Raw genomic sequence first — 144,179 nt, 5'->3', positions numbered from 1 at the left:
GCAGTGTAAGTGGATGGGGTGCAGCAGCCTGGGTGCGCAGCGACAGAACAGTGATTTAGGCATGCGCAGTTGTATGAACTCTGCCATTACTGATTCCATACTACGTTTCAGATGAGTGCGCTTCCAGGCTCCACTATGTCCCGGCACATGGTTGGAGACACACCGGTGGCGGAAAGGTGAGCTGTGATGGTTTTGTCCACAGTGTGGGCACTCACTGTCCGTCTCCATCCCTTCCTTTCTCTCCCTCACACTCTTTCTCTCTCTCTCTCTCCCTCTCTCTCTCACTCACTCTCTCTTCCTCTCTCCCACACTGTTTCTCTCTTCCTCTCACTCTTTCTCTCTCTCTCACTCTTTCTCTGTTTCTCTCTTCCTCTTTCTCACACAGTTTCTCTCTTTCTCTCTCTCTTCCTCTCTCTCACTGTTTGTCTCTCTCTTCTTCTCTCTCTCACTCTTTCTCTCTGTCTTCCTCTCACTCTTTCTTTCACTCTCTCTTCCTCTCTCTCACTCTTTCTCTCCTTTGATGGACGCATGATGCACAATCTTATCTTGCTTCTTGTGTAGCAGGCTGTGATTCACAGATTGACGCCCCCCCGACACGGACCTCCCACCATGAGGCAATGACTTCAGTTCTACTGAGTTACTGCCACCAGAGCTGAGTGCGTGTGCAGCCTGCGATGATGCGTGGCTTCACCACGTGTACTCAATGAGTGAGGAGGTTGCTTTGGCATGTGGTGGACCCTCTTTGACACACGCCGGTGGCGAAAGGTGAGCAGAGAGGCTTGTTTGCGCAGCAGCGGGCAGTCACCTCCGGGCAGTGGGAGTGGATGGGGTGCAGCAGCCTGGGTGCGCAGCGGCGGGCAGTCACCTCCGGGAAGTGGGAGTGGTTGTGGTGCAGCAGCCTGGGTGCGCAGCGGCGGGCAGACACCTCTGGGCAGTGGGAGTAGATGGGGTGCAGCAGCCTGGGTGCGCAGTGGCGGGCAGATACCTATGGGCAGTGGGAGTGAATGGGGTGCAGCAGCCTGGGTGCACAGCAGCGGGCAGACATCTCTGGACATTGGAAGTGGATGGGATGCAGCAGACTGGGTGTGCAGCGGCAGGCAGACACCTCTGGGCAGTGGAAGTGGATGGGGTACAGTAGCCTGGATACACAGAGATGGGACAGTGATTTAGGTGTGCACAGCTGTTTGTACTCTGCCATTACTGATTCCATATTATGTTTCAGATCACTAAGCTTGAGGGCTGCACTATATCCCGGCACATGGTTGGAGACACACCAGTGGCAGAAAGGTGAGCTGTGAGGATTTTCTCCACAGAGTCAATACTCACTCTCCATCTCCATCTCTTCCTTTCTGTCACTCACACTCTTTCTCTCTCTCTCACTATCTCTTCCTTTCTCTCTCTCACACCCTTTCTCTGTCTTTTCCTCTCTAAGTCATTCTTTCTCTTTCTCTCTCTCTTTCTCTCTGTCTCACTTTTTCTCTCTCTCTGCCTCTCTCTCACACTGTTTCTCTCTTTCTCTTCCTTGTGTCTCTCTCTTCCTCTCTCTTTCTTCCTCTCTCTCTCACTCTTTCTCTCTTTCTCTGTCTTCCTCACTCTCTCACTCTTTCTTTCTTTGTCTCGCTCTTCCTCTCAGCCTGGGTGCAGAGGAGCAGGCAGACACCTCGAGGCGCCTGTGCCAAGTCCCAAACCTACCAAACCAGCTGTGACCTCGGGACACAGAGCATGGCCTACATGCCCTGTTGCCTTGTGTCATGCCCATCCATTCCGGCCAAGATAAGCATGGAATTTTGTCAGGTGCAACATGCTTTGGTTACAGGGCAAGGCCTTACACCCAGTCTCCAACCTACTGAAATAATTTGGCACTGCCTTCTTCTATGTACAGCAATGTCTGGGTGCAGACAACATTAACCCTCATTAAAGCCTACCCAGTTCTACATGACTTTGGAGACTGTATAAATTACAATAAGGGCAGTGCTTGGCTTACAGACAGGCAAAAGCACCATCCATTTCCCACCCAAATCAGCTATGCACAGCATTAGGCAAGATCTGTGCAAATGGCCTGGCCATAGGTGAAGCTCTGTGTCTATCTTCATAAGAATGAGACCAGGTGTGCTTTGTCCCATACCTATATGTACACAGCGCACATTGACCACAGCTTTTATCTATGCAAAAATGCACTGTAGAATTTCCTTTTTTTAAACGAAAGATCCCTGTGTTAGACCAGTCATCCTTAGAATTATCTTCTCCCAAATGTGTTGCCTACTTACTTCCAATTTTTGCTGAAATTAGTTTTTGTTGGCCTTTTATCACTGCTAACCACTGCATAAGTACTTGTGCTCACTCATCTAAACATGCTTGAAGCCAGGGAAGTCAGGAAATTCTATGCACTTCAAAGAACCCTTCTAGAAACTTCTCTCATCTGCCAGGAGAAAGGCACCATAGGACTTTTAGACCCACTCTTCAGTTCACTACTGGACCAGCGGAAGGACTCCTAGAGGACTGCCTGCTGCTGTGACCTGGTGTGCAAGCTGCCATACTGCTGATGTACCTAGAAGGACTGATGATTTGCTGCCTGTAGCCTGCCTTGAATCCTCAGGAGCCAGTCCTGCAGTTGAGCCCAACATCTGAACAGGGATACCGGGAACAACCTGCTCACCTATCCTCCCAAGGTGCATCGCTGATCGATTGTCTTTGCTACTTCTCTCTCTACATTCTCCTCCTCCACAGTAAAACTTTTTCAGTGGTCCTTCGCCAATGGGTATCTGACTCTGTGGAACTGTCTTTGGTTACAGCCCTCTGTCTTGTCCCGCTGTTGATTTTCATTTCCTTTTTGGTGACTACATTTGAACGTAGAAATCTTCACCGCAGCATTGACCCAAGGCCATCCGATGACGAAACTTCCTTCTTGAACAGTTCATGCAGCCTTGCCCTACTGAATTTTACCTTCTCAGACACATTTTCTCAGAATTTTATCAAAGAGCCTTATTATGAGTTTTGCGGTCCATGGACTGCCATACCCGTCATCATGGTCCAACCACATAAGCTCAGCAGTCCGACCAGCATATTAAGAGATGGGCGGATTGGCTTAGGGAAGACCGCAGCTGGGCCACTGACATCCGCCAGCCAACTTCGACCATGTGGCCAAGGACTGAGCCTAAGAGGCTGTGGGAGACTTGGACCACCAGTGAAACAGCTGACCAAATTACGAGTTGCTTTAGAGCCGACTGGACTGTGATGGTCCAACCACTCCATCGGAGATGCAGAAAGGGAGGGATATAAACCCAAAAATCACCTCTACTCTTCTACTACCGTGATAGAGCCCATCAGACACATTCTGCCCCTGCTGTACCTGATCGACCACGTTCAAATACTGCTCTGTCATGGACAAAATCAGCAGTTGGTCATACAACTACCAGCTTCCATGGACTCCTCTGCAAAACGATGCCCTGCCATGGACCAGGCAAGGGAGTTGGGTCCCTAAGTAATTTGCACGTATAAAGGGACCCTGTCTGGGATTGTTTCATAACAATTATCAAAAATACATCTGTGGGATGCACTCCTGTGCCAAAACACTGGTACTGCACAGGCATACTGTACACAAATGGACATAAAGTTTAAACGTTTATTCCTATTAGCGTTGTTACTTAAAAGCATTGCTACAAAATGTGTTGATAAAAAGTTTCTTTATATAAATTATGTTGTATGAAAGGATTAATAAAAGAGTTTGGTTAAAATAGATATTCGTACGACTCCATTATAGATTGTAGTAGGCGGTTCATTTGCTGAATGAATGTTAGCTGCCATACATTTGGGTGAAGATGTTACTCTGCAGGGGGTGATGTTGGTACGGGCGCTTTCTGCCACAGCTCTGGCATTTTCTTCACCACCTGCATCAAGAACTTCACCAAGCGACAGTTCAGATGCGGGTCCTCAGGTGCAAAGCAGGCCAGCACAGCTTGCCTCTGCGTGCGAATGCCTCTGTGGTTAAAAAATGGTTTTAAAAGTTGTTTTCATTCAACAATCAGTTCTTTACAAGTACAAAGTAGGTGCAGCATGTCCTCCTGTGATGTACGTGTAATCAGGAGGGGGGGACAGGAGAGCTGGTTATTTAAAGAGGTCCTGTTCTAATCCTCCCTGGGGTCTACGTAGGAAAAACAGGTGAGAACAGTTCCTCTTGATGGCCAAGTTAGTAGGGATCGTTATTGGCCAGCTGTTAAATCTGATCTGGGAGGGAAATTTAAATTTCAGATCTTGTTGCCCTCACACACCTGTTAGGGTGTCATGCTTCATCATTGGGCGCTCCTCGTCGGACCGGCGCTGCAATGTCCAACGAGCCTGGTGGCATCTTTAGCGGAGATCTTCTGATCTGAGAACGCCGTTATGTGAAGACCTTGTGTGAAATTGTGGAGGGCAGTGACTCCTAAATTATGTGGGGGCTCAAAAGAGCTAAAATAGACCCTGGCCCCTAAATGATTTTAATTAGGTTATGTAGGGCTGGGACTAGATAAAACCAGGGAGGCTACTCATGTGATTCTAGGTATCAGGGTATCCCATAGTTGACAGAGGTCAACAAGTTTCGTGTCGTAAGTGCTCAAAATCGAGCGACACTTCTTCAGGACCATGGGACCACCTAGAAGTATATATACCGCAATTCTTATCAAAGGGTATCCTGGGTCAACCACAAGTAATGCTGAACCTTAATTATGGTCCAGATTTGAAGTCTCCGCCTCAAAAAGAACGGGTCAGAGCTTCATAGATGATGGAGAAGCAACCGCACCACTGGAACGGTCCCACCGAATGTGGCAGCGGGCAGGCCAAAACAGGACGCGTCTTCTCCTCACCTGGAGCGCCCAATGATGAAGCATGACACCCTAACAGGTGTGTGAGGGCAACACGATCTGAAATTTAAATTTCCCTCCCAGATCAGATTTAACAGCTGGCCAATAACAATCCCTACTAACTTGTCCATCAAGAGGAACTGTTCTCACCTGTTTTTTCCTCCTGTGATGTACCACATAAGCGGCAGGTGGAGTCAGTTTGGACCTTCAACCAGTGCGGAAAATGCTTTATGCAGGGTAGTAGGCCTAGTCGGTACTTTAAGAATTGGATTTTGGTAGATCTAGCACACCCCACGGCTAGATATTTTTGAGCGGCAGGGTGGAGTAGGTGCTCAGGGTCATCCAGCCGTGAGTCCTTTTTGATAGGGATGCTTTGTCCTTGATAGAAGTTTTAATGCTTTCCATACTCATTTTTTTTAAAGGAAGTGATTGGTGGGTGTTTCCCAAAGCTGGGTTAGCACCAGAGTAATCTGACTTGATTGTAGATATCTTGTGGCTGGTGATGATGTTTGCTGTTGTAACTCTAACCCCAAATACCAGTCAAGAGTTCCTGTTCCAGATTTTCGTACCCTGCCTCAAAAGATTATATATGTTCCTTGTCTTGCCAGGGTCTGCTTTTGCACACAAATGGACATGTGTTTTCAAAGCATATTCAGTTATAGTGATGTGTGCATTATTTTGTGTTCCACAACAGCATCTACTCATCAATATCACACCTATTAATGTCTGTCACACACTTCTTTTGCCCTTTACCACTAGTCTGCCATGTTACTTCTGATCTTCACTGTTCATGCAGCTTACTATTTCTCAAGTGTTAGTAAAGTGAGATTGAAGTGACTACAACTACCATGAGGCTCTCACACTCCAACTCTAACCAACATACTAGACTCCTTTTGAACATTTTCACATTTGTTTGTCATGTTACTACTGATCTTCACTGTTCATGCAGCTTATAATTTCTCAAGTGTCGTTAAAGTGAGATTGAAGTGACTCCAACTACCATGAGGCCCGGTGACTCCAACCCTAAAGAAGATTGTTGGACTTGGCCGTTTTTGCAGGGTCATCCCTAAACTTTTTGCCTTCCTCCTGTTTTTTTTCTGACATGTTGTTGGCTGTTTTATGACTCTGGGCACCTTACCACTGCTGATCAGTGCTAAGGTGCATATGCTCTCCCTATGGTAAAATGTTGATGTTCATTGGATTCCATGATTGGCTTATTTGATTTACTATCAGCCCCTAGTAAAGTGCACCAGGAGAGCCAAGGCTTGTATATACAAATGCTGCTGGTGGGCTTGCAGCTTGCAGCCACAGAAGCGGCCTAGTAAAATGTGTCTAGGGTCTGCCATTGCAAACCTGCGTGCAGTCTGGTACTGTCATGCTGACTGCGCAAGTGCACCTACTTGCCAGTCCCTAAACCTTCCCTTCACTACATATTAGTCACCCCTCTGGTAGGCCCAAGGGCAGGGTGCATTGTAGGCATAAGGTAGGACATGCCCTGATGTGTGTGGCATGTCCTAATAGTGAATTACAGCCATTTTCGTTTTTTAAATATTGTAAGGCTACCTGCTCTCCAAAGGCCAGAATGGGCTGCTGGAATTATTACACACTATAATCCCAGCAGACTCAGAGAGCATGGTAGAAAGTCAAGTTTAGTATGCCTGAAATCAGAATATTAAAATACTTCTTTTATAAAAGTTTATTTTAATATCCTGTGTTTGTAAATACTACTTTTAGAAAGTTAGTATTTACTTGCTTAGCCATTTCAGTACGCCTCTGTTTTGTGTGTGTGTGTGTGCTGCCTAGTTTCAGTGAGGGACAGGCTGGCTGCCAGGTGGTGGGTAGAGAGATTACACTAGGATGGGTGGGAGGAGTATACCTTGAATCTGAATAGACCTGTGCTCTGCCACCACAATGCTGGCTCCGCCCTCTGTGGAGCAGCTGATGTCTCTGCCCTGTGCACTGAAAGGAAAGAGCAGAGTCACCACAACAAAGTGCTCCAAAACCGGACTGAGCCAGGCACAGGCCCCCTGGCGACAAAGAACAAAAGAAACTGTGTATAAAAGAAGGAGCCCTGCTCCTAAGAAATCAGATCCTGTTTACGCCAAGAAGAATCTCTGCCTGAGGAGAAGGACCTGGGAAAGCTGCATGGAGGACTACTGTCTCTAGCCTGAGAGAGTGGCCTTGCTGCAAGAAGGAGAGGAAAATACTGAGAAAGACTTTGAATTCAACTTGTGCTTAAGAACAATCTCCAAGGGCTTGCTTGTGAACTTGTCCCCTGAACTGCGCCCCAGAAACAGTGGGCGCTACCCTTCCCTGGAAGAAAGGAAGCTGCTGTGGGTGGATTGCAAACGCTGACCCCAGAGAACCTGTGTGCCCCCATCTCACCGAGCAACGTGACCTCTGATCGACCGTGCTGCTGTGAGCACCGTGAAGGCCTGCCTCGGCTGAATAAAGTAAACTGCTGCCCCCTCGAGCCGGAGCTCACAACTTAAGGAAAGACTGTCCGGCTCCAAGCGCCGAGCCTCTGTGACCCCAGGCTGTAGCGACCACTGCAAGGACCGACGACACACTGGTTCGCCGATTCTGGCCGATGCTGACAGCGCTGCGTGCTGAAAATCACCCCCGAGCTGCCCCTCCTGCTTCCCACCTCGAGGTATGCCGTGACGTCCTGAGGCGCCCCACGAAGCATCGCCGTCCACTGACCAAGCGGGACTGCAACGCGACGCGGGACTCCCTTCTAAAGACTGCTGAGGCCGCCACGATCTTTTCCCCCAATAATAAGGTACTGTGAGCCCCAAGCACCCCTGTACGATGCGTACTTTCCTTTGTACGGTCCGTACTGCGCTGTCGTCCCGCTACGCTACTCACGCGGGAAGCGTGAGGCGTTGCGCGGTTCGCACCAAGCCCGTACGGCGCGTCCTTGCACCTGTACGGCCTGTACAGTGTGAATATATAGCCGCTTGCCCACGCGGGAAGCGTGAGACGAGGAAAGAACCGTACTGGTGGTGTACGAAGCGTACGACGACAAAAGAACCGTACTGGTGGTGTACGAAGCATACCGAAGTAGGTACGACACATACTGACGCTGGTACGAAGCATACCTTCAGTGCTATGGTGCGCACAGATCCCAAGAAGTCTGCATCACTGTTAAAATTGCCGTTTAAGAACTGTGGCCTCATGGAACATTGATCTAAGTAACTGGAACCCCCTTTTGAAGTGTGTTGTATTTGCATTGCTAAGGCTTGTTTAGTTTATTCCATGTTGAGCATGTGCACCAGAGCATCTTATGAATAACATTCTGGTTCCATCTGGAACATTGAAGATGAGTCTGGGGGTTGAAGGGCAGTTGTATCTGGATTGCTGTACTGACCACTGGATTACTGGTTGCTGTGCTGCTAATATTAAACTACAAGGAAACTACTACAAGTTTGGAGTTATTATTTCAACATTTGGCGACGATCTGGATGGGATATAGAACACCTTACCAACCAAGGACCCTGCAGCACAGGTGTTGTGTGTTCTACCGATTTAAAACTAAAACGGACTCATTTGGTGTTCCCGTGATCTGCCCATTACAAGAACTGTCATCGTTATTAAGAATCGTGTCTTCGTAATGAATTAGCACCTTATCCGGTTTTGGAAAGAAAATAGTAAGTTTCAGCGTATTCTTAATGTCGTGCGACTGGCATGCAAATCGGAGGCAGCAGCTGTTGTATAATTAGCGCTGCGGATGGATCTCGGTATCCTGAAAGGCTGAAGTTTCGGGGACAGAGACAGCAAGAAAAGGGAAATTTTGTACATTTTAAGTTTTTTTTTTCTAACAGTGACAGATTGAGTTGTCTTTTGAATACCTGGATGACGTGGTATGCGCGTGTGGCCATTGTCGTCGTAGAAGGATTCGTGTGTCTGGAGCTTCTTGGCTGGATTCCCGAGTAGAGTCTGTGACGTCGATCAGCTACGTGAGCCCGTAACGCACTGTGTGCGTAACGCTCGAGTTCATTTCCTGTTTCTCAGTTCCCATGGCAACATCAGACGGGCATCAGTCGGGAGCACGGGAACAAGTTTAAGTTTCAGCGAAGCAGTTTCTTCGTAAAAAGAAATTACTTACAAGTAAGAGGTCTTGGTCAGTTTAAAAAAAATTTTTTTTTTCTTCAAGAGACAAGCTTAAAATTGGACTTATGTACACCACAATTCAAAGGTTAAGCTTCTACCACTGATACCCATATTTAAAAAAGTTTTTGATGGATATATATATATATGAGGTAGTGTTTCATGAGATACAAGTTTTTTTTGTGTGCAAATGTTAAATAGCTGTGTACAAAAATTTTGATCAGCTTACTTTGGGTCATTTTTGTTGTGTTCAGTATATCTACGAGTATAACATTAAGCAATCTGTGTGCGTTATTAATACAAAAAACAATGCAGTTCGATCCACCTGATAAATTTCTTCAAAACAAAGGTGATCCACCTATACCATGGACACGATGGAAGGAAGAATTCCTTAACTATATGAAAGCGATAGATGGTGAACGCATGGGTGCAGAGAGGAAAAAAAGTATTTTCTTGCATTGTCTAGGTTCAGAAGGTCAGATGGTATTTAGAGCATTACCACAACTTCCACCATTAGATGGAGAAGGCGAAGGAGTTAATGTCTACAAAGAAGCGATGCTACGTATGGAACTAAGGTTTAAGCCAGTCACTAATATTGCACTAAACAGGTACAAATTTTACACCAGGAAACAGCAAGAAAGTGAATCATTTGATGATTTTTTAACTGCGTTGAGAGCCTTAAGTATTCATTGTAATTTCGGTGCAATATGTGACGAGATGATCAGGGATCAGATCATTGTGCATGTCAAAAACAAAAAACTCAAGAACGACTATGGGAGATCGGTGATCCTAAGCTAGCAGAAGCTATTGCCACAGCAAAAGCCTTAGAACAATCAGAGAAGTGGATGCTCACAATAAAGAATACGACCATCAATACGACAGAGGTAAATGATGAAGTTTGTGTTGTCAGGCGCTCAGAGCTTCAACAAAGTGGGTATCCGAATGCTAGGACTAAGACAAGTGAACAAAATTCTCAAGGATCAAATACTCAGCGAAATTTCACCTATAGTAACCAAAGGAGATTTCAGAAATATGAGAGAACAGGAGCCTGTTATAGGTGTGGTAGCAAACTACACGTAGCATCTTATGGAGGTTGTCCAGCAATTAATAAAGAATGTAAAAGTTGTGGTAGAATAGGACATTTTGCGTCAGCATGTAGAGATTTAAGGAAAAATAGTGGTCCTGGACAAGGTAAAGTATCTGCGGTGTTAGAAGTAAATGACACTCTACATAAATGTAATTCTTGCGGATGCATGGAACCTAACAAAGGTTTTATTGTGTCAATATATGAAGATATTTCGAGCATATGTGAGGATGAGGCCAACAACTGTAAAATATCTCCTATGTGTATAGTTGAAATATCTGGGGTTTGTTTGGACTTAATGGCTGATTCTGGTTCCCCATGGACCATTATTTCGAATGAATATTTTCAAGAAAAGTTTAACAATGTGTTACCGACATATGAAATGCTACCATCTGATATAATTGCACGAAGTTATGATGGATCAAAGATAGATATGTTGGGGTATTTCAATGTGAATCTCTCTTTTAAGACTAGGAAAGCAGACATAAAATTATACATTGCTGTAAAAGGTATTAATGTTTTAGGATGGAGAGACCAATGGAAACTAGGCATCATGTTAAATCCTCGTTCAGTTGAACCGGTGTTACTTTGTGAGGATATTAATATGAATAAGGTGTCTACAATTGTTGAGCAAGAAAAGGAAATTCTTTTAAAAAAGAAATTTTGTGATGTTTTTTCAGATACGTTAGGTAGGTTGAAGGATTTTTCTCACAACATTAAAATGAAAAAGAATGTTACTCCTGTGAGACAAAGATTAAGAGGAGTGCCTATTAACATTAGAGAGGAGTTGAAAGGTATGCTAAATGATTTAGTTCTAGAAGGTATTATTGAACCTATAGATTCAGCAGAATGGGTTTCTCCCATTGTTTTGGTAAGGAAACCTGATAAAAAATTGAGAATGTGTGTTGACCTTAGAGCATTAAATGCTGGAATTATCATAGACTGTCATCCTCTTCCTAACATAAATGAAGTAGTTTCTATGTTGGAGGGAGCAAAAGTCTTTTCAACATTGGATCTAAGGTCTGCTTACCATCAGATTCCTCTCACAGAAGACTCCAAATCACTCACGGCCTTTATTACTCCTCAAGGCTTGTATCAGTTCACCAGAATGCCGTTTGGTTTGGCTTCTGCGGCATCTGTTTTTCAGAAAGTAATGTTTAATATTTTCAGGGACTTGGATAAATATGTTAAATGTTTTCAAGATGACATTTTAGTATTTTCTAAAAATGAGGATGAACATTTCAGACACTTAAGTGAGGTTTGTGAGAGATTAAAGAGCAGTGGTTTAACGCTCAAGGCAAATAAATGCAAAATGTTCAAATCATCGGTAGAGTATTTGGGTCACACGTTATCTAGTGAGGGGGTGGTACCCAAGAAGTCCAATGTGGATGGTATTGTTAATGCTCCTCCACCTACCACAAAAGAGCAGTTACTATCCTTCACTGGTATGTGTGAATATTATAGTAAATTTGTGGACAATTTTGCTTCTAAGATGGAACCGCTAAGGAAATTATTGAGACTTAAAACAGTGTTCGACTGGGGTTTGGAACAGCAACAAACGTTTGAACTTATCAAATCAGAAATACTTAAGGCTCCCACTCTCAAACCTTTTTGCATGAACAAAGAATGTATCATAACTGTGGATGCAAGTTTGTATGGCATTGGAGGAGTGTTATCACAAAGATGTGGGAAGGAAGAATGGAATGTATGTTTTGCCTCCCGCACTTTAAATGACACTGAACGCAAGTATGCGGTAATTGAGAAAGAATTGTTAGCGTGTGTGTGGGCTATTGAGCATTACCGGAACTACATTTGGGGAAGTAAGTTTGTGTTAAGAACTGATCATAAGCCCCTTGTGAACATACTTTCGCCTGGTGGTGGCTGGAATTCTACAGCTCGCATTGCTAGACTTACGTCTAGGTTGCAAGAATATTGTTTCAGTCCAGAATTTGTTCCTGGAAAAAAAAATGTTGTGGCAGACTTCATGTCCAGGTTGCCTTGTCAGGTTAAGGACAATGGCAAGGGTGATGATTCTGAGATTATCACAACTATTCAAGATGTTGTGGCAGGTTCTTTTGAGGATATTTCTGAAGAGGCTTGGGTTTTGTGTGAAAAGCAAGATCTCATGTGGCAGATGGTCAAAGGATATATTTTGGAAGGATGGCCGGAGAGGAAAAATTTGCAAGAAGAAATTGTTCCTATGTTTAATGTGTCTGATGTGTTAGAGCTTGAAGGTGGCATCATGTTTAAAGATGGGAAATGTGTGCCCCCGTGTGGTATGCAAAAAATTATTTTGGATTTAGCACACAAAAATCATCCTGGCATGTCAGCAATGAAGCGATTGATTAGGAATTATTTTTGGTGGCCTGGTTTGGATCGCATGGTCGATCGCATGATTAGGGAATGTGGAGTATGTATGGGAAGTGAAAGAATGTTGAAGGTCAATGTACCTCCATTAAAAAGTTCAGATTGGCCTACTGAACCGTGGAAGAAAGTGGCTTTTGACATATCTGGTCCTTTCATGTGCTTACCGCAGGACTCTCGTTATGCGTTTGTCTTGGTAGATTATCATTCCAAGTGGCCGGAGGTAAAGTTTTCATCAGGTACTTCCACCACTTTGGTCATGGAGTTTTTTAAAGAGGTTTTTTCTAGAGAAGGGTGTCCTGCCACACTGGTAACTGATAATGGTGTGCAACTTACCTCAAATGAAACAAAGTGAAAGGCTGTATTTTAAGCCTGCCTATAGAGTCTTATATAAAGAGCTTTATTTTCTTACAAAATACAGTCTGGTGTCTCTGTGTGGTAGGTTGGTGGTTATTGTGGGACAACCTAAATGCTTAACCTCATGCCCTCTGGAATCTAGCCTGACTGCTCGCGCCACGTTACCTAGAGGGTGAGCAGGGGTTATTTTTCACGAGTAATCCTTTGCCCTGACTTAGAGGAAAGGGTCCCTGCTTGTCGCAAGTGCATACCTGCGCCAACCAGAGACCCCGGATTCTAACATTGGTGGCAGCGGTGAGGATCTACGGATTTGCATTTTCGGTGTCTGCGCAGTGATTACTAGCCATTGCACAGTGAGGACAGTCCAGTAGCTTAAGCCACAGATCTTTTAATTTAATTTTGCTTGCCAAGAAAGAAGATCCCTTGTGTTTGGAGTCATGCCTGGCCCAAACAGCATTGAGAAATCGACCTCTGAAACCTCTGAAATAGTAGGAATTGAATGGGATGAGTCAAAACTGGATAGCTACAAGAAAACTGAACTCAAGCACTTCTGCAGGAAGCTAAAGGTTCCACATGCAGGATGCAAGAACAAATCAGATCTCTACAAGGCGCTGAAAGCCTGGATTGAATCAAGGGGTGCATCTGAGGAAATTACACCATTGAAACCAGTAGAGAGCGTTCATAGTTTTGGCAGAGGCCAGTCACCAGAGGAGCTGGCAGACAGACAGGCCACCAGGGATCATGAAATGAAGTTGGCAGAGCTGAAATTAAAAAGCCAATTGGAGCTAGAAAGCAAAAAGCTGGCTCTGGAAGAAAAGAAAATGCAAATGGAGCATGACTTGATAATGAAGAAATATGATATGGAGCTCGAGAGGCTTGAGGCCATGAGTGTCTCAGCCCAGCAACAGGAAATGTGCGTAGCTCAGAGATTGAGCTTTGCTGAGTGGGAGGAGGAATCCAGCTCAGATGGTGGCAGCAATATTGAATTTTATAGTGTTGAGAGAGTAGTACGCACACCCATAGATGTGGCGCCTGACTTGAAGGAGGGGGTTAACATACACCAGGAGGTTCAAGGGCATGAGGTAGCTCCAGTAGTGCGCAGTATCCCTGAAGGGAATAGGGTAACTGGCGCAGGGGTTCATGGTCCTAGTGGTGGGAGGGACACTCTACTGACTCTAGCTGAGAGGTGCAGGGAGAGGGGTTCCCCCAACATTGAAGTCCTGGTGGGTGAGTGTGAAGTCCGCCCAGAAGAGTGTGGGTTGTGTGACAGAGACAGTCAGATACTTTCTTGCCAGTCTCAGGAGAGTACGTGTGTGAGGCACTGGATGGTGAGGTGAAGGATAGGTTGGTTAACCCTGCTAGGGGGCTGTGTGATCCAATTGTGGGAAAGCATATTGTAAGTCCCTGTTTTCCAGAGCTAAGCCAACACCGGTGGGAGGGTGAGTTCTCTGACCGCAGGGAGCTTACATTGGAGGCAGACCTTTTGGTGGAGTCCAGAGGGTCTGGAAAGGCATTGGGGAGTGATCCCAAGAGGAGTGGTTCAGGTATCTTCAAACCCAGTGTGGTGGGAGTGGCTCAGAGTTGCCCAACTAGGTCCTCTAGTAGTGAGAGGGGTGTAGGGCCTCACGTCCTGTATTTAAGGGGAAGGATTGAGAAGGGGTTATGTCCTGGTAGTGCCCAACCTCAGTCTCAGAGCTTGGATGGTTCTTTAAGGGAACACCAGGGGGGGAGCCTAGTCTGTCCTGAGGGGCTGCCCGTTGTGCGGGATCCCCTAGTGTCTGGTGAACAAGGAGTGCCTGTAGGCAAGCCTCCCTCAGTTCTAGTGTCTGGCAGTGCTGCTCCAGTTGGGAGGGTGCAGAGGTCCAGATTGAGGGGTGAGAGGGGGAAAGAGTCCCCAGTGGAAAAACTAGTGGGTCAGGGGCCAGCCAGAAGGGCTGCGTCACCAGTGAATGACCATGGTGACACCACTTCTGTCCTGGGGCATCTTCATGCACTGTCAGATGGACAGGGGCCGGGAGATCAGCGCCAGGCAGACTGTCACACGACACAGGAGTTATGTGTCACCCTCAGGGGGGGCATACGTGCTCCCAGGGAAGTCCTGGTGCGCCAGGCAAGCGGTCAACCGCATGGGTTGGGAAGCCAGGGTCAGGTGTTGTCTGACCTGGAGGGTGGGACAACTGTAATCAGTGTCCTGACCCAGGTTGCTTCTAGGGGTATCACTCCAGTTGGGAGGGTAAAGCCATCTGGAAGGGGGTGCAGAGGGAGGGAGTCCTCGCCTCTGACCCCGGCTCAACTAATGGGTTTAGACTCTAGGTTGGAGGGCCAGGTGCAGGGTGTTCCCCCTGACCTGGACACCCAGTTGCAGGATAAAACCCCTGACCTGGTGGGCGAGTTGCGCAGGACACCTGCCCCAGGTGCCCTGGCAATTCTGGAAGGGGGTACCACTCCAAGTGGGAGGGTACAGAGCCCCAAGGAAGAGGACCGGGTGTGGGAGAGGCCACCCCAGTCTTTGGTCCAGCCGCCCGGTACAGGCCTGGGGCTGGTGGGTCAGTGCCAGGATGTCATACCTGAACTGACAGGAGGGAGAATGGAAAAAGGGTGCCAAGCACCTGGGGCTACTGCCCCCCGCTCCCTGGGGCCACAGAGGTTTGAGAGCCCTGAGAGGCATACAGCCTGTGTCTCATCCCTGACTACTGTCAGTGGCCACTGTAGCCTTTTGCTGTCTGTCTGCTGGGACACACCTGTGGGCCAGTTAAGGTTAGGTGCTGCACAGGTGGTGTCCACAGGTGAGGAGAAGGGTTCCCCATGGATTGGCTTGGTGGGCCCTGAGAGTATGGACAGAGGGATTCCAATAAGTTCAGATTGGCGTAGGACTGGAGTCTGCCCCGGCAGTTGCGGGCCAGGTCCTTGTTCTATCGCCCCAAGCAGGGAAGACCATCACGGTGGTGATTGGTCTGCCCTGCGTTTTGGCTGGAAGGGGGTTGTGTTGGACTTGGCCCTTTTTGCAGGGTCATCCTTAAACTTTTTGCCTTCCTCCTGTATTTTTTCTGACCTGTTGTTGGCTGTTTTATGACTCTGGGCACCTTACCACTGCTGATCAGTGCTAAGGTGCATATGTTCTCCCTATGGTAAAATGTTGATGTTCATTGGATTCCATGATTGGCTTATTTGGTTTACTATCAGCCCCTAGTAAAGTGCACCAGGAGTGCCAGGGCTTGTAAATACAAATGCTGCTGGTGGGCTTGCAGCACTGGTTGTACCACCCACAGAAGCGGCCTAGTAAAATGTGTCTAGGGTCTGCCATTGCAGAACCTGCGTGCAGTCTGGTACTGTCATGCTGACTGCGCAAGTGCACCTACTTGCCAGTCCCTAAACCTTCCCTTCACTACATATTAGTCACCCCGTTGGTAGGCCCAAGAGCAGGGTGCATTGTAGGGATAAGGTAGGACATGCCCTGATGTGTGGCATGTCCTAATAGTGAATTACAGCCATTTTCGTTTTTCACTATTGTAAGGCTACCTGCTCTCCATAAGCCAGAATGGTCTGCTGGAATTATTACACGGTATAATCCCAGCGGACTCAGAGAGCATGGTAGAAAGTCAAGTTTAGTATGCCTGAACTCAGAATAATAAAATACTTCTTTTAGTAAAGTTTATTTTAATATCCTGTGTTTGTAAATACTACTTTTAGAAAGTTAGTATTTACTTGCTTAGTCATTTCAGTCCGCCTCTACTTTGTGTGTGTGTGTGCTACCTAGTTTCAGTGAGGGGCAGGGCTGGGGAATTCCAGGAGACAGGCTGGCTGCCAGGTGGTGGGTAGAGAGATTACACTAGGATGGGTGGGAGGAGTACACCTTGACTCTGAATAGACCTGTGCTCTGCCATCACAATGCTGGCTCCGCCCCCTGTGGAGCGGCTGATGTCTCTGCCCTGTGCACTGAAAGGAAAGAGCAGAGTCACCACAACAAAGTGCTCCAAAACCGGACTGAGCCAGGCACAGGCCCCCTGGCGACAAAGAACAAAAGAAACTGTGTATAAAAGAAGGAGCCCTGCTCCTAAGAAATCAGACCCTGTTTATGCCAAGAAGAAACTCTGCCTGAAGAGAAGGACCTGGGAAAGCTGCATGGAGGACTACTGTCTCTAGCCTGAGAGACTGGCCTGTGGTGGGTGCCTTGCTGCAAGAAGGAGAGGAAAAGACTGAGAAAGACTTTGAATTCAACTTGTGCTTTAAGAACAATCTCCAAGGGCTTGCTTGTGAACTTGCCCCCTGAACTGCGCCCCAGGAACAGTGGGCGCTACCCTTCCCTGGAAGAAAGGAAGCTGCTGTGGGTGGATTGCAAACGCTGACCCCAGAGAACCTGTGTGCCCCCATCTCGCCGAGCAACGTGACCTCTGATCGACCGTGCTGCTGCGAGCACCGTGAAGGCCTGCCCTGCCTGGCCTGAGCAAAGTAAACTGCTGCCCCCTCGAGCCGGAGCTCGCAACGTAAGGAAAGACTGTCCGGCTCCAAGCGCCGAGCCTCTGCGACCCCAGGCCGTAGCGACCACTGCAAGGACCGACGACACACTGGTTCGCCGATTCTGGCCGATGTTGACAGCGCTGCACGCTGAAAATCATCCCCGAGCCGCCCCTCCTGCTTCCCACCTCGAGGTGTGCCATGACATCCTGAGGCGCCCCACGAAGCATCGCCGTCCACTGACCAAGCGGGACTGCAACGTGACACGGGACGCCCTTCTAAAGACTGCTGAGGCCGCCACAAACTTTGCCCCCAAGAATAAGGTACTGTGAACCCCAAGCGCCCCTGTACGACGCGTACTTTCCTTTGTACAGTCCGTACTGCGCTGTCGTCCCGCTACGTTACTCACGCGGGAAGCGTAAGGCGTTGCGCGGTTCACACCAAGCCCGTACGGCGCGTCCCTGCACCTGTACGGCCCATACAGTGTGAATATATAGCCGCTTGCTCACACAGGAAGTGTGAGACGAGTAAAGAACCGTACTGGTGGTGTACGAAGCGTACGATGACGAAAGAACCATACTGGTGGTGTACGAAGCGTACCGAAGTAGGTACGACGAGTACTGACGCCGGTAGGAAGCGTACCTTCAGCGCTACGGTGCGCACAGACCCCAAGAAGTCTGCATCACTGTTAAAATTGCCATTTAAGAACTGTGGCCTCATGGAACATTGATCTAAGTAACTGGAACCCTCTTTTGAAGTGAAAGGCTGTATTTGAAGCCTGCCTAAAGAGTCTTATATAAAGTGCTTTATTTTCTTACAAAATACAGTCTGGTGTCTCTGTGTGGTGGGTTGGTGGTTATTGTGGGACAACCTAAATGCTTAACCTCCTGCCTTCCGGAATCTAGCCTGACTGCTGGCGCCACGTTACCTAGAGGGTGAGCAGGGGTTATTTTTCATGAGTAATCCTTTGCCCTGACTTAGAGGAATGTGTCCCTGCTTGTCGCAAGTGCATACCTGCGCCAACCAGAGACCCCGGATTCTAACAAAGATGATAGACTAATTTTGCCCCTTCTCACTTGCCTGTCATGTTACTACTGGTTTTCACTGTTCATGCATCTTACCATTTCTAAAGTGTTGATAAAGAGAGACTGAAGTGACTACGACTACTATGAAGTTCCGTCACTCCAACTCTAAAAAAGATGCTATAGTGAATGTGACACACTCACATTGCACACATAACAGGTCCTGTTTTGATGTAATGAAACCTCTGTATGGCTGTGTAATTAAAGTGAAACACACCTTATCTGCTACAACTCTGGATGGTATTCTCACACATCACCCAAATGAAAAGACAATGTCAGCTAATGGTATTGTATAGAATCAACGTGGGAAGCATTCTAAAGGCACATTGGAAACACTCTCTGCAGGAAAACTATGCCTCTATCGGGGGAACCATGAAAGACTGGGGCCCTGGGGCACAGTACATTTTGCACATGTCTGACAAAATCTATGTGTACTGAAGTATATCAGTGACAACTCATAGCATAACCAAGTGCCATGCATGTGTAAGCAATGGGTAAGTAAAATGTATGAAAGCAAACACAGCACAAACAACATGAGTCACACATCTAGATGAAGAAGCTGTAAGGTACACACTGCAAAATGGACACATGTTAATGCAGAGCTCCACAAAGCTGTGACAATTTGACACCCTCAATGTGTGGATACACAAATATCTAACTTTAATACACCAAACACATGTACAACCTACATCATAGGGAGAAATGCAACCTAAATGAGATTGACAGTGGCCCTGCTAAACTGCAATACTTACCATAACATGTCAACCAAGGGAATATCTGCCCCATTTGGATGCCATCCCACATAGAAATCCATCCAACATTTCTCCTTGTCCTGTGTAACTCCTGCACTGGCTCTAAGGTCACATCATACACACCACTTCAACTGGATCAGCGATCAGGAATGAAACAAATACAACTGTACTCACACATCACTAACTATACAATGACATCAAATAGTCAGAAAAGTAATGGCAGAACCAATGTCATCCAAACTGTGAACGTTTTTAATTGATAGATGAACAAAATCATCAAACTAAACAAAGGCCAATGGCCAGTCTATATTTAACAACTTGTGCCACAGCACAATGCTGTGCCACATGTTACACTTGCCCTTTCTGACACTGCAGGGAACCTCCTCACAAAAGGTCATCCAAATAGCATAGCATGTATCTCAAAGATGGTATTTGGGATGTGGGGCTACGTTTACAGTGGTGGGGAGGCTGTTTGTTAGGTGTGGAGTGGATGGTGGAAGGGATATGTTTACTTTTAAGAGGTTTTTGTTTCTTTTTTGGGCTGGGTTCAGTGGGGTGGGGAGGCTGTTTATCAGTGGTTGAGTGGGATGCGGAAGGGATGGGATTGGGAAAGGTTTTTGGGAGTTTTGGAGGGGAGATCAGGTTTCAGAGTGGTAATGGCAAGGGCAAACATGACATTCTCATTGGGAAAACTGGCATGGTGTGCAGGTTGGGAGGATGGGGGATTGGAAGTGTGAGATGGGCCTGAACTGTGCGTTTTGTTGGTGTCTGTTGTGTTTGTTACACTGAGCATTTGTGTTTTTTTGGTAGAAATGATGTGGATGTGCTGGGTGTTGTGGAAGGGTCAGTGAGTGTTGCTGTGGTGTCTGCGGGTAGGTTTGTGTCTGTGGAGGAGTCGGTGTGTGTTGGTGTAGTATCTGCAGGTATGGTTGTGTCTGACAAGGAGTCAGTGTTTGTTGGTGTGGTGTCTGGGGATATGGTTGTGTCTTTGGAGGGGCCAGCGTGTGTTGGTGTGGTGTCTGCATGTATGTATGTGTCTGTTAAGGGGTCAGTGTGTATTGTATTGGTGTGTAGTCTGTAGGTATGTTTATGTGTTTCAAGGGTTCAGTGTGTGTTGGTGTGGTGTCTGTGGGTATGGTTGTGTCTGAATGGGCCATTGTGTGTTGCTGTGGTGTCTGTGGGTATGGGTGTGTCTACAGAGGGCTCTGTATGTGTTGATGTTGTGCCTGGGCATATTCTGGAGGTGTTTGGGGTAGTGAGGGGGTATCTGCTGTGTATGTGCAGGCTTGAGTTTTTTAGATGTCTTGTGTTTGTGTTTGTGTGTGTGGTGCTTGTGTCGAATGAAGTGTGTGCATGCTTAGGTGTGTGTGTGCTTGGGATAGGAATCAAAATAGAAACATTGTATGGTGAAGGGGCAGGAGGGGAGTAAAAAATTGGGATGGGGGAAGGCATCCATATGGGAAGAGGGCAGAGCCTGAAAACATCTCTACAGGACAGACATGGCAGTGTGAATGCTTTCCAGGTAGGCAATCATCTGGTTCAGCTGGGTGCTCTTTGGCCCTGGATGGCATTCAGGACTGCAGTCTGACCCACAGAGATGGTACTCAGGAGGTGAATAGCCTCCTCACTCAGGGCAGCAAGGCTGACAGTGGCAGGGGCGGAGGTGCCAGGAGCAAAGGTGACTGCTTCCCTCGGCCAAATTGTTGAGGAACAACAGAGAGGGTGGTGGGTGGCGATGGACCTGGTGGTGGCGGACAAGGATGAAGATGGAACTAATCCTATTGGGACCCCAACCATTTGGGAGTGTCCACTGGAGGATGACTCAGATGATGATGAGCTTGAGCTGCTGTCCTCCCGGGCTTTCCCCATACCCTACTGGTCACTGGGTCCCTCCTTGTCTGACATTTCATGTACAAAACCGCTGTGACAAGCTGTGTCCTTATCAACATTGCCCCTTCTTCTCTGCTTGATATCTCAAAATACATGTCACATGGGTTTATTGCAATAGTGTTTCCACACCTGACCTTCACAAATCACCAGAAACCATTGAAGAAGTCCACATATCACACCACCTTCATGGTTCACTCCATAGGCTTTAAATTTAGCATGAGAACATGCATTCATGCTAAATAACCTGCAAACAGTTTGGTCCCCTAATTTCATAACCCCAGACATGCCCGAATGCATTGATGGAATTGTCTACACTCCATCATTATGTCCATACTAGGATAGTTGTTCACCTTGCATACTTTGACACTTGTATAATAGGATGGATATATTTGTGAGATTTACACATTGCCCACACAAGGCCCAGAGTGAAACATAGCAAATTATTACTCATAACACATTATGATGTCATGAAGGTCAAGTTCAACACCAATGTAGCATGAATTACTGTTGTAGCTGACATCGTGACAGTGTGCTCATTGCACACTGATGGCACTTTGGACTCCAGATCCCATTATATGTCTACTGACTTAAAAGTCAAATGAAAGCTGGACACATGTAGGTTAGCTATGTATCACATTTAGCAGATAAAGTTCCCTGAAAACATTGAGGTTCCAACATTTGGGAGACACTCCGAATTCACATAGCACAATACTCCATACAGTCATATGAACATCCCTGATTCTGCTTGATATAGGTGATGACGCCAGTCATGGATTGTATATCCACAAGCCAATACACCTTTGAAGGATTTGGGTGTCACTGAGCATCTGTAACATTAAGATGTAGGATCTCTAGAGTCCTAATTGAGAAGGGACATCAAACAGCCGTTTGATATTGCTTACTCAAATTGCCTTTAAGGATCAGTGCAGACACTTACATATGATCCCTATAGTTCCACATTTCGCTCCCCTATGCATGTCGCCAGTCGGTAAATGAGTGTTTTGAAACACTATTGTAGATGAACCATCAACTGGCAAGTGTACACTGCCAACAAGTAGGCACTAATGCTGATGTCACCAGTTATGTTGCACTCTTATGTCATTGTATAACCAGTGCTTACCAATGGGAACTGTTGAACAGTCACTGCATGTACTGTGAACTCTATGTCATGTCACATGCACTAGGGCCAACATCAAATGAGAGACAGTAGTGAGGGAACTTCACTCCTCACACAAGCAAGACCAGGTGCCTGTGTGGTACAATTGTCACCCAGATTTACTGAGAACATGAGATGATTGCTCACTTAACTCAGCCAGGTGTCTACTCAAAACAAGAGAATTGGATTTGAACAGATCTCTATTGTGCTCCAGGTAAGAAAGACAATGGCCACAGCAAAGCTCAGCAGCATGCCCCTACCATCACACTTACAGTAACATTGACTTATCTTGTGTGGGGCACGTGGGCCACCACCAATACGGTTGGGAAAATGCCTGTCTGTAACACTCAAACTTTGCAATCTGACATGTATTGCTCCAGCCAGAAGTTGCCCCTTGTCCCTGCTGTTGGGTTTTCAACTGCCTATCAAGGTCCAGATAGGCCTCCACCAGTATGCAGGCCATCAAGTGGGTCAGGGTCCGGCATGCGCCCCTTCCACTTTGGGAGGACTTTCTCTGCTGGACCTCCATGATCTTCCGGGTCCAGTGCTGCAGGTCCTCCAACCTCTTTCTGCAGTAGGCTCTATGCTGGTTATAGACCCTCAGGATCCGCGCCTTCCAGGTGATGGCTCTCTATATGGCCTTCTTCTGATGGGCACTGGCCTGTATGGATACAATAGATGTAGAAACAGTTTGTAACTGGAAGTTTGAGGATAACTGTCAGCTTGATACACATTACGTTGACATCTAGCACGAGCCTTCATCAAGAGTCAACATTTTACTTGTGCCCATGTCACATGGTAAGCACAACTAAAGAAAGGATAAACACGTTTGTGGTCATCTCATGACTAATCTCAAACCTGGTCATGACCTACACTGACTGAGGCAGCCCACTGACATCATGTAGGCCAGTGCCATCCTACATGGAATATGATGTGAGGTACCATGACACACAACACACCATTTGTACATTCTGAAGGGCAAACTACCTGTGTAAGACTGTCCAAAGTGACACCATTACAGCCAGGCCCATTGCAGTGATGCATATGGTCCATAGAGGCGAAAACCATAGTGTACACAACCTCCTAAGACTAAGGTCTCAATATAGGGGCTAGTATGAGTGACACTCAGAGCTAGTGAGATACCTCTCTGGGAGCTGTGTGGGCATGTGGACTACTATTGGAATAGCTTAGTAAGTAATAGTAAGTTTGTGTTGTTTGTACTGCCATCACAAGACACAGAAGATGATTCACATTTCTAAATCTACAACACACCTTTGTAAGTAAGGGGACAGTCATTAGTGACAGACACACATTGACACTGGGGGTCAATGGAAAGAAGTATCAAGTCAGGGAATGACCTCAGTCACCATACCTCATATTATCCATGTAACAGCTATCAGGGCTACTAGTGGTACAGACAACTCTTTCAGGGAACATCCATGGATCAACAGATCTACAGGGACATTACTCTGTGCATCAGTTCTCCTGCCACAGCCAGGCCTTGCTCTCTGCTGACTGAAGCTACTTATCTAACTCGAACCTCACATTTCCACCAATTCAATACAGAAAAGTGAAACTTCTGCCTATTTCACATGTGAACCCTACGATTGTGTGGCAGTCTGAAGGGGTCTGTGAGGTATAGGTACCTCCCAGTCAGCTGTTTTACAAAGTCTGATGTGGGCTGAGTGATCAGTGGGATGGTACATATTCCATGATGTGATTTGAGAACTAATTGTAGCTACTTTGAACTTGACCCCTGCATAGAGATATGTGTGTAACACAAGTGGAAATCACTCTTATAACTCATTTCAATGGTGGTTCTTCTCTCCACTAAGTCCAGGGTCCCATAATCCATTACATGTGTGCCCTATGTAGGGGCCACAAAATGTATGCAAGCAACATAATGCTTACACTTTGACACTCAGTGGCACATTATAGCCAATGGCAATAGAAAGTAAGCATTGAAATGGATCTCAATATGTATTTGAGAAACATACCTGTTCCTCTGCTGAGCCATGGAGCTTAGAATACAGGGGATGGAACTTGTCCACCAGGGCATCCAGCTCCTCTGGAGTGAAAGGAGGGGGACTCTTCCCTGTAGAGCATGCAACTAGTGCTCCTAGAGGTGGCAAACACAAGCAAAAATGGAGGAGGTGTTGATAGCAGCAGTGTCAGGAGGCAAGTGAGATTTATTTTCATCCACCATGTACATGTACACCACATACACGGTCATCAGCGTCGGCGCACACAGCCATTGGGCCATGACCACCACTATTCCCAATGTTGCCTATGGTTGTGACCGCTGTCCATGAGACTGCTCACCGCTCGGTGGACCACCACTGGCGGCGTATGTTTGACATGTCCTATAGCGAGGTCTGGCATCCGTCATGCTAGCAGTTGGGAAAAATGCATTGGTGACAGTTAAGTGCATCATCACCGCTACAAATGAGAACATGTTTACATCTGAAATGCTCCATTACCATGTCATGTCCAGCACAAAACTTCATCTGTGTAATGCATTACTGTGCACATGGGTAAAATGTTCACAGCACATTGTACATTGCGGGTAGCAGAATTTGACATGAAAAGTTATGCTACCTTTCTCAAATGATGATGTGCACAGTTCTGTTACACACCTGTGAAGGCCACCTTAGGGATAACTGGTGGATATTTAAGATTTGATAATGATGTGGTAAAAAGTGTAATGCTTCATGAAGCATTAATTTTCAGAGATCTGATGTATGCCTTGCTCCTCACATATGTTTCTCTGCACACTGTGACCAATATACATTTTTGTGTTACTTCGCAAATAGGTACCCAGGGACAGGGAGGAGAAGTCAGGCTCCACTGTATTGCCCATTTCCAGACCTACACACAATGGAAGAGTGACTTGTTATCCAGAAGTTCCATCTGAATTGTCAAACAACCTTGGATTTATGTCATCAGTTGGAGCCTGACCTCCTACCTCAAATCAATATTCCAACATCAATACTACCACTTGTTGAACTCATGTCTGTTTTGCATTTTTTGGCCACAGGCTCATTTTAATTTACTGTTGCTATTTCAGGTGAAATGTCAGAACCTATGTTCAGTCGGGTACCAATAGAGGTGTTAGAAGAACTTTAGAGACTCAAGATCAGCAACATCCAGTTCCCCAGACGTGAGGATTTGGCTCTGTGAAGGCAGATTTCTATTGATTTGGTCACATTACACATGTAATTAGATCGATTGCTGGCACCCATGTTGCCTTAGTACCACCACAAGCCAGCGAGCAAGTGTACCGGAACAGGAAGCACTTCCATTCTAACAACTTTCAAGTTGTCTGCTTACCAGATGTGTACATCTTAAACGTCTGTGCCCATTTCCCAGGATCTACACAGGATTCCTTCATACTACAAAACAGCACCATACCCCAGTTGATGTCACAAATACTACCGGAGTGGGCCTGGCTTGTAGGTAAGTGTGATCTATCCTAACGTTGTGTGGATAATGTCAGGTACTATGATCTGAAAGTGTGTAACTAAATGATGCACTTCTGTCTATCTTCCATCCAGGAGACTCAGCATATCCCAACTGGCCATGGTTGTTGACACAGCTGAGGAATCCTACAACGCTAAGGGAAGTCCGCTTCGAAGAGGCCCATGGAAGAACACGGCAGCCAGTGGAGCGTGCTTTTGGTTCACTGAAAGCCAGATTCAGAGCTCTGGACAAGATTGGGGGAGCCCTCCTCACCCAGGCAGGCGTGTAAGATCACCGTGGCCTGCTGCATACTCCACAACATGGCCCTGCAATGGAACATACCTTACATCGCAGAGGAAGCAGTTCATGAAGTCTCACCAGGTGGGGACCCTGAAATGCCAAATAAAGATGATGATAGTGGTGAAGAGGAAGGAGCAGATTTGTATCAAGATCTCATCCGAAACTACTTCTCCTGAATATAAGTATGGTGTGAGATGTGATGACTGAATATTCTTGCAACTCTTGTTGTGAGGAGGATGTTAATGCTACGTTCTAGGAATAGACGGGTCTGGAAATATCTGGGAAAGGTATACGTTTTGTAAGTGTAGCTTTGTTCAACTGTAAATGTTGTCTTGGACTGTGTTCTCTAGAAGTTGACAATGTGATGTATGTCATTTGTATGTTTTCTTAGGTAATCTTTCTGTGCTAGTCTGTTTTAGGTACCTTCACCATTACCTTGGATATTTCAGAGTTGTGTAATTAGCAGGTATATGATGCTGTTTTAGAGGTATGACGTGGACATTGATTGATCCTGGGAGCGTCTGTAACAGCCTTTGGGTGTATGAAGTCGGTACCAAGACAGCTTGCACAGTGATAGGATAGAAGTTACCTGCCTTCCATTGGACTTGTTTGTTGTGATATGTTGTTCCTAATGAAATATGCGTGCCATCATGTGCTCCAACACAATGTTATGTTGTACCCAATTCATGCTATGCTGCCTTCACATTAGCTAATTCCTCATAGTGTATGAACTGGATGTAGCTGTTGATGTGTCTCCTCATTGTAGTTCAAAGTGCTTGTGGCACATCACTGACATTTGCTTGTGGCTTTCCACCAGATGCTAGCAACACTGGATTGGAATGACCCTTTGGTGAGAAAATGTTGTACTGACATGCATCTGTTCATTTGATGTCAAATTTCTTTTGTGAGGTAGGCAATATGACTCCAGCAGATGATGTAGACCTGATTGTTATCTATTGGTTTGGAGCTTGTCAGATGTATCCCCTCCTTCCATATTGTGAAATGAAAGTTTGCAGATACATTTGTGATCACTGATACATTATAACTGAATCGTGTCTTATTTGCTATGTTTCTGAAATGTCAGGCTATGATTTGAGCAATGAAATAAAGATGTTCTCAGACCAGACACTTGTATGTATGTGTTTTTGTGATATGGTAGTGATCCTGAGTTGAACATTACTTACATACAACATATCCATGTTTATAGAAGTCCCTAGTTTTGACATTGTAAAGTTCACATGGTAATATATTCACATTGTAATATGTGAGAATTACAACAGGAGACAATGATTTGGTGATGTGTATTTTTAATGAAGTGAACAAGGATAAGATCAAGAAAATAACTTACAATTACACAGTGCAAACAAAAAGTGAAGTCTTCAGTCATGGTGGATGAAACCATTGCAGTAGAGTGCAAATGGTCAGGAGTGCAAAGTTCAACATCCCCCTCCCATCAGATATCGAAAACTGGACAGATATAGTCCAAAAAGTTAATGTGTAGCACACACAGGAGGAGATTAGGGGCAAGGTTTCTTCCTGGCAGTGTTGGGTGTCTTGCCACCTTGAGCTTTTGGATTTTTGGGAAGAAGTCCCTTCTTTTGCCAGAGGGGGGGCCCAGAGAGGCTGGGACAGAGGTGCATGCAGGCATGTCGTCCTCTGACAGGGCCTCTCTTTATGTGGCTGCAGGAGATGTTGATGACCTTGGTGTCCTTTCACCACAGGAAGAGGCAGATGCAAGTGGAAAAGCACTGCAGAGGTTGGGTCCTGTTCCTCCGTGATGGGAGTGGTGATAGCTGGCTCAGAATCCAGGACAGGGGGGCTCAGGATGAAACTGACTGTGCTATGTGCACAGTTTGGGGGACAGTGTTTGGCTGTGTTGTTGCAGTTGTGGTGGAAGGTGTTGTTGTGGGCACAGTGAGACGCACTGTTGGCGTCTACCCAGGATGACCAGATGGGCCTGGACCGTCATCCATGTCCACCTCTTCATGAGCATTGTCATCACTGAGGGCTCCGTCCTGGGGTGTAGTGGTACTTTGTTCGGTTTCTACCCTCTGTGCAGGTGCAGTGGCAGATTGACCTGTTGACAAATAGAGAACCTTGTTAATGGTGAAGGTGAGGTATCTACATCCACTTTGTTTGTGTCAAAGTGTATAGGGACCTAGAATGGAACAAAATAGATAGAGATTGGTATTGGCATCTGTTTGCGGGAATTTGAAGTTGGTTACTAGACAGTTGTAGACATTCCATAGATGAAGTAGATTTTATCAGCTCATTAGATGTGCAGCTATGCGGCATGTTGGCTTTGGGGATCGATATGACATCTTCAAAACTCTGCTACAAACACAGTGTAGTCATAACCTGTATTTGTTGATTCCATGGCGTAGTTGTGTCTAATACAGGCAAACACCCAGTTTGGTTGTATATTTTGCATTGTTCTTCATGTGAGAAGTGCAGAGCCAAGGGGTCACCTGCTGCTGCTCATTAGCTGAGTTTTCTTAATGGCTCACATATATTAGGGGTAGACCATTGGTATGGTGTCACCCATTCCATCAATAGTTTTAGTTGATGAATCCAGGGCACCATCAAGCAAAGTATTCAGACGTATATCTGAGTGGAGCATTGTCTGTACATTGTACAGTCCATGGCTAGTGAAGATCAGTAGTGAAATGGCAGATATATGAAAAGGGGCAAAAGGAGTCTAGCTTTTTGGTTAGAGATGAAGTCACAGGGCCTCATGGTAGTTGTAGTCACTCCAATCTCACTTTAGTAACACTTGACGTATGGTAAGCTGCATGATGTGTGAAGATCAGTAGTAACATGGCAGGCAAGTGAGAAGGGGCAAAAGGAGTTTAGCATCTTGGTTAGAGTTCCAGTCACAGGGCCTCATTGTAGTTGTAGTCACTTCAATTTCACTTTAGCACCACTTGGAATATGGTAAGCTGCATGATATATGAAAATCCGTAGTAACATGGCAGAAATGTGAGAAGGGACAAAAGGCATCTAGCATCTTAGTTAGAGTTGCAGTGAGACTGACTCATGGTAGTTGTAGTCACTTCAGTCTCACTTTAGCAACACTGGTGAAATGATATGCTACATGACTAGTGAAGATCACCAGTGCTATTGCAGACAAGTGAGAACGTCCACAATGAGTCTAGCAACTTGGTTAGAGTTCTACTCACAAGGCCTCATGCTAGTTGCAGTCACTTCAATCTCAACTTACCAACACTTGACAAATGGTTGTTTTACCATACTTGCTGGTAACATGTATTTAGGATGGGCCATACTTTAAAATATTGTCACATATCTTGGGGCCCAAATGACATTTTTCTGGATATCCACTTACAGACAGCATTGCAACAAGTGCCATATCCTGGAGTTTGATATATATGGTCTTATGTGCAACAATACACATTGACACAGACAAACCAATTTATCTGATACTTTGAGTGTTGCATGTTAGGAAAGTATATAGAGATAACAATAGCAAAAGCAGAGTTGAGAGCAAACAGCCCATTGTTATGTTGTGCCAGTTATTGAAGTGTAACTTATTAGAGTCTACTCCCATTTCTATTGATGTCAAGCCCTCAGAATGCAGGAGGGCCAAGACCTTCTCCCCCCAGGTAAAGAATTGTCATGGTGCACTGGGAGGGCCACTGTCATTCCCTGAGCCTTCAGGTGGTGGTTGTTGTACCTGATATGCACCCTCAACCTGAGGTCAATCCATCTCCTCCTGATGTCGGCGTGTGTGCACAGGGCGGTACCAACAGCATTCACTCTGTTGACTCTCCTGCCCCACATTGTCGTTTTTCTACTGAGAGGAGTATGCTGAACTTTGGAACCAAAAAGTTGGGGCTCTACTCTAATCATTTCATCCACCATGACTGTCAAATCTTGTTCAGGGAAGCATATTTCTTTTGACAGACATGGTAAAAAAATAAAATGTATGAGTATATGAATGAAAAGCAAACAAGTGATAGAGATAAAAAGGTGCACAACAAAAATTACAGGTGGTGAACAGTGCTAAATGGGAAGTTGAAAATGGGTAGCTGAGGAAAGGGCTGTCTGTCTTGCTGTGCTGCAGTTTGGAGGCAAAAGATGTTGGCCAGGGATGGGGTGTGTTTTATAACGTGATTTGCAGGTGTGACCACTTGCCAAAGCACATCAACTGTGTAGTTTTTAAATCCATCCAATTGTCACTGTTTTTTTTCGTGGGTACCACGGCGGTCAACCACCATTGGGTAATCGTTGTTTGTTAACCACCACTGGGAGATAATATGCTCAGCGTGTAGACCGCAAACTGGACAGCGTTGGTGGATGCACCGCCAACACTGCAGACTGCCACGGTCCCAGCATGAAGACCGCTGTGGTCGCGGTCGGCATTTCAAACAGCACAACTCATAATACGGAGGGTGGTAGATCACTGGCACAGCGGTGTCATAGAAGATGCATCGGTTAGGCAGTTGGACTCGTAATCAGGCCCTTAGTCCGAAGGAAAGAACTGACCAGGCCCAATCTGCTTCTTGCATACAAACTGCACTCCATCACGGTCAGCCATATTTTTTGCCTTTGAACCGGTCTTGTGCGACTAGATGTCTATGGTTGGTGCTTTGATCTTTTAGTCATTAGTTTTCACTAAAAACTTACGAAGTTCATAGCACTGGTCCTACTGATTGGATTTTTGTTGTTTTGGTGTCGATTAATTTATTAAAATGGACTCTATTTTCTAGTTTGTTATTTTGCTTGTGCTTTACCTTTATTACTATGTGTGTGCTGCTGCATAAATATTTTACACAGTGCCTCTAAGTTAAGCCTGACTGCTCTTTGTGCCAAGCTAGCCAGGGTTTAGCACAAGTTAATTTGGTGGCTTTTTGTGGTTCACCCTGCGCGGGATTGTGGCTGTTGCTTGACCAGGAGACCCACCCAAGTCAACCAACAACCCAATTTGTCACACCCAGAATTTGCTGCCCTGGAGCCAAATGTGCAGATCCTCTAAATTCACAAACACAATACATAAGCAGACTCATGAGATTTGTGACAATAATGTTTTGTTTATTTTGATGTGCAGTAGTATCTACTTTCTGGAATCTCCGCGCTTTGCCCTCAAGGTCTCCCTGAAACCAGAGGATTCTTACCTTCTTTATTATTTGTGCTCTGACGCTTCTGACCAGGATGCAGGTCTGTAATGGCAGCCATTATAAAGGTTTTCAGCTTTAGCCAGGCTACTAGCTTTCTCAGTCTGCGGTAGACCAAGGGAAGCAGTGTTCCCATGTCCAAGCATTTTTTTTGGGAGAGACAGACTTGGCAAATTCGAAGTGGTAGCCCAAATGTCATTATTACTACAAACAATTTGACTTTAATAATTAAGCCTTAGTGTTTTAGTCTTTTCCAAAAAATCACTGACTGGATTTTGACAAAACGAAAGAAAGAATAATGAATTAGAACTGTTCTGTTGACATTACCAAATCATGCTGCACATTCATCCAATGGTTTTTGCTGTGGTTGCAGTAGTTTTTCCACTTTGAAATTGCTATGGGTGATAGAATTTTTAAGACCCCAACAAAAATTGTGTCCCCTTGACAGAACTTAATGGAACTAATCATGACTAAGGCAATGTGTATGAATAAACACTTAAGGAAAGTTTTATTAAGTTTTCTCATCACAAAATCTATTCATTTGTAAAAGTAAACACGGGACTCTGCACTGACTGAGTAATGTATTGGTGTGTCCATAGAAAGAACCTAACTGGGAAGAGGTGATGTGTTCTATATTGAATCAGGGGACATGTGTTGAGAGAGAGAGAAATTTTAAATTGTGTACAATACCAAGGGAGAATGAAGAAATTGCTGGATCAGTGGTTTAATGAGTGGGAGGAGTCCTTTTAAACTAAAGATATGTTGCTCTTTGAAGACCGGAATTGTTTGCCCCTTCAGTATTAGGTGGATACTTACACTTGTATTCTAACTCAAGTCATAAAGTATCCCAAACGGCATCCTCATGGAAGGCAAAATCTATTTTTGAATGCTTGCTATGGGAGTCACACTAGTCCCCAGGAACAGGTCACTGGCAAAGAGGATGCATTCACTTGGGAGTTTTATATAGACCCTGGGCCATTTTATCAAGGAACGGCGATAACATTATTGCCGCTTTAGCGGCAGGAAACTGCCGCTAAAGCGGCGATAATGGTCTTGATAATATGCCCTTGTGAATTCCCATAGAAGCCCAGGTTCTGGTGTGAACCTGGGCTTCTATGGGAATTCACAAGGGCATATTATCAAGCCAATTATTGCCGCTTTAGCGGCAGTTTCCTGCCGCTAAAGCGGCTATAATGTTATCGCCGTTCCTTGATAATATGGCCCCATGTTCCAACCACGCCATAATTTACAGTGACCCTCTAAATCTTATGAAAGTCTCAGAAGTGTTTGTATGGGTACTTCAAATCTATTGGAAATTGTCAGGATACCCATAATGTCCTTGCAGGTTCCTGCGTAAATTCTGCATACATGTTTATTTACTTACTCTAAATAAGACAAGAGACAAGACCAGTCAGTACTTAACCAGGCAGGTCCTTCCCAGTCACCCTGCTGCAGAGTTATTCTGCATTGTGCTCTTGGTGTGCACTATCATATGCCATCCTTTCTCGGTTCCAGATTAAAATGCGTTGTTGAAAGTGTGCAGACAATAAGATACAGTCCTTCAATCCCAAATATGAGCTGCTATGGGAAAAGAAAAAAGGAGAGTGTCATATGAAGCACACAACAATAACACCCTGCAAACACTTATGAGATGATTTTTTAGGGAGAACCTTGTATCTATTTATTATATATTCCCTATGTAATATGTATAGTCAACATTCAATTTTCTTTTGAGAAACACAGCTCCTTAGCTAGCTCAAGTGCATTCATAGATCTGCTTGCACATTATCTAAAGTAGTCATTTCCTCGCCACAAGTGCAGGGGTGTTGTCGGGCATTCCACACCAATAGCCTTTTCTCAAATGAGGTAGCCAGTGATTGTGCTATTTCTCTTGCTAACTTAAGTGTGCCTTTATTGGAACTATTAGAACTTGTCCTTTTAACCTCAAGATGTCTGCCACTGTTGTGTGAGTTTTCCCTTAGCATTGACATCTTCCAATATATGCATCATTTCCACGGCACTCTTGTGTGAGCGAGTAGTAATGAATGAGAAAATGGGTTATCACCTCCGAACACAATTTAACGAGTATGGGAGACTGAAATTGTGATCTCATAGTTGTAACTATAGGAGACGGCTAAATTATGACAGAAAATATCTGAGGCTACATAATGAAAGAATTGACTGTTTGCGGGTACAGGATCCCAGAACACTGGCCTGCCTCAGCTTGTTCATGCTGGCTTTCTTATTTGCACCAGGCGACAACAACCTAAACCCCTACTGAGCTAGATATTATCTCCCCATAGGAGGGCTACATGGACAAAGTGGCCAAGTGGCAGTGCCGCTCTGTCACTGTGCTGTTATATTGTGGCCTACTTCCTCTCCTCAGTGTAGGATTCTGCAAATTGTCAACATCCATGCTGCAGGATCCAGGTCCGCTTCATTATGTTTTACACTCAACTGAAGAACGGAAGTTTGCATGAGAGAGAAGAACTCTGTCTTACTTTCAAACTTCTTCAGCTTTGGGAAGTTTGATCAGTAAACTGAAACCACATTAAGATGAGCACACATTCTCTTAACACACCCAGAGCTAGGATGTCACCAAACTACCTACTAAGGGGCATATTTAAAAGGTCCCTGCGCCACTAGAGTGTCACTTTTTTTGATGCTCCGGTGGCGCACAATGCTGATCCATATTTACAAGGCCACGCAAAGCCACCCTGCATGGTTTTTCATGTCCTTATAAATATGCCCCCCTTTCACACTTTGCATTTTGCGATGCAGCGTGCGCTACGAAATTCGTTTCATTTATTTAATTGTTTACTTACCTGTAATTATCCATATTCCGGTTTCTAGAACCCTCCACCCTGCCCCTCCCCCGCCCCGCCTTACTGCCCCACGGAACTCCCTCCACGGGCCGCGGCTGGTGCTAGGCAGCCACAAGTGCACCAGCACAATGCAAGAACAGTGATTTGCTGTATCTTGATTGATTTGGCACAATTCTCCCTCTACATTTGATGGAGTACAACAAGTTGTTCTGCTGCGTTGCTCTGCGTCAAATTTTGATAAATCCTGGCCTGAGTTTGTACCTGAGCGAAGTCAGGAGCTTTTTTGCTGCAAAGGATTTGACCAGGCAAAGAACTTTCTTTTACACCTGGTTTCAGGCCTCTAATCCCACAACGAGCAATATGAGGTAAAGAGTTAAAAAAATACATTAAGCAATTCACGCAATAATGAAACGTTTGATATTATGTTTCTCAAGGTACCTCAAATAATATTTTCTGAAACTTCACAACAGCATCTTCGAATACCGGAATTAAAGTCCATCAGACTTTAATATAGCTGAAATCAGCTACTCTCCCTGTAGCCATGATCACTTTTTGCATTTTTCACAACGTGAGGTGCCTGATTAAAAGTGTTTCCTAATCCTGTTTCAGCCAAAACAGTTTTCTTCCACCCAATAAGTACCCATATGCTTACGGGCACATATTTATCTGTAAAAAGCATTTGGAAATATGTCAGGTACACTGGCTGGAATTTAGGCAGGAAAGCACATGGAAAGTGGTGCTATAGTATCATGTTTGCCATGTGATTCCCCATTCCAGATGTAAAAACTCAGAGTAGCCCGATAAAAGTACGGTAATACCATCTGTACATTATTGGTAATAACCTGCGCAATATTACCATGCCTCATTACCCGACCACTTGTAATCGGGCACCTAGTAGTCTGAATTACGAAAATAAGCCTGCCTGAAAGCCACCAGCCATCAGGATTTTCTGCAGAATTTTCACACCTTTACTCTGTAGCATTCTCATGTTATGCTGTTATGTCCCTTTCACCTTATCTCTAGCTGCTCAGCCAGTGTGAGTGTTCCATGTAGAATGTTGGCGTGAGTGACATGAGTGGAATGCTTTGGTGCCTGGTGTGTGAGTGTTGTCAGTTGCAAGATGGGCTGAGCAGCTATGAGGCTGCTCCTGGTGGGGCTTGCTGTAACATCTACTTATGGACTCAATAAACTACATAATACCATCTTGGCTACGTCTACTTCATCACCTGAACACGTGGGGCCAAACCACCACGTACTCCCATTGCATGTCGGGCCAGTGGGGTTTCTGTATTCCTGTGTCATGGATACTCTCTCCTCTGTCCTGTTGAGAAGGCCTTTTTTCTATGTTCAATAAGGTATACATCCAGACACATCTGCATTTCGAAGATGAATTTACACTTTATAAATGTGACCATGTGCGCACCTAAGCTCAATTTAGGTGCCCTGGCGGAGTTGAGAATCAGACTCAGTGTCCGTGGTGCCTTTGGAGTATAAGAAAAAAAAGACAAGGAACTTTTGCACAGATCTTTAAAATACTCAGTGGTGTAACAGTGGAAGATGTGTGTAGGTATGATGAACGATGACAAGGTCACATTTTCATAATGGTCTTTCTCTTAGCGCCAGGACGCCTTCTGTACTACTTGTGGCACTCTACAAAAATTGTAAGATAACAACATTTAACATAAATTCCTCACTCAGTGTGTTGCAAGCTATGTCTAATCGGGATCCTCTAAATTGTGTCTGACTGTCTATGGACTGTTGCATGCGGCGTTGTGGAGTATTTGCGCAATACTTTGCTGGCGTTATGAGTGAATGTACCTGTGAGAGGCGCTGGAGCGCGACGCTCCAGGAATGAACACATAGCTGGCTCTCCTCCAGACAGGTAATGTCTCACCAGTCCGTTTTGAATTGCTGGCTTATCATGCCTCTGTCATATTTATATCCCAAAGAGCAATGTAAGGAAATAAAAAAATCTTGCTGTGATACATTACAGTTCTAGACATATATTTCATATGCCCTTAATAAACTCTGCTTTCTCATATTTCTTGGGAATGGGGGATTTTTTGCGATGTTATGCTCTTGAAATTACAGCATGTTTTATAATAAAGGCAACACAAATGAATATATTATGAAAAAGGCGCAGTAAAACTCAGTTAAAAATATTTCATAAATATAAATAGTGTGGTTTTCTCTCCGCTCTGCCGTGATTTATAGATGGCTCGTCGGATATTGTAAACTAATGAATTTAAATCGAAAACGCATTATTAGTACTCATCTAATGATAGTAGTTGGAGAGCTGGGCCTTGACTCATGAACTCTCCTTAATGTAATAGTAAAGGAGCCTGAACACTGTGTAAAGATATTTTGGGAACATTAGTCTCATATTCGTAGGGAGTAGATCTCCCTGGATAATCCAAGGAGATGAAGGAACATCCGCCGTTGACAAACACTGCAATAATAAAGCAATGCGATTAATTATAGGGCACACAGAGATGCAAATCCGAAGCAGCAGTGATTGCCAGATTTGTCCAACCTAATTGTGCTATTAAAATTGCATCTCGCTAATTGCGTGTGCTTCCTTCTTCTAATAGTATTATTATTATTTGTATTAGTCAGTAGTGTTAGCAATAGTATTGTGCTCATGAGAGGTGTCATCTTCCTAAAAACTAAAGTGCTTTCTTCTTATTGGTTCACAAGCACATCCTGACGCATTCCCGCGCCTTCAGTCAGGAAATCTCATCACCCTGATGCTGTACAAGGCAATTCTAAAACATCCCAGCCACACTGTGAATAATGTGTGGAGTTATTTGAATGTAAAGTTACAAGAATGTCTCAAACATATTTGTGGCCCCTTTCCTGCAGTTACATGCAGTGGCGGCTGGTGACATTTGAAAGTGATATGGCCTAAAACAATTGTCATACTTTACTGCGGCGAGTGAGCACAGCAAGCTAGCCTGAACCACCTACGGGGGATGGGGGGTTTTCCCACCGAGAAGATTTTGAAAAAAATAGTGGGCAAATGGTGCATTTCCAAGCAAATTTGAGAGTGCAATCCCACTATTCGGACTCCTGCCTCATATTTGTCATTACCACTGACGTCCTGCACCAAAACACGGACAGACCACACCCACCCTACATTAAGATAAGGCCTTCCGCTACTACCACACGCTACAGAGAGACAGATCCCACGCACTACATCACAACAATGGCGGACACTACTACTAGCCCAGAACTCTGCAGTTAAAACTTCTCCCTCGTTCTCGCCCTGTTTCTCTCTCGCGTTCTCCCTCGCTTGCTCGTTTTCTACCGTTCCCCCTCTTACACTGTCTCGCCTTTTTCCTTCCATTTTCTCGCGCCTGCCTCTCGTTTTCTGCACCCACTCTCTATCTTTATCGTTCTCGTACTCTGTCAGCCTCTTCTCTCTCCCTCTCTCGCAATAGCTCGAACATCTTTCTCTCAGCCTCACCTCGCAGTCTTGCTCACACCTCTCCTTCTCTCTCCCCCTTCTCCCCCATTTTATCCTCCCTCTCTCTTAGCCCCTCTATCTATCTCCCTCCTCTATTTTCCACCCTCTCTCTCTTTAACCCTCTCCCACCCTCTCTCTCGTTGCTGCAGTTTGGAGACACCGTTAACTGTCACTGGCAATATATGTCTGCCTTCTGCGTGTACCTTGTGAGCGAACACACGAGGCGTGTGCCTTGAAGTACGAGGACACTCCAAGTCATGCCGGTAGAGTCCACTTTCAATGGCTTCCAGCGTGCATAGACAAGCATGGCACAAATTCAAAGACAGAGCCATATCGAACAGAGGAAAATATTTAAGTATATGATTTTAAAAAAAACGAGGCCTGCTAGTTCCCATTCACTCAGCTTTTAGATGAGCCTCGGTGTGAGAAAACAAAATACTAGCCAATAAATGAAAAGTTTTCCTGATGAATTGGTGTCATTCCCGACGTCATTGCGGGGCAGTTACAAAGACACGTTTTATATTTCACAGATCAAAGTTGAATACATCTACAACTCGAAAGAAGCTAATAATTAATAATTCTAAGAACTGCTTAAACAATTATAGACAATTTGATACAAAGGCCGTTTCTGGTTCGGTAACACTTGGCAGAATGCAGCCCTTATTTCAAAAAAATGAACTCTTCACAGTTTGTACAACACAACAGCAGATGAAAAATGGTGTCTAATAACACAAACAATTAGATTCTTATGTACGCAGCCTGCGGTGTGATTCTTAAGCACGCAACCAGCTCCGATACATGTCTGTCTAAAGAAGGGTGAATGCCAAGAGTAATGAGGTAGCTAGATTAAACACAAATAACTAAGTCTTGAACTGACCCACCACTGGCTCTTTGCACGAGATGGGGAGTGAAAAACATTCGCATTCTTGACTAACCTTCACGATTTCCACTGCTTTCGTACATTCCCTGTTACTACACCAGGAAACAGCCAAGGAAGACTCCCGTGCTCGAGGACACCTCCGTTTCTTCTCGTAGTTCCGGTGTTATTCCACGCGCCTGCGTAGTGTTTTCTTTTATGCGTCATGAGGCCTGCAGTAAAACAGTGTACAAGTCTCAAGTGTGAAGTAAGGCACTGTAAGAGCTCAAGAAAAGCCAGCCCAGTGAAACAAGGGTAACAAAGGGACAATAAAACCACTGAGCATAAACATGCGCTCATCTACATACTTAAAGATGTCAGATAGGACTGTGCGTTCCTAATTTGAATTTTGAAAATGAAGGGTAAACAATTATCTTTCTGTTGAGGCCTGTCTGTGCACAGTCAAAGTAGTGAAAAGTGCCCTACCAGTTCTTTCATCATAGTTGCCCTAATTGTCATCACCGTAGTGACACACATGTGGGGACTTTTTTCCTTTGAAATAGTCTGACAAGAAAGTTATCTGCTATCACATGCAGATGGATGCGTTTGAGGAGGAGGTATTCGCATTCATTATAGTCTTAATTAGCTATAAGTAGGAGGTTCTCTGTAACACTGAACAAAAATAATTTTCAGTTCTCCACAAGGCAGATTAACAGTGGTGCAATCCCGGCCGGCAAAACGGGTGGGTGGGTTAACGGGCGGGTGGGGTCACGCGTGGGGGGGACCTAGGAAGTGGGACGATCACCAATGGTAATCTATCTTAAAAACTTACCTGCTTCTTCTGAGACCGCATCACGTGTCGCCGCCTCCACTCCTGCTTGCTCTGGAGTCCTGACGCCCTTTTAGGCAACCTCCCACCTCCTGCTCCCCTAAGCCAATCACAACGCTGCAATCACGATGGGGCCGACCAAACAGTCAGTACCCACAACAGTGGGTAAGCCACTCCCCCCTGCCCTCAAGCAGGACCACCCACCCGCCCGCCCCCAACCAGGCATAGAGGCACTTCTGCTTTCTCGCAGTGCGAGAAACAGAAACATTAATGGTAGTTTCTACCGTTACTGTTTCTGCCCTCTCGCACTGCGAAAAAGAAGTGGGGCAATGCCCGCACACCCCAGTGGGAGAGCCGCCACTGGTTACATGCATGAGCATTGCCTCCCTTCTTGCTGGAACCCTGCCTAGCCTTCTGAAATATGCCATAATCACCCAAATCCTAAAAAAAACCTACAGATCACCCAAAAGTGACATCCATCTATTGGCCTGTCTCTAACCTCCCTTTCCTCAGGCTAATCATGGAAATGGAAGGGACGAGACAACTGGAAGAGAACATAGAGCTAAACTACCTCCTACATAATCATCAATTTGAATTCTAAACAGCGAGCTGCACTGAAACCACCTTTTCATGCAAGAGATACACGCTTCCCTTATCGCTGGATAAACACACAAAAAATGCACCTATACTAAATATAAACTGAACTGACCCCTCACCTAACTGCAATCAGCCACCTTCACTTTTCGTCTGCCAATCAGGTACACCAAGGAACTTACAAGAGGATAAAACACAGAGACTGATTTCTGGTGGTTCAATGGCCAAGGCACTGGAACACCCTTAACTCTCAGCTGAGTGCCAAACCTAACTTGAAGATTAGTAAACGCCTACACCGAAATCTTTCAAACTTGCTTTCAACTGAACTCAGCTCTTCACAGGAATCGTCTCTGAAGATGATTAGACTCAGTGTCAATCTTTTGCAAAGACTCACCTTCTCCTGCTCGAGGTTCACTAAGGACTGCACTCATTCATTCCCATATTAAAAGTGACGCACCGGTGGCACAAGGTGCTTATAAATAAACCCCAAAATACCTGCCATCTTTAACATATGGCCTCAAAGCATTCCCTAGTAAATTCAAAAGATGGCTCAACCAAGCGAAGTCTAACTTGTATAAGTCCCTCTTCAAGCTCCCCAAGTCTGACTCAAGTTTGGCCTCTCAGAGTAATCGCTGGTTCACAAAATCGATGCCTAGCTTCTCCCACTGGCCATTAGGGAACTCTACCAGGTACAGTGGAGTTTTACACACTCGCAAGGATTTGTTAGCCTGATTTCACCCCTAGCAATTACCCACAATCACCTCCATCTCATTGTCCATCCCAGACCACCAGTAGTAACTATGTACACTCTTTTGGTCCCGGTCATGCCTACATGGCCTTAGTGAGCCAACGACAACACCAACTCACCTTCCCATGACAATTCATCCCTGATCCTGAAGTAAGACTTGGACTCGTCACTTAAATTCCTTTCTTGAGGCCACCCAACAGTAATACACTTCCTCCAAGCTGTTTGGCATACATCACTCAAAGAGCAATCTTTCCATTCCAGAAATTATATAATTACACCAACAACCACAATTCCATCCACCTTGCCAATGAAACATTCAACTTCTTCCTCTTTCAACCCATTCTCATCACCATTCACTGGATATCTAGATAGAACATCTTCTCTACTTTTCCTTGCTTTGAGAATGTGCCTGATGACAAAATTAAATTAATTCATCCTCACCAGTAGTCTTACAAATCTAGGACTAGCCCGATTCAGATTCTTCTCAGACAACAAAAATATCAATGGTTTATAGTCAGTAAGAAGTGAAAATGCATTTATCCACAGATAAGTCACAAAATACTTTGTTACCAACACACAGGAGAGCACTTCCCTCTCGATGGTATAGTAGTTTTGTCCTGCTGAGAACAAACACCATAAAGCGAATGTCACTGTATTGTCCTTGCAATCAATCTGAGAAAGGGCTGCACCCAACCCTACACCACTAGCATACACAGTCACCATTGAAGTCACATCATCCCTAAAGGCTTTAAGTGCTGGAGCTTCGACAATCAATTTCCTTAACTCCTCGAACACTTCATGCTCTTCAGCATCCCATAAAAACATTCTCCCCTTTCGTAACAATTTTTTGAGTTTTTCAGTCTGTAGTGCAAAACTTTCAATAAACCTGGAATAATACTCACACATGCCTAAGAACAATCTTATCTGTTCTTTGTCTACAGGCTCGGGACTTTCCCTGATGGCATTTACCAAATACATCTTAGGTCTGATACATGCCTCTGATAGCACATGCCCCAGATACTCTACTTCTGGTACCATAAAGCGGCATTTTCCCATCTTCACTAAGAACCCTTGAACCCACTGTGTGCATAGCACATTGCTTAAAAATGTCAAGTGAGCCTCCTCACAGTCAGTGAACACCAGAATATTGCCCTGGGATGGCAACACCTGTTTGTTGTCTCCAAACAGCCAAGACATCAATTTCCTGAAAAATGATGTGGCTAAAGCCAGGCCAAACGGCATACACAGAAACCTAAATGCACCAAAGGGGGTATTGAATGCAGTAAATTATTTGGACCTCTTACATAGCTCAACTAGTGATAGGCTGCCCTCAGATCTGTTGTGGAGAACACGCTGGCACCCCCTAGCTAGGCCAACATTTCCTGGATCTTGGGGAGAGGGAAACAGTCCACCAGGAGGCTTCTCTTTCAAGATCTGAGGTCAACCTTTAATCTCATTTCTCCATCCTTTTTCTTTGCCACAACAATAGGTGAGACACATTGAGAGGTGTCAACTGGTTCTATGACCCTTTCCGAGCACAGGTGATTCAAGCACTTCTTCAACTGACCTCTCAGGCTCAATGAGATGTTTCCGACCTTGTGCACCATAGACATTGTATTCTCCTTTAAAACAATCTCGTATTTGAATCCCTTGACCACCCCTAATTAGTCTATAAAAAGTGCCTTATGTGCGTCTGGTAAATCATTCACTGAGACAATGAGGGGACAGAAGCGACTAAGGAAATGGGACATTCAGACCCAGTCTCAAAACCATGCCAAAAGTTCCCTGATTCCTCCAACCATGATATTGTATCCCTTTCTAGCTACATACACTTTTGTGAAAATAGCTCTGTCTTGGAAACTGATAGTTTCCAGAAGGTACCTCATCAAATCAATGGTGTGCCCCCAAAACTCGACCATATGTATGTCTGGAGGGGACAACTGGATTGCATTCCAATCTATCCAGAACAATTTATCCATGATAATGGTAATGGTGAGCCAGAATCCACTGTAATCGCCACCCTTACTTTACTTATACCAACATCATGTACTGGGTCACCACACTTGATGGCATCTTATCACATATGGATCATTTTGATGGACAAGGCCACTTTACTGGTTTAATGAGGACCTTAGAATGAGCAAAAAAACAGTGTAAACATCTCGAATAGAAATGGAGGCATAACTTCAATTGAGAGGCTAAATCGACCTATAAGTTAGCATTAAATAACTATCACGCAGAAGTGCATAGTGCCAAAAAGGTCTTCTTTGGAAGGAAGATCGATGACGCTGGTAACAACTCTGAGGAGGTCATTAAGATTGTGAAATCTTTTCTTAGACCTGATGAATTTCTAGAAACTGGCAACCGTTGGCCGAATGGGGCGAGGAGTTGGAATTATTCTTTCATGAAAAGATCACTATCATTCAGGCAGATCTTCTTAAAAACATGCAATCTGAGTCTATCCTTCCTGATTTAACTGAAGCCCCTATCCTTATTACAGGAAGCTCCACTTTGGCCAGTTTCTGCCCTATATTCCCGGAGGTGTCCTTGTCACCTTTTAAGAGCCTGAAGTCGGGCTGTCCTTTTGACCCATGCTCTCCAGCTATGCTGACCAAGCTAGCTCAGGTCATCAATCCCATCATGAATAAAATATTGAACACCCCTCCATCGTCTTGCAAGGTTCCAGCACAACGGAAAAGGGTAAAAGTGCTATCTCTGCTAAAAAAATCCACAGCTGATCTGAAACATCCAGCAAGCTCCTTTCTGCGTTTTACAAAATATTGAAAACATTGGTTAATGGGCAACTGTCTCAATTCCTTGAGCAGAACAATCTTTTACATTCTAGTCAATCAATGTTCAGCCTCACTTCAGCACAGAAATAGTGCTCTTGGAAGTAGCTGAATATATTAGAGGCACTCTGGATATGGAAGGCAAGAAAATCTTGATTATGCTAGATCTATATGCAGCCTTTGATAACCTTCCTCATCAAAGGCTGCTTGAACGTCTTCCAGCAATAGGGATAAGGAACACTGCCCTGAAGTGGCTTTCCTCTTTCTTGGACAACAGGAGCCAAGAAGTCTGGCTGCCTCCTTTTTCATCCAAAACTCACAAACTGAAGGTTAGAGTTAATCAGAGCTCAGCGTTGAGCCCTACCTTGTTTAATGTCTATCTTACACAACTGGCGGCACTGGCATAGTGTCTGGGTGCAAAATTAATCTCCTATGCAGATGACATCCAGCTTCTCTTCTCCTGTGGAAAAGGAAAGGAGCTAGAGGGGGAGGCTATCACAAACTGCCTCTCTATGGTGTTTCAATGGTTGGCTAAGAACCAACAAAAATGCAACCCGGATAAGACCAAGATCATGATCTTCAGTGCATCTTCCCCTAACCTTTAGCGATCCTGTTGGCCGAAGGAGGACTAGCTTCCGGGCCCCGAACAGAGTTCTGTAAGGAACCTTGGCATTAGATTTGACAGTGCCCTCTCCTTTCAACCACAGATTCAAGCTCTGACAAGCTCCTGCTTTGAAATGTTTCGGATGCTGAAAATATTTCTTCCCCTTTTGTCAGAATCTGCTAGGAAAACAGTCATCTGATCGCTAATAATGTTGAGACTGGACTATGGTAATGCCCTTATTCTTGGCCTCCCAGCGTACCTTCTCTGAAGACTTCAGGTAGTTCAGAATTCGGCTGCTCGGCTGGTACTCAATCTTCCCCTTAGATCACACACAACTGCTCACTTGGAGGCTCTTCACTGGCTCCCAATGAGAAAGAGGATACCATTTAAGGCCATGGTTTTAATGCATAAAGCCCTGCATGGCTCAGATGCTGGCTAACTGAGAGAGAGGATCCATGATTACATCCCTTCCCATACCTTGCACACCTCTTCTCAACATCTGGCCAAATTCCCACATATTTGCCGGCTTAGAACTGGCAGCAGATCATTCTCATATTTAGGTCCGCTTAACTGGAACAAGCTCCCTAGGGAACTGATCTAACACGGGACCTTTCCATATTTAAAAGAAAACTTGGCTTTTCACACAATCTGTATAATTTTCATATGTAGGTGCTGTCTTGTCTTTACTCTTGTGAGTAGCTGTGCACTGTATACATCTTCATAACATAACATACTATCACAACTTTCTCCACCCTCATTTTGACTTTTTTGAATCTCTTAACTTTTGATAAACCCCACTTTCTTGACATTCCTACACACCCTTGTGAAATGTACCACGTTCTTGCACCTTAAACATGCTTTTCCAATAGCAGAGCATCCCTTGGAGTTTGCCACATGTTTCATTGATCCACACCTGAAACATGAGTTTATGTTTGTTAATGCTCTTTGGCCTTTCCTGTTGTCTTTTGTCGTGTTTGTGTTCAGATTGGATTTTGCAAATAGTGCATTCACTTGTTTGACATTCACAAGGTCTTTACCGCTGTTCAATTCTTTTGAGGTCATCACCGACCTTTCAATTCCCCTTTTGATCTCTAAGGCTTTATGAAGATTTGGATTTCAACAAAAAAATGGGGATACATATTGGAGCTCTGCCAGGACGTAGGAACTGAGCTAGTGAAATGGCAGGTTTTGAAGACCCTGGTTAATGAGTTGAGCCAGTAGTTGGGATTTGTTTTAAAAAGTGCTGGCATCCCAATGGATCTAGTGTGCGGTCACTTCATTTTCTCTCAATTGCCTTTTTAAGGTTCTCCTTCCATGCCCATCTCATACATTTTGTGTAATGATTGGCTGGTGTGCTAGTTGAAGACTGGTTGCTGATGGCACCCCGCTTGGGTAATATTGGGTTTGGTGGTGTGATTTCCTTTGTGATATTATTTGTTATGTACATGGAAGCTACATATTTCTATCACAGTGATGTGTTTTTAGTGGTTAGCTGGTGGGGGTTTGATTGGCATCATCAACTTGTTAATCCATCACCAGAAAGCACTTTTGCTGCCAGAGGAGCATGCTTTATGCAAGAGGATTCACAAGCGATTACGTTCAGTTTTGTTTGGACTCCATACAAGTTTTTTGTAGAGTTTTCGCGCCTTGCTCATATTAATTCTTTTTTTTTGTGCCCTGTAGTTTGATTTGTTCACTAGCTGGACAAGCTGCAGAGTTCTCTTTTCTTTTTACTGAGAACAATTGCAAATCAGGAATTGCTGCTTTGTGATGAATTGGTTACAATAATGTTGTGCTTAGGATTGTCCTTATTCAGTTGACTACATAGTGTTCTCATTGCTTCAGATAATGTGGTATGGCCATATGTCCTGTTATCAATGCTAAAAGTGATTAAAATATAATTGCAGTCATTTGTGAACATAATCATTTGTTGTGAGTGTCATTCTCTCACTTTTGATGACCATTTGAGCTGAATTGCTCTCAGTTTCACAGTTCTTTCTCCTATGGATCTGGAACTCAGTGGATTATAGCTGAAGATTATTTAGACTATCTTCTATAGAAAGTGGTCACTTTCCAGGTGATGATCAGTTTTAAATTCCTTTAGATAGGTTAAAAGATGTCGAGAGAACATTTGTTAGTCTAGCACAGCATTGCATTTGGGGGCCTGTATCAAAGCTGCTGGTTGACCTGATTTGCTATGACCATTTATTGCACTTAGGCCCATTGAATAGAATACTTCAGTGACTACTTTGCTGAAAGAGTCTGATCTCTGAAAGTGGAAAAATAATAGCAGGATTTGCCACACTATATCTTGTTCACTAGAGGATTCCATATATGTGTTAAAATAGAGAAAGTTGAGATTAAATGTGCCTGTGATAATAAATACTGTATCAAAACTTCTTGTAAATACTTTTCTAATTTATCAACCTTGAGTGAAGGGATTTGAGGCCCAGTTTTAAGTATATGTTTCTTATTATCCATTTTTGGCATTTTGCCCTGAAAATTGTCAGATTGACTTCTAATAGCAATGGTTTTTTAGTGTTGAGGTGTTTCGTTTGAACGTTCAAAGTTATTTTGACAAAGGTTGCCAAGCCACCAGTGGGTCTTCCCTTTTTTGATGTTTTATAGCAGGATTGTAGAAGACCATGTGGTCTCAAATACGTGGTGCTTCAGTTTTCCATGTTTCTTCAAGACACACAATATTAACAATGGTCACACATTTTATCCCAATTTCTTGGGCTTTGAATTGGTTCCATCCTGATATATTCCTCATTGGATCTCTCTGATTTTATGTTTGAGAGAGTCTATTTTCATTTTTGTTGGTTTTTCATTAGATATATTGATTTGAAAACCTCTTGCATATTTGGGACAAACTATTTTTTATAGCATTGCTGGTAGCCTTGACCAGTCCTTAAGTGGTTGCTCATCCTTTTTTTAGCATGTAGACCCTTTTCACATGGTTAGCAATGTTGATCATTATTACATTGGCCTCTTGGAGGTGGGAGGATTGTCTTGATATTTCTGGAGTGGTGGATATGGTGACTTGGTCCTGTGAAGCATTTCTACCTTAGGAGATAGATTTTGGTAAACTTGAGGTAATGGGTTTTGGGGGCTTGAAAAAAAAATTACATTTTAGTTTGGTCGTGGATAGAGTATAGCTTTATTAGATGGAGTTTTCAAGGTTGCTGAATAGCATTCTTGTTCTGGTAAGGCAATTTCAGATTAAGATAAAGAGGTTGTGCTTCTAGGCTATTGTAGATTCAAGGTAATATTGTGTCCTTAATATCAGTCTCATTGTTTCAGTTTGCTCTCCTAGCTGAAGAGGAAGAAATGTAACATTAATTATTGATCGGTCCGAGATTGGTAGGTTGTTGGGGAGTGACTTTAATAAATTGAGTACGTTTTTGCAATTATTAAAGTCTTGCAGTCTGTTTGAGATGTATAGTGAGTGACCTTAGTAATTTGTAGGGCTCTTGGTTGGGAAGTTTGGTAACCAGTGGATATTGTAGGTGCACTGGGAGTGATTGAAGTTGGACCTGCATTTGAATGCTTGATATTCCACCGCCCTTTTCCTCTTTCCAAATCAGTGTCAATGGTTTTCTACAACTTTTGTTACTGAAGACCATATTTTCAAAGATCTTGTTAGACCTGGCACCATTGGCGTGGGTCACCCTTCCATTTTTGTCTGTGCCTCAATGTGTTTTTGTGTTGGTGTTAGCTGCTCAGGGCACTGTGCCACTGCCATCCAGTGCCACAGTGCAAGTGCTCCCTATGGTAAAATGTATCATATGAATTGACTTCCACGTTTGGCATATTTGGTTTACTATCAGTCCCTAGTAGAGTGCACCAGGGGTGCCAAGGGCTTGTATATCCAAATGCTGCTAGTGGGCTTGCAGCACTGATTGTGCCACCCACCAAAGCAGCGGGGTAAAATGTGTCTAGGATCTGCCACTGCAGAACCTGCGCGCGGTCTGGTACCGTCGCGCTGACTGAGCAAGTGTCCCCACTTGCCAGTCCCTAAACCTTCCCTTAACTACATGTTAGTCACCCCTCTGGTAGGCCCAAGCGCAGGGTGCATTGTAGGCATAAGGTAGGACATGCCCTGATGTGTGTGGCATGTCTTAAAAGTGAATTACAGCCATTTTCGTTTTTCACTATTGAAGGCTACCTGCTCTCCGTAGGCCAGAATGGGCTGCTGGGATCGCTACACGCTGTGACCCCAGTGGACTCAGAGAGCATGGTAGAAAGTCATGTTTAGTATGCCTGAACTCGGGATAATAAAATACATCTTTTAGTAAAGGTTATTTTAATACCCTGGGTTTGCAAATGCTACTTTTAGAAAGTTAGCCTTTGCGTGCCTGACCATCTCAGTCCGCCTCTGCTGTGGGTTCTGCCTAGCAACAGTACAGGAGCAGGGCTGGGGGATTCCAGGAGACAGGTTGGCTGCCAGGTGGTGGGTAGAGAGATCGCACCAGGATGGGTGGGAGGAGTACACCCTGACTCTTGAATAGACCTGTGCTCTGCCACCACAAAGCCGGCTCCGCCCCCTGTGGAGCGGCTGATGTCTCTGCCCTGCTGCTGAAAGGAAAGAGCAGAGTCACCAAAACAAAGTACTCCAGAACTGGACTGAGCCAGGCCCAGGCCCCCTGGCGCTAAAGAACAAAAGAATTGTGCTATAAAAGCAGGAGCCCTGCTCCTAAGAAATCAGATCCAGATTGAACCACGAAGGAACTCTGCCCGACTAGAAGGACCTGGAAAAAGCTGAAGGAGGAGTAACTTTCCCTGACCTGAGGGACTGGCCTGCAGTAGGTGCCTTGCTGAGGAAGGAGAGGAAAAAGACTAAAAGAGACTTTTGCACTTTGTTCTTCAACTATCTCCAAGGGCTTGGAAGAAGAGCTTGCCCCCTGAACTGAACCCCAGGACCAGTGGGTTCACCGTGTCTCCGCTCATCTGAGAACTCGAGCCGTGTGCTTTCTCCTGCCGGAGTGCTCTGCGCACCTTGCCACCCCTCCTAGGGCCGTGACACCCAGAAGCCTGGCCGCCTCCCCTCGCCGAGAGCCCCGCTCTACCTGAGTCGCTCTGGACCCATCGAGGCTGGCCGCCCCGCTTCCCTGTCACCTGCGTGCCACTGGAGTGTGCCTGGTGCCCTCTCGCCCTCCCACCGGATTTCTAATTGGGAAGTGAAATCAAGCCTCGGACGGCCGCCCGTACGTCGTAACGTATCCGGCCGCCCCGCTTCACCTCCCAGCCTGAGTCTGACCGTGCCGCCCTCCGCCGTGACCTCCCGCACAGTCCGTGTCGGAGGCCCTGGGCCGCACCTGTCTACCGAGAGCCGCCCGCTGAATTCTTACCCGGAGACCCGCGAGGTGCAGAACCTGCATCTCCCCCGAAGACTCGTCCAAACACATCGCACGTTCCCAGGTACAGTGAACTCTCTATCGGACTCGGGGTCCGCAACGTTCTGATTTCCCCGTATCACTGTACCCCGGGTGCACTGCGCATCATTGTGACTGGACCGACTCAACCGAGCCCTGTGAAGCGCTCGTGATCGAATAAGTTACCAAAGAAAGGAACAGTGCCTAATTATCATCTTGTGGCTTCCATTTCGCAACCGTTATTGATGGTCTTGTACATGCCTGCGTAACAAAGAATCTTTTATATAAAGCATCCGTATTTTTGATACAACTTACGCCTGGTGTCCATTTGTGGGGGATCGTTGTGATTTACTGTGTGTGATCATAAATGCTTAACTGATTAGCGCCCTGAAGTTTAGCCCTGACTGCTCGCGCCACACTACCTATAGGGTGAGCAGGGGTTGTTCTGAAGGGGTAATTCTCTCGCCCTGAATAGAAGAAGGGACCACTGCTTGTCACAAGTACCTACCTATGCCAACCAGAGGTTCCCCATTTTAACATTGGTGGCAGCGGTGGGATCTCGGATTTGCATTTATGATTTGCATACAGTGAATTGTTGATCACCACGTAGAGCAGACCTATAACGCAGCCACAGATTGATTGACAGTTTTTGCCAAGGAAGAATCTCCACTTTAAGAAAGCATGCCTAGCTCAGTCAGTGGGAGCAGAGCGTCCTCTGTATTCTCTGGAGTTGATGACATCGATTGGGAAGACGGCGCACTGCGGAAGTGCAACAATGATATCTTGAAAGGATATCTCTCCAAGTACCGAATTAAGCAAAGCGGACTCACCACTAAGGATCAGTACGTAAAGGCGCTGAGAGCCTGGCACGAATCGAAGTTTCCAGAGAATGCACGAGAGGTGATACCCCCAGAAGGTGTTTCGGAGCCTAGCAGAGGCCTGTCGCCAGAGGAGATGGCCGACAGGAGTGCGGCACGAGCCCATGAAGTGGAGATGGCGAAACTGCAAATGGAAATGGAAAGGCAAAGACTGGCCATGGAGCATGAGGTAAAAATGAGGGAGTTGGATCTCAAGGTCAGGAGTTTAGACAACTCGCCCTCTGGTGGCAGCAATTTAACAGAGTCGAGTGTGCACATTCCTAAGGATGTAGTGAAAGAGTATTATAAGCAGGATGATATTGGGTAGTGGTTCAGGGCCTATGAGGTAGCCATGTCCTCCCACCGGGTCCCTGAGAAAGATTGGGGAGCGGGGTTGTGGGGAAGGTTCCTGAGTGAGGGGCGGGACACACTGCTAGATCTCCCCTCTGCTATCAACACATCCTATCCACACATGAAGGAAGCTCTTATGACAAGGTATGGGTTAACTCCTGAGTTGTACAGACAGAGATTTAGGAATTGCACCAAGAAACCTGGTACCACTTATGTAGAGTATATGACCTTTTTCTGCAGAGCGCTGGATGGTTGGGTGAAGGGTAGCAAAGTGAATGATTACCAAGGGCTGTTTGACTTAATTGCATGGGAGCACTTGTCGGATAATTGTTTTCCTGAGCTACGCCAACACCTGATCGATAGCAAGCTGACTAACCCTAGGAAGCTTGCTGAGGAGGCGGACCGCTGGATCAGCACCAGGGTCCACAAGGGTCCCGTGGGAGGCCCCGCCAAATGTGTCCAGGGTCCCCAGCAGAAGAATGGGGGGGGACAAGGGTAAACAGACGGAGTTCTACAAAGGGCCCTAAAGTAATTCCCAAGGGAACCAAGGGAAAGGTTCTCAGCCACCCCCACCCCCGAAGCAGACCGGAGCCCCGACAGGTAACCCTGTTCAAAGAGGGCCCCTCAGATGTTACAAGTGTAACAACCTGGGGCACATTTCCGTGGATCCCAAGTGCCCCATGTATGGTAAACCAGCACCCTCTGGTGCTCCACCCCCCAAGCAGGTGACTAGTGTAGCCTTGGGGAGGGAGATAGATGTCCAAGGGGCGGGGGATCCCGTACAGATGACCCTAGTCTCGTTAGGAGACAGTGAGATGGTCGCTGAGGCCCAGCTGCCCCCCAATACTCAAAAGTACGGGCAGTGGGTGACCATAAATGGCCGAAGGGTGGGGGCTCTTAGAGATACAGGAGCCAGTGTGACTGCTGTCAAGCAACACCTGGTGTCTCAAGAGCAGGTTGTCCCACACGCATTCTGCCGTGTTGTCAACGCCGACAACACCGAGAGTCAGTGTCCAATGGCTCAGGTTCCCTTTGAGTGGGGGGGGTCTCTGGTACTCTGCAAGTGGCTGTGAGAGAGGCCATGCCTGTTGATTGTCTCCTAGGTAACGATTTGGAGAGCTCCCCTTGGGAAAAGGCGGAGAAGAAAGCCCACCTACGGATGGTGGGTTTACCTGATTGGGCGTGCGTGACCACCCGGTCGATGGCAGCCAGTAGGGGTGTTGAAGGAACCCTGGAGCCTGAGGAAGAGGCCCAGGAACCGGCCTTAGAGAGAGGGCACAGGAGGCACGGGAATCCGGCTCCTGAAGTTCCTACGGCCCAGGAGGAAGCAGACCCTGAGGGGGATGCCCTGGAGCCTACCGGGGAACAGATAGCCGAACTGGGGGACCTGCCTGAGCTGACCCATTGGCAGCAAGAAGGAGGCCCCACCAGGGAGGAGTTCTGCAGGGAGCAGAAAGAGTGCCCCTCTCTAGAGGGTATGCGGCAGCAGGCTGCAGCTCAGGCCAATGGTGATCAGTCCGGAACTCCCTTGATCTACTGGGAGAACGACCTCCTATACTCAGAGCCTAAGGTTGCTGAACCTGGGTCAGCCCGTGCGCTGGTGGTACCCCAGAAGTTCAGAGCCTTCCTACTGGGGCTGGCTCACGACGTACCGTTAGCATGACATTTGGGGCAGGACAAGACCTTTGAAAGGCTTGTCACCCACTTTTATTGGCCCCAAATGCACAGGAGTTCTGACACTCACTGCAGGACATGCCAGACTTGCCAGGCAAGTGGCAAGAGTGGAAGGAAGCTGAGAGCTCCACTCCAACCTTTCCCGGTGGTCAGTACCCCATTCCAGCGGGTGGGGATTGACATTGTGGGGCCACTGGACCCCAAGACAGCCATGGGCAACAGGTTTATCCTGGTCTTGGTGGACCATGCCACCCGGTACCCTGAAGCCATCCCTCTGAGGACAGTGACGGCCCCCGTGGTGGGACGGGCACTGATGGGAATTTTCTCACGAGTAGGATTCCCTCTAGAGGTGGTGTCTGACAGGGGGACCAACTTCATATCGAAATATATGAAGTCCCTTTGTCAAGAGTGTGGTGTGACCTACAAGTTCACCACCCCTTACCATCCCCAAGGAAACGGGTTGGTTGAGCGCTTCAACCGAACCCTGAAGGGCATGATTATGGGTCTCGAGGAACCCATGAGGCGTAAGTGGGACGTCCTCTTACCATCCCTTCTCTTTGCGTACCGCGAGGTGCCACAAAAGTCTCTAGGGTTCAGTCCCTTTGAGCTTTTGTACGGCCACCCAGTACGAGGACCTCTTAGTCTGGTCAAGGAAGGCTGGGAGCAATCTCCCAGGAAACCTCCCCAGAATGTATACAGTTACATGCTGGCTTTCCGGAACCAGACTAGGCGTTTCAGGCAACTTGCTGAGGCAAACCTGGAAGCCAGCCAGGAGGAAATGAAGCGGTGGTACGACCAGAATGCCACTCTGGTTGAGCTTCAACCTGCTCAAAAAGTGTGGGTCCTGGCCCCTGTGGAGCCTTGTGCACTCCAGGACAAGTGGACAGGACCCTTTGAGATTGTGGAGCGCAAGAGTTCTGTCACCTACTTGGTGAGTTTGCGGTCTCCTAGGAACCCCTTAAGGGTCCTACATGTCAATCGACTGAAGCCCCACTTGGAGAGGTCCGAAGTGGGCATGCTCTTGGCCACCGATGATGGCACGGAAGAGGAGTCCGAGCCTCTTCCTGACCTCTTGGTAGCTTCAGAGTGAGACGGGTCAGTGGATGGAGTTAACCTCTCACCCACCCTGAACCCTGAGCAACAGGGTGACTGCCGCCAGCTGCTGGGGCAGTTTCCTGACCTGTTCTCCCTGGTTCCTGGTATCACAAATTGGTGCGTCCATGATGTGGATACAGGAGACAGCTTACCTGTGAAGCACAAAGCCTACCGGGTAACTGACAGGGTCAGAGCCTGCATCAAAGAGGAGGTCTCGAAGATGCTTGCTCTAGGGGTGGTTGAGTCCTCCAGCAGTCCTTGGGCCAGCCCAGTGGTCTTGGTCCCAAAGGCTGCAGCGCCGGGTGCCACGCCCGAACTCCGGTCCTGTGTGGACTACCGAGGACTCAACTCAGTCACGAAGACTGACGCGCACCCCATCCCCCGAGCTGATGAGCTCATCGATCGGTTAGGGGCTGCCCGGTACCTCAGCACGTTTGATTTAACGTCTGGGTACTGGCAGATCGCCTTAACTGATGGGGCCAAAGAGAGGTCCGCATTCTCTACACCAGATGGGCATTACCAGTTCCGGGTGATGCCCTTTGGGATGAAGAATGCCCCTGCCACCTTCCAGAGGTTGGTCAACCAGGTGTTGGCGGGGTTGACCCAGTTCAGCGCCGCCTACCTGGATGACATCGCAGTGTTCAGCGGCACATGGAAAGAACACCTGCAACACCTCTGGGAAGTGTTGATGGCGCTGCGCAAGGCAGGCCTCACGATCAAGGCAAGCAAGTGTCAGATCGGGCAGGGTTCAGTGGTGTACTTGGGACACCAAGTGGGGAGCGGCCAGGTGGTGCCCCTCCAACCCAAAGTTGAAACCATCCTGGCTTGGGAGCCCCCAAAGTCCTAGACGGAGGTGAGGGCCTTTTTAGGACTCACCGGGTACTACAGGAGGTTTGTCAAGGGGTATGGCAGCATCGTTGCCCCCTTGACAGAGCTGACTTCGAAGAAGCAGCCCAGAAAAGTGATATGGACTGACACCTGTCAGAAAGCCTTCGACACCCTGAAAACTGCCATGTGCACGGCGCCCGTGCTCTTGGCTCCTGACTTCTCCAAAGAGTTCCTGGTGCAGACGGATGCATCAGAGCATGGTGTAGGGGCTGTTCTCTCACAAATCACTGAGGAGGGCTTTGACCAACCAGTAGCCTTTATTAGCAGGAGGCTACTTCCCCGGGAACAAAGGTGGAGTGCGATAGAACGAGAAGCATTTGCTGTGTTCTGGGCGCTGAAGAAGCTAAGACCCTACTTGTTTGGGTCTCACTTCCGGGTTCAGACCGACCACAGGCCCCTCAGATGGTTGATGCAAATGAGGGGTGAGAACCCAAAACTGTTGAGGTGGTCCATCTCCCTACAGGGTATGGACTTTACGGTGGAGCATCGCCCTGGCACAGATCACGCCAATGCTGACGGTCTGTCCAGATTTTTCCGCCTTAGTGATGAAGAACTCCCTGGGGTAGGGTAGTTCTCCCCACTTTTCAGCTGGAGGGGACACGTGTTAGACCTGGCACCATTGGCGTGGGTCACCCTTCCATTTTTGTCTGTGCCTCAATGTGTTTTTGTGTTGGTGTTAGCTGCTCAGGGCACTGTGCCACTGCCATCCAGTGCCACAGTGCAAGTGCTCCCTATGGTAAAATGTATCATATGAATTGACTTCCACGTTTGGCATATTTGGTTTACTATCAGTCCCTAGTAGAGTGCACCAGGGGTGCCAAGGGCTTGTATATCCAAATGCTGCTAGTGGGCTTGCAGCACTGATTGTGCCACCCACCGAAGCAGCGGGGTAAAATGTGTCTAGGATCTGCCACTGCAGAACCTGCGCGCGGTCTGGTACCGTCGCGCTGACTGAGCAAGTGTCCCCACTTGCCAGTCCCTAAACCTTCCCTTAACTACATGTTAGTCACCCCTCTGGTAGGCCCAAGTGCAGGGTGCATTGTAGGCATAAGGTAGGACATGCCCTGATGTGTGTGGCATGTCTTAATAGTGAATTACAGCCATTTTCGTTTTTCACTATTGAAGGCTACCTGCTCTCCGTAGGCCAGAATGGGCTGCTGGGATCGCTACACACTGTGACCCCAGTGGACTCAGAGAGCATGGTAGAAAGTCATGTTTAGTATGCCTGAACTCGGGATAATAAAATACATCTTTTAGTAAAGGTTATTTTAATACCCTGGGTTTGCAAATGCTACTTTTAGAAAGTTAGCCTTTGCGTGCCTGACCATCTCAGTCCGCCTCTGCTGTGGGTGTGGGTTCTGCCTAGCAACAGTACAGGAGCAGGGCTGGGGGATTCCAGGAGACAGGTTGGCTGCCAGGTGGTGGGTAGAGAGATCGCACCAGGATGGGTGGGAGGAGTACACCCTGACTCTTGAATAGACCTGTGCTCTGCCACCACAAAGCCGGCTCCGCCCCCTGTGGAGCGGCTGATGTCTCTGCCCTGCTGCTAAAAGGAAAGAGCAGAGTCACCAAAACAAAGTACTCCAGAACTGGACTGAGCCAGGCCCAGGCCCCCTGGCGCTAAAGAACAAAAGAATTGTGCTATAAAAGCAGGAGCCCTGCTCCTAAGAAATCAGATCCAGATTGAACCACGAAGGAACTCTGCCCGACTAGAAGGACCTGGAAAAAGCTGAAGGAGGAGTAACTTTCCCTGACCTGAGGGACTGGCCTGCAGTAGGTGCCTTGCTGAGGAAGGAGAGGAAAAAGACTAAAAGAGACTTTTGCACTTTGTTCTTCAACTATCTCCAAGGGCTTGGAAGAAGAGCTTGCCCCCTGAACTGAACCCCAGGACCAGTGGGTTCACCGTGTCTCTGCTCATCTGAGAACTCGAGCCGTGTGCTTTCTCCCGCCGGAGTGCTCTGCGCACCTTGCCACCCCTCCTAGGGCCGTGACACCCAGAAGCCTGGCCGCCTCCCCTCGCCGAGAGCCCCGCTCTACCTGAGTCGCTCTGGACCCATCGAGGCTGGCCGCCCCGCTTCCCTGTCACCTGCCTGCCACTGGAGCGTGCCTGGTGCCCTCTCGCCCTCCCGCCGGATTTCTAATTGGAAAGGGAAATCAAGCCTCGGACGGCCGCCCGTACGTCGTAACGTATCCGGCCGCCCCGCTTCACCTCCCAGCCTGAGTCTGACCGTGCCGCCCTCCGCCGTGACCTCCCGCACAGTCCGTGTCGGAGGCCCTGGGCCGCACCTGTCTACCGAGAGCCGCCCGCTGAATTCTTGATCCGGAGACCCGCGAGGTGCAAAACCTGCATCTCCCCCGAAGACTCGTCCAAACACATCGCACGTTCCCAGGTACAGTGAACTCTCTATCGGACTCGGGGTCCGCAACGTTCTGATTTCCCCGTATCACTGTACCCCGGGTGCACTGCGCATCATTGTGACTGGACCGACTCAACCGAGCCCTGTGAAGCGCTCGTGATCGAATAAGTTACCAAAGAAAGGAACAGTGCCCAATTATCATCTTGTGGCTTCCATTTCGCAACCGTTATTGATGGTCTTGTACATGCCTGCGTAACAAAGAATCTTTTATATAAAGCATCCGTATTTTTGATACAACTTACGCCTGGTGTCCATTTGTGGGGGATCGTTGTGATTTACTGTGTGTGATCATAAATGCTTAACTGATTAGCGCCCTGAAGTTTAGCCCTGACTGCTCGCGCCACACTACCTATAGGGTGAGCAGGGGTTGTTCTGAAGGGGTAATTCTCTCGCCCTGAATAGAAGAAGGGACCACTGCTTGTCACAAGTACCTACCTGTGCCAACCAGAGGTTCCCCATTCTAACAGATCTCAATTGAACCAATTAGATTATACTTGATGTTAGCAGTGGTATTTTCCAAAGCATGGTGAATTAGGGATTGAGGAAGCCTTTCTTCATAGGATTTCATTTTGTCCTCATGGTCCATTTCCAAACTGTCTACTAGTGTGCTTGGTTTATTCTCTACTCTCATTCTCTCTACTCTCATTATTACCATGGCATAACTGGGACTCTGGTTAAATATTCTCATCTTTGGATGAAGTTTTTTTATTGATAATCAAGGACATTAAATCCTCAATGATGAATCCTCAATGATGGGTTCTTTACTTGGGGACTTTTTTGGTTCTACTTGCAATGAGCCTTGCCACATGGAGTTTAGGATGTGTGTGTTGAGGGGTGAGGGATGAAGGAGTTTGTTAAGCCTTGATGTGATTGGTTCTTCTTGCTCTCCTGCTGAGTTTAAGGTTCTATTTTTAGATGCCACTTTGGATGTTGGAAGGTTGGTGTAGTTAAAGCTAAGTTGTGATTCTAATTCAGTCTATTTAAGGCCAGTTCTTATGCTGATTGAGAATGGATCTCTGCTGTGAACACAATTTTCTTCTGAATCGATTTGGTTACCATTTTTTGGGGAGGGGTAAAATGAATGATTTTGATTAATCAAATTATTGGCCTAAAAGCCATCCACCGTGGACTACAATATCGTAGGAACATTGGCAAGATTTGACATTATTGGTAAACTTGTACAAGGAACCGGCGATTGGCCAGTTTCTTTTTGTGTACGAGTCATAAGAGTTCAGTTTCTGAAGATTGATTTCAACAGCACCTGCGGCATATTCCATTTCTAGAGCTGTAGTTAGCTGTTTTTCTACTACTGTGTTTTGTTTTGCCTTGTAAGGGCAGGTCTCATCCCTTTTAAAGTGGCCGAGAACTAATACCAGTCAGTAGAGTCTTTCGTTTTGCACTACTTTTGTTGGGGGAGGGGTGATCTTTGTCATTTAGCTGTTAAATACTTCTGTTTATATTCTTTTGTGACGCTCTCTGAGTCAATCCCTTTGGGCTTCTACTTTGTTCCAGTGATTTCATTTGAGATAAGCATCTTCTTATCTTCAGAGGGTGTTTGTACTGCACAATAAGGGGCCTATTACGATGTCGGGTGGACACCCGACTCCGCCTAAGAACTGGGAACGACCAACCTGTCGTCGGTCCCGACCTCCTGATTTGGATGCGACCGAACACTGTTCTGTCGAATTCCGACATTTCTCTATGGGAGCATGTATTATAACCATAAACCAACTGTAGTACATGCTGCTATAGGGAATTGGGAGGTGGTGTTAATCCCTGCACCCCGTGGCAGGTACCTCAGGGTGCCTGCCACGGGGTGCAGGGATTAACAGGGAGGCACCATAGGAGCCCCCTCATTCTCCACCCAGAGGCCATTGATGCAAGGGGGGCCTGCCAGGGGCCCCCATACTCACTCTCTAACAGGCTTTCCATGTCAGAAAGACCGACATGGAAACCCTGCCTGAGACAGAGTATCATAGCCCCAAGGGTGGAAAGGCTGCCCTTTGGGATTACGGGCCGGTCTCTGACTTGCCAATGAGTTCCATGTGCCCATCGGAAGCCGGCTGTATTGACCGACTGGTTTAATTTATGACCACCAGTATTGTAATGCGGCGGTCAATAAATTAAACCGAGATGCGGCCAAGAAAGGCTCTGAACAATGGCCAGAGCCTTTCCGGGCCACCCACTAATTGTCAGTATAGCAGTTAGCGTACTCTGCTGATTTAAATGGCTGTTACTAGGTTCATTGGAATTTTAAGTACTCAAATTTGACTTCCTGGGTTCTGCATTGATGCTTTTGGGATTTTTAAATATGTTTTTGCAATTTAGTCCAAAGCATTATTGTAGTATAAAAAGTGTAGAACTTAAGCACAACCATTCAGTTGTGGATGAAATTTTTAGTATGTCCTATGTACACCACCTTGCTTGGTTTTCTTCCCGATATATTGTTAATAGAATGGTTATACAGAAATTGGTTTAGTTCGGTCATCCCTTGGTTACCATGATTGCTCTGGGGGATGGGTGGAACTCCTTGTGAATGGTAGGAGGGGATATCTTTGTGCCAGTGCTAAAAGTTTCCTTCCTTCCAAAAATTGGTTTGAACTATGGCTTCTTGTTTAGGTTATTCTTGTTGTTCTCTGATAGTTTATTTAGTTAGGTCATGTTTGTCATCTGGAACGTTGACTGACTCACTTTACTTTCCTGGTTGATTATTATAGTCCTTTAATCCTACTAGTTCAAGTGTGTTTTTTGAGACAAATTGAAGTTCAATTTGCCTCCAGGTTATGGCCTCTCGTCGCTGTTGGGTAATGATTAGTGATCAAATGTCTAAGTTAGCTTTGTGAATCAGGGTTAGGCCAGCGAGCTGATCTTTTTTTTCGATGTTTTGACTTACATTTGACCTGAACAAACGGATTAAAAATGGTCGCTATTTTATCATTGCATTAATTAATTTGTCCAGTGGGGACACTAGAGGGCGGTCTATCCATTGTTAGTAGCAGAAGATAGAGTCTAATTGATGACTTTTACATCTCTCATTGTTATTAGTATCTTCTCATTCATAGCTCATCAGGTCAGAGATTATTAAAAAATGTTGAATAAGTAGAGGAAGTGGTCTGGAAATGTGGGTTAATTACACTGATGAATCCAGGTTTATAAATGACAGTCTAGGTTAGCATCTTTTTTTAGTGTGTAGTAAAGTTGTAGTGCTGTATTAGGTCATTTCTTTGAGGAAAGAATCGAGCTGCTTAGGCTGAGTCACTTTGTTCAAAAAAATGTTAAAATCTCAGAGAAACTTGTGTTTACAGGTTAATAGTAGATGAGTTGGTTAGTAGTAGCTACGTTGTCATGAAGTCTGTAATATCTCATAGAAATTAGCTATTCCTTTGTGAGGAGTAATACATGATGTGTATTCTACTATTAGAGAGTGTGGCAGCACTTATGACAAAAGTATTAGATTAGAAAACCAAACCTGAGAGTTAATTCATCAGTGTGAAGGAAGGAGAGTCAATGATAAGGATGCGAGCCATGTTTATGTGAGTACAAGCAAATCAAGATGATTGTGCCAAATCAATGTGACAGTGGCTGCTGAGTTGGATATTGCAGCCCTACACTTTATTGTGTAATCTCTCATAAGTAGTGAGTCTTGAGTTCTGTTAGATACTAGAGAGTGGATACCAATTAAGATATTTTTGTGTATTATTCTATGATTTTACCTGCGAATTCAAGTTCTGATGATGGCAGGAAGTGGAGAGTGTAATGACTTCCTCTGGTGTGTGATCAGGAAGTGGATTGATGTGTTGAGTGAGGAAGTGAGGGGAGATAAGTGATAGACTGGGTTGTGTGTGCAGTCCTTTATTTATTGCACGAAGAGATTTCAAGGTAACGCTCATTACCGGGTGATGTATTCACAATTGAAAGTGGAGTTGAACAGTGTGATATCACATGATTGGGACTTAGAGAGGTCCTCCAAGCAAGAGAATCTGTTCCTCAAGTTGGATATAGCATCATATATTGCATTTAGCTTTTGATGCAATACTGCAAACTCGTTTTTACAAATACCTGGGCGTGGGAATTGATGCAGAGAGCCTTCACATCACCGGAGAAGTGAAGAGAGGAGGAAAGAGGAGGCAGTAGTGATTGATGTTAGATGTTGCAATAGCTACATGATTATCATTACTGTGAATAAACTACACACATGCCACCTTAGACCTCTTAGAATGTGAGGCATGCATCACAATAACATATAGAAATGATCTTTTCAAGCTCTTCTTTACCCATTTGGCGATAAGGGTTCCATGGTAACAAATTCCTGTTAAAAGTAGCCTTGGTATTCAGCCAGTAATATTACGGTGGGAGGACCAGCAGTCTAAGTGGATGTATACCTTAAATGCATGGCGACCATTTTTTAAGCACACATTTAATGATAGGTAGGTTTGTATCATTCATAACCACTGGGCGTTCCTCTGGGTGCCAGCATTGCACTTGCACTTAGCTTATCTATAGCACAAAGGAGAACAAAGTTATGTAATGGCATTCTCTCTACGGTAATTTCCACTGGCTAAGTCTGAATCAAATAATTCCTCTAACACTTTCTGTGTGCATCAGTGAGACACCTAGTGGCATAGGTATGCATTGAAAGGGTGCCCATAGCTCTCTGTGCCTAGGAATGAGGCTCAAAGAAGCCAAAACCCATCTGGGGTTGCTTGCTTTCCCATGCAGGGAGGACATGGTCTAGCAGTGCAGTCTGGACTGTTGCATTTGGGGAAGAGCCAAGCATATGATTGAGTAAATAATTCTCATCTTTGTAAAGCACATGGCTGCAAATTAAAGTGTCCTGGCGCTAGATTCCCTAGATCTGTGAGGGAAGCAGTAGATCAAGAAGGCACTGTAGTTTGGTCAGTGCCTGCTATGACAAAGACAAAAAAAATGAGAGATGAATGCTATCCTGATTCATTCATCAGTTCTATCATCATGATTTGCTTTCACCAGCAAACATTTATACGGAGTCATTTTAATTTGCATTAGGCCTACACAAATTTACCTCCAAATACTCAACTTCGGCCTCAATTTCGAATGCCTCGGATTACTCTCCGTCATTAACCTGCCACATAATTACCATTACTGGGGGTCCCTAGCAAATCTGGTGGTTGGGAAACAGCAGGATTTACAAAGTTTTGTTAAATAACATTAGGGAATTAGAGGCACATTTATCAATTTTTCATGCAGGGCAATCTGCAAGCCACCTTCCTGCGCTGCGTGAAAGGGAAAGGAAAAGGGCAGACATGCACCATATTTAACATCATACGGCACATTTCTGTCCTTTACCTGCACTGGCTCACTCATTGCTGCCTAGCGCCAATGCAGGCACCCTTGCACCATGGTGCAAGAGTGCCTGCGTTGTAAGCAGCATATGTTTTGTACAGGAAGGTACACCTTCCTGCACAGAAACAATCCTCTGCGGTATTTTCCTCTTTCTATGTGTGCTGCAGAATGCAGGTAGAGCTGGAAATGCGCTAAATCCATGGATGGATGTGCGCTGCTTTGCATTACTCTAGAGTTATCAAGCCATGCAGGGCCACACAAGGTGACCTTGCATGGCTTGATAAAGCTGACTTTGCTGTTACGTCGCCCTTGCGCCCTCTTGAGTGGCTTAAGGGCGGTGCAACAACAATGATAAATATACTACTGAGTGTTTGGCTCCTTCCTTTTTGGAAAAAGAAAAAAAACTTCTAATTAAACTTGTAATTGTGCTGGGACAGGTAAAAGAGGCAATTTATAATGAGGCCATTGTGTCACTTTTTAACTTTTCCCTTTTTCTCATAAGTGCTCCACATCACCCAGCGCCATGCACAGGAATACTTGAGAAGTGAGTGGTTATTCTCTGAACAGTGTGACAACAACCGTGTCTGATAAAAACCAGCAGGGCAAGGTTTATCCTGGTATCGACTCTTCAAATACCATCCCTGGGGTTAATATTGCAAATGGCATACGCCTGGCCTGAAAATTAGAGCATATTTTAAGAAGCATTCCCCAAGACACAGAGCATTCTTCTTTTTATAGCTCCTTAAGCCTACAGTAGCCCAAGCAGACGAAGTTTACAATAAAAATAGATTGATTCAAGGTGTTTGGGATTAGATGGTTGCTTTATATATTGAAGTTACAACGTGATAAAAGTCCCATGTAAAGGGTTGATTTTATTTTAGGCTTATGAACAAGTTATTGCCCGCAATAGGATAATATGTCTAAGCCCTTATTGATAAAGACTAAAGCACATTTTTCCGTTCAAATGCTATGCAAAGTGGCCACATTACAACATTTGAAATGTGTGATGTGGTACTAGGTTTAGGTGATTGCGTTCTCAATAAAAACTTCTTTTCATAAAGTGTCATAATACTTTTTTTGTCTTTTAGTGTCCCTGCACTCTTACGTCCATTGGCACTGAAACTGACGTCAAAAGCTGGATTATGTCCAGGGGCCTGTTTTCAGTCACAAATCACATCTCATCCTCCCAGTCCCCCTGAGAAGGGGACCACTTCTCACCTCCAAGTTTTTTTCAACTTTGGACATATCAGATTCCAGGCTTATAGGAGAAAAGGCCATGGTACTCAGTTGGAACTAGAAATGCACAATGTGCCACCCAGGCGTTTCTTACCTCCGAAGAACACGTAATCATCATTGGGCGTTAGAAACCTAATGTCCCGAGAGTCTCGGGGAGTTCAGCGCCTCGATGTTTAGAAGAGCCCGAGCCAAAGCCGGGGGACAAAATATAAATATGCTCCAGAAAACAACAAAATGTGAAATTTCACGAGGCACAGGGTGTTAGTGATTGAGAAATACCCAGCAGGGGCTCTCATCTCTTGTCCAAAGGTGATGGGCAGCACTCCAAAAACAACAGTTGATGGACGGAATGCAGAACATTGCCATACATTCACCCCAGTACAGAGATCTGGGCTTAAATCCATCATTTTTTTGCTCACCATGCCGTTCCAGTTTGAACCTAGCCATCTGCAAATCAGTCTTGACCCTGTGCTTCAAGGGAACGGCCCAGCCCGAACTGCTGTAACAAGGTCCTCCCTGGACTGGAAACAAGCATCCAAGGACCGGTTTTGGGGTTTCACCCCTCTTCAGCCAGGATAGCTTGATCCCATTGGCATGTAGAGCACGGGACCCACGTCTGGGCATAACCTTCTCACTCGGGGTGACAAATGCAAAAACAACAGTTGATGGATAGAATACAGAACAATGTCATACATTCACCCCAGTACAGAGATCTGGGCCTAAATCTATCTTTTTTTGCTCACCATGCCGTTCCAGTTTGAACCCAGCCATATGCAAATCAGTCTTGACTCTGTGCCTCATGGGAACAGTTCAGCCTGAACTGCCAAGCCAGGTCCTCCCTGGACTGGAAACAAGCATCCTAGGACCGGTTTCGGGGTTTCACCCCTCTTCAGCCAGGATAGCTTGATTCCAGTGGCATGGAGAGCACGGGACCCACGTCTGGGCATACCCTTCCCACTCGGGGTGCATATAGCTGTGTCTGAACTGGGGTGGCAAAGTGAGCTAAAGAATGATGATGGATTCAACCCAGATCTGTGACTGGGGGTGAGTGTTTGAAAAGTTTCAGCACTCCGTCTATCATCTCCTTGTGTTTGCTTTGTTCGTCCTAAGTTGGCAGGGTATGCCCAGACGTGGGTCCCTTGCTCACTTTGTCACTGGATTCAAGCTAGCCTGGCTGAAGAGGGCTATTAGCCCGAAACCGGTCCCAGGATACTTGTTTCCGGTCCAGGGAAGACATGGCTTGGCAGTTCGGGCTGGACTGTTCCCATGAGGCACAGGGTCAAGACTGATTTGCATATAGCTGTGTCTGAACTGGGGTGGCAAAGTGAGCTAAAGAATGGTGATGGATTCAACCCAGATCTGTGACTGGGGGTGAGTGTTTCAAAAGTTTCAGAACTCCGTCCATCATCTCCTTGTGTTTGATGGGCAGTACTCCATACATTTTCGAAATAAATAAATAATGACTTTGATTTTAATTCCATGAATCGACTTTCATTTCCATCAATCAACTTTTATTTTGCCAAACTATTTATTGGTGAGGATTGCTCACACTGGTGGCTATTTCGCTCTGTTGTCTTGACATTTGGGTACTTCAGTATGGTCCTCAAATAAATCTGAGGCTTAAAAAATAATTATAGTTACTATTTTGTTTCTTAGGGGAGAGGAAGGTTATAGAAAGGAGGAATTATAGCCATGTATTCTGATTCAAGCAAAGATTGTTTGCACCTTTCCCTATAAACGAGCAACACCTTTTAGGCAGGAGAGCATTTGCTCCACGTTTCTGCCTGTGCAAAATCAGAGACGTTTTGCCCTGGTTAACCATCCATAACAATACCATCTGCGCTCACAGCAAGTATGTAGGGAAAACCACCATTCCAATCTGAAACCCCACAATATGGACGCAGGTGCTCAAGTAGTTAATGCCACACCGAATGGAGACCTCACTCTCAAGTACAGCTACTGTGTATCCAATGATTCTGTGACCCCAAGAAACACTGGGCCTCTTCAGCCTATCATTCCTACATTGTATCTTTTTCTACCCTAAAATATCACATGCATTTCATTTTGCAACAATGATGGTGTCAACTGATAACCTCTAGTCACTGTGAACATGAGATGATTCCAATAGTTACCAACTGTGCAATAGTAGTTCAGTTCAAAGTCTGAACATTCTCACCCACAGAGAGACTGCCTTTTTCCTTGCATTTGTTTATTTTGTTGTCAATTGTCTGTCTTATTCTCTTTCTTGAGGAGTGGATCTTTGAAGAATGCCAGACCCTCACATAGGATAACGCTGTAGCCTGGAGCAGCCCCGATTGCTTAAAGCTGGGCTTGATGTAGCATAAAAGCTGATCATTCTTTACAAGACATAAAAAAACGATTTTGACAAAACTTTAATGTGTACTTTGCACATTTTCAGAAAAAATAGCACTGAAACTGAGAAAAGATGGCGTACCAGTAGCATAAATGTGTGCTTGGATTTATAGAAAAGACGAATTTTGAGAATAATAACTTTAACATGTTTATTAACAGATTACCTTATTATCGTTGTGAATGATTTATGATGGAAAACTTTCCATAATGCAAAATAACGCAAATTATTAATATGACGCAGTATATCTATGTAACAAATGAGTCTTAAACACAATTGCACAAATATGAATGATTTAGTATCTCTATTGCCACCATTGTAATGCACAATAGCAAATGAAAACTGGTGCAAATCAAAATTGTATGTGTTTGAAAATTCAGCAGAAATGGTTGATATTATTAGAATCTTAGATTTCGTAATACGATTCTATTATAATGATTTTTCAGAATAGTTTGCATGTATGTACTTTTAAAATTGTGGAAGCATAACATATTTAGAGTTGAACATTTCTATTCAATAATCACTGATAAACATTTAAATTATTTCTTCATATGAAATGCTTGATTTATTAAATTTCTCTTGAACTTAATTATGAGTTTATTTAATGAAATAAGAAATGCCTGCTTTAAACTGCATTATATTGCCTCTTTCCTGAGGCTGCATTATTTCATAGACTGGTAATGGACTTTTGTTACTGTTGTAATCTCATTATGTAACTGACTTGTTTCCCATTTCCATTACTCCCCCTCCTTCCCTCTCCATAATGGTTTCCTCTTCCACCCCTCTCACTGTTCCCTCTTGGAATGTCCGAGTAGAGTTTACCTTAGAATGTTCACAGGCATTCTGGAGAGTGGATGACTAGAATAAAGAAGCTTCCACCTTACCGGCTGTGTGACTTGTGCATTTTGGAACTTCTACACTGGCGACGATCTGCTCAGGGGGCAGCTAGTCATCTCCCCTTTCAGTATCTCTCCAAATTGAATCCTGTGATCCTGGTGACCTTTGATGCTCTCAGTGTACCTCCTGCGGTGTTCCTTGCCTCTTGGACTCCTCCCGTGTGACTTATTGTCTGCGGCTCATCATCCACCGCCTTTGGGAGGACAAACGCGGCTCATCATCTTTGTGCCTGCAAGTGTGCCCAAGACTCTTCGGGTGTAGTGTTCATGGGGCCCTCCGCTCACCATCCTTGTGCCTGCAAGTGTGCCCAGGACTCTTTGTGTGCAGTGTTCACAGAGCCCTCCGTCTCTGTCAAGCAGCGTCCTGGTATTGTAGCTGATTATCTCCTCAGAACTGTCTGTGACACCTCGTCAGCCTTCTTACCTGGGGGTTCCCTTTTCTTGTAGAGGGTCAGCAGGTCCTGTCTGTACTGTCGCGGCCTCTGAACTCCAGTCTGCTGTCCCCCTGGAGCTCCTCTCAGTCGTTGTTGGTGTCAGCCTCTGGAGGCCCTCACAACGGGTGCCTGTTTCCTGTCAGCGCGTCAGATTACCAGCGCTCCAGCTTCTGTGTACCGTCGCGGCCTCAGGACACCAGTCCGCTCCCTCCCTGGGATTCCTCACAGTGGTTGCCGGTGTTTTTCTGAGCGCTGTGCATCAGCCTCTGGAGCTCTTCACAGTGGGTGCTGGTTTCCCCTCAGAGCGCCGCACGTCATTTTCCCAGCACACCAGCCGCTCCAGAACCGTCAAGGACAAAATTCTGGAGTGGGTGCTGGTTTCCTCTCAGAGCGCCGCACATCAGTTTCCCAGCGCACCAGTTGCTCCAGAACCGCCAAGGACAGAATTCTGTCTCATCATCCCCTTCAGAGCCGGCCACAGCTACGCAATCGTTCCTATCCAAGGTACAGCTGCACCGGTATTGGTCTTCTACGCCGCGTGAAGTCTCCTGCCTCCCAAGTAAGGTTATTTTCTCCTTAAATTCTCGACGATTCAGCATTTCTGTGCGGTGACACACTCACCATTTCCTCCTCAGTACTGTGGCTCCATCCTTGTGTGTCTACCTTCTCGGTGATACACACGCCAGCTTTGCTCCTGCTTACCAAGTTTTTCCTCAATCCACGGCAATTTTGTCAGGGGTTAGTTGTGACTCCTCAACATTTCTACTAGTCTGTGGATCCGTCCTGTATGTGTGTCACCATCAGCGGTGATACACACACCGGCCTTTCTCACACCTATTGTGGATCCATCCTTGTGTGTTTACTTCCCGGTGATACACACACCAGCCTTCCCTCTGCTTACCTGCCCTCCCTCTCACCTACCGCATTTTCTCATCCACAGCAATAATATCCAGCTGTAACACACCCTTCTCTGGAAGCCTACTATTAGTATATATTCCAATAACCCTCCTACTTTTACCAACTACACATCATGGGTACACCTGGTATATGCCAACCACCATCCTTCCTAAATGAGTGTGTTGATCCCGAAATTCATTGGAAAGACTGGACCAAATTGTTTGAGTCCTATCTCATAGCGATGGGAGGAGAAAAATTCTCTGCATTACGCAAACAGCACATTCTGTTACACAATTTAGGTGTTCATGGTCGTAAAGTATATGAAACACTACCCAAGCTAGAGTTGGAGGATGATGATGATTCAGATGCGTATGATATTACTCTCATGAAATTAGAGACACACTTTGGGGATAAAGTCAACGTGGTCCTCGAACGTCACAGATGTTTCAGCAGAGTACAAGGTAAAAATGAGTCAGTCAATAATTACATTGCAGCCCTTAGAGGTCTCACCCAGTTATGTGATTTTGGTGAACTAAATGATTCTTTGATAAGGGACCAACTCGTCAGGTGCACTAATAGTAGCAGAGTGCAAGAGAAACTACTCTCAAAAAACCCCGCCTTGAGAGAAGCGCAATCCATAGAGCATACAGCTAAATGCATAAAAGAAATGAAAGTCAAAGAGGAAGTTGTTGCTTCAGTCCAAGCTGAAGCCCCTAACAATGAAGTACTCAAACTCACCAACAAAGAACTGACTAAACAAGTTCCAACCACTAAACCCACGAAGGAAGGGCAGGAGTTTAAATGTTTTAGATGTGGCAGCAGCAATCATTTGGCCAACAGCACTTTCTGCACAGCTAAGAGAGCCTTGTGAAAAAAAGGCAATAGAAGAGGGCAGATTGCCAGAGTTTGCAGGGATGGAGCTGCCAATTCAGTAAAAATAGTCAATGTAGTGGATGAACCATGTGCTAAATTCATCTTTCAAATAAAAGACGGTGAAGAGCCCTCCAAAACCAACTATCCTAAATGTACTGTACACATTGACAACAAGCCTTTTGAAATGTATGCAGACTCTTGTTCCCCTTTCACCTTGATCAATTTTATGGACTTTGAGAAATTCCTCAGTGGAAACAAAATTGATTTGAGTCCTCCGGATATATCACCAGAAGGGTACACCAGGGATCCCATTCCCCTTGTTGGTGTAGTAAAAACCCACATAAACTTGAGATCCACGGTGGGGAAAGTATACATAGTTGAGAGTGGGGCTAATCTCATGGGTTGGCAACACCAGAAAGAGCTGGGAATCAAACTTGAGCCCAATAATGAGAACCAAGTCATGTTAGTTGAAATTCCCAACAGAAACAGCCTCTTGCAAGAATCCTTTCCTGATCTATTTACTGATAAGTTAGGGAAGTTGAAGGACTTTCAACATAAAATCAAAATCAGACAAGGAGCCAAACCCGTTGTACATAAGACACGCCAGGTACCCCTTCGGTTGAGAGAAACTCTCAAGGCGGAGTTAGACAAGCTATGTGAAATGGGGGTCATACAACCCATAGACTCATCTGAATGGTTGGCACCTTTAGTTTTAGCATCCAAAGCTAATGGCCAAGGTATCCGCCTCTGTGTGGACCTACGCAGTCTTCATGAAAACATCTGGGTGGAGCGTTTCCCCCTCCCTAACATAAATGAGATGTTAAGCACCATGGGGAAGGCGAGTTTTTTTACCAGTCATTGATCTTTCGATGGCTTACCATCAAGTGGAGTTACACCCGGAGTCCAGACCGTTGACTGTATTCACCTCGTCATTCGGCGCCTACATGTTTATCAGAATGCCGTTCGGTCTGGCTTCAGCAGCCTCTATTTTTCAAAAGATCATGCAACATATCCTTAGAGGCATTTCAAACACTCTATGCTTCCAAGATGATATACTTATGTATGGTTCAACGGAGGAAGAACATGACAGCGTCCTTAAATTAGTGTGCCAAAGACTCATGGAAGCAGGGTTAACCGTTAGGTTAGACAAGTGCAAGATCAAAGTGAATTCTGTAGAATACCTGGGGCACACTATTTCCCTTAAGGGTTTAGACCCAAGTACAGTTTAATACAAGCAGTCAAGGATGCTCCATACCCAACCAACAAAGACAAATAAAAATAATTTTTAGGGTTGGTTGAATATATGGCCAAATATGTAAAGAATTTTTCAGATCTGTGTGATGGCTTGCGTGATCTCCTGAAAAAAAGCAAAGAGTTTACTTGGGAGGACAAACACAACAAATTGGTGGAGATGGTGAAGAAACGCATCTTAGAGTCTTCTGCTCTAGGTTCCTTCGAACCCTCTAAAAAAACAATGCTAACCACTGAGGCATCCAACAAGGGGTTAGGAGCGACACTGTCTCAAAAAAATGAGGATGGTGAAACCATAATAACGTTTCCCTCCCGGTCCCTCAGCCCCTCTGAACGCAACTACTCCGTCATTGAAAGGGAAGCGTTAGCATGCTTCTGGGCCGTGAGTCATTTAAAGTTTTTTCTGTGGGGAATACAATTCAATATACGCACAGATCACAAGCCTTTAACATTCATTTTCTCTTCGAAAAACATCCAAAACAAATCCCCACGCATAGCCAAATGGGTGTTGGGTTTGGAAAACTACTGTTTCAGAGTGGAATATTTACCTGGTCCTGAGAATGTGGTTGCGGACTACCTGTTGAGGTCAACCCACGACGTTAACCATTCTGAGGAACAGCTTGACCTTCCTATTTTAGCCATGCACCTCTAAACTGGAATGGGAAGAAAGTGTATCGAGAGACTCGGATATGAATATCCTAAAAAATCTTATCACCAACGGCTGGCTCGAAAATCGGTCGGAAGTTCCTGAGACTATTAAAGACTTCTGGAAAGTACGTTATGAGCTGACCCTTTTGGATGATAAAATACATTGCAATGGGAAGATAGTTCCACCCAGGGACCTCAGGAACAGGATAATTGACCTAGCCCATCAAGGACACTTAGGCACAAGTCTTACAAAAAACAAAGTCAGGAGCTGTTTCTGGTTCCCCAAGATGGGCTCGATGGTGGAACATAAAGTCAAAGAATGAAGCAGTTGTGCCAAAAGTGACAAAAGTAAAATCTTAATAAAAGTTCCACTATCTCCAGTTGAAGTCCCAGAAGTACCTTAGACTAAACTTGCCATGGATATAGTCGGTCCCATGGATGTGTTGGGACCCCAAAAAAGATTCATGTTTGTCCTCATAGACTACACATCTCATTAGATAAACATCAAATGTAAGTCCTCCACCACAACTAATAATCTCATCTCCTTCTTGAAAGGCGTTTTCGTATATGAAGGTATACCAGCGACATTAGTTACAGATAATGGAGTGCAGTTCACTTCTGAAACGATGAGGGAATTCCTAGAGGAACTAAATATGAAGCATGAGAAAACTGCACTCTATTGTCCAAAAGCCAATGGTCTAGTAGAAAGGGCTAATCGCATGGTGAATGGCCACATTCAACTAGCCATCACCAATGGTCTCAAAGTAGAGGATTCCCTAAAGGAATGTGTCTGGCCCTACCACACCACACCCAACCTTGTCACGGGAGTATCCCCTTTTGTGACCCTGAGAGGGAGAGAACCCAGCACCAAGATGAATCCCCTCTGGCTAGATGGGGGCAGAAAGGTTGTACCTGACCAAGAGCAGAATAGACTGAAGGTTCTTCAACATCAACAAAAATACAAGAGCTGGTATGAGCAGAAACATGGGGTCAAAGACCATGACTACAAGCTTGATACCCCTGTAATAGTAAGGAAACCTACCCATGCACAACCGGGTTCAAGTAAATATCAACCTCCCTTACGTGTAGAAAAGGCCAGGAAAAATGTGGTCCGCTTAGAAAATGGACAGACATGGAGTGGTGATAGACTGGTTGACATATCTTAAATGTTTCTGTCTCTCTCTCTTGTGAGGAGATGTGTTGTAATCTCATTATGTAACTGACATGTTTCCCATTTCCATCCCTCCCCCTCCTTTCCTCTCCATAATGGTATCCTCTTCCACCCCTCTCACTGTTCCCTCTTGGAATGTTCGAGTAGAGTTTACCTTAGAATGTTCACAGGCATTCTGGAGAGTGGATGACTAGAATAAAGAAGCTTCCACCTTACCGGCTGTGTGACTTGTGTATTTTGGAACTTCTAAAGTTACATTTTTTCAAATGTTGCCTTATCCGTCCTTTTTACACAACATTTTTAAGTCAATAGACACGTTTTTGATACTTTGCTTTGAGTAAATACATGGGAACTTGACCCTTAGACTTAATACATAAAGAGTAACAAAGAAAATAGGTCACTTGTCAACTTACCTGTGAGGAAGGAATGGACAGTCGTTTTCTAATGAGCAACATGGGAAAAAATGTTAGATTATCTGGTGAGCGGAAGAATGGTCACATGATGATCAGACCATCGTATGGTGACAATTGATGTCTCAAATGATCTATTTCGGGGTATAAAAAGTGATTTTGTAAGGAGGAGGGATGAAATCTCTTCTAGATTTCCTACCCACCCACCATATTTCTCTCTTTACCGATGGACCTGCCTGTTGGATGATTTGAAGCTGTCTGGCGAGAGACCAGGCTTGAACTTTCATGATTATAGCTCCATTCCTCTTGCCCATGTCTATGGACTTTTCCTTAGTGGGCTCTAATTTGATCCTTTTCCCATGCTAAGAGAGCTCTTTCGACTTGTCCTCTCACCTTTGCTCTTGGTGAAAAATTCTAGTCTCAACAATCCTCTTTATGGATTATTTTATTCAGAAATAGATTTACTTGAACTAAATGTGTGATTTTATACTGCGGGCTGTAAGACTCATGACTAAACTGCTTAAAATGTTACTTATATGCATTGATTTGAGATCTTTACTACAAAAAAATATCTAAAATGTGTCTGAGTCTTCTATTATAAGTGACTTAATGTTCTTTCCAATGAAACTTTGCTTTCAATTATCTGATTTCTAATGCATGATAAAGAGAGTCATAGATCATTTTCAGCACATCAAATTGTTCTGCTCTTGTTCTGTGTCGCCAGATCAGAGCTTCTGGTATGCATGATTCTTGATAGATATCACTTCTTTAGGAGATTTGTTACTCCAATTGCAATACTCTATGTCTATAGCATAGTTCTGAGAGTAGTGTATTTAAATGTGATCACTAATTTGTGAGTTGACTACTAATTATTTGTCCTCATTAGGTTGGCTCAGTTGATAAAACCTTTTTTAAGTCATTTTTCTTTATACTTGTATGTTGGATTTTTGTTGTTTTGGTCTTGTTAAGTTTAGATAAAGATACTTTATTTTTCTAAACCGGTGTGGTGTCTATTTGTGGTGTTAACACTTTGTTACTGTGAGTGTTGGTACAATACTTTACAGATTGCCTTTGGGATAAACCTGTCTGCTTGTGCCAAGCTACCAAGGGGGTGAGCAGGGGTTATCTAAAGTGTGTATCCCCTTACCCTGACTAGAAGCAAGGGTCCCTATTCGCACAAAGGCACCTACCTCTACCAACTAGAGACTCCAATTTCTAACAATTAGTTCATCTAGATGTCATATTTACAACAATCGGCCGACGAAAAGGAAGTCTAGCAGTCTAAGAAGAATTGTGTACCTTCTTGAGTTCTTTTGGTCAAATATTGACCCACTATATGGACACCAGAATACTTGTCTGATCATAATATCATGATCAAAATATTGTGAGTACAAAAACATTGGGAACACAAAAGTCAATGTTAAGTACAATGTTTTCTTACTTTGTTATGATAATATTGAAGTTTAATATATCAATTCATATAATATTGTTTATATTATAATGTATTGGTTTACTATACTATGCTTGTATTACTTTCTTTTATTGTGATGGTTAGTTTAATTATTTCATAGTAAAATTATAGTAATGTTCAATTTATTTAGTTGGGTTGTTCAGTTTATTGGATGTTTGGAAGGATAGTTTTGTCAGCATAGGACTGTTGTTCTGGACCGCAGAGACTACCTTTTAGTCAAAGACCATGACAATTACATGACTAGTAACAAGACATTTTGCCTTAAGAAAACCCTTGGCCTGTCAGTCATACAGGCGAAACAAGTGTCAGCTGTTCTTTTTCTACCTGCACTTTTAAGATTAAGTAAATACAGCATATCATGCTTTTAAAATCACATCAGATTTTTGGGAATTATTGCCCAGCTATCAATAGTTGGATATATTAGGCACAAACCTTTCTCAAAGCCCAAAGTAGTTTTTTAAAGAGTGTATAGTGATCATTGTAGATTGATCAATATGTTAATTATAAGAAAAACATTTTGTAGCTGTTGGCATATTGTTTACTTTTAATTTATTTGATTATCTAAGTTAAATTTGAATTAAAATAAATATTTTACTAATATTGTGTAATACCTTTGTTGGTTTTCTAAATATTTAATTATTTTTAGATAAGCTTTAGTGTTTTTATTAGTTTTCTTTGTGACTTGTGTTTTAACTTGTAGGTTTGATGTGTGGGTGTATATTTAAAATGTGCATAATTAATTTAATGAGTATTTAAAAGTGTGATAAGTTTAATTGCAATCTATTTTTTTTTAGTATTTAGTATTTTAATTGGATATGGTCATAAAATGAATTTCATTTCAACTTCCAAACACATTTCAATTTGTATAATCAAAAAAGAACTTCGAAATTATCCAAAACAGTATGCAGGGTTACAGAGTGCCATCAAATAAATACTGTGGCCCAAATATAAAAGAGGCGTTTATACTCCTTGTTACCTTTTAGCCTCAAGGTAGCTGCCTCAAGCTCATATACCTGTAAGAAGAGTGCCCACCGATCATGCACCCTAGGGTATATACAGCTTATACACTCCCTTGCAATACACTAGCATGCAGCTATAGTTGTGATAGACATGTTAATAGTGAATCTGGAGCTTACATCAGATTTATCTGCCAATGTAATATCCTTTGTTGATGTCCCACTTATCAATTATCTCTTGCGTACACTACAACTTGCAGAGGGTTTTATATTGCTGAAGCTTAAGGCTTACTGAAACAACAGATCAATAAATTATATAGAAAGCATCAGTGGTATCTTCTGCCTGAACAGTCTGACCGATCCTGCTACTCAACTTACTTGCAAGATGGACCAAGTCATCCTCTCTAAAGTTACCTAAATTCTATAAGAAAGTGTGATCGTTAGGCCATCCTCTGTAGTATATACACTTGCCAGAATATCTGGGTCACAAAGGACATTTTTCATATGAAAGATTATGTTCCAAGTAGTGACAAATTTGGAGATGCTTAAAGAATAACTGTTGTGGGAGATCAAGGTTATGATACGTTAACAGATTACTGATTTTGGTACCAAAGGCCGCCAAAAATAGGCCTTGAAGACTGCCAATGAAAACCCAACTTAGTTGAAAGTGAGCTTAGTAAATCGAATGGCTCTCATAGCACACATATAGCCCCAAAAGAAACTGCTAATAGCTCCATCAAATCACTTAAAAAAGGAGTAAGGAACACATAGTGGAATCGCTCGAAAGAGGGAGAGGAATTTGGAGAGTTTATTCCTTTTTATCAATGATGCAACACCCGATTATACTAATTGGGATCCAACTGCAAATCCTCATTTTAGATATGCATGAGCAGTTCATAATTCAGTTGCAGAATCTGCTCTACCTTACTGGAAATCTTGAAACCCTCAATGCGTAGCAGCAGGGACTACATCAAATACTGTTTGGTCTGTCTCAAAATTAAGCATAGTCTGTGTTGTTGATAAATTCAGCTTATATCCAGTAATTACACCAAATCGCTTAGCCTCAAGTGCGATTTGATTAAAGGCTAGGGTAAGATCTGATGAATATATCCCAACATTACATGCATAGGCACTGATATTTATTACTACCTCATAAAGTATGACTGGTTGAATCAAATGGCTCCTATTAAGAATTCTAAAATAAGATTCTAGATACAGGACAAACAAGAAGGGGGACAACTGACACCTCTTTTGCGTACCCAGATGTATACTAAATTGAGAGAACTTATGCCTAGCAAGTGGATTTCAATAAAGACTATCCATATAAATATCACCAATGCCCATGGCATGCATAGTTGACCAAAGATATACCCATGAAAAATTGTGAAATATTTTTTGGGCATCCAAGAGACCCTGCTTGAAACAACCTTAGCCACGTCAAAAACTGTACTAGTGGTATTTTTTCAAGTATCAAGTATGTGGTGTCTACCTTGTAGCCCACACTGTTTGCTTTACAGGGACGATATGGGCCCAACTCTACGTATACTACATTTCTGCTTGAGAATGTTATTGCCCACAAGGGAGATCGGTAAGAGCCATGGAATAGGGTTTGTTTTGGACTTTGTCTTCTGCGTCCTTGTGAGCTTAGCTGTGAAACCTTTAAAATAAATGGAGGAGTCTGTGAGCGTAATGATAGAATAAGTGTTTACCCTTCCTCTGTGGTGATCAAAAATCCGAGCACTTCGAATTCCCCCTCAATACCTGCAATCAACTAAGTTGTGATGCCTGTGACATAGGGGATGTAGTCTGCTGATACTGAAGTGAACTTCCAGATACTGCTCTGGATTTTGAATTCAAAAAGTGTCAACAACAACATGTACATCTACCAATGATGTGCAGATAGCAGGGTTACATGACTCAGCCTTATAGTAGTGGTCTGTAATTCTTGACTTTGTACGAACACTTGGGTGGTGGTATGAAATAACTACCCTGCATGATATGTTACCCCTGGATATTCCTGTTGCCATTGTTTGCATGTCTTTGTTTGTATGTAAGGTTGTAATTCGCCTAGAAAGGTTTTGGTACACATGCTTGCTTGAAAGTGTTATGGTGTAAGAATGGGTTTTGGATCCTCTTGTTTTGTACATGTTTCACATTCTCCTTTACCAGAGAGTGCATCTGCTTTGGAATTGTGTTTACCTGGTTAATGCAAGCTATTTGGCGGCACTGCACTGAGCCACTTTCAAAGCACAGGGATATGACATATTTACAACAATATATCGCATCCCTGTGCTTTCCCCTGCAATGGCACACAATCGTCTGTCATGCCCCGGTGCAGGCACCCTTGCACCATGGTGTAAGAATGCCTACATTGTGGGGAGATTGTTTTTGTGCAGAAAGAGACACCTTCCTGCTCTAAAACAATCAATTGAGGTGATTTCCTCTTTCGATGTGTGCTGTAAAATGCAGCACACATTGAAAAAGGAAAAAAATGAGGAGAATCGTAAACATTTCTCCTTGTTGCACCTCGCTACTCCACCTGGGGTGGCGTAGCATTGTAACGCATTTCCAGTTTTGCAATTTCCCATAAATCTGGAACTGCATCAGAATACATGTGTGTTGTGTGGAAACACCTATAGCAACACCTATGTCACGCCCTTAAATGCAAAGTATTGCGTGAGAAGGGATGATATTTACAAGCACACGTAAAGCCACAAACGGTGGCCTTATGTGTCCTTGTGAATATCAGGCAACAGGTTGCGCCTGCGGTGCGTCATGCAATATGATGTACCGGTGGCGCCGGGGGCTTATAAATAAGCCATATGGTCCACTCCAACTGATGTGCAAACAGTGCTAAGACAAAACGTGGACATTGCAAAGTTTTGTGGACTGTAGATATGGTGACAGGATGTCTGACCCCTAACGAGAAGGGGCACCATTCTTCAAAAAATGCTTTTATGGCTAGAAATTCTCTGTCAGCAATAGCATAATTTCACTCTGCAGGTAATTTTTTCTGAGAATAGTACGGGATGGGGTACATTTACCTAGTGTCTATCTCTTTGAGAGAGGATTCCCCCTATGATGAATTGAAAAACATCCGCTTCTACAAGGAACGGGTTGACTGGATCAGGATGCATTAGCACGGGTGCACTAGTGAACTCGTTTTAAGTTCTTGGGAGGATTTTTCTGCTGCTCAATTCCACTTACATTTCAGTCCTTTATGTAGAAGACAGGTAATAGGGGTGATAATGTTAGAAAATGTATATATAAATCTCCAGTATAAATTGAAAAGCAAAGGAAACTCTGGATTTGTTTAATAGAGGAGGGGCTAGGCCAATTAACTCCCACTTTGACCTTTTTAGGGTTCATACCTACTCCATCTGGGCTGAGAATTTATCCCAAGAATTCAGCATGTGTTTTATGGAAGGTACTTTTTCTAATTTGACATATAGAGAGTTATTTGGCAGGTGTTTAAAAATGGCCCTGATATAGTTTTAGAATAAATAAGAATGCTGTAGGTATAAACTAGCAGCAAATATCAATAAAATCCCTTAACATTTCATAATTTGCAGAACTGGACAGACGCTGGGGCATTTTAGAGTCCGAAAGGCATGACTTGGTTTTCATACAGACCAAATTTTGTTCGAAATGCTGTCTTCCATTTGTCACCCTTTTCAGACTTACATCAAATGGTATGCCCCACGCAGATCCAGTTTTATGTAGATTTAGCATCTTTCACTTGATCCAGAAGAGATGGGATCGGTGATAAAGGGTATTGGTTATTTACAGTAATATCATTGACTGCTTGGTAGTCTGTACATGCTAGAAATTCTACCCCCTGCACTGGGATGAAAAACATGGGTGATGACACCTGGCACTTCGAATGTTGTATTAACCCATTCATCTAGGTGAGACTGTAGGTGTTCATTCACTTTCTCATTAAGTCCCTACATCTAACTACAGGGTAGTTTTGCTCTCAGTATTAGGTCTGTTCTACAGTCATTGTCTCAATGGGGTGGTAATGTGTTGGCCTTCTGTTTGTCAAACAAATTTGCTAAATCTGAATAGACCTCAAGTATTCCTTTGAGGGCTAATACACTGTTACATGTCTAGGAAAATCATGACCCTGGATTGTACGATTCTTTATGGAGTTCGGAAAACATGTGTTAGTACAAATGTGAGAGTTAAATAGAAGGGTTCTTATTCCCAGTCTATCTGAGGGTTGCACGTTGTTAGCCAAGGGATTCGTAGCATCAATCTAAATTGTCGTGCATCAATAACATTAAAGTGAATTTGTTCTGTGTGGGAATTAATGCAAATCATACTCAGATGTTCAATGTGGTTTTGAATCCATCCTGAGGTTAGTTTCTTTCTGCTCATGGTCCTAACTAGTTCAGGTTTTCTTTTGGTATGGTCTGAATACCTAGTGTATGCAGGAAGTGTTTGACGATAATGTCTCCGGTGGCCCCAGAGTCTATGAGAGCCTCTACCATCTAGGATTGTTGTGTCTCAGGGATTAGTGTCACAGAAATACTAAGGGAATGGTGAGCTGAAAAAGTAGCTAAGTTGGAGGTCGAACTTAAAGATAAACCCTGTAGGTTGACCTCGTTGTCTACCTAGTGGAATTTTTGTCTACCTGATCAGTGACTGCTGCAGACCCTGAGGGGGTGTTTGGTTTATTCACCTTTGATTTGAGCGGCTGTGTAGGACACTCTTATACAAAATGTCTGGTTTTCCGCAGTATAGACATTGATTATGTTTTCTTCATTTCTCTTTCTCCTCTTTGGTAAGTGGACCTCTCATTGTCCCTATTTGTATGCGTTCCGGGTTTTACGATTTGCTGTACAAATTGTTTCTACCGCCTGCCACGTAGAACAAGGATAAAAAGGGGGCACCATAGCTGTCCCCTTAGCCCCAATCAGAGGCCACACAGTGAAGGGGGCCCTGCAAGGGGCCCTCATACTTGCTTTTTGAAAGACTCTCCATGTCAGAAAGCATGACATGGAAAGCCTGTGGGAAACCGATCATCAATATCCTAAACGGTGGAAATGCTGTCCATTGTTATGGGCAGGTATTCAACTGGCCGACGAGCTCCTCAACTCCGACTGCTTAAATTTTAATTAGACGGTCGGAATTGAAACCGTTGATCTCCATCGAAGAGCCTCCGATGCGTTCCGACCGAGATCCTAATTGGCCCCTAAATCTATAAATTCTAAACAATTCTCTGGTGGGTCCAGGAAGTGAGATAAAAGATCGTCTAGCTCATCTTTGAGCCCTCTATAGAATAGTGACACTCTCTTGTCTTCTGGCTAGACAACTTCTATTACTAACCTGTTGAAGGTAGATATATAGTAGAATAGGTCAGAAAACCCTTGTTTGTTCTGCTGCCTGAACAAAGGCTTGCTTTGTCAACAACTTTTTCATAGCTTCTTTAAAGTTCACAAAGTTATATAACAAGGGATCGTCACGGTCCACAAGTGGAATAGACCAGAGTGCTGCATCTCTCCCTAAATAAAAGAGGATAAAATCAAGATGCAGTGCTGTCATGTCGCATAGTCCTTCAGGGAAGTGTTGTTCAAGCACAGGGATGTTTCCTCCGGAAAGATCTTGAGGCAAAGCAGTTGCTAATTCCAGGTTGCAGTTAAAGAACCTGACCACACCCAAGATGGTCGCTAAGATTTGCCGCGATCTTGCCAGATCTCAGCACATCCTGTGGTATGACGAATGCTTCATTTTTCTTGCAAGCACACAATTTGATGGAGGCTACGATATTGTTACAAAAGGCAGCAATATTTTTATAAAAGGACACACAGTGCAAGAGGGCTTTGTTTGAACATACACATAGTACTGGGATTACAGTGTTACACTACAGGCATGTAGTGCCGGGGGCGGGGGCTGGGATTTGCAATGCTACTAAACAGACACACAGTGCCGGGGATCTGAAATTCATGGCACTCTCAATGATACAATTATGTTTAGGCACACATTAGAATATGAGCAATGTGCTCATGTGCCAGCATGAGAGTTGTGAGTTATATTGCATCACTAGTATTGCTCATGAAATTGCCGGGAGGCTGAGACAATTAAATAGTATTGCCATAAGTACTCTGGTGTCAGGTGCAGGGGTAGGTGGGATGGCTTGGAATGATGAGTGTGTTGGTAATCTGGGATTTATCACATATATTTATATGGCTGGAAGCATCTCTGTACAGAACGAATCTGTGTTGCTGTGGAGAGACTAAATGTTGAATATCAGGGGAGAGCTGAGAACTCAAAATCTTAGAAAGATTATAACATCAAAATTATTTTGAGAAATGGGTCGGCATGAATCACTTTACTCAGGTGTCATCTCCTTTTAAAAAAAGTAACTGCATTACAAAAACAATTACACTGTTGCGTTGCAGTAGATCTAAATATATAGGTTGCTCTTCTGGGTTTTTATTTAAAATCACCCTGCTCTAGCACCTATATTTCTAGTTGCAATGTATGCACCTTTTCTTTCTGGGTTGTATTTATTTCCAGAATACACTGCATGGTGTCCCCACATATATAGGCCTTTAACATATCCCAAACCACATGGGGAGGTGCTGATCCAATATTCACTGTTATAAATTCTCTCAATAAGCTAGTCATTCAAGTTCCATAATCTGTGTTTAATAAAACCTCTGGGAAACATAAAACAACGCTCATCCCTATTAATTTCCAGTAGCTGAAGTCTGAATAGTATGGGAGTATAATCTGAGGTAATCTCAGGACAGACTAGTGTCTATGTGGTGCTGAACAAAAAGTATATCATTGTCTATGTGGACTAATTGTCCTACAAACATCAGCTAAACCATGGACCTGTGCTCTGTCTCTAAGAGATTTTTTAGTTTTCTCCATGCGGGGAGCACGGTTAGATGTTTTAATTCTGCAATTCTTAATGCAATTAATATCTTCAAATATTTTCAGTTCCTTAGACCAATGTGCCATTTGAAAGTTCAGAACATCAAACAGACTGGGGTCATCCGTATGTGAGCTATATAAGCATAGCTGGGATATATATCTTGCACATGACTTTAATCGACACAATCACCCACCTCCTCTCAGAATCATATAATGTTTTAAGAGTTGTATAATTAAACTGCCAACTGCCAAGTATAGTGACCCTCTGAAAGGAAACTTGCTGACTAGTACTTTTGATAATATTATACCCAACAGCTTTAGCAGTCCCCTGTCCTTAAATGCCCGATAGGTCTCTTTAAGACAGAGTATTTTCAGTTTTTAGATAGTGTTATACTTGGCATACTGGGCGTAGTTTCCCCTGTATTTTTGCCTCTACCTCCTGTATTTTTGATGTTATGCTAGACTTTGTTTTTGCTGGTTTAGGTACTCTGGGCACTTTACCACTGCTGATCAGTGCTAAAGTGCAAGTGCCTCCTGTGTAACTTGTGATTCTGATTGGTTTTCCATGATTCACATATTTTCTTTACAGGTAAGTCCCTGGTAAAGTGTACCTGGTGTGCCCAAGGCCTGTAAATCAAATGATGCCTGCAGCACTGGTTGTGCCTCCCATAGGAGTCACCCTGTCAACTTGCCTCAGTCCTGCCATTGCAGTGTATGTGAGTGCAGTTTTAAACTGTCCTGTCGACTAGGCAAGTGCACTCACTTGCCAGGCCCTAACCTTTCCCTTTTCTACATGTAAGGTACTCATAGAGTAGGCCCAAGTTAGCCCCATGGGCAGGGCAAGCTGTATGTTTAAAGTAGAACCTGTACTGGTGTGTTTTACATGTCCTGAAAGAGAAAAGCTGCCAATTTCGCTTTTCACTATTGCAAGGACTAGCTCTCCCATAGGCTATCATTGGAGCTGCCATGTGACATTTTACAAGTGTAACTTTCAATTTGGAACAGCTAAAGATTTGGAGTGTGGGCTCCCTGAGCTCAAAATTTGAAAACACATCATTTAGTAAACATGGTTTTTGAATTGTGTGTTTGAAAATGCCACTTTTAGAAAGAGGGGATTTTCTTGTTTAACCATCCTGTGCCTCTGTCTGCCTGTGGAATCAACGTCTGGTTTAGAATGAAGGGAGCCAGTTCATTCATTCACTTTAGACAGTCACACAAAGGGAGTTGAGATGTGCCCTGCATTTCCTGCTCGCCCATCATCAGGCTAATGGGCCTTCCTGAGCTAGAGTGGTGGGAGACGTTGGCACATGCATCTGAATAGGGCTGTGCCTGGCCTCTCACAATGTTGTCTTCACCCCCCTGGAGTGAGTCTGGAGCCATGACCAAGCAGAACAAGAATGTGTGCACTACAAAGACATTCCTTTGAAGAAATTCTATTTCAAAGGTCAAAAGGGGTGTAAGTATTGGACCTAAAACCCCAGAGTTTTAGAAACACTTCTGGATCAAGAGGAGCCTCTGCCAAGGAGAAGAGCTGAAGAGCTGTAAGTAGGAGTACTACCCCTTTGCTGTGTGTTGCTTTGCTGGGTTGACCTGCAGTTGCTGCTTACGCTTTGGAGAGGAAAAGGACTGAATGTTGTTGTTCATCCTGCTTGTGAAGCTTCTCCAAGGGCTTGTGTGTGCTTGCCTCCTGTTAAGAAGTCTCAGGGCCAACACATACGGTCTGACCTTCCAAGTGGTGCCAATTCCAGTTCTGGGCCCTTGGAGGTTGCTCCTGCTGCAAAAGCTACAAAAATCTTTAGAATCAACGCTCTAGCCTTTCAGTGCCTGTTTTTCTGGCGCAGCACTACCGTGAAGCAAACGTTTCCACGCACCAGCACTGATGCGGCCGAAGAAGTTGATGCAGTGCCTGCTTACGATCACAGAAGTCACTGGAGCCCGAGTTCAGCACACCGTGTCTCTGAATTCTGTCAAAGTAATTTATTTGGCTACGCATTTCACCCACACAGGGGCTTTGTCATGCCCAGTACAAACATAGCATGCCCAATCACTTTATAATAATACATAATAGCCCACAACCAAAATCCTAACAGATATGCTCCGCAAAGTCCCTGACCAAATCACAGGCCATCTACTACCTTTACATACTTTAAAAAGTTTAATTGGACCAATTAAAAAAGCAACCAGTGATACTACTCCTGCCCCTAAACAATATCAAGATATACTAACACTTAGGGCCTGATTACGACTTCACCGGTCAGACCACCACCAGCCTGTCGATGGTGGTTCGACGGCCCATCGGTACTTCAAATACAGAAGTCAGACCATCACCAGTACGACCACACATCGCCACATCCGTCAGGCTCTGGGATTCCAACGGCTTGGCGGTCTGACTGTCAGTCATGAATAGTGGCGATGCTGAGGCAGGCACCGCCGCCCAGATTACGACCTGCCTTTCCTCCAAACATTTCATGGTGGGGACCCCGACATGAAACGCTTGGGGGGAGGGCATGCATATGGGCCCCAACAGGGCCCCTGGCCAAATCTCCCCACTGGGGTGCATGCGGTGGCCAGAAGATGTGCACCCATACAAGTGCACAGTATTGTGTGCACTGTGTGGCATGCATGTTATGGTGCATTCCACACCGTACACAGATTAGCTAGAGGCACAGTCACGGCAGCTGTATGTGTTTAAGGGTCTCCTATGGGCCAAACATACTGCCACTGTGACACCATCGCTTCTTCATCACCACCCATGGATTAGACCCGTAATCTGACGGGCGAGAGAAAGATTACTTTTCTGTCTTCTTGAGGCCGCTGCATCGGTGGTCCTACAGAAAGACCAACAAACTCCTAATTGGGCCCTTAATAATTGCACATAATGAAGAGCCCCTCCTGTTATAGGACAACCTAAATAATGGTAGATGAATCCTAATATTTTGTACAGCATATAACTTACTAAAACTAAGCCATTGTCAAATCTGGATGATGGAAGGGGTTTTCAGAATGTTTCCCAAACCATTCACTCAGAGATACACATGGTGAATATAAAAACAGAAATGTCCCTTGTATATGCACTACTACCAAATAACCAAAGCAGAATTTACTACAAGCTCTTAAACTATATAAAACAAATAACTACTATCTCCACAAAATATTCATAGACTTTGTGCAAGCCATGATTTAAACCTTCTAAAACTATCCCCCCACACAGCCATACAAGGTTCTTACTATTATTTCAATCAAACTACATAGAGACATCTCCAAAAATCTACTCTAAATTTAGAATAATCCACAAATAGCCAATGTGCCTTAAAAAAAGAAACATTATTACACTAGCCTATGTCCCTTTCATAGAGGTAGTCGTCCACTAAAATTTACTAATAGAAAGCCTTTTCTAGCACCAAAATGAAGACAAACGCAGTCCCATAATGGACTATTTCAAAGACGCTTGGGTTTGCAGACTGCATCGCTCTGGACAGAGATGCCAACCCAAATTCTAAATCCCATGGTGCAATGTCTAAGACAGCACCTTGGCACAGGAAGACAAAACAAACAACGCAGAGAAAGGATGGCACAATTCCTTTCATTCCACAGTAGGCAGAACCCAACCTACACTCTATAAATTGATAGATGCACTACAAAAAGATCAATGCTACCAACAAACTACGAATGGAGCAATCTGTAACTCAATTTATATCTAAATGTAGCAAAGAAACCAAGAGAATGTACAACATGCTACAGTTTGAAGTCAAACTCTTCATAAACTACAAAGGAACAGATTACTTAGCAATAATAGTCAAAATCATATTATAAAATAGTATATAGTTACACAATTCATAAAATATAACATTTCCCACCCAAAACAAATAAACGAAAGATGACTCACTGTTATGTAGCTGCAAATCATCCTCTGTATCCACGCCGTCAAAGAGTATAATCCAACAAAAACAGGAAAAATATTTTCCAAAAGGCCCAAAAAATATCTAAGCACTCCAAAGTATTCAGGAAACATATAAAACCTGAAGAAGTGTTTGAAAGAGAAACTTCCCTGGAAACCTGAAAAACAGGATATCAAAGATAAACTTATTGGTTTATTATAAACCAAAAGAGATTTTCATTAAAAAAAGGTAACTCGAAATACCCGAAGGGCACGTCCGTAGAGACAAACCTGCAAAGTAAAACAGAAAACCCATCTAAAAAAAACATGACATTCCCAAAAGTAAATATATATTACAATTAAGGCCTAGTTATGAGTTTGGAGGTACATAGGACCGCCAAACACGTGGTGGTGTGTTGGCTATTGCGGCACCGGCATCAAACTGCCATATTACAACTTTGATGGTCAGCTATTGGACCACTGCAACCACTGAGGGTCAAGCGATCCCTTTGCATTGGTGCAGTGGTCTTCCACAGCAATATGCTGGTGGTGCCGCTGCGGCACCACCAAGCATATTATGACTTTCCTGACCTCCACATTTTTCATGGTGGTGATCCTGCCATGAAAAGTGTGGCATGGGGAATGCATGCAGGGGGGCACATGGTGTGCCCCCCTGTGGACATGCTCCCCAATTCCTCCATGGCATGAACTGCAAAGTCCATGGGGTGCAGGAACTTGCTTTGGCACTCCCACTGCACTGCAGTTCAAAGGGTCACATTGAATCTTTGAACTTACCACGGCAGGACCGCCGTGCCACTGCCCGCCATACCATGAAATGATTCAGAATTTGGTGGGCTGGCGTCGTTCAAGTTTGGCAGTCTTGAAGTAGGGCATTGGCGTGGCAGCCTGTTGTCAAAATCATCAACAGGCCCTTAATCATCATAAAACAAGTAACATAGCACAATATATGATAACCTATTGATACATTACTAAAACAGAATACAAAAACGCCAAACGTACACATTAGTGGAAAACACTGCAATTAATACAACAAAGGCCCTCTTTACGATATTGGGCGGAAATCCTCTGGTCACTGTTCGAAGTCTTTCCACCCAGCATGGTAGGTTTAAAGTTCGACCACCGCATTAGGATGATGGCGGTTGGAGTTAAGACTGTCAGGGGATTCCGATGCGGTTCTGGCGGGCTCAATGGACCGTCGGTCAATTGAAAAGGCACCATGGGGCTGATTAGGATGGCGGGCAGTGTGCAAGCAGGCAGAAAGCCCAACCACCACGCATCCAATCGGCTCCTTGAGCCCGCCGGTGCGCCAGAGGCCCTTCCAATCCCTAAAATGGTGACGGTGTCTACCAGGCACCACCGTAGGGAGTAGGATGTTCCCTCCCCACCAGCCTTTCCATGCTGGTTCACCCGCCATAGAAAGGCTGGCGTGGATGGACATAGGGGGCCAATAGCAGGCCGCTCTTCAACCCTGGCCCTTTTCTTTAGGTGTCCCTGAACATTGCATGGTGCCTATCTTGTAGTACAGGGATATATAAAACATCCCTTTTTAACATTGCGGCGGGTTCTACAGCCAGCAGCACCCACTGCTGCTTTGTTGGAGGGCGATCCCAAATAGGAGACAATGGCAGACGGGCTGAAGTCTGTCCGCCATCATAATCAGGCCCCATAGACCCTTAAGGATGGCGTTTCTGCCTTCGGGATTATGATGTTGGTTTCCAACTGCCAATGCATGTCGGCCTTTTCAACATGGATTGGCTATCGTAAAGTGACTTTGGGGGCCTCTAGCAAGGCCCCCTCCCTCCCTGGCCACCGCATTGGGCCTGGGGACACCAACATCCCTGCACCACGGTGCCTGCCACATGGTGCAGGGATGTTTACAAACTTCCATTTTCAATGGGACATTGTACTGCGGGCATTTTCAGTCCACCGCACAAGCTCTCATTGAAAAATTGAAGTTTCTGACCGCACTTAGGGCATCATTCTGATGTTGGTCGGAAAGCCTTCGACCGACAATTGGATTCCCCTAGACTGTGTCAGAACCCATCTGCCCAACTCGGTCGGAAACAATTCTGACCAACAGATTAGGATACTCATGGTCGGAAGGGAAAGGGTTCTGCCAGAGCTGATTTGTACAGCTCAATGGACAGCATTTCCGACCGACTGATTACGATGTCAGATTCTGACATCCCTACCCAGTCCGAATGTCCAACACAAAAAGGCTGTCGGAAACTGATGTTGGGGGCCCCTAGCAGGCCCCCCCTTCATCCTGAGGTCTCTGGTTGGGGTCCGTGGGGGTACCCAAGGGACCCCCCTGTAAAACTATGGACAGTGTGGCAGGCACCATACAGGGCCTGCGATAGGGTACAAGGTTTTCCACAGACACCTATTTTCCCCATAGGAGGCTGTGTTATCGGTCGGAACACAGGCTTCTGAATGATGTTCGGGAGCATCCTAATTGGTCAGGCGGAACCGTCATCCGTGAGTCGGTTGGTCCAGATTCTGAGTTGGTGTTGGGAGGAGGATACTGCGACCGACATCATAATGAGGCTCTATGTGCAGTCGCATCCTAACTGGGAATGCAAAACCGCCGACCAGTGGTCGGGTGGTTCCTTTCCCACAACGTTGTTGGACAGATGCAAGTCCGCCCGACATCGTAATGAGGGACAAATTGTGCAAAACAAATTACAACACTATACATAACCTCTAGACCTCCTCCCTACATCCCCCTGATGAACATCAGCACCATATCGCTGTTTGAATCCTGGAAAAAAACTAAAAATGACTCAAAATAGAAGGTAGAAGTAAAAAACATGGCTGCTCAATAAACTATAAAAAGATTATCTCCCTATAGGAATATAAGTGAAAATGTGTAAAAAAAATTCAATATATGTATTATAACTAGGGCTCCCGGTTTTATAGTATTTATTTTCTTGCCATTTCTGTCTGTATTTATCCATATTTATATTTTGGGCCTTTTTTTTTGATAATCAAATTTTTATTGTTTTTAAAACACATAAAACAATTCAGCAGATACACGGAAATCATTAGTTTGAATCCATTCTTAAAAGCAATGTAACTCACAATCATGACCCCCATAAAACATACACAGATGGGATAAGGGACCGGGTTAATCAGGACCCTCCACATTCCCTAGCCACTTCCCCCACACTCTACGGTATTACTTGACGTACCCCTTGGCCATGTAAAGGGCTTTATCCTGGGTCGCGCACCTGTCCACCCCTCTACGCCACCTCCCCAGGTCAGGTGGGTTGGGGCTTTTCCAAGCCACCGCTATGTCCCACTTGGCCACTATCATAGCTGTATTAAAGAATAGCTTTTCGTTTCTGGACCCGTCCAGCCCATCTGTGATCCCCCGCAATGAGTGACGTGGATCATGAGGAACCTCACAGCCCAATACCTCTGTTAGCTCCACCTCAATAGATCCCCAGAATTGCTCCAAGTGTGGGCACAACCAAACCATGTGGAGAAAGTCAGCCGGGGCATGAGTACATCTCGCACATAATGCATCTGGGCGCAAGCCCGCTCAATAAAGGCGCAGGGGAGTGAGATACGCAGCATGTAGATAGTAGAGCTGAATCAGTTTGAGTTTGGCGGAGACGGTGACTGTTCTGGGGGCCTTACCTAAGTCGCCCATCATTGTCTGAGCCTCAATGGGGCTTTATTCGGGGAGCCTTGTGTCGTCCGCAATGTGCATATGGAGGGCATGTCTCAGCTGCAAATATTTATAGAATTGGAACGAATGTAGGGAGGAACGGGTTTGGAGCTCCTGGAAGGACAGCATATGGCCAGATTTTGGGCCTTTTATCTGTATATATCCACATTTATTTTTGCCGTAATCAAAAGACAGTGCTGTTGCTAGTATCTTTCCACATTTAAATAGACAATGCACACCATTTCCCTTTTATTTCTGTTTAGTATGGGTGATGTGTCAGAATCTATTACAGACATTACTCTTAGATGAAAAACAGACCTCACCTATGAAAAATGGGAGGGTGCCACAGTGATTATTTGCACTAATATAAATAAGCTGCTGCTGTTGTGCCCTCAGGTGAGCTCTGCCATAACTTCCTTTGTGCTTGTGCCTTAGGCTTGGTTCTTGGAATCAGAAAGCTGACTTCCTGGCTCAAGGTTACCACTGGGGGTGTGCTTGGAATCAGGGTGCTAGCTGCAACGAGACCCCTGTATAAGGTGTCCACGGCCTATCCTGCACAAGGAATATCGACCCAAGAAGCAAAATAAAAAAGAGTCAGGGCCTAAATTCTCTCAATTTGTTTGAGCAGCACCCGAAAGGGGTACATTTGAGGCACCTCACCCCCATGGATCAACTACTGCCCCAGTTAATGTATCACAAGAGGAAGGGATACATCTAACTCCAGGGCTTTAAGTGAGCTGGGTTCTGCCGATGCTCAGCATCAGCAGTTCTAAAAAGCAGGTGCTGAGATGGGTCCCTATCGGGCTCTCCATTTTTGTCCTCACCCTCAGGGTTGAAAAGAAATCCTAACAGCAGTATCGCCCTTCGCTGCTTTGATGTAACCTAAAAGAGATTCATTATAGTTCACAGTCTCACCATGTCAGAACTGAAGCATTTGTAATATTATATAGAACAAAGCCGTAGTTGTTGCTTATTTATCTTATGCACATTTTTTTTTCAGCCTAACTCTGCTAACCTCTATTAGCGTCAATCCCTATCCTCATGACAATTGTGAAGTTTCTCACCTCTCTTACCCCTCTTCTTTACTACACAAGTAAATAAACAAGGATGTGCACCAATTATGTAGCACAAGGACATATTCATTTTTGGTTGTTACAGGGAGATTAAGTGACAGTACACATTGTTCTGCAGTGCAAGAATTACCCGGCCACAAACTCGGCAAACACTGCAACCCCTGCGAGTAGACTGTAAAGCTGCCATCAAGCTTGGCTTGGCTTTGAAGATGCAGTGGCTGGAGTGTTTGCCGGGTTTGTGGCCGGATTGTTCTGGTAGCCACATGTTGTTGCAGATTTTTTTGCGTAAACTCGGCACGGAGGTATTTGAGTGCTTTACCTTTCCGCGCCAATTACATAGCACAAGGACACATTCATTTTTGGCAGACACAGGGAGATTATGTGACAGTACACAGTGCACTGCACTGCAAGAGCAACCCGGGCACAAACACGCAAACACTCCAGCCCCTGCAAGTAAGAGTAGACTGTGAATCTGCCATTCATCTGTCCCCAAACAGTACATATGTTGGGAAAATACACTTACCTTTGCCTTGAAATGGCGGTGGGCTGGCGCAGAGCTCACTCGAGTGGCAACATCCCGGAGATGACTAGAGAAGGGCTGGGGCAGCAAAAAAAAAGCAACAGAGAGGCTCTTTCTGCATTCAAGGCGGTAGCTGTGAAGGTAAAAGAAGGAGGAAGTAGGGGCTGACCCCCAATAATAAAGGACAAAAAGTGTGAGGGTGGGGCCGGATAACTTGACACGCCCACACAGTGACGCCTGGATCCAACACAATTGGCTCAGGGGCACAACAACCGGTCCAAAAAAAACCTAATTGAAAGGAATCTCTAGCAAATCACAAGCTGTAAGGCCCTGCAGCTGAGGGGTGTGGCAAGTCAACTCGGCTGGAGCGCGGAAATTTTGCTAGTATTTTCCAACTTCTAAATATAAATACAGACAAAGGAAAAATAGTTTTCCGTCAGTATTTATATGTAAATATCCATTTATACAGAAAACTGGGAGTCCTAATTATAACATGGAAAAAATATTAAATATGTAAAGCATGTTAAGAAAAGTTACATTATAAAGTATATATTAAATATTAGTATAAAAATTCACAATTATTTAATATCTACTGAACAGCACGCTAAAATGATGTTAAACATATGTATATGAAGCAATTTTTGACATGTTAAACAGTAAAAACAATCTTGAAAATATACAACATACAATTTCAATTAAAAAACTTGCACATTGGTAATTTAATAAAAATGTAATCAAAATTGTTTCATTTAACAATACAATATGTTTTATGTAGAATTATAAATATAAAAATATATATGTAATCAACTTTGAATAAATAAATAGAAATTGAAAAATGTATTACATGTCTTTATTCTATGAAATTATGTAAATGTTATTTATTATAAATATACAACCAACTACTTTTAAAATGATCTATACAAACACCAACAATAAAGATTAAATGATATAAACTACTCCTACTACATAGAAATTCATTTTTTAAAAAGTATTTCAAGCTAAAATTATTATATTCAATATTCACACTCCAACCGAAGCGTTGGACACTGAAGAGCTGACATTTACTATTCCTACTCTGATCCAAACACATTTTGGGAAGGTGTTTGATACTAAAGGCGGGACATTTATTGCTCACTACTCCAAATTAAGCCAATTTGGGGAAGGTGTTGGACACCAAAGGGGTGACATTTAGTACTTTCTACTCCAACCTAAACCAATTTGGTGAAGGTGTTGGACACTGAAAGGGTGACATTTACTATTTTCACTCCAATCTAAACTAATTTTTGGACGGTGTTGGACCCCAAAGGGGTGACATTCACTATTTTCACTCCATTTTAAACCAATTCGGTAAAGGAGTTGGACACCACAGGGGTGACATTGACAACTCCCACTCCAATGTAAACCAATTTGAGAAGAGCGTTAGACATTGAAGGGGTGATATATACTATTCCAACTCCAATCTAAACCAATTTGGAGAAAGAGATGGACACTAGCAGGGTGACATTCACTATTCACACTCCAATCTAAAGCAATTTTTGGAAGGAGTTGGACACTGAAGGGGTTTGCTTCACTATTCCGACTCCAATTTAAACAAATTTAGGGAAGGTAATGAACACTAAAATGGGTGACACTTACTGACATTTAATATTCCTACTAAATCTACACAGAGGGGCCAATTCTGATCCGTGTCGGAAGGGCAGCGAACGCGATCTGGCCGGAAAAAGTACAAGCCGTACGCGTGTTTTCCGCCCGACTCGTACAGTTGTACGAGCGAGCAAATATGATGTGAGCTACGTGAAATTCACCGACTGAGTCGTTTCCGGGTCCGAACCGCTCCGTACGTCTCGGCCGTAAGCTAAGCGTGGCGTGCAATGGATGCGATTTACAACCAAGCCAGTACGATACGCATGTCGGACAGCCGGTGCGAGCCGGAGTGTCCGGCTCGCAAAACGTCCGGGACGTTGCCTTTGGGGGTCCGCGTCAGACCCCCTGTCACCCGCAGCCCTACGAGGCATGTATGGTGCGGATGACACCGACGCGTACCCACTGTAGGGGGCACCCTTGTGCGAGACGTACCCATTCAGTCAATGGGAGCCCATGTACGCGTCGTACGACCGGCTCCCATTGACTTCTATGGGAGTCCGACCGAACCGAGTCCGGCAGCATATGGCCGCATCGTACTCGCTCGGTCGGACTGCAGGACTCCGGCTCGGTCGGAAAACACTCCGGATCCAGCTCGGTCGGAGAGCTTTCTGACCCGGATCGGAATAGGCTCCTAATTCGGGATGGTGGTGAATACTAAATGGATGGCATTTACTATTCACACTCCAATCTAAACCAATTTGGAGAAGGTGTTGGACACTAAAGGGGTGACATTTTATGCAAACTGCTGGACACAAAAACTTTTTATATACACAATCAATACTCCATCATCACACGTATTTTTTGATCTACAAAATAAAATATAAATTCTTAGAAACACAATAACCCAAACTAAAAAAATTACATATTTATAATTAAACATTAACACATAAAATAACGTTTTTCACTATTAATAATTCATAGATTTTATTAATATTTATTGATATGCCTAAACTTTGAAACATAACATAAAAAGACACACTCCAAATATGACAATCATAATAATAAAAAATATACGAAACTAAATATTGCAATTTTGTTTTATAATAGAAATAATACATTTTAGAAAATATATTCCGAGCAAATTTGTTAAAATAATGTTTTCATAAATTAAGTTGAAACAATATAATGTAAATATATCAATCATAAATAATGTATATTTTTTCTATTTTCAAAATCTAATTAAACAACATTTGTAATGTTCAATATTAAAAAAAATCAGGGAAAGTAAATTAAAATAAATATAAAAATTGAATAAAAAATATTATATATAGCATTTTTATAAAAACAATTTATAAATATCTTACATTATTAAATTTACTTTTGATGTGTTTTACCAAATTCTCTATAATTTAAATAAATATATTTTTATAAGTACAATCAAATATTGTTTTCCATTAATATAATTTATCTATACATTCTAAATAATTATAAAATCCTAGAGAAACTATTAATGTACGAAAGACAATTGTAAATTTTACAACATTTATTTTTCAACAATTGAAATAAATAACATTACATTTAAATTTAAATTAACTTTCCCCACCCTCTTGCCCTAAAAACTCAACTTCCCAATACTAAAAATATATATATATTTTTGGGGCATAACAATATTTTTAATTCGGAAGTTTGTCCAAACATCCTACCGCTTTCAGTAGGCAGCTTCCACCTTTGGTCCCTTGATGACTTGCAGAAATCTGAGCTCAGATAAAAGTGATTGAATCAACAGTAATTGGTGTGGATGGCCAAGCTTTGAAAATATATGGCCTGTCCGGTAGAAAATTATCCACGTATAATTATTCAAACCGGTCCAGGCATAACACTATTATGTTTTGATTTGACACCCATGCGAGAAACCAGAGTCCGATGTGCATGTTCTATCTGACAGTCTAGATCCCAGTCTGAGAGGTCAGGAAAGGCACATTGGAACAGTTGTATAATAAATTGATGGAGGTCAATCCCTTCTTTCCTCTCGTGAATCCCCAGGACAATTAGATTATGGCGGCTTGGATGATTCTCCAAATCCTCAAGTTTAGACTGCATCAGTGAGAGCTGACCTTCATGTTCTCTGACTGCCTTAGGTGTAACCATTGCAATTGGTTCCATGTCTGTAACTTTCTGCTGAAGCTCAAACAGCTGGGAGGTCAATGTAGTCACCTTCCCTGTTATTTCTGACATTGTTTGCTGCCACTGTATATTGTATGTCCTGACCTAGGCAAAGTGCTGCAGGGCCTCAGATTGATACGCCTGTATAGGTTTAACAATACTGACAAGAGAGGGCTTAGATATGTTAGTAACGGTGGCATTGGTATTCCAGTACTAGGTTGAAGCAATTGCTCAGGACAAATTGCAACATGAGTCACAAGATGACCGGGTTGGTTTGGGCCACTGTAGTATCTTGCATTCTGTGTCGATCAATACTGTTTGAATCATCTCCCAAACCATGCATCTTGGATTGACCATGGCTGCTGGACTTACCAGCTAGAGTTACTTAGGAAGCATTAGAACCATGGGAAGTAGAGGATGACCTCGTTTTTGTTGATACCCACTGCCACATCATATTCTTCTTAGGTCGCACTTCTGGCAACTTTCCATTAACTGCTGTGGAAGAGGACATGGACTTTTCTGTGAAAATGGTATTTGATTGCAATGCAGCACATTTCTATCTGCCTTGCCCGTCTGTATAAGTTTGGGACAAATTCTGGCTGCCTGCCCCAATCAAATCCTGAGTTACTGCTTCATTAGGCGCATTAGGCACATAATCAGTGCTGTTTTCCAGAGGAAGCAGCTGAATACTATTCGATCTGAAGTCAACTTTGTCAGCCTCCGAAGGAAGCACATTAATATCACAAGCAAACCCCTGACTGCTATCTCCAAAACCATGCTTATTCATCCTAGCTTCTGATGCTGCTTGTATAGCATTCAAAGAAAACTCAGGCCCACTTAATGAGGTCAATGATTATTCAGCAGAATTAGCAGTCATAGAAATCACAGAGTCAGTGTTGCATTGCAGAGAATTAGTAAACTGAGATCCAGCTAAAATGCCAGTGATAACATTGTTACATTGACAGTTGTGGCCTCAACTGTCTTCCTTAGACACTCAAACTATGTAGCAAGCAAGCACGGGGAGATCCAAGCAATCCAACCTCGTTAACTTTAACAACCTGAATTAATGGTTCGACAACTGCCAACATAGAAAGGGAGGAATAGCCTGGGTCAAGATTGCTTGTGGCTGAGCAGCAACTCCTGCCTTCACTGAAAATAGTTTCAAGATTGGGCACTCAATTTGTGAAGACGACTGCTGCTCAGCACTCTCAAGGGAACAGGCAGTACTAGTGTGAACTAGTGTCCTTCACGTCCTCCATGAGATACGCCCAACCTTGATGGTGCTATGCTGATAACTCGAATCAGTTAAAGTAGACAGACCTACCAGGTCACTGTTTCAGTGCCCAGGGAACCATGGTCAAGAAGCAGCCTCATCAGTGTCTCATCTACAGTCCATCTACCCACTTAATAGTCAGCAGGATCAAAGCGAGAGTGGGGGAGCAGGTACAGACTTGGGTTGGGCTCAGCCTGACGCCATCTTTTTTCCCACCATCTGAAATGTATGTTTTTTCATTTTCACGTAATGTTTTTGAAAAGATACTTTAATGGATATTTCAATTTTTTGGGTGCATTGCTAGCCCCTGTGTGAGATTTTTAAACAGTTTTAAATGTCCGATTTTATTGAACAATAACCAATTTAATAAATAAATAAAAATTAACACTTCCAGTAAATATATATAATTTGTAAATACATTTTACATTATGGGTTATAAATGTATAGCTTTCATAACTTTTCATACATGTTTATGGATTTGCAGTTTGGACTTGCACTTGCCCCACTTTTTGGGGACTTGGAATTAGAGTTGTAAAAGCGACCCCAAATACTTTCACTTTACTCAGTGTTTATAAGCTGGAGTTAGTTTAGTGAATATCAACCCTCTAATATATGCACTTTACTCCGTGTTTGTTGGATTGAAACTTGAACAATAAATCTGACTCTCATATGACGTCTTTCCCCAGTGTTAGTTAAAATGGAGAAAGAATAGTAAATCTAACCCCTTCTCCAAATTCATGCACTTTCCCAAATGTTTGTTGGACTTGAGTTAGAATATTAAATCTGACCACCTAACCTTGAAAATATGTAATCTCCTAAATGTTAGTTGAAATGAAGCTAGGATAGTAAATTTACCACTGCATCAAATATATTCATAATATCAGTGTTGCTTGGACTAGCGCTTGTCTAGTAAATCTGGAGGAAGAGCTTGGCCTTGCCTAAAAATAGCTGCTCATTACAGGAGCTACGTGAACTGGGACAGCCCTTGGGCCAATCCACCAACATCACTAAGGGGCACCTGCCCAACCCACATCAACCTACAAATGGATAAAAAATGACAATCGGACCACATACCTTGGACTAATGTGGAGACTGCAGCTGGTGGCTGCAGAGTGAGAGCCCTATTGCTGAGGTTGTGGCAGTGCTCCTTGCCCACAGGTTTTCGCTATTGCTGAAGATCATATATTGGACCTGGAGATGGCATTGCAATGCAGCTCCATGGATGGAACATGTGACCTCAATGCGTCAGCGTCCTGTGATGGTCTTGCTGGTGGAGCTGTTGAACATATCAGGGCCTGTTTTCATTAAAAATGCCTATTTTCATGAGAGATACACAAAAGCAGCTCCCTCAAATAAGTCTTACCTGGGGGCCAAAATTGTTCCAAATAACTCTGGGTTAAGATAGCTAGAGTCAGAGGTAGAGGTAGATGGAGGGAGGGTGAGAGGTTCTGACAGAGAAATCAATGAAGGGGCAATAGAGTGAAAGAAAGATCACTTTACCTGGGGAGGTGCTTGGAAGGTAGGGGTCCGGGTAAATCACCTCCTTTGCCATTGACTTCAAATGTCTCTTGTGACACGTGGTGGTGCCTGCCACCAATGCCCTCCATCTCCCACATGCATCTGACTATAGATGCTCTGAAGATGCAGTTTTCCTCAGTGAGGGTGCCATTTAGGGGTCTGAGCTGATGGCATCCTCATTCTGCTTAGGTCCAATGCCTGGTACACTACTCTGCTCCCACATGCTGCTAAATGGATCTGTTGAGAATTTCCTATTAAATGCTGATATACCCTTTGGCACTTGCTGGCCACTATTTGCTCTTCTGTATCTCAGAAGTGAGAAGGTATGGGGTGGCACCAATGGACTTTTGTGAGATAGTGACCACCCATAAAATCTACAACCAATTATGCTAAGACACACCTATGCTAGAACAAACTTGGCACACCAATAGTGAGACTGCCTCTCTTTTAAAAAACAATGAAAGGTGGAAAGCAATACTCCAGCTCAGGCTCATCAAAACCCTTAGATGTCACACTAGATACACTGACAAGATAGCTCCTGAACATGATCTCCAGGCTCCAAACTGGACTCAAATTGTGATTTTGCCTGCACTTTCCCTTTTTCGGCATAACCCTTTCATGTACATTAGTTCTGTTACACTGTACGCCCTGTTCAACTGGTTCTAAATGAATAAAACTCTCCTATTAACTGACACCCGAATATCCTTCCTTTCCAGTGCATCAAAGGTCTGGCGCGTTACTCTCAGTGATAGCTCTCCGATTGTGCTTTTCACAAACACTAGTGTATGTCTGCTCTGATGTTAGCCATCCCTGGTGATTTCCTCTATGATTGTCACTGGGATTTCACATTTCTCAATTGAAGGCAAGTACTACACTACCTGTGCACCAAAGAAACTGACTCTGCTCTGCTGCTGGAGACGCACCGTTCTTATACTGAATAGGCCAAGTTGAAGTGGGTGGGTATTTTGGTCATTAGAAACCACACAGCAGGCATCCCGGTAAGCTTGAAAAACCACCCGCTCTGCAAAGTGTGGCATAGTGATCCTTGTGCAGAAATCCCTACCTCATTGACCGCTTAAAACCTGAACTTTCCAGGATGGCAGGTAAGCCTTAAGACCCTAAACACAACTTTGATAATGTTCGCTATGTATGCCTCCAACACCAACAACCAATCCTTTCTCTTGCATCTGTCCCTCCCTTACTACTAAAATGTATGATTATATCTGTCAAGACACAGAAGCATATTAAAAGATAGAAAAGGAGGAGGCAAAAACTGTGCACATAAGTTTGTGGATAGGTAAGTTTATCTTTAATTACATTTGGGATTATAATAAACAAGGCTGGATTTATTGGGAAAAACAGAAAATTGCAAGAACAGCTCTTACAAATCCTGATCATAATAGCACGTAGGGAAATATGCATTAACTGGATTACAATCACCCTGCCATCTTGTACAGCTTGGTTGAAGGCAGCCAGGTGGTTTGGCAGACTAGACTGTATAAATGGATCGGGGAAGAGGCTTAGCACTTGGGAACCTCTTGTACTCTATAATTCAAACCCAATCAGGCAATAGTCATCCAATGGTCCAAGAATTAAGACATCCTAATCCAAGGAGAGGTTAGGTGGGGGAAACCCCACCACCTCTAAACAAAGGGCGAAGGCTGGTTTATCAGGGGAAGGAAACACCCAGCAGGCTGTGGGCATACTATCTTTTCCCAAAACCTGAATATACCGTAATAAACACCTTTCGCTGGATTGTCACATGTGAGGACCCAAAAAAAGACTACAACAAAAATAAAAATAAACAAATAAGTTTCTGGATAGAATTTTGTAGTGCATTTGTAGTATGATTTTAGTACTACTAAACGTAGTACAAAATGCAGTTTGTGAAATGAACCCATTGTGATTAAAGTAGGTGTATGTGCTTCAAAGTGCGATTCATAAGTGTGATTAGTGTGAATATTAACCATACAATAGAGACAAATGTTTGTTTACATTACAGTTTGAGAAAAAATGTAGCTACATTTCTTAAAGAGACAGAGATTAGTATTTGAAATATATGCAATATCTATCCCATAGAATTGGTTGTGTTTCAGTTAAAAGAATAAAACAAAAAACCAAAGGAAATGATGGACGGAGTGTTGAACATTGCAAGCACTCACCCCCAGTCAACTGATCTGGGTTTAATCCATCACTGTTCTTTAGCCCACTCTGCCACCCCAGTTCAGACATGGCCATATGCAAATCAGTCTGACCCTGTGCCTCATGGGAACAGTCCAGCCCGAACTGCCAAGCCATGTCTTCCCTGGACCGGAAACAAGCTTCCTAGGACCGGTTTCTGGCATTTCAGCCGTCCTCAGCCAGGCTTGCTTGAATCCAGTGGCAAAGTGAGCAAGGGACTCACGTCTGAGCATACCCTGCCAACTTATGGCGGACAAAGCAAAAAAACAAAGGAAATGATGGACGGAGTGTTGAACATTGCAAGCACTCACCCCCAGTCAACTGATCTGGGTTTAATCCATCACTGTTCTTTAGCCCACTCTGCCACCCCAGTTCAGACATGGCCATATGCAAATCAGTCTGACCCTGTGCCTCATGGGAACAGTCCAGCCCGAACTGCCAAGCCATGTCTTCCCTGGACCGGAAACAAGCTTCCTAGGACCGGTTTCTGGCATTTCAGCCGTCCTCAGCCAGGCTTGCTTGAATCCAGTGGCAAAGTGAGCAAGGGACTCACGTCTGAGCATACCCTGCCAACTTATGGCGGACAAAGCAAAAAAACAAAGGAAATGATGGACGGAGTGTTGAACATTGCAAGCACTCACCCCCAGTCAACTGATCTGGGTTTAATCCATCACTGTTCTTTAGCCCACTCTGCCACCCCAGTTCAGACATGGCCATATGCAAATCAGTTTGACCCTGTGCCTCATGGGAACAGTCCAGCCCGAACTGCCAAGCCATGTCTTCCCTGGACCGGAAACAAGCTTCCTAGGACCGGTTTCTGGCATTTCAGCCGTCCTCAGCCAGGCTTGCTTGAATCCAGTGGCAAAGTGAGCAAGGGACTCACGCCTGAGCATACCCTGCCAACTTATGGCGGACAAAGCAAAAAACCATCAATTGTTGTTTTTGCATTTGTCACCCCGAGTGGGAAGGGTATGCCCAGACGTGGGTCCCGTGCTCTCCATGCCACTGGAATCAAGCTATCCTGGCTGAAGAGGGGTGAAACCCCGAAACCGGTCCTAGGATGCTTGTTTCCAGTCCAGGGAGAATCTGGCTTGGCAGTTCGGGCTGGACTGTACCCATGAGGCACAGGGTCAAGACTGATTTGCATATGGCTGGGTTCAAACTGGAACGGCATGGTGAGCAAAAAAACGATGGATCTCTGTACTGGGGTGAATGTATGACATTGTTCTGCATTCTGTCCATCAATTGTTGTTTTTGCATTTGTCACCCCGAGTGGGAAGGGTATGCCCAGACGTGGGTCCCGTGCTCTCCATGCCACTGGAATCAAGCTATCCTGGCTGAAGAGGGGTGAAACCCCGAAACCGGTCCTAGGATGCTTGTTTCCAGTCCAGGGAGAATCTGGCTTGGCAGTTCGGGCTGGACTGTACCCATGAGGCACAGGGTCAAGACTGATTTGCATATGGCTGGGTTCAAACTGGAACGGCATGGTGAGCAAAAAAACGATGGATTTAGGCCCAGATCTCTGTACTGGGGTGAATGTATGACATTGTTCTGCATTCTGTCCATCAATTGTTGTTTTTGCATTTGTCACCCCGAGTGGGAAGGGTATGCCCAGACGTGGGTCCCGTGCTCTCCATGCCTCTGGAATCAAGCTATCCTGGCTGAAGAGGGGTGAAACCCCGAAACCGGTCCTAGGATGCTTGTTTCCAGTCCAGGGAGAATCTGGCTTGGCAGTTCGGGCTGGACTGTACCCATGAGGCACAGGGTCAAGACTGATTTGCATATGGCTGGGTTCAAACTGGAATGGCATGGTGAGCAAAAAAAACGATGGATTTAGGCCCAGATCTCTGTACTGGGGTGAATGTATGACATTGTTCTGCTTTCTGTCCATCAATTGTTGGTTTTGCATCAGTTAAAAGAATAACCAGAGTTTCACAAATCCCTAACAAGCTGGAGATAATCTGGAGCTATATTATATATTATAGAAAGTATTACCAATGAGTATTCATAGAGGCATGATAATAAAAATGTGATCTTGTTTCTAGATGATCCACTACAACCTATGTAGATGCTAATTTATGGCAGAGCGAGGAGTCCGAGCAATATATGCTGTGTCTCCGCGCGCTCTCTTGCCCCATTCTCTTTCCAAAGCTCTACTGCCATCATATTCCCTTTGGAAATGAAGGAGTCCAGGACTGTTCATTGTGGCCACTCGATTCGAAATTCAGAGTAGTTAGTGCATTCTGTCATTCAGTTTGCTACACATGCGATGCAGGTTGGGGTAATCCTGACATTCTCATTTTGTCCCATGGGAGTTAAGGGATAGCTCCTGTACCCCTGCACATGGAGGCAAGCAAATGTACAGGCTTCCCACTTTCTGAGATACACATGTATCCAAGGCAAGGGATTATTGGTGTGCCTTGGGGCCCCTGGACCCAGCAGCGGCCAGCTCAGGTAAGCGCGGTGGGGTGGAGATGCGGGGTGGTGATGCGGGATTGTCATAGTTATTTAACCAATAGATTGCAAGGGTTTGGGAGATCTGTTTATAGCCACCTTGCTAGTGTATCTGGCAATCTACAAATTGAGCTTGGCCATTTCAGCAGCGATGTTGCTAAATGGCTAGTAAAAATTACAAATGTTTTAGAGGAGACAGGAACTACAAATGCTAGAAGGACTGAGGGAACTGCTGTGCAAAAGTGTGGAAAGGAATCAAGCCACAGCAGTTTGCCTATGCAAGAGCAGAATAGTTTAAAGTATAGTGCAAAGCAAATCTCAGATGTGCAGGTCACTTCTAGTCTTACGAGTGAAGGAGTGTATGTAATAAGGGTAGAGAAAAAGGGTGACAGTAATGTTAACACTTACATTATGAATATGTGTGTTTATTGTAAAAACATTTTTTTTTAAATTCAAACAGAACAAAAATATTGTTTACCATTTGTGACAGTTCATTTGATGACAATAAAAATTAGAGCATTGAACATTAAAATTCCTATGCTAGGTATGTCCTTCCTTTAATTGTTCGGGCTGCACCTTGATTTTGGTTTGGTTGAAGAGGGGTGGTATGTCTCCCTCATCACGATTAACATCCATTTGTTTTAATGGAAGAGCCTTTCTCGATGCTGTATTATACAACATAGTACAACATCCCGCTGTTTTACAAAAAATGTCTGGTGCATACTGCAATGCTCCACCACTTTCATGTAAACATCTGAAACACCCTTTCAGCAATCCAATTATGTTTAACCACAGGCCTTATTTATCTATGTGCTATATTATAATTTGTCTCCCTGGGGATTTAGGTATAACATCACTATCAAGGGTTAAATGCACTGTCACCCCATATAAGAAAAAGCTTGTAAAACAGCATGTAAGTTTCAATAAAAGCAATATACATACTATACTGACATATTGCATACACAAAAAAAGCGATCGCCAGCTGTCCTCTTGCCAGCTTGCTATAAAGACCACAGTGGGCGAACATAGAATGATAAGAGCTCTCAGGATGGCATGCAACAAGGTTTGTAATGACACAGTATTACCGACTATCTGTATATTTAAAGAGTGGTCATTTAGTTCTTACACTCTGTGTAGAAATTCTCTTATAAATGGTGGAAAAGTTGCCATGTGCGTACCATTAGCACAGCCAACTACCTGGGAACTGAGCAGTATGGAAAAAACAATCTTTGTGAATTTTGGAAATACTATATAGCAATTAATCTTAAGCAACATTTCTTCAATGCATTTCCGAAATACCCTACAACCTGAACTCTGTGGAATACCTCCTTCCTCTTCCACAATAGCATGATATCTCCTTGATGCCAAAAAGCATAAAGAGCACAAGACCGTGAAATACGTTGTAATGCAAGGTTTCTATGTGTGTTTCTTTGTAGTAATGGATGCAGCCCAACTTTTAGGCCTAAAATGTCCCCTGTCTTCCCTGTGTTATGCAGTGCATCACCAAAAGTGAATATGGAGTCTTGGGCCATCTTTTTGGATAATTCCAGTTTCTTGTTATATAATTAAGGCCCATATTCAAAATTCAGATTGGCGTATGAATGGCTAACCTCATCACTCCTATGTCCTCTGAGTAAATTACTCCCAGGTGAAGTTTACCATCAGTTCCCTAGTATGCACAGGCCCTTAGAACATTTAAACTGTCCTGCAAAAACATGGAAAGACAATGGAACAAAGACCACAGTCTAAAGGATCAGTCAAAATACAAAAATGAAGTACACCTCTATTACAAACTGGGCAGAAGAGTGAAAGTTGCCTATTTTCATGAGCGCATTTCTAATTTCAAAAATTCTACTAGAGAGGTGCTCATGCTGTAAAAACAAGCATGGCATGTCCATATGCTGATGCTAATTGCATTGTACCTTCTAAAGATCTGTGCAACAGTTTATCAAGCTTTTTTCACAGCAATATTTTAAATTAGACTAATAGTTTCATGCAGGAACATACAGATCTTCACATGGCTAATAAGGCCAGGGGAGGCCCTTTTCATTAAAAAAGACTATGAGATATGGTGTCCCCAGGGAATAATAAGGCTCATGGAAGGGCATCACGTGGCCACCCTCCCTTTAATATCAAAAAAACAATCCTGGGGAATAGAGTCCCAAGGGCCTATTAAGGTTCAGGGAGGGGAGCCATGTGCCCCCTCCCTTTCATTAAAAAAATGCCCTCTGGGATGGGGTGTGCAGGGCCTAATAAGGTTTCATGAGGGTGTCTACTTGGCTACCTTCCCGTTTAAAAATAAAAGGACCCTGGGATTAGGTCCCCAGGGCCTACTGAGACTCAGAGAGGGGGGCACATGGCCTCTTACCTTGAAAAAAAATACGGTCCTGTGGCCAACACCTCTATGCACAGACAAGGCCATGTGCAGCAGGGTGTTGGCTTTAAATATGGTAATAAAATATTACTTTACATAAAGAAAATCTAGAGATTCAGTATGAAAAATAAAAGTTAAAGTATCATTATAGTTCGGTGTGATAAAAAGATCTGGTTTTGCTTAGAAAATATGCTAGAAATTCACTGAAAAAATCAATGGTTGAAGTAATGTTATATTTAGGTGAATATGTCCATGACAACATTAACATTTTGAACTAAATAAACATAGAAGTTCACAAGTTGTAGTTAGCAGAGCTAACTATAACTGGCACCCCGCCATGCACTGCTCATAACCTCACATATTACATCACTGATGACAGGTTCTATGACATCATTTATGACGTCACTGATGACAAATCAAATTACATCATTGATGACATCACTGCTAACTTCACTGAAGCTTCTTTTCTACACGTTGCTCTTTATACGGGTATAGCATTAGAGCTACAAAAGTAAGTGCAAAAAAGCTAAGACTAATATTAAGCATTATTATTGCTATCACATATACAACCCTCATAGGTAAAGCAAGCTTGAGTTATGTGCAACATTGACCCTATACCATTCACTTCATGGGTAGCTGAGTTCATGATGACTATGAACCACAGATGAAAGGGTAACCTATCATGCACATGGTGTTCAATACGTATACAACTGTTCAGGGAAAACCAAGTTCCTCCAAATAATGAAGTCCTATTATATAACTAATGCCCTTCTACAGACAGTCTTTACCTGTATCAAACACCTGACAGTCACTGACCACTACCTTGAGAAATTAAGTGGATATGTCAAGGTGCAATCCACTATTATGCACAGGAGAAGAATGACAACATTCCCAAAACCCCTCAACAATTTCTCAGTAAACACGTAACATTAGCTCGTGAATCACTGCGAAAACCGCTGGGTGGAAAGGGGATGGGACAGAGAAGAGACAGCCACAAAATACGTTTGTCCTGGTACCTCTTCTGGATTCTCGCTCTTCTTGCTTTTTTCTTTCTCTTGTGTTTCTCTTTGTTTTTTTTGGGCTATTAGGAGGTTACTGCAAGGGAATGTACATATTAAACTACTATCTTAACATTATATATATATATATATATTAGACACACTGAATGAACAATTATGCCTTTTCCTGTAGGAACTACCTACCCAAGTACCTTGTGACCAATGCCTCTCTTCATGTGATGCCTTTTTTCTGTTGCTTTTTTCCCTGTAACTGCATATATTCACAATATTAGTATTTATTATTCTGATCTCTCTTTTAATACCCTCTGTTCTTTTTTATGTTTCAGGAGACATCCTACCTCTTTCCTGAGTTACAGTTGTCTTCACAAGTGGATTCTGGTAAGTATATTCTTTCTATAATTCCTATAATGTTTCTAATAAACGAAATGACTTTATGTATCTATTAAGTACTTCCTCTTATGTCTCTACTGTCATATTTACATCTGTGTATTTACAATTAGGGCAGTATGCCTAGCCCGGCACTCCATTAAGCTCTTTTCGTAATACTGTCTCTAAAAATATGTATTTCCTTACTGAAGCGCTTGCAGCCAAATTGCTTGTGCTGATGATTCCCCTTTAGATCACACTACTCTCTCTTTGCGTGGTTTACTTTCTCCCTTCGTCCTGCTCATGCGCTACTGAAGGAACACCAAAAAACCTTCAGTCACACACTGCACGCATGCTAAAACCCGACCCGACTTTAATTACTGCACTGAGAAGAATCTCTGCTTCCTCCGGGCTGAATACTAACGCTACAAGGTAGCGTTGCTAACTTCTATGCACGACGAAGATTTCCCTCACTATTTTTCGCGCCGAAACTGGTGAGCACGTCCTATTCCCTAAACTCCTCAGGTGAAGTGCGCGCTAATGCGGCATTTCACCTGGACATTCCAAGCTGCCTCGAGCCTGATGACAACTATCTTGCTGCCCAATAGATTGCCAATCGGTGGCCATCTTGTGTTTTTTTGTGTGTTCTATTCTCTTCCTGTAATGAACTGTTCTAGCCTCAATAGGGGTCCTAAGGAGCGTTAGGCTAATGGAGAACCCTTTCCACCTGGGGGGCTGCAAGACCCTGACAGTACCCTCCCACAAAGTGGATTCCTCAGGCTTGGGCTTCTCTGGAAATTTCTTTTGAAAATCCTTAATTAACCGAGGAGCATGTACTTCTGAAGACAACTCCAACGATTTTTCCTCAGGACCATAGCCTTTCCAATCTAACAGGTAGTAAACTAGACCCTTGGACTTTTTTTAATACAATATCTGTTTCACCTCAAATTCTTCCCCTCTCTCAGTTTGAACTGGTTTTGGGGGCCTCACTATTCTCATATCTATTGATGTTTTCTTTAAAAGTGAAACATGAAACACGGGGTGTACCCTTAACCCCCTTGGTAGCTTTAGTTGTTAAGTCAAAGCACTCAACTTCTTTTCAATTAGATAAGGACCTACAAACCTAGGCTGCAGCTCTCTATTTCCCTTAAGACTGAGATTCTTGGTACTCAACCGGAACTTATCACCAACCTGAAGATCAGGTTCCTTTCTTCGCTTTCTGTCTGCATAATGTTTGTAAGTTTCTTTAGCTCTATCTAGATTCTTAGTTGCTACATTTTGCACTTTTGTCATGTGTTTCACTAAATCGTTCACCACTGGGAATTCAACTTCTTGAAAATGTATGGATAGGTTTGAATGTCTATCAGTATTTATATAAAATGGAGAAAAACCTGTGGATACATTTTTTGCATTGTTGTGCTCAAACTCCGCAGCCCAAAGGTAATCTGGCCAATCTCCATCATCCAATAAACATAATCGGAGATATTGTTCAAGCTCCTGATTTGTTCTTTCTGTCTGGCCATCAGATTCTGGGTGATAACTAGTGGTATACCTAGTCTCAATATTCAATTTCTTTGTGAATGCCTTCCAGAAGTGGGATAGGAATTGAGATCCACAATCGGATTTGAGGGGTTGTAATAGGCCTTTAGGGGATTGTCTCTCTGGTGTTCACCTTGCGCAAACTTCGCAAGTGGCTACACACTGACACAAGTCTCTGCTCATATTTGGCCACCAAAAACAACGTTTTACTAGGTCTTCAATTTTCAATACTCCTTTATGACCTGCCAAGTTGTTATCATGACATTCTTTTATGGCCTTCTGTTGCAATTCTGTGGTAGGCAGATAAAGAGCTCCTTCATGAAATGGCAGATTTTCATGAATCTCTTGCCTAGAATCTTGTCTTGACCACTCTTCCATTTCTTCCTTTTCCATAGAGACTTGATCTGTGTTTTAAATAGATTCCTTCAACACTGCAGCTATTACCTTTCCATCAGCGATGATTTTTTGATTCTGTATTCCTTCGGGTTCACCTTCAGTTCCTAGTATGGACAAGGCATCTGCTTTTCCGTTCTGAGCCCAGGTCTATATGTGATGACAAAATCATAGTCTGCAAAAAACAAAGACCAACGGAGTTGTCTAGGTGTTAGTGTTCGGGCTGACTTTAAGATCTTCAGATTCCGGTGATCAGTAAAGAAGGTGACAGTATGCTTGGCTCCTATTAAATAATGCCTCCACTCCTTGAATGCATCCTTAATTGCAAACAACTCCTTCTCTATTATCGTATAATTCACCTCAGCTGGAGTCAGTTTTCGTGACCGAAAAGCCACAGGTTGCAATTGACCGGTGGCCTTGTGTCTTTGAGACAACACTCCTCCCAAGGCCAAGTTAGAAGCATCGGTCTCGACATAGAAAGGCTCAGAAGGATCTGGATGTAGAAAAATTGCTGCAGAGGTAAGGTCTTTTTTTAATTTCGGGAAAGCTTCTTCCGCTTCATCTGACCAATGGAAACTAACACCTTTTTTTAGTAACTTAGTCAATGGGATTAACTTCTTAGAGAAATCTTGGCTGAATCTCCGGTAGAAGTTAGCAAACCCTATAAAACTTTGAACTTCTTTCACTGTTCTTGGGGATTTCTACTCTGCAACAGCTTTGATCTTATTTTTATCCATGGTGATTCCCTTTGGTGAGAGCACAAATCCCAAAAACTCTACCATGGACACATGGAAAGCACATTTCTCCAACTTGATGAAAAACCTGTGTTCTTGCAATTTCCGTAGGACTCCTTTCACATGTCTTTCATGCTCCTCCACAGAGTTTGAATATATCAGTATGTCATCAATGTATACAATTGCATGTTGATCGATAAATTCCTTTAATACATCATTGATAAAATGTTGAAAAGCAGCTGGTGCATTACAAAGCCCATAGGGCATAACTTGATATTCAAAGAGCCCATGCTTGGGTCGGAAAGCCGTTTTCCATTCATCTCCTTCTTTTATCTGAACAAGATGATAGGCGCCTCTTAGATCTAGTTTAGTATAAATTTGCGCTTCCTTTACTTGATCTAAGAGTACCGAGATTAAAGGCAAAGGACATCGATTCTTGATGGTCATACAATGTATTGCCCTATAATCAATGCAAGTTCTTATCTCACCATCCTTCTTAGGTATGAAGAAAAGCGGTGATGACACCGAGGATTGCGAGGGTCTGATGAATCAATTTTTAGGTATTTCTCTAAGTAGGTCCTTTAAATGTCTGTCCTCCATCTTCATTAGGGCATATATTCTACTACAGGGAAGATTAGAACCTGGCTCCAACTCAATTTTACAATCATACTCCCTATGTGGAGGCAGTTTCTCAGCCTCTGATTCACTAAATACATCTCGATATTCTGCGTAGGTTGCAGGCAGATCAGTGGTCTGAATAACACAAATTGTCGCTCTTCCTTCACATAAATGAGATGCTGGTGTCTTCAAATGGTCTTCGTGATTTCTTTTGTAGCAATTCTCTTGACAATAATTTGAATCCAGTACGATTGATCAAGCACTCCAATCGATACTTGGATTATGGTCCGTGAGCCATGGCAAACCCAATATCAACTGCAACTGTGGGGCATTGATTAAATTAAATTGGAAGGTTTCACGATGTCCTTCCACAGATTCCAATTGCACAGGTTCCATATGACTCACTATGGGACCTGATGACAGATTTTTCCCCTCCACTGCTCGTACTGGTTCACTTTTTTCTTTTTTTATTGCTCTCAATCCAATTTTCGCAGCAAATTTTAAGTCACAGAAATTGCCTGTGGCTCCTGCATCTACCATGACCATTATATGTTTTAAAATCATCTCTCTAAACTGGAGGGTCATCAACATTACAAGATGTGGGGAAGACGACTGCAGGGAATTAGCCACCAAATGATCCTTTGGAGTTGATTCTAACTCCGCAACCACCAGTCCAACTCCTTTTACTGGTGGTGCTGAGCGTTTTCTGGCGGAGTTTGTTTTGGTTTCTTTTGACAATTACGGACAAAATGGCCTCCACTACCACAATAAAGACATTGCTTGTTTACTCTTCTTTCTTTTTCTTCTTTGTACAGAGGTCCTCGTATTGTTCCAATTTGCATAGGTTCTATGCCATGCTGGGAAATTTTTTCGTTTGTACCTTCTACTCTCTTGCTCGATCAAATCTTGGTATACTGGATCGGAATTCCCTCTTTTTCTCTCCTCTCCTTTTGTTCTGTCTAAAGTCAATTTCTAAAACTAAATCGATCAATGCAGAAATCTCCGTGGGCCTGTTGGACACCTGGGCCCATGCATCCTTTAATCCATCATTCAGTCCGCGATAAAATACCGCTGCTCGCTTATTCTCTGGCCACTCCGTCTCCACAACCAATTTATTGAACTAGGCCAAATATGCAATTAAATATCGATTGCCCTGTCTGATCTCCAACAGTTCATTATCTGTAGCTTGTGAAGCCTTTCGCCTATCAAAGATTCGGAGAAACTCCTTTTTGAACTCATCAAGGTCATATAAAATGGGATAAAATGGGATCATTTCGGGTAACCAAGGGCATGGACCATGTTGCTGCGTCACCACTCAAATATGAGAGTATGAAAGCCACTCGCGACTTTGCGTCTGGGAAAACCGCCAGACGGCACATGAAATGCAGAGTGCACTGCGTCAAAAATACCTGTGCCTTCTGTGGATCTCCGTTTAACCGCTCATGGGGGGCCAAGGGTATCACAGGAGATAAGTAATGTATTACCTGCGTGGTCATCTTGGGAAGAGGAGATGTTGGATCATTGGAATAACCATCATGGGAAGTTGAGGCTTTATAATTAGACTCTGACACTAAACTGTTTATCTTAATTGTAAAATCTGCGGTTTCTCTTCGAGATGTAATTATATCTTGTCTAAGCCCTCTATTCTCTTCTCTAATGCTTACTAGTTCATTCTGAATTCCTTCCAAGTCTTTTCCTAATTTCTTTATGTCAAAACCGTCCGCCAATCTGCTCAGGTGCAATTACCATGTGGGCACTTCACTCTGTCAAGGAGCAATCCACTATTATGCACAGGAACAGAACGACGACAGTTCCCAAAACCCCTCAACAATTTCTCAGTAAATACGTAATGTTAGCTCGTGATTCACTGTGAAAACCGCTGGGGGGAAAGGGGATGGGACAGAGAAGAGACAGCCACAAAATACTTTTGTCCTGGTACCTTCTCTGGATTCTCGCTCTTCTTGCTTTTTTCTTTCTCTTGTGTTTCTCTTCTTTATGGCTATTAGGAGGTTACTGCAAGGGAATGTACATATTAAACTACTATCTTAACATTATATATGTATATTAGACACACTGAATGAACAATTATGCCTTTTCCTGTAGGAACTCCCTACCCAAGTACCTTGTGACCAATGCCTCTTTTCATGTGATGCCTTTTTTCTGTTGCTTTTTTCCCTGTAACTGCATATATTCACAATATTAGTATTTATTATTATGATCTCTTTTTTAATACCCTCTGTTCTTTTTTATGTTTCAGGAGACTTCCTACCTCTTTCCTGAGTTACAGTTGTCTTCACAAGTGGATTCTGGTAAGTATATTCATTCTATAATTCCCATAATGTTTCGAATAAACAAAATGCCGTTGTGTATCTATTAAGTACTTCCTCTTATGTCTCTACTGTCATATTTACATCTGTGTGTTTACAATTAGGGGAGTCTGCCTAGCCCTGCACTCCATTAAGCTCTCTTCGTAATACTGTCTATGAAAATATGTATTTCGTTACTGAAGCGCTTGCAGCCAAATTGCTTGTGCTGACTCTCTCTCAGGGCGTGGTTTACTTTCTCTCTTCGTCCTGCTCATGTGCTACTCAAGGAACACCAAAAAACCTTCAGTCACAGACTGCACGCATGCTAAAACCCGACTTTAATTACCGCTTACTGCACTGACAAGAGTGTCCGCTTCCTTCAGGCTGAATACTAACGCGGCGAGGTAGCGTCGATATCTTCTATTCGCAACGAAGATTTCCCTTACTATATTTCACGCCGAAACTGGTGAGCACGTCCTATTCCCTAAACTCCTCAGGTGAAGTGCACGCTAATGCGGGCGCTTCACCTGGACATTCCAATCTGCCTCGAGCCTGATGACAACTAGCATGCTGCCCAATACAGTGCCTATCAGCGGCCATCTTGTGTTTTTTTGTGTGTTCTATTCTCTTCCTGTAATGAACTGTTCTAGCCTCAATAGGGGTACAAAGGCGTGTTAGGCTAATGGAGAACCCTTTCCTCCTGGGGGGCAGAAAGACCCTGACAGGATATAAGTAGAAAAGTGGGTACTGTTAAAGCTGTTTACTCTTCAGAGAGAGTTTACTCTGTACCACAATGTTTGTAGAAAGTGAAACTCTCATGAGAAATACTCCACAGTGTATTAAAAAGTATCTACTAAGAACTGAGTACACTGTCTTTATTTCAAAGCTTGCCCATAGAGCAACTGTTCACTTACTCTTACTGTGGTGAAAATGTCACAGCTAGATCATCTTCTGAAGCAATACAAGCATATGGACTGAGGTTAGTACCTGGTGCACCAAGTCTTCTATGTTAAGAAGAAATTGTCATGCTGTGTTGATTCTGTCTAATAACTCTAAGCTGCTTACAATATATAGTATGTAGCATGTAGAATCTTTGTTTTGTAAAGACTTACACCCATTAGCTGGACCCAGGCTGTACAAAATTAAGTAGAAAAGTAACATGGTAGTTACTCACCACTGTGTCAACTATGAAACAAACACAGTCATTGAATGATGTCATCAGTGATGTCATCATCGATGTTATCATAAGTAGTGCATGGCGGGGACGCAAGTTATAGTTAGCTCTGCTAACTATAACCAGGGAATTTCTGTGATTTTTCTTCATTCAAAACGTTAATGTTGTCAATTACATATTTACCTAACTATACCGTTACTTTAACCTTTGGTTTTCTCAGTAAAAAAACAACGATATATATATATATATATACACACACACTCTCACAGGTAGTTATAGTTAGGACCTGATTTCTATTAAAAAGCTGTTCTTGATTTGCCAATTATTTTGCCGTTGTTTGATGAATCTTTGCGAAATATTCAAAACTAATTCGATGCTCACTGGAGCTCCTGTCTTGAAAAATGCAGGGTGATCCGCCAAGCAGTTGCTGAGAAAGGACGGGGGTCCCAAAACTGTTTTTCTCAATGTTAATTTCCATAGAAAACGTCAGACACAGCTACAGCCCGAACTGCTGAACAGAATTGCACCAAATTTGGCAAAAACGTAGCTCTTGGTTCAGAAAGCACTCATTATGTTGAATGGTGTAAATCTGTTAAGTAGTTCCTGAGAAGTGTAAATATTTCTCAGATATACAACTGTGGCCACGGTGGATCTGCGACCCCTTACGATCTTGTGCCTGAGATCTTATTGGCTGTCAACACTTCAAACCAGGAAGGGTTGGCAGCCATCTTGTGGCACACTTAAACCGAGGCACAAGAATTTTTTTTTAAAGATAAGGGGGCAGGGTAGAGACACCCTGAAAAGCTGGGTCTCTGGGGGGCGGGGGGGGGTCAAAAAGCATTTTTTTAAAACAATTTTGTTGGGAGTCGAGTTGGATCCATGGAGCCCAATGAACATTTTAAAACACAAAGTGCTATTTGCCGCACTTCATTTAATTAGGCCCACGGGTGGGCCAGGTCTCTGGGATAATTAGAAATAATAATGGGGGGCCCGTGTGGGCCCCCACAGCCCTGGGGACTGCCACCTCCCTTGGGCAAATTGATTGAAATGCAGGGGGCCAATGGTCCCCTGTATTAACGGGGACCGCCACCTCCCTGGGCTGTAGTTTATTAAAATGCGTGGGGGCCTCAGTCCCTCTAAGCTGACCTGGGGACCACTTCCTCCCCAGGGCTAACATACTGGAGTGTGGGGGTCTCCTGGGGCTATAGTAAATTAAAATTGTGCGGTGCCCCTGCCCCCTATGCAGCCCCAGGGACTGCCTCCTCCCTGGGGCTTGTATACTGAATAGCGGGGGGACATGCAGCTCCCAACAGCAATGGGGACCCCCACCTCCCCAGGGCTATATTTAAAGTATTACATGGGGGATCCAACTCCCCAAGCAGCCCATGGACCACCACCTCCCTGGGGCACAAATGAAGGGGTCTGTTTTGGACCCTTGGGCCCAGGGACCGCCACCTCCTTAGAGCTATACAGATGATGGGAGGGAGGCTGTGAAGCCCCACTCCAGGAGTCCTCCATGGCCCTTGGGACTGCAACCCCCCCAGGGCCGCCTCCAACAATGCCTCATGGTGCCCATGCTCTCACTTCCATGGAGCGGAGCAGAACTGCTTTTGGACAGAGGGAGCTGCATGTTTGCAGCTCAGCTCCCTCTGTCCGAAAGCAATGCCCCTGGGGGACCGAAATAGGCCTGGAAAGGTGAGCTACACAGACCCTCTTCCTTTTTTTTTTTTAAAAAGACAAGACTGGACCACGGACAATGGGTTCACCATGGCCGTAATCGTCCCACGGAGGGAGGCCACACAGACCCCCTCCGCATTTAAAAAAAAAGACTGGACGTGGGGTATGGGGTCCCTGGGGCGGAAATCGGCTGAGGGAAGAGAAGGCTACACAGCACCCTTGCCCACAAAAATATTTTTTTAAACTCTGAAAATGCACCTCCTCGTGCATTGGTAGTTGGGGAATTAAATCCCCTTGAATGCTGAGGGTCTTCGGGGGCCAACAAGCCCTCTTGTTACCTCCAGTAAGTCCCAGAAAGCGAGATTGCTGAGAGGACTTGAAGACCACCCCCCCTTTCTCTACTAGTCTGCAAGCACTCCTCCTGGCGCACTTCTGGTTGGAGAATGAATTCCACTTTACTCCAGACGGCCTAAGGACTAAAGTGGACTATTTCTCCCAGCCAGTAGTGCGCTAGGAGGCAAGTTTGCAGAGTGGTGGAGAAAGGGGGTGTGGCCTCCGACCATCTCTCAGCAATCCAGCTGTGTGGGTCTCACTGGAGGTAACAGGAGGGCTAGTTGGCCCCCAAGGACCCTCAGGAGCCAAGGGAACTTTATCCCCCAACTAGTAGTGTGCCTGGAGGCATGTTGGCTGAGTGATGGGGAAAGGGGGCATGGCTACAGAAAACCTCTCAGCAAACCCACTGTGTAGGACTTGCTGGAGGGAACAGGAGGTGTAGTTGACTCCCAAGGACCTTCAATAGCCAAGGGGACTTCACCCCCCTAGAAGTATTGGGCTAGGAGGTACTTTGCCACACTGGTGGAGAAAGAGGGAGTGCCCTGCTATCAGATCTCAGCAATCCAGCTGTATGAGACATACTGGAGGAAATAGGACGGGTAGTCGGGGGCCAACTACCCCTCTTGCTACCTCCAGTGAGTCCCTCACAGCAGGATTGCCGAGACGTTGGAGGACACACACCCTTTCTGCACCACTATGCAAACATGCCTCCTGGTGCACTACTAGTTGCAGGATAAAGTATCCTTGGCTCCAGAGGGACCTTGGGGGCCAAGAAGGCCTCCTTGTACCTCCTGTAAGTACTACACAGCAGAATTCCTGAGTGGCTGTTGGAGGCCCAGTCCCCTTTTTCCACCACTTTGCAAACGTGACTGCTAGTTAAAAAACCTTAGAAGTTCAGTAAACAAAACAAAGGTTACAGGGACATTATAGTTAGGAATTAGCATTTAAAAAACGTTTGAAATTCACTGAATAAAAAAAATGTTACAAGAACGTTATCGTTAGCAAATAGAACTAAACAAAACCTTAGAAATTCACAAAAATAACAAAGGTTACAGGGATGTTATAGTTAGGGTCAGATTTTACTCATACAAAACCAGCGAAATTCAGCCATTTTAGTTACCTGAGTTAACTAAAACTCGCGCAACGGCAATGCACTGCTTCTGACCCCACATTTTACATCACTCATGACATGGTCAGTGACATTACTCATGACTCGGATGCCTTCACGGATGACATCATCAAGTGATGGTGAATATTTTTTAAAAAGTTTGAGTGTTAAATATGTATACCAAGGTGTACTGGTGAATCAGTGGGAGTATGAGTGTCTGTATGGATGATTAAGTGGATGCGTGACTGACTTTATAACTGAGTGATTAGGTGTCTCAGTGAATGTATGGGTAAGTGACTGGATGTGTAAATGTGTTTATCTGTCTGTCAGTTAAAGTCTAAGCGGGCATATGATTGTTTTAGTGGTTACATGAATGGCTATATGGGTGACTGATTGGTTGTCTGAATACCCCTATGGTTGTCTGGGTGTCTATTTGTGTGGGTGAGGAGGTGTGTGACTGCCTGTATGGATGAGTGAGTGGGTGAGTCAGTGGCTGTATGGAGTACTATGTGCATGTGTGAGAAGCTGTGTGTGTGAATGAGTGTCTGTATGGCTGTGTCAGTGATTGAGGGCACATGTCAGTATGGGTCAGTAACTGGGTATCTGAAAGGCAGCATAGGTGAGTGATGGGGTATATGAGTGACCGTATTCATGAGTGAGTGAATGTGAGAATGGCTATATGGATGAGTGCATGCTTCTGTCTGTGACTTTTTAGGTGAGTGAGTATGTGTTACTATTTGTATGAGAAAGTGTGTGTGTGTGTAGCTGTTTGGGTGAGTAAGTGGTTGTGGGATTGACTGTATGGGTGAGTGTCAAGGTGTGTGAGTAGTTCTATGGGCGACTCGCTCAGTGTGTGAGTGCCTGTATGGATGTATGAGTGGATATGTCAATGGCTGTATTAGTGAGTGAGTGGGTATATGTATAGAAGTATGGGTGAGTGAATGGATGTGTATGTAGATCTATGAATCAGTGAGTTGGTGTTTAAGTACTGGTATGGCTCTGTGAATGTGTTTGTGAATGGTTGTGTGGGAGTGGCAGTGGGGGTATAAAAGATTTTATTGGAGTGTGAGTAGGTGTGTCAGAGATGCTGTGGATGATGTCATCATTAATGTCATCAGGAATGCCAATTAAGATGTCATCAGCGATGTCATCAGTGATGTCACTGACCATGTTATGAGTGATATAAAGGTGAGGTCATAAGCAGTGCATTGCGGGGGTGCAAGATATAGTTAACTCAGGTTACTATAACAACTGAATTTCTCTGGTTTTGTATTAGTCAAATCTGACCCTAAATATAATGCCCCTGTAACCTTTGTTTTTTGTGTGAATATATATATATATTCATAGGGACAAACACATCTAAATATATACATATGTACGTGCATATATAGAGACACATATACACATTATATTGAGTCATGTCTCTATAGAATGCTTAAATGTATATATTTAGATTTGTAACCAATATTTTACATGGCCAGACATATATATGTTTTTGGTGTATAAATATACTTAGATTGTTTCATATATATATGTGTATTCTTATAAATCGAAGCTAAAGCCTGCATACATACTCACATGTGTCAATCAATCAATCAGGGGACTTGTAATGTGTGACTACTCACTTGTAAGGGTCTCAAGGTACTGGGGGGTTGAGGGGGTGCTGCTTATCTTCCAGAGGCACTGTGATCCAGTCGAAGAGCCAGGTCTTGAGGTCCTTCCTGAATTGAGGCAGTGACTGTGATTGCCTGAGGTGAAGAGGCAGGATGTTCCAGGCTATGCCTCCACACGGCTTGTTGATACGGTCCTGTGCATGATCTTGTAGCCATCCAGGATGGCAGTGGTGATGATTGGGGCGCAGGTGGAGTTCATCCATATTTCTGTGAGGAAGGTGATGGAGTTGAGTAGGTCCCAGATCTCATGGTGTTTTTGTGGAGGGAGCATGTGTTGAGCAGGATACAGCTGAGATGGTTGGGTCCAGTGTTTATCTGTTGTGTGGTGTTTGTGGCTGGTCTACGGTGGACAAAAAAGGACTCTGGGTGTCATTCAGTAATGCCCAGTGGCATACGGAGTGGTGTCCAGTGTTGAGGGCATGGACAGTGCTTGCATCATAGAGGTGGATGGTTAGAGGACCAGGGTCCTGGTGACTTCAACACACTGATGGGACGTCCGCTGCACGAGCCCACTGTACAGCCACACAGTGCCAACATTAAGTATTGTGAGGGGTAGGGCTGGACAGCTGGGAGGTGGGAACAGCGGAAAGTGGCACTGGCGGGGGCACAGGGGACGAGCAGCAGTGACGAAATAGCAAGGAAAGGGTGAAAAAGTGACAAGAGGAAATGTGGAAAAAGTGTGGAGAGGGCAAGAAATTGACAGAAAAGCAGTCAAATGGAAAAAGTGAAAGAGTGTGACAGAAAAGCAGAATATATGAAAGGAGAAAAAAGTAATCAGGGGAAGAGGCAGCAACGCAGAGAGACAGAAAGCTGCTGGCAGAGCAGTCAATTGCTGACAGTCCCAATAAGTGCGCCACAGCCAAGTGAGTCAGCAGTCACACACCGGCAGTCTCTGGGCAGATATCAGACCCTGTACGGGACAGCAGGAGGGAGCACAACATTACAAGGGCCCCAAGATGTCAGAGAAGAACTCCAGGGCCACCACGGACCCCCCGTGGGAGAAGCCCTGGCCAACCACAACAACCCAGCACCCAAGATGGTAGCTGTGACAGCCAGCATCCAGTGCAGAATCCAGACTCGTGGAACTGCACAGTTGAGGCGCGGCTGGCATACCACACCCCAGGACACCCTCAGCAGGCAGTAGTCACTGGGGCTGATGCCGTAGTTGTAGCATGCACGGAGCTGCCCAAGTTCTTGACTGGGTGAGATCTCAACTGGAGCAGCCTCTGAGAAGAGCCCTACCACGCAGCCTCTCAGCTGCGCTACCTGGGCACCCCACCGGTCCCAATCAAAGCTGTGATATACATGTGTATATAGACAACCTCCTCTACTTAAACAGATATAAATATTTTGTCATGTTAGGATTTTAATGTTTTTTATATCTAAATATATTGTAACATATGACTTTCATAGAAATTCAATACCATGAATCCCTGGGTTCGACATTCACTGCTTTGATGTAGCAACAATGGGTAGAAGTTCTCAGAGAATGATGACGTCACTGGACATGTGGATAAATTATATGACATTCTTAAGGCCATATGGTATTCAAGGGAAATAGGTGAGCACAAAATAAATGCAGTGGCCACAGATCTAATGCTACTGTGTGCAGATCAGGCAAAGAATGCAGATCTAGTGATGATCAATGAACACTCCCTGTCTGACATATTGTCAGCCGTCAAAAAAAAAAGACAGATATGGGTTCTGGAAAAGAAACACAGAGCTCGAGACATGAGAATGTGGATTTTAGTTATATGGATTCTGGAATAGCTGCACCAGTGGTGACTCCAATGATGGCAGATGAAATTGTTGCCTTGGACCCATGGAGGAAGTGGAGATGAGTATCTACACTAGGCCTGGGCAATGAAATCCACTCCGCTGCTGGAATTTGCAGAGATTTGTTATCTACAATTCCATTAAAACCACGGAATTCATGCAAAAACTCTGTTCCTGATGAAGCAATTTTACATGCTAAAAAGCATATAACCAATTCACAAAAGTGTACTTTGAAAATGAAAAATATCAGGCAATGAGAGAGGTGATGAAAATGGGGTCCCCCTTAACCTAGGGGGAGGACCAAGCAGATGCCTTGAACACAAAGAGCTTATCATGCTGAAAGATTCAGTGGTGGTCCCATCATCTTAGGACCACCCCAAGCACAGTTATGGGCAAAAATACAATCCCAACCAAAGGCCCTGCAAAGCATTATGGGACGAGATTAGCAGTGGGCAGTGAATATTATAGTATCCAATACCAAAATAATTCTACAAAGAGCTGCAGTTCAACAAGTCGTTACTAGGTGTCCCTCACGAGTCAAATGCTAAAGCATTGAAATTATTACATCAAGTTGTGGTTCAACTAGTCGTTGCTAGGTGTTCCTCAAGTCAAATGCTTTTGCATTTGAGTCATGAGGGACACCTAGTAACGACTAGTGGAACTGAAGCTTCATTAAAGGGTTTCAATGCTTTTGCATTTGACTTGTGAGGGACACATAGTAACGACTAGTGGAACTGCAGCTTGATGTAATAATTTTAATGCTTTTGCATTTGACTCATGATTTTATCCCAAGTAGAAACACTGCCATAAATGCTAGGAAGTTGTGGGATTGCAAATCACCACCTGTTGATTGGCTCTTGGTTGGCTATGGCCTCCATAGATATGGAGAAGGCATTTTGGGATTACCCGTTGCGTGTCCTGGATGCCATGGGCTTTTGGTGTGTTCTGAAATTTCCAGTATTCCTCTTGTGAGTTACAAGTGTCTTTGTGACTTCTAAAAGAGGTTTTGAAGTACAAATAAAAGTGGGCATTAAAGGGGCTTACCCTCCTGTTTGAGAGTTACACTAGAATATTCTTTGTGTCGGAAATTGCTGTTGAAAATTATTGATTAGTTACTAACACCTCAAACGGCGGGCGGGTATTTGAATAAAAAATAGGAAGATGTTGCTAAAGGATAGTTCTTTTGGGAATCTCTTCTGGCAGCTGAGGTGGGGACAGGTAGTGGTCAAGTGGACCCCAGCTTTCTCTCCCTTATATATTCCCCAAATGAGAAATATTTTTAAAACAGCACCTGTCCATTTAATGGCCTTGACCTACTTTAAAAAACTAAATTAGCATTTGAAAAAGCAAATGCAAGGATGGTGATCCACTGCCCCTTTGCAGTCACTAATCCTACATTTGCAGGAATTCACAGGTGGTTCCAAATTGCATATCTACATTGTTTCCCCCCCCCTCCTCATCTACAGTTGTGATGTAACCTATTACAACGTAGGTGGCATTGAGGATTGCATCCCCATTCGCCAATTCATCAGTGAGCAAATTAAATATCCTAGTTTGTAAATGTGTCTCCATTGCCCTTTTGTAAAAATAAAAAAATACTCCACACATTTCTAACAGATTTCACTGAAACAAATGTAGAGGCCATAAGTAATCCTTACATTTTTTGGAATTAATTATTGCAGCTGATCAATGAAAATAACTGTGAACCTCATTTTTTCGAACATGTGCCTAATCCTCCATATTTAGTTAAATTGATATCAACTCTTCAGTCATCACAGAGAATGCATCCATCTTCTGCATCCCAGTACATGTAAATGCACTATACTCAAGCTTGCATACAAAAATGATGTCTGGAAAGATACGGTGTGCAGGACCCAATTCATATGCTTCACTCCACTACTTAAAATAAGACAAATGACTGAATGTACTAATTTTTGTTTGGTGGTAACAGTAAGTTCTATTTGTGTAGAGTAGAAAAATTGCAATGGCAAGCAATGCAGGGCAAATGTCTGTGAGCCTGATTATCCCTTACAGATATGGCAGCGATGTTAAAACTTTGGGAGACAGTCGGATTGCCCTCTTTCATCTGTGCGATTCAGGCGAGGAGAAAGTCTTGATTCCTAGATCTGCAAATGGAAGTTAAGTAATGTCGAGGCCTGTTACTGGGCCCTTGTTTTTTTTTATTTTCTGTGTTTTAGCTAGGCTAGAGAACTCCAAGGAAGATGTAACATATCTTTAGGGAAAGGGGAGAGATACGAAAGAGAGAGAGAGATAAATAGAGAACAGGAATGATTTATATTGCCACTTAGAAACAATGACATGAGTATGTCGAACCTAAGCATGGACGAGGGAAAGTACTTTCCCTCCAAAATAGTTCACCTGTTTTCCACCAGTTTGCGTCTTTTCACAAACTTTACTCTACATTTTTAGGTCTTGCGTAGCGTTGCAGTGCAACGCGCTGCTCGCATTGCGAGGCAGGCTGTATTAGAGTATTTTTTAGAAGTGGGGTGGAAGCCCCGCCCCTATTTTTCATTAGCTGGCCTCATCGTCTATGGTAAATGCTGGCTTCCGATTGATAATGAGGCTTCTTAGTCCCTCCTTGTTACCGCCCTGTCTCCTTTTGGGACTGCCCATCAGGATTGGATCGTTTAATTTCGCTTCCTGGTGAAGTTTTAGAAGTTGTAGTTTAAGGGAGTGCTGCTCTGCTCGAGTCAAGTGCTGTAAACACCTCGTAGCGCTCTTACATTACATATAAAATGCCACCCAGACAATCTTGACATGCCAACACAAAGTCACTGCCGTGTTTGTGACATCTTCAAAGGTGAAAAAGGCCCAATCTGATCATTTACTGCAGATGTATCCACACCATGGCATGCACTGCAGGTCAGGGCATGAGTGCTTACCACTGGCGCTTACACTTTTAGGCAGAGCCAGCCCTTGCTCCAGTAGCGCCCTGGGCGGAATGACATGTACCGCCCTCGCTGCTGATTGTGAATACAATGAGGCAGCAGCCGTTTTCCACAGTCAGCCCTTAGCTGGTTACTTCAAGGCAGTGACTGGCCTCTGAACACACTGCTCTGCGGCCCCCAAACTCACCTGAGTCACCCTAGCTCTGTCAGGCTGTTTCCAAGTTGTTTGGAGGGGGTGGGTGTTAATGTGTATCTGCAGGGGAGGAGGTATAGATGGCCGATGGCCCGGCAAGGTAGGACATAGGAGGGGCTGATAGGGTGATAAACAAGCATTGGCATAGGCAATGGGTCTCGCCATCGGGACCTTATAAGTTTTAGCTTTGCCGCCAGGGTTTGAAGAGCTCTACAACAAATAAACACTCCTGTGAACACATGCATACACATGCAGACATGCCCTACTCATAGCAAACCATAGATGGCCATAGCACACGTAGGTAGACACAGACATGCGTGCACAGTTTCGCACCCACAGGCAGAAAGAACACATACATACAGATGCACATATCAAACATACCCCATACAGCACCTTCCATGTACACCAATACCCATGGAAATGCACCTTTCCACTCATACTCCTCTCTCTTGCTAAAATGATGCCTCTAAAGAACAAGCATTTGCAATGCAATAGGTCTAGCATTTAAGAGAGTTTAAGCTGTTAGCATTGCAAATGACAATGCCTTTTATTTGTTGTAAAAACCAATACATAAATAAAAGACATTTACAATACGAATAGCTCAAATGCTTGTTTTCTTTGTTGCTCGTCCTTCTTTCTCTAGAAGGCACCTTTGCTTGCCAGGCCACCTAACTGAAGAATATGTTTATATACGTCTCTATTCTTTCAAAATACATTTCATTAATGTATTTAATATTGACACGCGATGTTACAAAGTATTTCCTCTGTAAACTTCGTAAAGCGTTTCCCAAACATTCCAAGCTTTTTAAGCACAAAAAATTCCAGAAAAGTAGATTTTGCTGGAATAATCCCAACCAAAATCCTATATTAATGAGAGAATTATCACGAAAAAGGACTTTTACCAGCGAATTCTTCTGCAGACCTCAGTTGCGAAAATTGTCACCTATATATGAAGTTCGAAACATTCATAAATATTTGCATCATACATGGAATGAATAGGTTGCAATGGTCATTGGACAACATTTATTTCCACGCAACCCTACACACACAATGAAATAAAAGAGTTTCAGATATTTATCAACTTGACATTTTTTCTTGTATATTAATCTACTTGATTATTGGGTCAAAAATAAATGCTTTTTTCTGCACCCTAAAATGTTTTTCACCCATCCCAGGAGGAGCTAGATTTTCCTGTTGCCAATTAACCTCAATTAAAAAAGTTTTCCAACCCCAGCACTGTCTGCAAATGCGACAAGCGATTGTTTTTGTAGACGTGCGCACCCACGCAAGCACACACACACACACACACGCACACGCACACACACACACACACACACTTTTCTTTACCAAAATCTGTTGTCTAATTTATGGTACATCACTTCGTTATAAAGAAAGTTTCTTTCATGTAGTATGAACATTGCAAGATTTCAGTGTCAAACGTGTTTTTTTTTTTTTTTACATTTAGGACCGAGAAGCTCATTATACACTATTTGTTGGATTATTTTTTATTTCTATTATATGTCGCGTTCGTTTCATACTACGATATGACTACATTTGTGAAACCTAGGGGCATATTATCAAGGACGACGTTAAAATTATCGCCGCTTTAGTGGCAAAAAACGGCCACTAAAGCGGCGATAATGGGCTTGGTAATATGCCGCAGAGAATTCCAATAGAAGCCCAGGTTGACACCAGAACATGGGCTTCTATTGGAATTCTCAAGGGGATATTATCAAGCCCATTCTCGCCGCTTTGGTGGCAGTTTTCGGCCGCTAAAGCGGCGATAACTTTAACGCCATTTCTTGATAATATGCCCCTGGTTTCATTTTCAGTATTGCAGACTCTCAAATTGAAAATATATTCTTTTATGTTGCAGTTACAGAAGCAGCGCAAATGCTGCTGTTTCAGCACTTCCTCTCCTGTTGAGTTGGTTTCAGGAACGAATAACTCAGCTGTATCTATTACATAGTTGGTAAACCACATACATTAAGAGGCAGCAGAGCATTCTGCACACCCGCCTATCAATGATACAAAAACGCCACTGAAAGGCAAAGAATAAGGAACAATGGGGCATATCAGCAAGGGCCGGCGATAATTATCGCTCAGCGCTCTTAGCGTGAGGATAATTATCGCCAGCCAACTCTGAATTTTATCGCGGAGATAGCGTGCTATCAGCAACGCTAATCTCCAAAGCGATAAAATTCAGAGCGCAAGCTGCCAATTGTGAGATTATCGCTGGAAATACAGCGATAATCCCACAAGGTTTGGCAATAGCTTGCTGATAGGGATAGACATACTTAGCCATGATATCCACCTTACATAGGATATCATGGCTAAGTCAGAAAAATACCAGACGTAAAAAAGCAGCGTTAACCGCGGTTAGCGCTGCTTTTTTTTAATCTCTAACAGGGTTAGCGATATCCTTGATAATAGGGGAAATGTCGCTTAGCGTCATTTCTCCTATTATTTTACTCTGGAACTCCTCCTTTGCATCTCATTAGAGATGCAAGGGGAAGCGTAGAGTAAAAGGGTGCTAACATGCAAATTTGCGTGTTAGCACCCTGTTGCTGATAGGGCGCTAGTTTTATCTCTGCTTTTTTGGCATTTAAAGCCAAAAAAGCAGAGATAAAGCCCTTGTTGATATGCCCCAATGTAAATATATAAGAACCGTGAGCATGGGATCTGCCTTAATGACATACAATATTAAAGAGTAATATCGTATTAAAACATATTTAACAGAGATTATTGAATGGGTTGCAGGAAGTTGTGAGCTTCGCGAGAATACCAAGCTTGTGCTTCATTAATTTACAGAAAGCAAAAGTTTGCCCAGTTTTGCTTGGAATGTTAACTAAGAAAGTCTAGTTGCGAGTTCATGTAGTGCAAAAGTCTACAAATTCCTACTATAAAAACATTACCTTAAAAGGAACACTCCACATATTCCCACAAAAACAGCAGATGATATCCTTCAGTCTCTATTAAAGTACTCTTACTCCAGTATTCCCTTTGTGGTGTACAATGCAATTGTCCAAATTGTGTTACATGTTGTAGTTTACAAGGTAAACAGCCATGGCTTCGAAAGTGTGCACTGGTGATATTTTCCACATGGGGAGACGCAAGCAGTAACTTAACACGAAACAGGATGTCATTAAAAGGTAGTTCCAAACCAAGGCCTTCATTAAATGTAGGCAGGGATTAGGGCTAGTCTATCTACACCCCATAATTACCACCTGTGAGGGTGCCCTAAGAAAGGAAGAAATATGGAGTATTCAGCATGCTCTTTGGGAGGTGTGTGGCAATTTCAGTGTAGAGTGTGTTGCCAATGCCATAGCCTAGGCAGCTCGTGAATTTGGGCTTTAGTGCCAGTGTTTCGTGTGATGACTGGGAGCCATTTGAAGATCTTTCGGAGCATGCAAAGATGAGCAAGCAGGCGGCAGAGACTGCATTGATGTGGCTTTTTATAGTGAGTTTGCTGTCCAGTATGATGTTGAGGTTCCAGGTGTGGCCTGTCATGGTGGGCAAGAGTCCCAGTTCAGCAGGCCACCAGGAGTCATTCCACGGAGAGGTGTTGTTCCCGAAGTTTAACACTTTTGTTTTGTCTCTGTTGAGTTTGAGGCAATTGTTTTGCATCCAGTCGATGATGCTGGTCATGCACAAGTGGAAGTTGTCCCTCGTGGTGGGTATGTCTTCAGATAGAGAGAGGAAGAGCTGGGTTTCATCTGCATGGCATATGATGTTCTAACGATGTTTGCCATGGGGGTCATGTAAGCATTGCACAGAGTAAAGCTGAGGGACGAACCTTGAGGGATGCCACAGTTGTTTTTCTTAGGTTCCGAGGTGAAGGGTGGAAGGCGGATTCTATGTGCTCTTCCGGTGGGGAAGGATGTGAGTCATTTGAGGGCATCCTCTTGGTTTCCATTCTGATGAAGCCTCTTAACCACAGTGTAGTGGAATACGGTGTCGAAGGCCGCTGAGAGGTTGAGGACGATCAGGGTGGCCACTTTTCCCTGGTCTAGGAGGGTTCTGATGTCGTCGGTGGCTGTGAGGGTGGTTTCGGTGCTACGGTTCGTGTGGAATCCAGATTGAGATGAGTTCTGAAGATCTTTGTTGTCCTGCTATTCCATGAGTTGGCAGTTGATGGCCTTTTTGAGGACTTTTGCAGGAAAAGGGAGCAGCGAAATGGCCCAGTAGTCTTGAACTCTTTGGGGTCTGCGGGCGGTTTCTTGAGAAAAGGTTTGACTTCAGCGTGTTTCTATTCTTCTGTGGCCTAGATGATGGATGTATTGAAGATGGCTGTGAGCTTGTTGCTGATATTCCTATTTCCAAGGTTGAACATGTGGTGAGAACCGGCGCTCCTGAGTGGACGCAATGCATGATGGCTTTGGTGTTCTGTGTGGTGAACTGGTCCCAAGCGGTGACCCAGTAGCGGGTGTTTATGTCTGGGGGAGCGAGAAGGTCGAGATTGTTGGAGGCGGCAGGTTGGGGTTCGAAGTGTTTGTAGATGGTGGAGATATTGTTGGGAAAGACATTTGCCAGGGTGTCGCAGAGTACTTAGGAGGGGATGATGATGTTTCTGAGGGTATCTGTGATGCGGTCCCGGTGTGCTATCTTGTAGCCGTTGAGCATGGTGATGTTGGGTGCGGATGAAGGGTTAAGCCAGGTCTCGATGAGGAAGTTGACGTCAGCGGTGAAGTAGGTGAAGGGGTCCCAGATCTCAGTGGCATGTTTTCAGCGCAATTGGGCAATGAGCAGGAGGCAGTGGAGTTGTTCACGCACAGTCATGGTTGGTGTGGTGGTGGCAGTTGCGGGTTCAGGTGCTCTGGTGTTGCAGGAGAAGAGACAGTGGCAGCATGTGAAAGGTCCCACCATTGAGATTGGAGAGGTTCAGCAGTGATTGTTGTTGTGGAGTCTGGAGTCAAGGCTATGAGTCGGTGTAGCTGCAGGTGACTGGAGATCCACGTTTCCAGGTGATGGGTGCAATCCAGGCACAGACAGGCCCTGATGGGCTTTCATTTGGCGTGCCAGCAGCATGCCTACTGCATGCACCCATGCTGCGGCTTCTATTAAGTAGGTCCTGGGAGGAAGGAGGGGCACTGGGAGGAGGTGGGTAGGGCCGGCAGGAAGCAGGGAGGGAGAAGTGGTGAAAAAGGGCAGGAAAAGAGCATCAAGTAAAAGAAAACTAGTACAGGCTCAGGACAAATCGTGATTTATTAGCAAGGCAGCTTCAATAGACAAATAAAGTAAACAAACAATGTGATACGTTACAGCAGAAACAGTGAGGTCTATCAAGGCTCAGAAGAAAAGGCAACAAAGGTAACAGTAACATAAAAGACTAAAGTAGAATTACTAGAGGCGGAAACAGTAAAACAGAAAGGAGAGTAGCAGAGGGCGAAAGCAGTAAAAAAGTGAAGGAGGTTAACAAAGGCAATGCAGTAAGGGTGATTCAGGCAAAGAACGGAGAAGACAGCGGGCAAGGCAAGAGCAGCAGAGTGGGGGACCTGCTGTACAAGGCAGCCCGGGGGTGAGCTGGCTCACAGACCTGAGATGAGTGTCTTTGGATGCACATGTACGCTTTGAAATTTTACTGTCCTTGTGAAATACTAGAACTTTCAGCTATATGCTAAGCGTGTACTCCCTCCCCTGTAACCCCAAATGATATTTGGCATATAACACACAACCAACACATTTAATCACCTACATGCAGTTTTTTCGTTAGTATGTGGTAACAGACAGCTTAGCCATAAACCATTTTAGATAGATGCATTCCTATGCAGTGGTAGGCCAGTGCATCAATCATGTCCCACTACAGGTGTGAAATAACATGTTTGGGATGGATCTGTGCCCTTCCTTGCATGAAGACCGAAAGATGTCATCAAACTTCTTACTATTTTCCTCTGGCTACCTTGTTCAAGATAGTGACGAGGGCCACTTTGAGCGGTTTATTTTTGATGCCAGAATGCTGGGATCTTGCTGATTTGTGGTTGGGCCTAATACAGTGGTGTGGGTTCCTACCATCTGCAGCACCCACTCAGGACTACAGGTGTTTCCAGGAAGGCATGTAAAACAGCACCACTGTCAAATCACATTCCAGCCTTTACAGCGACAGTGTCTCAGCATGGTACCCGACTGCCCCTTAATGCCCAAGGCATCTTCACACTATGGAGAATAGGCACCGCCCTCGCAGTACCACTGGCTTCGCTCCTGTGCTGGCATCATGATGTGTGACCCAAAAAACAGCTTCACCAAGAGCTGCTATTCGGTACCATAGGACTACCATTTAAAAGCAATTATTAGTTTTGTTGAAAAGCCCATACTTGTGACTGACAGCCACAGGATCAAATGGCTGTACTGAGGATGGCTCAAACGTGACTGACGTGCAACAAACACTTATTGAGGCGGGGCTGACTAATTGTTCCTAGCTGTGTGTATTAGTATGCATTCGTTACATAACATCTGACATACAATTAAAGCCATATCTGTCAGACCTAAAAATGTAGATACAGAAGGCAGCATCTCTTGTTATTTAGATGAACAAGTCCACAAGAGGGAAGAACAAATTAAAGAATTATAGCTTGTGATTACAGAGCGGTATTGTTAAATGATAGAAGCACCAATTCTCATCACACAAGCACAGTCCTCAGTAAGCCCTTACATTGTTGTTTTGGTGCAGCCATTGCATTGCAGTAACAAATACCATATTGCATCACGCAACTGCAGCTGGCCCTAACTCCCAATCCGAGTAAACCTGCAACGAGGGCTCCATTGAAAGAGTCAGCAAAGTAGTATACATGTGATCCTCAATGCCTATGACTGTGCTGAGATACTACAGCATGGTGGTGATGATTCATCTTTCCAAGGATTGTGATAAATGTGAAATAATTAATTACTTCACATTTATCATCACAATTAGAGGAAATGTGGTGATATGTCATTAACTGAATTCAGTAATACCAATTTACATAAGGGAAAGACATGATGGTTACCACCAGCTAAAGACTGATTGCAATGGCCATGACACATAGGTATGGAAAAGTGGGCACAAACATTTTTAATACCGTTGTCCCAGTTTATAAATGAAAAGGCCTCAACTAATTGTTTATGTCACCCCTGATCGCAGTACCGTAATTACTTCACTGGGATATCATTCCTGGGGTTCATCCCTTCTACAGCTCCTCCACTAGACCTTGGGGCATTACATTGTCAGAGGTAAATAATAATAAAATACTTAAAAGTAAGAAGTATTTAATAAAAAATATAGAAAGTGTAATTTAACTAAATACATGGGTGATTGGCTGGTGTCCCTCCCCCCTCCCGCTGAGATGGTTTAATGCTCTACAGTTTAGCGAAGGCAATTTAGTGGTCAGGCAATCTATAGGCAGACGATGAATAACATACAACCATCCTTGTTTAGCATGGTTCACTTAATGAGAGTCAACTGAGGTCTGTGAGAGGCTATGGGAGGACTGTCCACCACATTATAAGACTCCCCCCTACCTGCAGGCACCTGTACATCGGCAGACATTCGGTACATCCACTAGTGCGATGGCTGCAGAGAAAGCAAACAAGTATGCCGACTGGGCACCATGTTGGTTTGACCTTGCTGGCAACGGTGTTTGTTGTTCAGAAACAAACCTTCAAACAAAAAGTGAATGGCTCTGAGGCGGTTGGGGTTTCTTAAAGTATGTGGTATTAAGATGGGAAAGTCTACTGCATGGTAAAAAAACATTTACCCCTGCCCTGAGTACCCAACTATACTGTTGTCTGGATCACTAATGCTGACTTTTGTTGTCATAGACAAACACGGATCATGCGTGTGCGTCATGGCAGAGGCCTGTCTCAAGGATTACGGTCTGGCTGGATCGGAAAGGGCGACCAAGGTGCTACCCTCATAGTGTGGAAGGCTACCACCTTCACCAAAAAGTTAAGTAGCATGACTGCAGTTGTAACAGCATACTGTTTAGTTATCAGTAGGAGTGAACTAGTTCTTTTTACACTGTGTCACGTTAGTGAGGCCTCCAGGCTCACTCACGTTATTAAAGTTTTGTTACTCTGTGCTTAACTCACCATTGGCCCATATCAGGCAGATGTACAGTGCTGCTCAGCACAGGAGTAGTGAATCTGCGTTGGATATAGATATGCCTGGGAAGAGTATAATACAGAGATAGAGCAGTGCTGTGCAGTACATGCATGGTGAGAGCATGTACTGGGTGGATGTACGCCTCCGAGGAATACTTAACATTAAATATGTAGTGCTGTGTAGTGCGTGTGTGAGGATAGCATGTTGTTAGAATCCGGGTTCTCGGGTTTGCACAGGTAGGTACTTGTGACAAGCAGGGAACCTTTCCTCTAGTCAGGGTAAGGGGTTACACTCCTAAAAAAAACCCTGCTCACCCTCTAGGTAGCTTGGCACGAGCAGACAAGGCTTATCTCAGAGCGTTATAGGTTAAGCATTTGTGAACACATACAGTAACCAAGTGTCAACACTACAAATGGACACCACACAGGTATTTATATTAAAAATAAGGAATCTTTATATAGGATTATCACAAGACCATTAAACGATTAAAAATACACAATACGGTTGCTTAGTTGGTAGAGGATTGCTTAGTTTCTCTTAAGTTCTTAAATGCGACACTTTGATGCGTTACGCTTCTCCGATGTTGCGAGAAGGCTCGACTCGATGCGTCAGCTACAGCGGCGTCACCTTTGGCGAGATGCGACGACAGCGGCCTTGGCAGCGGCACTCTTCTCCGACGTTGCGAGACGCTTCCGCTCGATGCGATGCTGCAGCGGCGACACCCCTTCTGCGAGGTGCGGCAACAGCGGCTCCGACGGCGGCACGCCACACACACACACAGCAGAGGCGGACTGAAATGGCCAGGTCAGTAAATACTAACTTTCTAAAAATAGTATTTACAATCACAGGATATTAAAATTAACTTTAATAAAAGAAGATTTTTTATTATTTTGAGTTCAGGCATACTAAATTTGACTTTCTACCATGCTCTCTGAGTCCACTGGGATTACAGCGTGTAGTAATTCCAGCAGCCCATTCTGGCCTATGGAGAGCAGGTAGCCTTCAATAGTGAAAAACGAAAATGGCTGTAATTCACTATTAGGACATGCCACACACATCAGGGTTTGTCCTACCTGGTGCTTACAATGCACCCTGCCCTTGGGCCTACCATAGGGGTGACTAATATGAAGTTAAGGGAAGGTTTAGGGACTGGGAAGTGGGTGCACTTACCCAGTCAGCATGACAGTACCAGACTGCACGCAGGTTCTGCAATGGCAGACCCTAGATACATTTTACCAGGCCGCTTCTGTGGGTGGCACAACCTGTGCTGCAAGCCCACCAGCAGCATTTGTATTTACGAGCCCTGGGCACTCCTGGTGCACTTTACTGGGGTCTGACAGTAAACCAAATAAGCCAATCATGGAATCCAACCAACATATACATTTTACATAGGGAGAGCATATGCACTTTAGCACTGAACAGCAGTGGTAAGGTGCCCAGAGTCATAGGATAGCCAACAACAGGTCAGAATAAATACAGGAGGAAGGTAACAATTTCAGGGATGACCCTGCAAAAAGGGCCAAGGGCAACACATGTGATATGTGTGCATTTGCTTGTGAGACATACAATGCATGAAGGGTAAAGTGCTGTGCAGCGGGCACATGTTTAGTGTTTGTTCTGGCAGTGTGTGTTTGCAAATGGCACACCATGGACAATATAGAGAAGCTACGGTACTGAACAGTGTGTGCAGATTGAATGCATGTGCTGAATGTGTGTGTGTGTCTGTGGTGGCACAATACATTGAGGTAACAGTACTGTACAGTGTGTGTGCTTGGTATGTACACTGAGTGCAAGTGTGCCTGCAATGGTACATTACATGGATGACTCTGGATTTCAGTTTGGGAAGCCTAGGTCTGCCTCGTGAAGACATGAGGTGTAAAGGTATCCCCCAGACAGATTTGCGTATTGCTGCATTCCTGTGAGCAGTGTAGGACACACTAAAGGAAGGGAGAGGAAGACCACCCCCCCCCTTTATACTTCAAAAGGATGCTCTTTTATTCAGTGATAGATCCCAAGGAAGGGGTCTGGACATAGCTCAGGAATGAAATGGGCTGGTAAGGAAATCATAAAGAGTGGGGCTTGAGGGCCAGTATCAACCTTACGATGCACATATTACTGTGGTTGACATCCAGGTGTAGACTAGTCTAGTCACTCCCATGGTTTCTGTTTTGGGAGTATCAGCTTCTGAGTCTCTCTTGACATGACAGACAACATTTTAAGAGGAAAAAGAGAGAAAAAAAGAACCCCAACATAAAACTTCAAAGACCCAGACCTTAAATCACATATGCTGTCTAGAAAAGGACTATAAGAAGGGGCAGTTGAGACCCCAAAGTGTGTCATCTGCCAAACAATCAGATGGGATGCGTGAGAAGGGAAGGTTCAGCAAGACTTCTGCCTATGACCAGGACTAGGTGCCAAGGCTTGCAAGTCACTCTGCTGGGTGACGGGACATCACCCAGGAAAACCAATACCACCTGCCCTGGAGCCTGAAGCGCCAGTGCCTACCTGCTTGCCAAGAACTGGGTTCCCTGTGAGGAAGAGGAGAGTGTTGGAGGGAGTGTGGTCCAATGGGAGTCCTACCAAGAGGACTCCCTGGGTGAGATGTGGGGATACATCTGTGTACTGATTGGGTACTTGTCCAAGTGCAAGATTGATTCGGCAACCACTGTATGCCAGTAGAGAACCACCTGGATATAGCTGTGCATCAAGTGCTGTGTGGGAGTGCCAAGCCCATGCTGCCTTGTTGCAGTGACCCTGTATGCCAGAAGGGGCCACCTATGAAGTAATTGTGTAACCAGCATGTCAGGACTCGTGACCGCCTTATCAGTGACCCCGTATGGCAGGACAGGTTACCATGTTGTGGATGATTGCACTGGAGGAGTCTTCATTGTGTCCGTAGGTATTGTGGTAACTCCATATGTCAGGAGAGGCTGACAATACTAAGTTGCCAAAGAGTTCAAGACATTGCCATCGACAAGAGTGAAGCTGCAACCAGCAGGTCAAGTCCCGCACAGCAAGATCTGCCCCTGAGTAACCCCCAAGGACCTTAGAGGATACAGAGGAAGATGCTGCACACTCGCTGGTCTCAGGTCAATAAATAGAAGACCAAACCATGTGGAAAATACTGACTTACACTATCTAAGTAGACTGAGAGCATCTCCAATCACAAGGGAAAGCTGACAACATTGCTCAGGAGGGAGCCTGTGTTAAATGGTAGGCAGGTTCAGTCGGTAACTTTTCAAGTATTGCCCGGCGGTAATCGCCTCTTACACCATTCAATGATTAACCAACAAAAGAGGCAGGCGCCGGAGACTGGAAGGCAGGAAACAAAGTTTTATTCCGTCGGAGCAGAACACATCAGATCGGACAGCAAGGTATCGTCTCGAGGTGCTCTCTCCACATCTCTGAGGCCTGGCCTCTTATACACAGGTTTATTGCTTTATTACATGTTACACATTCTTGTTGAGACTTTGATGTATGGAAAGACATCCTTGGAATCCCCACTTCAGGCTCGTTCCCACACATATCTACAGTGGAAGTCCCCACCCCACCCACAGTAGGAGATGGCTATCACACAGCTGGACATTCCGCCAATTCCCGGGGGGTGAGTGCGACTGATCGGGTCACAGGGGTTGGGGGCCTTGATCTACTGCAATCCCTTAGATGTGAGGTACTTCCTTTACAGTAGGGGCAATAAAACTGCGTCCGCAGGGCTAGGTGATGGCCTGGGATCAGTTCGGACGATCAGGTGTGGAGGAAGGGGTTACCGAAAGGATATATGACCATGTAAGGGATAAAAGGAGGTGTTGGCCAGGTGCGGGATGTTTTGCAGCGCCTAGGGAACGCGTTGGTGGTCGGCGGGGGAGGGGAGGGGCAGAGGGGCCATGGCGCTTTCGAAAATGGCTACTGCTTGAGGGGGCGTGCGAGCCTGAGAGGGGACAAGATGGTGCCGATTATGTTGACATCGCAAACCAGATTTTAACAGTCCTCCCTTTTCAACATATCTAGCCAGCTTGTCTAGCCGGCATCTATCTTCGTTAAATTCTTATCCACGACAACGTAATGCTTTCATGCGTTCTTGTTTCAAAGTACAGAGTCTTAGGGCGGACAGGAATAATCTGACACAATTGTACATAGTTACATGTGGTTGATGTGACAGGCGAAGAGGTAGCGTATACAAAATTACATCAGCTGCGTCATATGACAGACCCGGAGATAGGTGGAGGGGAGCTCGTTTGAACACGAATTCAATACCGTGAGAGGTGGTCCGGCAAGACAAGGAATATTATGCACATTACTCAAGGCCTAGACTTTGTGTGGGTCGAACTAAACAGCATAGTCATATGTACGGCTGATGCTATACAATTGTCATTTATACCGTGCTAATGTTTCTTGGATATTAGTGTGTAGTTGGAAGTGACCGATAAAGGACCTTGGAAACTTGATTGGAAGATAGTCAATTAAAAAGTGGTTGGGAGAGGAATACAACTCAACATGAGTTACAGTCAGGGAGGGGGGGTTTCTCCTTTCCAGTGTCATATTGCATCGAGCCATCACTGGTAAGCTCTCATTGTTCTTCTTCTTTCGTTGGCACTGTTGAGCACCGGCAGTGGAGCTAAGGTCCAGCTCAAATCCAGGCTTTCACGTTGTAGGTTGTGACCATTCTTTGCTCTTGGATCACAGTCCTGTTCTGTCCTGTCCCTTGACTGGTCTTATCATAGGTACCTTGAGACGGAGTACCCGCCTCTCATTCTTCATTTGTCAAGTCAAGTTAAAAAATGGGGGTGCTTTGGGAGGCCGAGGGAAGAGGGGGTGGAGTGGGATCGGATCAAAAAGTGGGCCAAGGAGAGCAGAATCTTTCAGCACTGGGCCCATCAATCGGGCCCGACGGGTTGGGACTTCAGGCACGAGCTGATCAGCGAGCAGGGGGCTTCGGGATAGCCCTTCGTTCTACCGCTTTCCATGCTGAGAATGGTGCCTCGTCCCGCATCCTTTTGCTTCGTGGCTCCCCCTTGGTCGATGCCATAGGTGTTCCATGATCCGCAGCCAGGCTGTGCGTCACGTCCGACCCCTCTCTTCCGATGACCGCATGTTATCCTTGAATGAGTATAAGAAACAAAATCTTAGAGAGCTGGCAGGGAAGACATTTACATACTTCATTCTCTCTCCCAACCACCGAGTAGTCGGGGAAAGGTTTTATCGGTCGCTCTATGATGGATGTCTATTAACTCTTATGTCGGTGTATGTTACTAACTTATTATTCATTGCTGTGGTGCAGGTTTTGTGGGTGTTCCTGCAAATTTACATTGTCTGGCCTGCTAGGTGTCGATTCCTGTATCTTATAATCGTGGCAGGAGGCCTGACATCTGTCAACTTTCTGGTCTATCAAAATTCGAACCGGCTTCTCCGGCAGAGACTCGTCTTTCTAACGCAAGCCCTGCTGATTCATATTTTTCTCCAGGGAATGATAAGTTTATAAAAAAGTGCGAGGTGCTACTGTCATGGGCTCACAAATATCTGTTTCGGGGAGGAACACGTGCTAAACATTTTTCTTGCTGGAGACAATAGTTAACCTTCATCAGTTCTAGGCGATGTATCTTTAAAAACAAGGTCATCAGCTGTATTGCTTAAAATATAACTAGGACTATTCTGGAAGGACGGGGTGTTTAGGCGCTCTATTTCTGTGCAATGGGCGGGGCGATTCTGAGTGATGGAGGTGGAGTCGTTGGCGCCATAAAACAACAAAAAACCACTGACATATTGCTCCCGTTATAAGGGCCAGATTGGGAGACATCAGTCGTCTTACCTGTCCTTTCTTTCTCAGTCAATTAAGTTCCATCATTTTACAGAAAGGAGAGGTAGTAGTGTGGCAAAATACGGTCGTTTTGTTTCTGTCAATTTGTTCGAACACCGTCGTGTTTAGGCCAATTATACATATACCGGGGAGGTACAGTGTTGTCATCTAATCAAAAGAGGGCAAGGGAGCCTTCAGCGAGAGAGAGAGAGAGAGAGAGAGAGAGAGAGAGAGACGTGCGCATCAAGTAGGCTATTGGGTACACGTACGACATAAAACGGGAGAGAGAGAGAGAGAGAGAGAGAGACAAACGTGTACGATAATAGGCCACTTGGTGTACACACAACATAGAGCAGCATGGGTCAGTTATTCGTACAAAAACACAATCTGGGGGAAAACATAAATTCAACGTTCACGTACACACAAATACCGGATAGGGTGTAACAGTACATACATCAAGCACAGCAAGTTTCTGGTGTAAGTCACTCTCCAATTTACTAGCTTCCGGGAGAGGGAGAGTCGTTTCTACAAACGAGGGGTTACCATATTCGGGCTTATTTTCCCATCCCCTTGATCGATAGACAAGTATTTCAGTCATACAAAGGCGTTCTCTCCAACGACCCAGGCATATGCAATACATACACATTCATACCGTTCAATCAGGGCACATACGCACAGTCATACCATACAGTTTTTCACGTTTCCAGTGATGGTCTGCACTCCACGCACCATCTCACAGCGCATGTTTATGTCTTTCCCTACATGAAACAAGGTACGGTCTATGTCCACTCCATTCTTCAGTCGGAACTCCGATGTAACCTACAGAGAAGAAAAGAAGGGGAGGGGGGGGCAGCATTCAAAGCACATCAGCGCGCATAAACACGAAAAAAGTTCTACTTACCACGTACCCGACTAGCTGCAGGAACGTACAATACCACAGATCTTGACTATCCTTTTCGCATTTTTCCTTCTGTGTACTATACCCTTCTTTTCTAATATACCAAAATTTTTTCATTTTTATTTTTCCCTAAATTCAAGTTCCCTCTTCGTGCATTTGTTTCTCAACTAGCCGTATATTATTGGACAAAATACCATACCTTACATGGATACAAATTTTCATCAATCCAAAATTCGGGCAAAGGGTCTGCATTATCTGTCTTCTATTGTGTAGGAATGACAGCCGTCATTCAGAACCTTGTGGAAAAGTGGATTTCCCTGATCAGTTATGTCCCCTATCTTGGACCCCAACGGTTCTATATGCATGTTACAAGTACATGTATGTTCCCTCCAGTTCCAGTTTCTAAGACGCAAACATATGTGTGTCTACCGTCAACATGTTCTCTGTCAGATCCGCCATCGATGGGCTGGATAGTCGATTCCTAAGCATGAAAGGCCACTGACTTTATATGGCTAAGTTACTCCATTTCTACAGTTCAGGCAAGTAGGCCCGATTCTGTCCTCAAAGCCTTTCCCTGCTCTCTGTCTTTGACAGTTTCAGCTTGAACTCGCATCTGTATCCATGAACTTTGTCCTACTCCCTGTGCAGCTAACGGTGCCTGCCTCGGCCGGTTTTCGACTGTCTGCCAAGAAGCTGTATTTCACCTTCGAATTATCTATTTTGCTCTTCAGCCGATGCATTCCTGCCTAGTGATTTAGGTAAACATTTCCTTTAGCTCACAAGCAAAGGACTCAGCCTTTCCGTCCTCCTGCAAGTGATTCATAGCCTAGTTGCCATGGAAAGTTTTCTGCCCCTCGCATCTCATATAGACACTTAGGCGTTTGTGCACGCACACAGTCAGTATAGACTAGATTCTGTCCGAAAGTCCTTCCTTGTGGATAACATAGTTCTTTAAACATAGGATGTTAGATATGATTTGGGATTAGGTTGACTTGACCCCCCAGACTTCTCGTCTCCACATGTAGAGCTAAATGTCAAGTCCCCTTCACCCCCTAGTTGCACGTCAATCACACGTCATGCTGCTGCGCGCGCATCTATGTCAAGTATTATCTTATAGAACCACCTATATCTGATAATCCTAACCAATCATGTTTCTTTTATTCCTTATTACGCCTAGTTTCGTTTACGTAATCAAATGTCACTTTTCTTATCAAATGTTACGCCTCCTACATTCGTTTTCATTATAATGTAATAACTATAAAAATGTATGTGTATCAATAAAGAGTTGTACTTCACTTCCTGAACCCTCGTGGTGACGGAACCTGAAGGCCGCCACTCGAGTCGGCCATTTTGGAATAAAGCCCATTCAGAAACCTCTTATACCACGGATTCTGCCTCTCATTATTCTGAGCTATTTGTTTAAGTTCCAGTATGAAAATTCAGATAGGTAATAGAGTAATAATTTTATTTACCACATAATGGCGCCCGAACAGGGACACTTTCTCATCTCACGCGCCGGCGGTGCGTTGCAGGCCCGGTCTCCTGCCACAGCTGGACGGACCATAAACGCGTACCAGCAGGATTTCCTGTAAACTCCCTCCGGTCAAGCGGGGGCGACTGAGGCTGCGATCAACCCAGACGAGGCGGTGAGAAGCGCAAAGTATCCCGACCAGAGCCTAGCTGAGAGAGCAAGATCCGAGGTATACAGAGGCCCACCAGGTTTCCGAAGTCCCGATGTCCAGAGGGTCCGATGTCCGAAATCAAGTCCAGTGTCCGAGGCTTTTCGTTGTGAGCTACTCGGTGAGTACCATCGCCGGGGAGGCGTGTTGACGTGCACTTAGGTTGTGCCGGTCAAGACGGATTTGGGTACACAAATCCGGTCTGCACTGTTTAGCAGTGTATATGTACTGTTTAGCAGTATATCAAGTATTCCGAAGTATCTAGTTATTATCAAGAATTCTGCTTGGTGATTAGTTATGCAGACTGTCACCATTGTTGGTCATTTTTAACAAATGTTTAGTGTTTTATTTTTAAACGTGCTAAAATGTCCTGCATATTGTGGTATGAATGATTGTTTTATTGTGCTTTGCTCATTATTGTGTTTTTGTCCTAAGTGTATTCAAGATCAAGTATCAAATTAGTTCAGTTCAAGAGTAAGTATCAGATCAGTTGTCAAATATGCCGCTCTTTTCAAAGTTAAGACAAATTACTACTCGAAAAGGGGTGCTTGAAGAGGCAGTCCCTATCCCTCCTAGGGACACTCCAGGGCATTTCATGTACCATAAACATGGCTTAGATGCCATATTGTTTCTTGATCTATGGGTAGATTATACCAAGGGATTACCGGAAAGTCAAAGGTGGCCCGTAGCGGGAACCTGGGATGCAGAGTGCATCATGAAAGTGGAGGAAGAGTTATGGAAAAGAAAGGTCAGACAGTCACAGAAAGACGCTGTTGAGTTATGGCGTAAAGAATCTCATAGACGAACAGAAAAAGCACGTAGACAAGAAGAGAGGAGTAAAGAAAGTTCAAATAAAGTTCAAGAAAATCTATTAATTAAGGAAGGTATCCGAGTGAAAGCAGAACAAGTAAATAGACAAAGAAATGCTCTTATGAATGGTATGTATCCCCTTCTAGCCGAAGGACTACCTAAGGCTGCTCTAGAGATGCCAAAAGACTTGCCACCCCCATTATTTCCAATTAAGGTACATCCTAAAGGACATCCTAGAACCGCAGAAGATATTTTTCTTTCCTCATATTTAGATGATATAGTTCCCGAATATGCTAACGCCGCACCACATAGACCGTCTGGTGTAGGGGTTCAGCGTCAGGATCAGGTATCTGTCCCCGTACAACAGCAAGTCCCGACACAAGCTTCGGCAAGCACATCTGTTTCCGCATCTGTCTCCGCAGTCGACTCTACAGAGGAATCGACGCCCATAGTTGCTGTGTCACGTTCAACGAACCCATTCACACCCGACGCCCCAGATGGGGCCACGGGAGATGCTAGCATTACCTTTACACCACCTAGAATAAATAAACTTGTTTTTCAAGAGTCAGCGCATTCACGTACACCTAAATTCGTAAGTGAACGTACGCTTAAAGAACTCCTTGCAAATTGTAGATATGACCCGGTGGTTGGTAAAAAGGACGAAATGGTCCTGGCATCATTACGTATCAGGCGAGCCGCAGAGTATTTAGTAAGGTTACCAGGAATGTCTACGCATCTAGACAACATATATCATTTTGTTCAAACGGGACGAGATCCAGGATGTATTAACAGAGCTATGGAGTTCCAGAAAGTAGAGATACAAGGGGAACTGTTACGTTTCCTCATAAACTGTGTGATCAGAAATCAAGACCGTCCGGGGGTAGACCCGAATGCAATGCTTATTCTTACAAAATGGAGTCAGAATATATCAGAAGGGAGACACGATAAGCAAAATTGTATAATAGCCATGTGCCGAAAAATCCGTAAAGAAATAGAGCGTATTCATGAAAAGAGATTGGGAACAGACGAGTTTGAGCAAGATGAAATGTCTGAATCAGGAGATTCAGGAAGACAGGCAGACACCATAGCCTATATAGGCAGAGGAAGATCCTGTGATAATGCTAGATGTTTTTCTGATCCGATACACTCTACGCGTCCAACAATAATAAATATGAAATCTCCCGAGCGTTTGTTTCAAGCCGCAGATAAAATACTCCGGGAACGAAGGGGTTACCACCTCCTCGATTCTATGGACGAACAAGAATTAGCAAGGGCAGCTGTTCATTGGATGGACAGTCCCGGTAAATATGGTGATATGACAGTTGCACACGCGTTTTTGAACCTCAGTCCAGACGAACAATGTTTAGCTGGGATTTATATGATCCAGCAACTTCTTATACAATATAAGAGCCAACATGCTGATCCTGGTCCCTTACCCGATATGTTAACCGAACTACTCACGAATAGATGGAGAGAATCCAGTAACAAGTTAATCAAAGAAATACTAATGTCACGTAAACAGTACGTTCTTTTAGTAAATGCGGATCCTTTCTCGATTCCCAACAAAGAAGGAATACCGTACTATATGGATAGACAGAATCCTTTACGAGAGGTGCACCCAATAAAGGGCGATGATAATGAGTTTCATCGTGTATTTGTTTATACACCCATATCAAAAATGGAATTATTAGAAATGAAGAAAGTAGTGCCCAGTCATGACAAAGACCCAGCGGGTTTCCACCGAGAAATTAAAGACATGTTACTGATGGGAGAATATACCTTTCCTGATATTATGACGATATTAAAGGTGCTTTTGCCTGCTGGCATTTATGAAAAACTGAAAGAAAAAGAGTGGGAAGTGGGTGACCAAAAGATAGACTGGACAGCATTAGCAGAGGAAGAAAGGGGCCGAACTGCAGGTTCAGGGCTCGGGGATAAAGTTAAACTGTTACCAGGTTTACTAGTACAGGTACTGCCACGTTTATTAACTACAAAAAAGGAAGATTGGGGTGCAATTACAGCCTGCAAACAAAAGCAAGATGAAGACACAAGCGATTATTATGCTCGATTTGAAAAATGTTTTGGTATAAATAGTGGTATAAAAGCAAGTAGTGACTCATATCCACATTTATTTGTGACAAAATTAGTGGAAAATGCATTGCCTCCGGTGAAGAATAGAATATTGAAATTCGAGAGTACCTGGCAAAGTAATACTCCGTCACAGATGCTACAAATGTTACAGTATCATCACAATAGAATTAGGGATGAACAAGAGCACGAGCATAGACGCATGAAGGATACAAAAATGAAAATGCTAGTTTCTCAGACAGTACCAGCAGATGGTCACAAAAAGGGTGTGACACATTCTGGTGATTCTGCAGTTCCTGTAAAAGGAACCTGCAATTACTGTAAACAGCCAGGCCATCATGTACACGATTGTCAAGTCCTGAAACGTAACATAGCCTCAGGTATTGCAAAAGAGAGACCACGATTAATTAGACAAGATCAGAATGAACAAGGAACTATGCAGCATGGACAGTCCATGCCAGGTCAGCAACAGTCTATGCCAGCCGCACAACAGCCCATACAGTTCGTGCCAGCTGCACCACCGTTGCCTGCTGCTGCCACACAAGTAACTTCACGACAAATGTATCAGACCGCACAGTACGAATACCCTGAGTATCAACGTTACGCATGAAGTAGCCTAGAGAGGGAAGTTGACTTACCCCTTATCGAGATTCCAGTAGATCAAGAAGGACCTTATGTCCATAGTGAATTATTAGGTCATGACAGAAAATTTTTACTCGATACAGGGGCAAGTCGAACAACCATAAAAAGTAGTGAAGTTCCAGGGGCACCCCTCTCAGGCTCTAAAAATATTTCCCTTGGTTTTTCAGGAAAACCCATTGTTAATGAAGTAACACAGCCACTCCCGCTTACGATTGGTCCCTTGACACGAACTACAGACTTATTGCTTACCAAATCATGTCCAGAAAACTTGTTAGGTATAAAGACATTGAAAGCCCTAGGGGCTATTATCTGTTGTTCTCCGGAAGGAGTACGATTGTTTTTACGTGATTTTAAAGGTCATTATGTATCCAGAGACATGGATTCCCGATTACAGAACTTACCAGCGCATCTATGGGCACAAGGCCCTACTGATGTTGGTTACATGAACATTACACCATATCGAGTCACACTGAAGGCAGGAGTAGTATTGCCACGAATGCGTCAATACAAGTTACCACCGGATGCTGTAGCGGCTTTACTGAAAATAATTGACGAGCTAGTTGCGCAAGGGGTGGTTGTAGAAACCAACTCCAATGTGTGTAATTCACCGATAATTCCGATTCTTAAACGAACTGAGCCTATGGCCCCACCAGTGTACCGATTGGTTATTGATTTGCGTGAATTAAACAAATGCATTGTGCCACAATTTCCCGTGGTCCCCGATATTTCATCATTACTGACAGCCATTGATTCTCAAGCTACATTCTTTACTGTAATTGATCTCAAGAATGCCTTTTTCAGCGTCCCAATAGATCCGGAAAGCCAATACCTATTCGGATTTAGCTTGAATGGACGAAGCTTTAAATTCACACGCGCTCCCCAAGGATTTACAGAAAGCCCCAGCATCTATAGCCAAGCACTGAAACGAGAACTTGACAGTATACACATGCCCGTTAACACCGCATTGCTTCAATACGTCGATGATCTGCTGATCACCGCACGAAGCGAACACGAATGTGAAAAAGCATCACTGACAGTTTTACATTTTCTAGCCGACAAGGGGCACAAGGTGTCCCCTTCTAAGCTGCAATTCTGTGTTCAGCGAGTTATTTATCTTGGTCACTCGCTGTCCAAGGAGGGAAGGCAGCTTACACCTGACCGCATTCAGTTAATTGCAAACATGCCAATACCGCAGACACAAAAGGAAGTACGGGCTTTCATAGGCCTCACTTCATACTGTAGGCAGTGGATCCCTCAATATGCATTTCTAGCGAAGCCACTCATTCAGTTGACATCACAGGAGGCAGCCACGTCGACTGTCCTCCCTTGGACTCAGGAACACACACTAGCTTTTGAAAGCTTAAAGAAAGCTTTATGTCAAGCACCGGTTTTAGCAACACCATGTTATAGCAAACATTTTACACTCTTTGTTACAGAACGTGAAGGTACTGCCTTGTCAGTACTCACTCAGGATCAAGCAGGATCACGCAAGCCATGTGCTTATTTTTCCAGTACATTAGATCCCGTAGCTCAGGCTTTGCCTGCATGCCTGAAATCAGTGGCAGCGACAGCTTTAGCAATCAGACAAAGCGATGCCATAGTGTTAGGACATCCATTGACAGTACAAGTACCACATGCAGTAGAGGTTCTCGTGAACCGAACACAAACACAACACTTGACCATAGCAAGACTTACTGGTTACGAACTGACACTGTTTCAGCCACACATAGAAATCAGACGTTGTAATACACTGAATCCTGCTACACTTTTACCAGTAATTGGAACCGACCCACTAGCTCATGATTGTGTCGAAGTTATTGAAATAAAGACAAAACCCAGACAAGACTTAACAGACGTTCCATTGTTAGATCCAGACCTGACGTTGTATGTAGACGGTTCGTGTATGAGGACAAGTACAGGAAATTTAGTTGCCGCATACGCAGTCACTACAGACACCGAAGTTATTGAAACAAACTGTATAGACACTTTGTCAGCCCAAGCAGCAGAACTTGTTGCTCTAACACAAGCTTGTATTCAAGCCACAGACAAGAAAGTCAACATATATACTGATTCACGTTATGCATTTGGAGTCGTACATGACTTCGGGGTGCTTTGGAGAGAGAGAGGTTATTTGACTTCTCATGGAACCCATATTCAGCACGGGTCCCTCATTCATGCCTTGTTAGACGCAATTCATTTACCGATTGCAATATCAATTATGAAATGTAAAGCACACACTAAGGTTACTGATATCATTTCTCAAGGCAATGATTTAGCTGACAGAACAGCCAAACAGACTGCTCAGACTCGTACATCCGACATGACAAAGCCGATAGTTCAGACACCAACACAGTGTATGACAATTAAGGATCCCGCACTTGACGTAATTGACATACAGACACATGCCACAGAGGAAGAAATAAAGAAGTGGACTGAACTAGGAGGGATTCAGACAGATCAAGGATGGATGACGAAGGGGAAATCTGTGTGGTTTCTC

General features: G+C 44.2%; 1 long non-coding RNA gene across 1 annotated transcript; it reads right to left on the bottom strand.

The window, feature by feature from the left end:
- Positions 1–27,156: 27,156 nt before the first annotated feature.
- LOC146831156 (uncharacterized) lies at positions 27,157–90,466 on the bottom strand. Its single transcript, XR_014961242.1, has 4 exons — positions 90,336–90,466; positions 85,055–85,224; positions 38,206–38,359; positions 27,157–27,924 (listed from the first exon to the last, which is right to left on the bottom strand). It is a non-coding gene; the product is annotated as an uncharacterized LOC146831156 (long non-coding RNA).
- Between the last annotated feature and the right edge of the window lie 53,713 nt (positions 90,467–144,179).

Source organism: Triturus cristatus, chromosome 5_1 (assembly GCF_964204655.1).
Source record: "Triturus cristatus chromosome 5_1, aTriCri1.1, whole genome shotgun sequence".
Taxonomy (NCBI): domain Eukaryota; kingdom Metazoa; phylum Chordata; class Amphibia; order Caudata; family Salamandridae; genus Triturus; species Triturus cristatus.
This window is presented reverse-complemented; position numbering and strand designations above follow the sequence as displayed.